Genomic DNA, 143,562 nt, shown 5'->3' with positions numbered 1-143,562 from the left:
CATGACTCTCGGGGACGCATTATTTAGCTCACCACAGAGGCCCAACTCAAATGCTGCCTCCTCCGGGCAGCCCTTTCCCCACCCACCGGGACCACCTCCTGTCCCGAGCCCCAGCGAGGCCTGTGGGGCCTTGGGACAGGTTCCGCACCACGTTGCACTGGACACATCAGTTGTGTAGCATATTCTGTCCCCTACATCTTCCTGTCAGCACCCAGCTGGGGCATCACCTGCTCTGAAAGCCCAGTCGGAGCCCCCAGCCCCTCCCTTGTCCTGGTCTTAGGTGGTATGAGTGAGACAGTGCCCAGGTCAGTGCTCAAACTACGGAGGATTCTTCTTTTCCTCTCATCGAGTCACCATCATTGATGGCTAGACTGGAGTGCTCAAAATGGAACTCAGCTTTTACAAGACGAGCCCATGGAAAGAACCCTCCGGTTTCCATGGTGCAGCGGCGGCTTCGTAAAATCAGTCTCAAGAAGGCCTGCGTTTATCCAGGTGGTTAGTGGAAAGGCTATAGCTGGCGTGGTTTAAAGCAGCAGCCCAGTGACTCCTGTCTGTCCATGCCGCTTCGTTCTCGAAGAGATGTGCGTCCCTGCCAGCCAGCCGTGCCAGAAACGATCTTCAAGATAGTTTTGATTCAAGTGTTTATGAAGAATAGGGATGCTTTGGGGAGGGGGAGTGGATTTCTGCCCAAGGTAGTTCCTACATACGACAGACAGAGCAAACCGATGTGGCCCACAGAAGCAGCAAAAGAGAAATTGGTATGTGGAAATGTGCCTTTGAGATTTAAGCGTTTTAAGATATGAATCAAAGGGCCCCTGGGTGGCTCAGCTGGTTAAGCATTCGACTCTTGATTTTGGCTCAGGTCACGATCTCTCAGTTCGTGAGCTGGAGCCCTCCGCGCTGACAGCACAGAGCCTGCTTGGGATTCTCTCTCTCCCTCACTCTCTGCCCCTCCCCCACTCTCTCTCTCTCTCAAAATAAATAAACATTTAAAACTAACTCACTAAAATATGTCAATAAATTGTGAATCCAATGTGGAGAGTGCCAAAAAGGAAAAAGAAAGTTACGTTAGCACATTATGCCACGTTTGAATCTAGAGTGGAGGGGGGTGGGGGTGGCGGGACAAATGATGTGTTGTGGAGCCCACCTAACCCAATCAGTAGTAAGGCCTTGGGGATCCTGTCCACTTCTTGTCATAAGAAAAAAGAAAGCATATTTTCATAGTAGACAACAATTACGATCATATCAGATGATAATCACTAATATTGTATCATCCGTATCTGTTGATGCTTCTTTACAGTCTTCATGAAACCCATTGTAAGTGGCTGCAAAACATTCTTCCCACTGGGCGAACGTGACCCTTAACCAAGCTCTCCTGCTGGATATTTGGGAACTTTCCAGTTTGGGGCTCTAAAAATGATACGTGTATTATTTATTCTGCATAGATCCCTGGAAGTGAAATTCCTAAGTCAAAGGGAAGAATGATTTTTAGGTTTCTTTATGAGAGATTTCAAACTGTTGGCCAGAGAGCCAACTTGGCTCTTAGCTGCGTTGGATTTGGCCCGTGCAAATTAAAAAAAAAAAAAAAAAGTTTAGAAAATGTTTAAAAGTAAGACTATGTCCCATTAGATTTCATATTTCCACTAATCTTGGAAAATCAGAGCTGCCCAATCAATCAATGTAATATATCCCATTAATAGAATGAAGGAAAAAAGCCACACGATCATCTCAATCGATACAGAAAAGGCATCTGACAAAAAGCCAACACCACTTTTGATAAAACACCAAACTGGGAATAGAGGAAACTTCTTCAGTGTGATGAACGATGTTATGAAAAGCCCACAGCTGACATCATACTGAGTGGTGAAAAATGAAAGCTTTCCCCCTGAGACAGAAACAAGACAAGGATGCCTGCCTTCACCACTGCTACTCAACAGAGTGCTGGAATTCTGGCCAGAACAATTAGGCAAGAAAAAGCAACAAAAGTCATCCCAATTGGAAAGGAAGAAGTAAAACTATCTATATTCACAGATGACATGAAAATTCAAAGAATCCACTGAATAGCCATTAGTGCTAATAAATGCATCCAACAAAGTTGCCAGGTAGAGGATCAACACACAAAAATTAGTTGTATTTCTATAATAGCAATGAGCAATCCCAAAAGGAAACTAAGAAAATAATTCCACTTATAGTGGCATCCAAAAAGAATAAAATACTTAGGAATAAATTTAAACAAATAGGTTAAAGATGTGTATACTAAGAGTTACAAAATATTGCCAAAAGAAATTAAAGAATGTCTAAATACACAGAAAGACATCCCATGTTCATGGATTGAAAGGCTTAACATTGTTAAGACGCAATACTACCCAAAGCAATCTACAGATTCAATGCAAACCCCACCAAAATCCTAATGGCCTTTTTTTTTTTCTTTAGAATGGAGGAGCTGATCCTAAAATTTGTATGGAATTGCCAGGGACCCTGAATAGCCAAAACAATCTTAAGAGAGAAAAACAAAGTTGGAGGAATCACACATCCTGGTTTTGAAACTTAACTACAGAGCTATAATAATACAAACAGTATGGTACTGGCATACAGAATAACATATAAATGAGTGGAATAGATTGAGAGTCCACAAGTAAATCCATACATATATGGTCAGTTGATTTTTGACAGGGGTGGCATAACCATTCAATGTGGAAAAAATAGTCTCTTCAGCAGGTGGTGCTGGGACAACTGAATTTCCACAGAAAATAATGAAGTTGGAGCCTTACCTCACACCATCTATGAAAAACAATTTAAAATGGATCAAAGACCTAAAGGTAAGAATAAAAATTATAAAGCTCTTTGAAGAAGACCAAGGGGGAAAGGATCTTACATTGGATTTGGTAAAGATTTCTTGACTATGACACCAAAAACACAGGCAACAAGAGAATAAATAGATAAATTGGACTTCATTAAAATTTAAAATGTGAAGCAAAAAACACTATCAAAAGACATACCCACAGAATGGGAGAAAATATTTAAATGCATATAGCTAATAAAGGTCTAGTAACCAGAATAAATAAAGAACCCTTACAATTCAACAACGAAAAGGCAAAAAATCCAATTTTTAAATGGGCAAAGGACTTGAATAGACAGTTCTCAAGCACAGGAAAAGATGTGTAATGTCATTAGGAAAATGTAAATGAAAACCACAATGAAATACCACTTCAGACCTACTATGAGGGAAATAATGAAAAAAAAATGAAAAAAAAAAAAACAACATTGGTGTGGATGTGGAGAAATTTGAACCCTCTTACATCGCCGGTGGGAATGTAAATGGTGAAGCTGATGTAAAAAACAGTTTGACGGTTCCCCAAAAGGTGAACATAAAATTACCACATAACCACACGTTCTCATTCTTAGGTATATACCCCAAGTAATTGAAAACAAATACTTGTACAATATTATCCAGCATTATTCACAATGGCCAAAAGGGGAAGACAACCTAAATTCCATCAACTGATGAAGGGATAACAAAATGTGGTCTATCCGTACACTGGAATATTATTCAGCCATCAAAAGGGAATGAACTGGGGGCGTCTGGGTGGCTCCATCAGCGATTGACTCTTGATCTCGGCTCAGGTCTTGATCTCAGAATCATGAGTTCAAGTGCCAGGATGTGCTCTTATGCTGGGAGCAGAGCCTAGTTAAAAAAAAAAAAATGGAATGAACTGCTGATACACGCTACAACATGGATAAATCTAATAAAACATTCTGTTGAGGAAAACAGCCGGACACAAAAGATCATATATGGTATGATTCCATTTTAATAAAATATCCAGAATAAGTGACAGAGACAGAAAGCTGATTAGTGGCTGCAAGGCCTGAGGGGAGGACGGGATGGGGAGTGACTGCTAATGGGGTAGGGTTTCCTTTTCAGGTGATGAAAATGTTCTGGAACTGAACAGTGGTGATGGCGGACCCCTCGGAAGCCCTCAGCTGGGACGAACGGCCCAGCCAGGGGAGAGACAAGGACTGCTCAGGCCTCTGAGTCAGTAGACTGATGTCAGTTACCTTCCCCACGGGACCATCTTCCTCCAACACTGTGGAGTACGGCCCACCATGCGGCTTGCCCTTAGAAAAATTACAGTGTATTTTTCTAAACCTGTGTAAGTGCAAACAGCTTGTCTGTTATCTTTGTAAATAAATATCTTTGTATCTTCACAGCACCTAGGAAACGCCTTAAACCATAGGTGCCCAGTATAAGTTTGTTCTTTTCCAAGATTTAGATCTTATCATCCCCCACCCTCACGGAGGGATAAAAACCAGCAACCAGCATATGGCGTGAAGCAAAAAACTGCCGTTCGTACATCTGTGCACCCAACGTTCGTCAAACATGCAGTAGATACCAGGCTCTGTGGGCGGGTAGAGCTGGAACAACGTCTCCGTGCATTTATCAGGGTCCAATTAGGAGACAGAAGCCACACCATCCTTGGAATACAGAATGTTTAATACAAAGGATTACTGACAAAGGATGGGTGTAACAAGGGATTCACTAAAGAGACGTAAAGATAATTCTAAGCAACATAGGATAGCAGAATGAGGAGCAGCCGCTGGCCCCAGGGCAGAGATGGAGCACCCAAGGGAGAGCCCACCGCCCTGTCCACGGGAGCCAGGGCCGAGATCCAGACCTCGCTGGATGGGGCATGGCCGCGGTATGCCGCCTGGCAGAGGAATGGCGTGCCAGCAGGGCTTGCTGGAAATCCACCCTCCGGAGTGTTGGGAACGCCGCCCACAGGGGGGCGCCATGCCTCAGAACTCGCGGAAAGGTATCTAGAAGGTGCCTGGGGAAAGTTGTCGCCTCTGTGTGTGTGTGTGTGCGCGCGCGTGTGCGTGCTGTATGTGCATGTGCGTGTGTGTGTGAGTTATATGGGATAAGATGGTGTCAGGGAGTATCTTTCTGATAAAATGACATTTGAGCAGAGACCTCAAAGAAGCAAGGTAATGACAATGTAGGTATTGGGTGGGCGGAAGAGAATTCTGAGCAGTGGAAATAGCAACAGAAGAGGCCCCAAAGCCCACCTGGCTGATGCATTCAAGGAACTACGAGTAGCCAGGGGTGGGGTGGGGGTGGGGGTGGGGGGCCTGGAGCTGGGGAGAGAGCAAGGAGAGAAGGTAGGAGATGTGCTCAGAGATGACATAGGACCTCGAGACCAACACGGCAACGTTAACTTTCGTTCTGGGTAAAACATGTGCATTTCAAAATAATAAACTCACAAGTGTGTGTGAGGGATTATGGGAGTCTGGAAGCAGGAAAGATCGGCTCTGACTTGGGTGGGGGGCTGAGAGGAGCAGGAGATTCGAGAAAGTGTGTCTATAAGCCAGGAGGGAAGACAGCTGGTTGGAGAGGCCTCCCCCAGCCCCTGGAGCAGGGGCTGCCTGCCCTGTGCACGGCAGGCATGCATCAGGGAGATGAGATGCAGATCAGTGCCTCCTGATTGAACTTTCTGTGATGTTTGGAGCTGATCTCTGTCTGCATTGGCCAGTATGATAGCCACTAGCCACTAGGGCTTTTGAGCGCTAGAAAGGTGCCTAGTGGGACTGAGACCCTGAATTTTTAAAATTTGGTTTACATTTACACTTCAATTGCCGCAAGAGACTAGCAGCTACCACGCTGAAGATTGCACGTCCGTGTTGCTTACATGCTCCGCATAAACCGATTCAGCCTCAAGTGAATAGAACTCACCTGGGCGCTAAATAAAGCAAGTAGGACCTTGCCTTGCTGACCGCCTCCCCATGCCCCGCCCTGCTGTTTGGTCTGGGCCACACCGAAACTCTCAAGGTCAGCTCATCACCACATCTCATTCTGAGTTAGCAGTCAAGAGATATTTCCATTCTACTAAAAAAAAAAAAAATGTTCTCTTTTTACACATAAACCTTGTTCTTTGCCTGCTAGGTTAGTCTCCCAAACATCTGCTCCTCTTATGATAGGAGTGGGAAGGAGCTGGTCAGAACGAAACCCCACGGCCACAGCAGATGGTCTCATCTGACATTAGCACCTACCTTTCCTACCGAGAGCCAAGAATATTCAGGTTGCTAATTTGAACCCAAACAGTGAAGTTCTCTCCCTCTCTCCTTTTTGGGTTCTTATTCTGTAATTTCAGTTTTCAAAAACAAAACCCTTCCGTATGCAAAGTTCTTAGGATGGTTGTGGTCTCCAGTATGTTCCTTGTCAAACAAATGCATTCTGCTTGTGGTTTTAGAGTTTCATAATCATGCCATGTAGGAGTTGTGCTGTGCAGGTTTGAAGGAAGGCTGGCGCAAGGCTGTACGTGAAGGGGATCGGATATGGAGCATTTTTTAAAAAATTTTTTTGAATGTTTATTTTTGAGAGAGAGAGAGAGACAGAGCGCAAATGGGGGAGGGGCATAGAGAGAGGGAGACACAGAAACAGAAGCAGGCTCCAGGCTCTGAGCTGTCAGCACAGAGCCCGACGTGGGGCTTGAACTCACGAGCTGTGAGATCATGACCTGAACCGAAGCCGGACGCTCAACCGACTGAGCCACCCAGGAGCCCCTGGAGAATTTTCGATGAGAGACCAGTGTGAACCAGGGCTCTTCAGCACTACTGACATTTTGGGTCAGGTCACTCTCCGTTGTGGGGCTGTTGTGTGCATTATAGGATGTTTGGCAGGTGTCCCTGGCCTCTACCCACTACATGCCAGTGGACACCTGTCCCCTGCCCACTGCACCACCATTGAGACAGCAATGTCCCCAAACATTGTCCCAGGTTCCCTGGGAGGAGGCAGACGGCCTGGGTTGAGAACCACTGGTATAGATAAAACCTGGATGGGGAGAGGGATGTCGAAGACCTCCAAAGTCACCACCCCCCACCTTGGGGATGAAACTGTTAACACAATGGACCCCCAGCAAGTGAGCATTTCTGTGTCTCTCAACATAGACAGTGTTGTTTTTGGGTTTCTAAGCTTTAAACAGGAAGAGTACGTTCTGTAAGGTACACATGCCAGATTCCTTTTTTTTTGCCAGATTCTTCATCCATTGTGTCTTAAGTGTCAGGCCCTGGGGATGTGGCAATGAATAAACAGATTCATGAATTCACTCAACAAATATTTATTGCCTACTATGTGTCAGGCATCGTTCTAGGCACTTGGTATATTAGTCAGAGTACTGCAGAGAAATAGAATTATGTATATAAGGAAAAAATATATATATTTACATATACCATATGTAATAACATACCATGTTTGCAAATTTCATATATCATACTATATTTACAATTCATTCTGCTTTTCATTTTGGATTTCACTCTCCACTTGAGTCCTGCAGTTGGTCTCAGGCAGTTAGCCTCTGCTGGCTCTGGCTGAAACAATTACAAGCATACACACACACACACACACACACATATAGTCAATATATATGGCTATATATGTATATATATATATATATATATATATATACACTATATATACGTAGTCCATATATGTACATATATAGTTCTGTTTCTCTGGAGAACTCTCAAGAGATATATGATATGTATAGAGATGCAATGAACCTAGAATGTCCAAAACAACTTTGAAAAAAGAATTAAGTTGGGGAGCCAACACCAGCTGTTTTAAGCTAGTGTTAAAGCTATATAGTAAAGTAATGGCATGCATAGTATAGTATAGGAGAGTAAAGTTATTTCTAGAACATAGTAGTACCATATATAGCTATGTGGTGTTGGTGTACAGGTTGACAATGGAACAGAGATCAATAGAATAGAATAGTTAATAGTAATATACCACATATAAAGAGTAACCCAAAATAGATCATAAGCTTAAGTGTAAAACCAAAAGTATACAACTTCTAAAAGAAAATGTATGAGAAAACCCTGGTTAGGCAAAGATTTCTTAGATATGATACCAAAAGTATAATCCATAAAAGAAAAAAATGGATCAAGTGACTTCATTCAAATTAAACTCTTCTGCTCTTCCATAGATGCTGCTAAGAGAATGAAAATACAAGCCACAGACTGGGAGAAAATATTTGCACTACTTATGTGATAAAGGACTAGTATCAGAAGGTATGAAGAATGCTCCAAAACCCAACAAGAAAAAGAACAACTCAATTTTTTAAAAGTGGGCAAGGGGCACCTGGGCTATTTAGTCAGTTAAGGGTCTGACTCTTGATTTCAGCTCAGGTCATGATCCCAAGGTCGTGGGATTGAGCCCTGTGTTGGGATCTGTGCTGGGCAGGGAGCCTGGTTGAGATTCTCTTGAGATCTCTTGCGGTCTCTCCCCTCTGTCCCTCCCCTACTCATGCACAGGCACACTGTCTCTCAAAAAGAAAAAAAAAACACCAAAAAAAATGGGCAAAACATGTGAACAGACACTTCCAAGGTATATATATATATATATATATATATATAGCCAATAAGCACATGAGAAGATGCTCAACACCATTAGCGATTAGAGAAATAAAAATTACAGAAAACCATAATGAGATAAGCATGACACACCTATTAGAATGGCTAACATTAAAAAGACTGACCAACACCAAGTGTTGATGAGGATGCTACTGAAACTTTCAGAGCTACTGAAACTTTCATTCCCTGCTGGTCAGAATGTAGACCGTAGGGCCATTTTTGATATTAATTTGGTAGGTTTTTGAAATTTTAAACACATACCTACGACACAGATTCAGAAATTCCTAGACGCTTACCCAAGGGAAATGAAATACATCCATACAGATGTGTACCTGAATGCTTATGGCATATACCAGCTCTGTTGGGGAATTGGCAAAAACTGGACACAACCGAGATGTCCATCACCAGGCGAATGGATGTGTCCATACAGAGGAGTATTACTCAGCAATGAAAAGGAGTGAGCTTGTCCTGGAAGGGATGTGTTCTCCAGAACCCTGCGGCCAGGGTTTTAGAGACGGAAGAGCTAGGCCCCTCAACCCTTCCCATGGCTCCCATCTCACTCCGGAAAAAACGACTTCTGCACAATGACCAGACCCTCCACACTGTTCCCTCAGCTGCCTCCCCTCCTCCTCCTCTCCCCTCACTCCCTGCGCTCCAGCCACACTGGCTTTGCTGCTGTTCCTCAGACTCGCTGGGCCTGTTCCCTTTGCCTGGAATACTCTTCCATGGAGAACCACACGGCTCCCTTTTCCTCCTCCTTCAGGTATTTATTTATTCATTTTAAATGTTCTTAAAAAATTTTTTTAATGTTTATTTATTTTTGAGAGAGTGAGAGAGAGCACAAGCAGGGGAGGGGCAGAGAGAGAGGGAGAACCGAGGATCCAAAACGGGCTCCGTGCTGACAGCAGACAGCCCAATGCAGGGCTGGAACGTATGAACAGCGAGATTGGGACCTGAGCTGAAGTCGGACGCTCAACCACCTGAGTCACCCAGGTGCCCCCAGGTCTTTACTTAAATGTTACTTTGCACCTATGGGACACTAAAAGACCTCCAGGTCCTAATTCCTGGGCCCTGTGAATATTCCCTCATCTGACAAAGGGACTTTGCAGATATGGCTGAGGTAAGGATCTTGAGATGGGGAGAGGATCCTGGACTATGGGGGGGGCGCTCAGTGTAACCTCAAGAGTCCTATGAGAGGGAGGTGGAGGGAGGGCTGCCATAGAAGAGGCAGGTATGGCTTTGAAGAGGGGGGAAGTGGGGGGCACCTGAGTGGCTCAGTTGGTTAAGTGTCTGACTTCAGCTCAGGTCATGATCTCGTGGTTCATGGGTTCAAGCCCACTTTAGGCTCTGTGCTGACAGCTCAGAGCCTGGAGCCTGCTTCGGATTCTGTGTCTCCCTCTCTCTCTCTCTGCCCCTTCCCTGCTCCCACTCTGTCTGTCTCTCTCTTAAAAATAAATAAACATTAAAAAATTTAAAAAGAAAGAAAGAAGATGGAGGGAGGGGCCACGAGCCAAGGGACGCCAGGAGCACAATTCTGGAAGCTGAGAGTGGCCATGCGTGGATTCTCCCCTGGAGGTTCCAGAAGGAGCCAGCCTCCCCTCACCTTGACGTTAGCCCAGCAAGACTGATTTGGGACTTCTGACCTTCAAAATTATAAATGGGGGAACGAACAAATGCGGGAATAAATGTGCGTTGTTTTAAGTCACCGGTTCGTGGCACTTTCTTTACCCTGGCAGCCGTAGGAAACTAGTCCACTATCTTCCTTAACATTTCGGTCCCCATGCCTGGAACTCCTGTCTTCCTTCCCTGCTCCATGCTCCCTCGTGGCCCTGATCAGGCTATAAATTTCACTTATCTTACGTCTTGTGTGTGTCTCCCATAGACTCCAAGGACGCAGGGGTACTTTGTTGTATCCGTGCTGTGTTCCCACAACTTGGGATGTAGGAGGTCTCAGCAAACTACGTGTAGAAACGCAGCAGTGGAACAAGTATGTACAAGATCTTCACATTCAGAACAGCACAGGAAATAATTTAACAGCAGCCACACGGGCCTTGTTTACGACTGGTCGAGTTTGCTCCATGTTTCCCTTTTCTAAGCCACAAAGCACCGCACATATGGTCTCAGTCCCCTTTGACCGGGTCCACGAGTGCCATCCCCTCCCCAGAAGGAGTTTGTGAGTTTGGTTTGTGTGTTTCCAGGTCATTTCTGATATCTTAACACCCGTGTGCAAGTGTACGTGAGTTATGCCTAGGTCTGTTTAAAATCCATACCGATGGTGGGGCGCCTGGGTAGCTCAGCGGTTGAGCGTCTGACTTGGGCTCAGGTCATGATCTCACGGTTCATGAGTTCACGTTGGGCTTTGTGCTGACAGCTCGGAGTCTGGAGTCTGCTTCAGATCCTGTCTCTCTCTCTCTCTCTCTCTCTCTCTGCCACGCCCCCAGTCCTGCTCTCTCTCTTTCTCTCTCAAAAATAGATCAACATTAAAAAAAATCGACACCATGGGACGCCTGAGTGGCTCAGTTGGTTAAGCCTCCGAGTTCGGCTCAGGTCATGTTCTTGCAGTTCATGGGTTCAAGCCCCACATCGGGCTCTGTGCTGACAGCTGGGAGCCTGGAGCCTGTTCGAATTCTGTGTCTCCCTCTCTCTCTCTGCCCCTCCCCAGCTCCCCAGCTCCTGCTCTGTCTCTCTCTCTCTCCCAAAATTAAAAAAATATTTTAAAAATTAAAAAAAAATCCACACCCATGGAGCCACAAGGTAACCCGCCTTTCTCCACTCATCACTGTGTTCTTGAGAGACCCAGGGTGGAGATACGCGTAGGCCTGGCTTTCTTCTTTTTCCCGCTGCACATGCTCCACGACAAGCATACATCACATTCGATTCATCCCTTTCCCTGCTGATGTCTCGGGCAGGGTCTGGGCGGGAAACAGACCAACCACTCAAAGCGAGAAGGAACTGAATGAAGGGACTCTTTGGAAAGGTGTGGGCAGGGCTGAGGAAAACAACACACTGAGCGGCTTTACCTCTGTCCCCCGTTTCGAATAGTGCTGCAGCCAACGTGTTTGTCCTCCCGCCCACGTGCAGAAGCTCCTCCGAGGTCCCCTGTGAGGGGACTGGCTGCGCCAGGTTATTCTCAGACACTGTGATCCCCTTGAATCTGGTTTTATGTAAGGAAGTAAGGGGTGACTATCTCGATCTATGAGCGTGTGCACCTCAAAAGGAATTTACCCCGAGTCCCCTCTTCTTGGAGTCATCCAAGAGGACTGTGGATGGCCTTTCTTCACACACAGCGATGTCCCCTACAGATTTGTCTGCATGTCCCTACCGAACAAATTGCAATTCATAGGATGATGTAGGGCAAGGAATCCTGGGCCCATTCTTGTGACTTTGTACACGTGTCTTCGTCCATTAGGGTCAGCGACAGCGCAGCCGGAGCCCCACCTTGCCAAGAACCGGTAGGGGGCGGGGGCCAGGTCTGCTCGGGGCCCTGGGGAGCGCCTGGCAGGTCCTGCAGAAGCAGTTCTTTTCTGCAGAAAGAACAAAAGTGCCCGCCTTTCTCTCACTTCCTTTTTGGGGCCTGGGAGGGTTGGCCTGTGAGTGGCCAGCTGCTATTTCTGGGCCTCGGCTGCTCTGTGTGAAACCCCAGTCCCTCCCGAGAGGAAAGAGTGGAGGAAGGAGGGGGGTGCCAGGTGACCTTGCCCTTGGTCTGCGGTGAAATGGGCCCAGGTGTGGCGGTTACAGTCTCGAGTAAAACCGACCCTAGAAGGTCGGGACGGTTCTGGCATGGCAGGTTTCCTAGCAGAAAAGCACTGTGCACGTGCTATTTATAGATGCTCAGAATAGAGTGGGCTGCCTGTTAAAAGATGGCATCCACTCTCCCTGATTTTGACAGAAGGGGAAACTGAGTCTCAGGACGTTGAGTGCCAGGTCTGAGGTCACACACTGAGCTTGGGACAGAAACAGGACTAGAACCCAGTGTCTGGACTCCCTCCTCAGGGAATGATAGGGTTGCCTATGTGGAGCAGAGGCGAGATGAGTTTTGAGGGCCACAGAAGGTCTTCCCCCTCCCCTAACCGCCACCAGGCTGGTATGGTCCAGAGCCCAGGGTGTCTGTGAGGTGGGGGAGGGAAGGCACGGTTGCGAGGGAGAGAGGATGCTATACCCATCCGGGGTCTCCAGGCCTCCATCCCTCCCTCTCCTACCCACCTTCATGATTCATGTTGGCCTTTTCTTTTTTTACATTTTTTAATGTTTATTTATTTTTGAGACAGAGAGGGAGACAGAACGTGAGTGGGGGAGGGGCAGAGACAGAAGGAGACACAGAATCCAGAGCAGGCCCCAGGCTCCGTGCTGACAGCTCAGAGCCCGACGCGGGGCCCGAACTCACGAACTGTGAGATCATGTCCCAAGCCGACGTCGGACGCTTAACCGACTGAGCCACCAGGTGCCCCCATATTGGCCTTTGGTAATCTTTCCTTTTGCCCCATCTGGGTCGCTCTTTGGTGTTCACTGGAACCTGATTTCACTGGAACAAAAATGGCTGTGTGGTATTCCTTCCTTCATTCCTTCTCCCTCCCTGTCTTCTCTGCCTCCCTCCTTCCCTCTCTGCTTCTCTTCTTCCCTATGCTTGGATACCATTCCAGAGATGGTCAGGCCTGTCCTCATTGACAAGGCAAGATTTGAGCCCAGATTTGTAGGAAAGGATGTCTGACCCAAGCAGCTATCCGGGCAAAGAGCGTTCTAGGCAGAGGGAACAGCAGGTCAAAGGCCCTGAGGCAGGACCATGGACGTGCAGGTGAGTGACTAACGTGGCTCAAAGTGGGTAGGGATCAGGGAGGAGGTGAGAAGTGGTCATCTTCTCCCACAGATGTGGAAGGTGGTGGTGACACAGGCGGGGGAGGTGGTAGTGACACAGGTGTGGGAGGTGGTGACACAGGTGGGAGGTGGTGACACAGGTGTGGGAGGTGGTGGTGACACGGGTGTGGGAGGTGGTGACACAGGTGGGGGAGATGGTAGTGACACAGGTGTGGGTGTGGTGACACGGGTGTGGGAGGTGGTGACACAGGTGGGGGAGGTGGTGACACAGGTGTGGGAGGTGGTGGTGATGCAGGTGTGGGTGTGGTGACACGGGTGTGGGAGGTGGTGGTGACAGGTGTGGAAGGTGGTGACACAGGTGTGGGAGGTGGTGACACGGTTGTGGGAAGTGGTGGTGACACAGGTGTGGGAGGTGGTGACACAGGTGTCAGTGGTGGTGGTGACACAGGTGTGGGAGATGGTGGTGTGGGTGGTGGTGACACAGGTGTGGGAGGTGGTGACACAGGTGTCAGTGGTGGTGGTGACACAAGTGTGGGTGGTGGTGACACAGGTGTAGGAAGTGGTGGTGACACAGGTGTGGGAGGTGGTGACACGGGTGTGGGAGGTGGTGGTGACACAGTTGTGGGTGGTGATGACACAGGTGTGGGTGGTGGTGACACGGGTGTGGGTGGTGGTGACACAGGTGTGGGAGGTGGTGGTGACACAGGTGTGGGAGCTGGTGACACGGTTGTGGGAGGTGGTAGTGACAGGTGTGGGAGGTGGTAACACGGTTGTGGGAGGTGGTGGTTACACAGGTGTGGGTGGTGGTGACACGGGTGTGGGAGGTGGTGACACAGGTGGGGGAGGTGGTAGTGACACAGGTGTGGGTGGTGGTGGTGACACAGGTGTGGGAGGTGGTGACACAGTTGTGGAAGCTGGTGGTGACACAGGTGTGGGAGGTGGTGACACAGGTGTGGGTGGTGGTGATGACACAGGTGTGGGAGGTGGTGACACAGTTGTAGGAGCTGGTGGTGACACAGGTGTGGGTGGTGGTGATGACACAGGTGTGGGAGGTGGTGACACAGTTGTGGGAGCTGGTGGTGACACAGGTGTGGGAGGTGGTGACACAGGTGTGGGAGGTGGTGGTGACACAGGTGTGGGAGGTGGTGACACGGGTGTGGGAGGTGGTGGTGACACAGGTGTGGGAGGTGGTGACATGGGTGTGGGAGGTGGTGACACAGGTGGGGGAGGTGGTAGTGACACAGGTGTGGGTGGTGGTGGTGACACAGGTGGGGGAGGTGGTGACACAGTTGTGGGAGCTGGTGGTGACACAGGTGTAGGCGTGGTGACACAGGTGTGGGTGGTGGTGACAAAGGTGTTGGTGGTGGTGACACAGGTGTGGGTGGTGGTGACACAGGTGTCGGTGGTGGGGAGACAAGTGTGGGAGGTGGTGACACAGGTGTGGGTGGTGGTGGTGACACAGGTGTGGGAGGTGGTGACACGGGTGTGGGAGGTGGTGACACAGGTGGGGGAGGTGGTAGTGACACAGGTGTGGGTGGTGGTGGTGACACAGTGTGGGAGGTGGTAACACGGGTGTGGGTGGTGGTGACAAAGGTGTTGGTGGTGGTGACACAGGTGTGGGAGGTGGCGACACAGGTGGGGGAGGTGGTGGTGACACAGGTGTGGGTGGTGGTGAGACAGGTGGGGGAGGTGGTGACAGAGGTGTGGGAGGTGGTGACACGGGTGTGGGAGGTGGTGGTGACACAGGTGTGGGAGGTGGTGACATGGGTGTAGGAGGTGGTGACACAGGTGGGGGAGGTGGTAGTGACACAGGTGTGGGTGGTGGTGGTGACACAGGTGTGGGAGGTGGTGACACAATTGTGGGAGCTGGTGGTGACACAGGTGTGGGAGGTGGTGACACAGGTGTGGGTGGTGGTGATGACACAGGTGTGGGAGGTGGTGACACAGTTGTAGGAGCTGGTGGTGACAGAGGTGTGGGAGGTGGTGACACAGGTGTGGGTGGTGGTGATGACACAGGTGTGGGAGGTGGTGACACGGGTGTGGGAGCTGGTGGTGACACAGGTGTGGGAGGTGGCGATACAGGTGGGGGAGGTGGTGGTGACATGGTTGTGGGAGGTGGTGGTGATACAGGTGTGGGTGGTGGTGACACATGTGTGGGTGGTGGTGACAGGTGTGGGAGGTGGTGGTGACACAGGTGTGGGAGGTGGTAACACGGGTGTGGGAGGTGGTGACACAGGTGGGGGAGGTGGTAGTGACACAGGTGTGGGTGGTGGTGGTGACACAGGTGTGGGAGGTGGTGACACAGTTGTGGGAGCTGGTGGTGACACAGGTGTGGGAGGTGGTGACACAGGTATGGGTGGTGGTGATGACACAGGTGTGGGAGGTGGTGACACAGTTGTGGGAGCTGGTGGTGACACAGGTGTGGGAGGTGGTGACACGGGTGTGGGAGGTGGTCGTGACACAGAAGTGAGTGGCAGCTGCCACATAAAAGTGGGCAATGTGTGCTCCTTTAGCCCAAAGTGGTTGAAAACAGTGTCCCATGGCCCTGTTAACGGGGCCGAGGTTGGGGCAGACGGTGTGGAGGGACAGCCAAATGCTGGCCTCGCCCCCACGCGGGGCGTCAGGCCTTCCCTGAGGAGAGGGGTGCCGGCGGGTTAGGGGCGGCCGGGAAGACGGTGGCCGGGTGTGAGGCTCGCGCACACAGCCCCTCCCCCGCTTTGGGGAGGTCCTCGCGGTGGAGGAGGAGCTCGAGCTCTGGGGAGTTGGCAGCCATCCTGATCCCAGAGGTGGGTTGCTTCTGGAAACAGAGATCCAGGGCTTCTCCTCCAGGGACAGATAACGACTGGCACCTCGGGTCCCCCTGAAGCCTTCCCGTTGGGCCATGAAGCCGTCTTCTCCCTTATTTCTGAGGAAGGGAGAATTGTGTCACTCGTGGTAGTCCACGCTGGGTGAAGAGCTTAACATGCTTCGTCTCACCCAGTCCTCGCGATGGTCCTGTGAGGTAAGGACCACCGTCATCCATTTCACAGATGAGAAAACTGAGGCTCAGAGAAGGTATGGAGTCTGCCCAAGGTGTCCCAGCGGCTAGGTGGCGGAGTGTGACTTGACCCAGGTCTGTCCGGCCCGGCCTGAGCGGCTGCTGGAATCCTCCCGCACAGCTGGAGGGAGGTCAGAGGTCCAAGCGCTTTGGAAAGTAGTTATGTGACTTGGCAGAATTTGCTAAGGCCGTGCCTACGCCTCCCACGAGCCAGCAATCTCACTCCTGGGTACGTGCCCAGCAAAGTCTCTCCGGGAGCTCTGTGGACTCGGGCCTGCAGGCTCGCCCCACCTCCGCTGCCCGCTCCTGGCCCCCGAGCAAGTCCACAGTGCGCCCTGGGGACCCGGTGGGACCCCGAGGCCTTGCCAGGAGACGTGCCGGGTCCCACCTTGCCAGTCACAGACCCGCGTGAGGTGGGTTTTCTTGCGCACTCGCACCGCAGCCGGCTGCGGGGGCGGGGCCTTGTCCTAAACCAGACTTTAAAGAGATTCGGGAAAATGTTCAAGGGCTGCTCGTCTCGCTAATTCCCCTTCAATACCTACTGACTTCCTCGTAACAATATGTTACTTATCTTGACAAGCCGTGGGTGGAGCTAGAGAGTATGATGCTAAGTGGGAGGAGTCGGTCAGGAAAAGGCCAGTACCCTACGATTTCACTCCTATGTAGAGCTTAAGAAACAAAACCCACAGCAAAGGGGAAGAAAAAACCGAGAGAGAGACAAACCTAGGAACAGACTGTGAATTATAGGGGACAACCTGATGGTTGGGGTCGGTAGCAGGGTTGGGGTGGGGATGGGATTAAGGAGGGCACTTGTGATGAGCACAGGGTGGTGTATGGGACTGTTGAATCACCATATTGTGCCCCTGAGACTAGTATAACACTGCATGTTACCTCCCTGGAGTGATCAACTTAAATTTAAAAAAAAGAATGAAAAAAAATAAATCAATAGGTAGGTCTTTAACTTCTCAGTTTTAATTTCTGACGCGGTCACTACTGATAGGTGTGCCCACGAACGACAGCTCTCTGGGCTCCTCCACTGGGATCGGGACCAGGCAGGGGTCCCTGGGGACAGATGGCAGGAAACACAGGCCCAGGTTCCCCACAGGCTCCGAAACCCTTCCTGTCGGGGCCGTCCGTGGTGCTCCTCAAAGCTGTACGGGTCGTGCAAGACGAGGAAAGACCGAGAAACTGTCACAGGTTGGAGGAGACTGAGGAGACGGTGTGCGTTGTGAGGGGGGCTGCATGGGACTCTGGAACAGATACGGGAGAGTCGGGACAAACGGGTGACATGGAACAAAGGCGACAGTTTGTACTGTCATTATCGTTCTGGGAACGACCACTACGAGGACAGGGGATGGCAAGGTGGGCTAGGCCACAGAGGTAGGTCCGCGATAAGTCTGAGATGCCCCTTCAGAAGGCAGGAGGAGGCACGGAGGAGGCCAGCAGGGACCCAAGTCGAGTCCAGAGGAGAAACCTGGCTGCACATATGGATTTATGTGCTGTCACTGTTACTACACGCTGAGCACAGGCCAAGTGTGTTAGTCAGAGTCCCCCGGAAGAAGAGAACCAGCAGGAGGCACATACATAAAGAGAGAGACTTATTTTAAGGAATCAGCTCATGCAATTGGGGGCTGGCAAGTCTAAGATCTGCAGCACAGGCTGGCGGGCTGGAGACCTACGGAAAAAGCTAGATGTTGCCGTTACAAGCCCGAAGGCCATCTGGAGGCAGAATTCCTTCTTCCTGAGGGAAACTCAGTCTTTTGCTCTTAAGGCCTTCAACTGATTGGATGAGGCCCACCCACTTTGTGTGTGTGTGTGGGGGGGGGGTCATCTGCTTTACTCAAAGTCCACATGTTTCACGGATAATCTCATCCAGAAATACCTTCACAGCGATATCTAGATTAGCATTTAACCAAATATGTCCAGGCGCTGTGGCTCGGCTGAGTGGACACATAAAATTAACCATCCCAGCAGGGAGATGGTGGGACAGAGATGTCAGGGATCCAGGTGTGGTTCTTAGAAACAGCCCCACCTTCCTTTCGGTTTCTTCCCGGGCTTATCAGGATCTCAATACAGGTTTCAGGTGCCCTGCAACCCAACAAGGGCCTCTCGTACAACGAGGCCCCGAACACCGTGCAAAGCAGAGCCCTTGGAAACGCAGCTCTGTGTGAGACCAGACAGAAAGATCAAAAGGAATGGCCCCCTCCCGCCTCAGACACCCTAGGGTGAGCTCTCCTACCTGGGAGTTGAGTTTAGCCCTTTGCTGTCGCGTTGTTGTGCTTAGACCTTTATACAACTCTATGCAGAGTGATGTCCTCTCAGCCAGGCAGTGGACACCCGGAGGACAGAGACCCGGATTGCCTGTCGAGTAGCAGTGGTGGGGAGCTCACTCCTCAGCTGAGGCAGCCTTCGGATGGTGCTGACTGAAGGAGTTCTCCTCAAAGTTGCACTAGCACTCTCTCCCCAGGTCCTTCACACCCCATGGAGCCTACACAGGATGACCCCCAGGATGGCACCCGGGGCGTGTGAGGACTGTCACCGAGCCTTCTCTTCAGAGGAGGCACAGTCTTGTTCCTCACGACGGACGGGCTCCAGGCTGCTGGGGGCCCTCCTCTGATCACATTCCTGTTCTGGAAGGCCCCTTCCCACTCTCCACGGGGCCTGGCCAACAGCAGACTCTCGATAATTGTCTTGAATAACAAAGCGAGCCCATTCGAAGAGCTAAGTCGTAGTCCTGGCACAGCATTCTAAAAGTTCACTTATTCAATAAGTATTTATTGACTTCCTACCATGTGCCAGGCTCCGTGTTAGGGTCTGGGAATAAAACGGTCCCCCAAACAGACGTGACCCTATAAGGGCCCTGGCGGATCCCCCTCAGGCCTCTCTGCTTCCCTGTACCCCAACTTCCACCCGCCAGGGCCCATGGTTCTGACTCCCGGGAGTCTGTCATGCTCGCTGCTGAGCAAGAAGGAAGTGCCAGGGGATTGATATGCCCCGGGAACAGCCCTCAACCAGTAAGACTGGTAGGGACTGGTGTGTAAATATCCTGCCCCCTCCCCCCCCCCCCCGCTTCCCCAGGCACAAGTTTTACACCATTTCCCAGACTTGCCCTCTGGGATTGAGCGCCAGGTGCCCACCATGGCCGCTGGCATAATGACATACTTTCTTGGTTGCTTTTCCTGCCTTGCATCATTTCCCTACCCCTTACCTGCAATCCCCGAACAAACAACTTGTGCTTCATCTTCCTCTCGGGGTGTGCTTGTGGGGAGGGCAGACTAAGACAGCCCCGGCCCTCACAGGGCTTCCAGCTAGTGAGAAGATGGATACTAAATGGGCCATAACAAATCAATATATAATTTGAAATTACGATAAGGGGTGTGAAGGGAAGAACAGGGTATATATGAGGGGCCAGGTGGAGAGAAGTGTGAATGTACCGCTCGAAGGTGCCAGAGCACAAGGTCAGGAAAGGCTCCTCAAAGGAAGTGACATTTAAACAGAGACCTGGAGGATGAGGAAAAGGAAACAGCATTCTAGATGGAGGAGAGCATGTGCAAAGGTCCTGGGGCACAAAGACGCTTGGCATAGTTAAGTTACAGGAAAAGAGCCTCACATCTCACTATAGTGTAGTAAGCAAGGGAGAGAGTGGTATGACAGGAAACTAGAGGGCCGGGCGGTATCGAAATCAGGTATTGTCTGGTGAGCAGAGCAAGAAGTTTTTACTTTTCTCTCAAGATAACGAGGAAGCTTCCAGCAATGGTAAACTAGATTATTTCAGACCATTCCTCCCGCTGAGAATCCTAGAAGAGCTGGACAAAATTAAAAAGGAAAACCTGTCTATTGGAAGGTACCAGATAACTATCAAGGCAGTGAGAAATTATGGGGATTATGGGGCCAAGATCTGGGAGAGCATGGATGCCCAGAGAGGAGGTGAGGCTGGCTGTCGATACCACTTTTCCCCTCAAGGGGATTACCGACTTGAAAGCAAGGTTTGAGAGGCTGAGAGGTTGCGCAGAGCTTTTTTTTAGACTCGTGAAGCTTACTTAGAATTTAGAACCTGCCAAGGAGAGAGTGTTTATTAAACATCCAAAGGTTTGAGTCGGGATCCGTAAGGGCTGTGTGTTAAGAATAAAGATGAAAAGGACACAGACAAGCCCTCACAGGAAATGAATTCCAGCTTCAAGGCGTATCAATTCCTGACTCAACTAAGGGGATCTGGGACTGCCCAGCTAAGGTGATCCCAGCTTAGCTCCCTGCTCAAAGCAAAAGTAAAAAGGAAGACGCCATCAAGTTATCTGTAACTTTTCATACTCAACACCTGGCCCTACAAGAATACAAGATTCGCCAGCAAATCAGGGGAAAACACACACACACACACACTAAAGAGACGCGAGAGGATCTAGATATTGGAGTTATAATATGGATTTTGAAAATAACTGCAATTAAATGTTCAGTGAAGCGGCACGTGGGTGGGCTCAAGCGTCCAACTTCGGCTCAGGTCACGATCTCACAGTTCATGGGTTCAAGCCCTGCGTCGGGCTCTGTGCTGACAGCTCGGAGCCTGCTTCGGATTCTGTGTCTCCCTCTCTCTCTGCCCCTAACCCACTCGCATTCTGTCTCTGTCTCTTTCAAAAATAGATTAACATTAAAAAAATTAAAAAAAATTTTTTTAAATGCTCAGTGAGTTACAAGACGAGATGAGAATTTGGGCAATGAATGGGACTCTGTAAAAGGGAATCATAAAATGAAACATACTCTTGCCATGTGATCCAGAAATTGCCATCCTTGGTATTTACCCAAGTGAATTGGAAATTTATAAGAACATGAAAAACCTACACATGGACGTTTATGGCAACTTTACTCATAATTGCCGAATCTTGGAAGCACCCTTCAGAGGTGAATGCGTAGATAAACTGTAGTATATCCAGACAATGGAATACGATTCAGTACTAAAAAGAAATGGTTATTAAGCCACGAAAAGATATAGAAGAACCTTAAATGCGTATTAATAACTGGAGGAAGCCAATCTGAAAAGGCTATGGACTGTATGATACAGCTTTATGACATTCTGGGAAAGGCAAAACTATGCAGACAGGACAAGGACCCGTGGTTGCCAGGAGTTACAGTGGCGGGAGGCATGAGCAGGCAGAGGACAGAAGACTTTGGGGGCAGTAAAACAATTCTGTATGATACTAGAGTCTACACATGCCATTACACATTTTTCAAATCCCATGGAATATACATCACCAAGGGTGATCCCTAATGTAAACTGGGCTTGAGTGATGATGACGTTTCAACGTAAATTCACAATTGTAACAAATGTCCCACTTTGACGTGTGGTGTTGATGGTGAGGAGGCTATGTATATATGGGAAGCGGAGTAGGGGCATATGTGAACTTTCTGTACTGTCTGCTCAATTTTGTTGTGAAGCTAAACTTGCTTTAAAAAATAAAATCTATTATTTTTTTAAATAATAGAAGAAAATCAACTGAAGGAAAGGAAAAGAAAGGAAAGGAAAAGAAAGGAAAGGAAAGGAAAGGAAAGGAAAGGAAAGGAAAGGAAAGGAAAGAAAGGAAAGGAAAGAAAGGAAAGGAAAGGCAGAAGGGAAGGAAGGGAGGAACAAAAGGAAAGGAAGGAGGGAGGAATGGAGGGAGGGAGGGAGGAATGGAAGGAAGAAAGGAAAGGAAGGGAAGGAGGAAGAAAAGGGAATCAAGTGGAAATTGTGGACCTGAAAAACTGGGTAAGTGAAATCAAAAACTCAAAAAATAAGTTTAATAGTTGACTAGATGTGGCTGCAGGGAAATGGAAGAAAATGGAAGCTAGTTCACAGGAAAATATCCAGACTGAAGACAAAAAAGAGAAAAGGAGAAAAATGAAATATGGGACATGGTATAAAAGACCTAACACAGGCGTAATTGGAGTCCCAGAAAAAGAGGAGAGAGAAAGTACTGGACAGTGGTGGTGGTGTAAGAAATAATGACGAAGCATATTTCAAATGAATGAAAAGACATCCAGCCATGGATTTGAGAAGGACTATGAACTCTTAGCAGGATAAATACAAAGAAAACCACACCTAAGTACAGCCCAATAATATCACTGGGAATCTAAGACAAGAAGAAAAATCTTAGAAGTAGACAGAGAAGACAAAAAATAGAGAGATTTCGGGGCGCCTGGGTGGCTCAGTCGGTTAAGCATCCGACTTCGTCTCAGGTCATGATCCCACGGTCCGTGAGTTCGAGCCCCGCGTCGGGCTCTGTGCTGACAGCTCAGAGCCTGGAGCCTGTTTCAGATTCTGTGTCTCCCTCTCTCTCTGCCCCTCCCCCACTCATGCTCTGTCTCTGTCTCAGAAATAAATAGACACTAAAAAAAATTTTTTTTTTTAAATAGAGAGATTTCAAGTAGGGCCTGATATAATATCTGATTTACATTTTGAAAAAAAATTTTTTTTTTCAACGTTTATTTATTTTTGGGACAGAGAGAGACAGAGCATGAATTGGGAGGGGCAGAGAGAGAGGGAGACACAGAATCGGAAACAGGCTCCAGGCTCTGAGCCATCAGCCCAGACTGATTTACATTTTGAAAAGTTCATTTGCAACTGCTGGAGGAGAATGGGCGGAAGCAGGTGAGTTAGGGGCCCAGCAGAAGGCGAGGTGGGTGCGAGAGTGATGGCAGTGAGGATGGGAGGGAAACAGCCATGGGGAGGAGGTTCTGTATTTCGGAGACAGAATAGACCACTTGGTGATGGAAAAGACCTGGGAGTGAGGAAAGGAAAGAATCGAGGGTCGTCCCCAGACTTCTGGTTTGAGTCATTCAGTAAACGGTGGTCATTTACTGAAATGGGCAAGAATGGGAGAGGGAGTGGCTTGCGGTATGTTTTGTTGAGTAGGTGATTTGCTGTCTCTGAGCCTCATTATCGTCTTTCCAAAGTGGGGTCATACTTGTACTCACCTCAAAGCTTCATGACTACTACTATCATAGACATCCAAGTTGAAGTGTCTGGTTGACAGTTCAGGGCAGGCAGCTGGAAGCAGGCTCTCACCGTTTGTACCCTGGGGTCCCTGTGTCCTTAGCCGCTTTAGACCCAGAGCTGAAACAACTAGGCCAGCCCAGCCATGTGGTTGAGGAGGCCCAAGAGCTAGTTTAACCACCTGTACTGGGGCCAATTTCCCACTTAATCAGGAAAAAGGAGAAAAATACACTAGCCTGGAATAGTAGCAGGAGATTAAGTTCAAACTCTGCAACACAAACGGTCTTAAGTATTTTTTTCTCCTTCACCCAAAACTTTTAAATTCTGCTTCTGCAATCTGATGCTTGCTAATCTGCCTTATTCCATCTGCATTTATTGTTTTGCGTTTGCTAGCCGCTGGGAGATTAACACTCACCCTCTCTCTTCTTGGAGGGAATTTTCCCGTGAGACTGCGAGGCTGCACCAGAAACCGTGTTTGGTTTTTTTGTTTTTCCCAAGCGTTGATCTGATTCAATTCAATTCAATCCAACTCAGATATATCTGGAGGACTTTGTCTGTGCCAGGTACTGAGGGAGTCCAATGTATTATTTCAATCATTTCTCTGTTCAGTAAACATTTGTCTGCTACTTCCCAGATCCACCCCCGCAGGCCTTTTTCAAGTTCACTGTGCGCGCACTGTGGGCTTCCCTGGAGGAACTTTGACCTTCACACTGCCATGTCTCCAGCACCCCTGCACGCAATAGGTGCTCAATTAATGCTTGTGGACTGAGTGAGTGAACAACTCTGCCTTTGGTCTGACATGTCCTCTCTGAGAGGGTCCGGGGTCCCCGGCAGAAGAACGTCAGGGTCAGGCAGGAGCTCAGGCTCGTATTTGGAGCTTGATGAACATTTGTAACCACCCCAGCTGATCCGGCACCCACTGGGAAGATCATGGGCTCCGGGGTCAGATACTATGGGAGGAAACCTCAGCTCTGCCACATTCTTGGCGATGGGGAAAATGCTCAGTCTCTTTAAGCCTCGACTCCCTTATCTGTAAAACGGGCGTCTTGGTGGCATCTGCCTTATTTTGAGGATGAAGCAATTTAAAATAAAGCTTGTGCCTGGCACATCGTAGTAGTTCAACTAACTATGGTCACTGATTATTCTCCTAATGCCTCCCCCCAGCACACACACACCATTGCCTTCACTGTGGGGCCCAAGCCCCTTTTCCAGCTCATCTCCTACTGTGTACAGATAAGGGAGGCCAGAGGCCTCAGCATAGAAATCGGCAGCTAGTCTCCTCCTCCCTCTCATTCATGCAGCAACTGTCTGTTGGGTGCCTTTCACGTGCCAGGCACAGCTCCAGGTACCAGGGACACGGTGATGTCAACATGAAGCCCCTGCCTGCCGTAAGGCCTGCTGAAGCTTACGGTCCACTGGGGAAGCGGATGATCTGCCAGTAAGCACGTGAACAAGCTCACTCTAAGCAGATGTGAGCGCTCAGAAGGAAATAAACCAAATAAATGTGGCAGCCAGTGATTGGGTTGAGAATGCTGGTCACGGCTGAGCATCTCAGCAGGGAGAACGGCAGGGGCAAAGGCCCTGAGGTGGGGAATGTGTCTGGCTGGTCTCCTGGAGTGAGCAGGGGAGAGAGGTGGGAAAGGAGAGCAGTGATGCAGTGGGACTAGATAGTGTGGGGCTTTGTGCAGGTTCCGTGCCTGGCTTTGTACTTCTAGCCTCCCCCCGGCCCGGGACGTCTGTGAATCAGTGGACTGTGGATGCGAGTGCTCGCTGAGTCACCTCTGCCTCACCGTGGGGCCCAGTCTCATCTTCTCACGAAAGACCCGGTTCACTGATTTTCCTTCCCTGAATTGGTCACCACCCAGCAGAAGCCGAAGGAACCAAAATATTGAGGGCTTTGTTCGTTTTTAATTTCCAACCTTCTCATCCATTCGTTTATTCACTCAACAAATCTTTGTGAGACGTATATGACATGCTGAATATTTTGCTGGGCTCTGAGGACAACTCACATACCAGCCCAGAGCCTAGAGATTTCAATGCCTCAGCTTTCCCATCTATAAAATGGGCAGGCTGGAACTGACGTCTACAAACTACTTCTCTTCTAGAGTCCGGATGACAGTGGAGAAGTCTGTAAATATCTCTGCCCAACATCACATGTACAAGAGAGGGCTTGGAGGGAGAGGCGGAGAGACTCCTCTTGTTCCCAAACTTAAGAGATAAAAGGTTCCCCCCTGTTGAGTCTCGTAGCTCCATTGCCCACCCACTCCGGCTCCGACCGATCCAAAAACTGTAAAAGATTTAAGAGATCACTGACTCACCTCTCCTTCCTGAGCTGCAGTGAGGAAAGAAGTACTTTAAGCTGCCTTCTCTGTTTGTCTCCTGATCCAGAAACCCGAGTCAGTGGGCTGGGAGCTATTTGCAAGGCTGCACTTTTTGGTTAACAAAAAATTTCTCTGCTCATAGCCAAGGGGAGGGGCGGGACAACCAGAACCCCACTTCTTCTTTTGGTAAGAAGTCATCTTTTCTTCTCTCGGGGAACCGTCTGGGCATGTGGGAGGAGTATGGAGAGGCGATGCTGTCCAGAGGGAAAGGTTTGGGTGCTGCGGGTAGCCCACTTACCAGCTCTTTGACCTTAGGCAAGTCACTGTACCTCCCTGACCCTCAGTCTCCTCTTCGGTAAAATAGGAATAATAATAAATAGGTTTCTGAGAGAATTAAATAAAATCTATAAATTGCCTTGTGCACAGTAAGCCAATAATCGGTGACAAGTATTATTAACACAAATACAGGGACATTATGAATCGAGAATAATTGCATTCCCTCCATGATATCCACCTGTTAGCTAATATAGCACCTCACTGGCTTAGGGTGGGCTTCAGAGGCACCAGATGTCTCCACGAGAGTGAATAGTAGTGCATCACCCCCCCCCCCGCCCCCGCCTCTTGTCACGTTCCTTCCTTCCCAGTGAGTAACTGCAAGCCTTCAGGTGGCCCAGCAGCCAATAAACATCGGTGCACAGCCTTGCTGGTCATCAGGAAATGCAAATTAAAGCAACAAGATACCAAGGCGCACCCATTAGATTGCCAGAACATCTGATACCAAATGAAACAGTCTGAGGCCGCCCTATGTAGATCAGAGCTGCGGGGATGGGATAGTGATACCCCGCCGGTGGGAATGAATCTCAGTGTGGCCAGTTTGGCAACAGCTACTAAAATCGGGAAGGTGCACGCCCCACAATTCAGAGGTCCTGTTTGAGAACGTCCCCACTGGAGAGACTTTCACGTTTGCACAAAGAAGCATGCACAGGCCTGCCCAGGATGGCACGATTCATACAGCAAGGAATTGGAAACAACGTAAATGTTTCTCAACAAGGCAGGGACAGAAGACTAAATGAGAATACGAGGCAGCAGTTAAAAGGAACGAACTAGCTCTGTATGAATTAATATGAGTCGATCTCCACAATGTTGGGAGAAAGTAGGAAAATGCATAATGGCCTACGCAGAATACCATAAATAGTGACATACACTGTATCATTCACAGATAAACGCATACTTATAAAGGCATAAAAAGAAGCCCGGAAGATGAAGCCATCCTTACGATGGATGGTTCCATCGGGGGAGGGGAGGGGTGGGGGGAGGGGGAGGGGGCCGGGGAGATTTCAGAGCTGTAATGTTTTCTTTCTTAAAAGAAACATTTGAGGGGCGCCTGGGTGGCTTGGTCGGTTAAGCGTCCGACTTCGGCTCAGGTCATGATCTCGCTGTCCGTGAGTCCGAGCCCCGCGTCGGGCTCTGTGCTGACAGCTCAGAGCCTGGAGCCTGTTTCGGATTCTGTGTCTCCCTCTCTCTCTGCCCCTCCCCTGTTCATTCTCTGTCTCTCTCTGTCTCAAAAATAAATAAATGTTAAAAAAAAAATTTTTTTTAAATCTTTAAAAAAAAAAAAAAGAAACATTTGAAAGTGAACATGCCAACCGGCTCACACATAACTCTGGGCGGCGAAAACATGGGCTTTGTTATCTTGCTCACGGTTATGTTCTGTGTATTCTTTTCAACAAGAGAAATGAAAAGGAAGCCCGTCACAGAAAACACCGGCTAAGGAATGTGGAAGGAATGATAGCTTTAGAGAGCCACCGTATTTTAAGTGCTAGGCTTGTTTCAGATGACGACCCTCAGTGAATGGTGGTTGGGGGCCAGGATGTGGAAGGTACCAAAGTGCCACCTGCAGGGGACACTAATTGTGGAGGGGGCGTTTCGTGTTGCCACCTTAACAGGTGATCCAATCCGGCCTCGCCACGTGGGGGACAGTTGGCCCCACGTACCATTTGATGAGATTCAACAGGAAGAAGACCCCACCCCCTGGGAGGGCTTCTCCCCAAATCCTAGAGAGTGCCCAGCCCTAGCATTCCGCTTCCAGGAAGTCACACAGGATAGAGGAACCTGTTAAACCACAGCCGAGGAAGCAGTCAGAGAGGCACATGTGGGACGTTCTATAAGAGAGAGGCTGAGTCCATGGCAGACAAAGAAATGAAAGGAAAAGAAGATTAAAAAAAGAAAGAAAGAAGAAAGAGCGAAAGGGAGGGGACTGTTCTACACCCCAAAACTGGCTATAAAGAGACACAATCGCCAAATCCCATAGTTGACCCTTGACTGGATTTTGATTCAAAAGAGGCTGCCAAGGGGCGCCTGGGTGGCTCAGACAGTTAAGTGTCTTCAGCTCGGGTCATGATCTCACAGTTTGTGGGTTCGAGCCCCGCGTCGGGCTCTGTGCTGACAGCTCGGAGCCTGGAGCCTGCTTCGGATTCTGGGTCTGCCTCTCTATCTCCACCTCCCCCGATTGCACTCTGTCTCTCTGTCTCCATCTCTCAAAAATAAATAAAACATTAAAAAAATAATAAAAAAAAATAGGGGTGCCTGGGTGGCTCAGTTGGTTAAGCATCCAACTTCAGTTCAGGTCATGATCTCGCAGTCCATGAGTTTGAGCCCCACGTCGGGCTCTGTGCTGACAGCTCAGAGCCTGGAGCCTTCTTCGGATTCTATGTCTCCCTCTCTCTCTGCCCATCTCCCACTTGTGCTCTCTCTGAAATAACAAATGAATAAACTTTAAAAAATAAATAAATAAAAATAAACTAAATAAATAAATGGCACTGTAGAGGTTTCTTTAAAAAAAAAAAAAACAACAACAAAACATAAAACAAAAACGGAGGCAGCCAAAAAAAAGCTTTGTAGGACAGCAGGTGACGTTTGAATATGGACTCGATATTGGGTGGTGTGTTGAATTACTGCTGATTTTCTTAGGTGTGGAAATGGTAAGTCTATGGGAGAGAACGTCCCCGTCTTGGGAGATGTCCGCTGAAGCGTTGAGGAGTGAATGTCACAGTCTGCAAAGCTTTCAGATGTCCCCACGGGAAAGTAGATAGGAGGACACCCATGTGAACACTGGTTAAGCCTTGCAAGATGGTCTGTGGGTATCCCTTCTACGTTACTTTTCCCTCTTCTCTGAGTTTTGAATTTTTCACCATAAAAATTTTGAGGGAAATTTTTTTTTAATGGAAAGAGAAACTAAGTCTTCCCACCAAAGCTGGGGCTCTTCCTGTAGAAACTGCCCTTTGCTCCTTTGAAGCACGTTTTACTAAAGGTATTTAGCATTTCTGAGAAATTAGCACAAATCGAGGGAATAGGTACATTAGCAATACAGGAAATTCACATCTGAGTCGTATATGTAAATTGCAATCATGAAAATCAGGGCTTTCACTGCATTTCTAAGAAATGTCCTTTTTGGGACACTCTTGCTTTGGTCTTACCTCTAGGACTCTCTCAGAGAAGGTTCAAGAGTACGGCCTCAGAGGGACCGGGGGAGGGGGGTTGGCAGACAGCAGGCTGTGGCTAAGACAAACCCTCGCTGCCTCAGAGAGACCAGAACACCTAGCTTGGGCAAAACGTTCTCAGGTCCAAAATATCACCAACGCCCTCATGTAGAGGGGAACAGTCTCATTGGAAAATATCAGTCAACGTGACAACCTTTCCTCTGACCAAGTAATCCACTTAGGGAATTCAATCCAGTCTATGAGACACAAAGACAAAATGTATGTTACATGAACATATATTTAAAGGGTTTAGAATAGTGCCTGCAACATGGTAAGTGCCACATAAATGCTCACTGTTGTTATTATTTCCAATGAGCATTTTAAGAGCTTGTTTAAAAAGGTAAGAATTGATTGGTAGGATATATCAAGTGAAAAAAGGTCATGTTTACAGTGTGTTTAATCTGTATAGACCAGCAATTGTGTAAAAAAAAAATGTATGTTGGGTGGGAGGGCTGAGGCGAAATCTATCATCCATCGACACATACATGTGTGTAAATGCCAGGGCTTTGCGGAAGCCTGTGTGAACCAGATTTGGTCACAGTTGCTGCCTCCAAGCAGGGAAAGGGCCGACTAGAGTATCTAGATATGAGAGAAGTTTCTTTTTTGTCACTATATTCCCTTTCACACCGTGTGAATTTTTCTTTACCGTGTGCTCATTTTAACTGTTTAGGTCCACATATTTGAATGAATCAGCTCCCAAACCTGGACGTATACAAGGGATCTTTACCCTGGGTTCCAGAACTCTTCTGTCCCCTTAAGTGTGGAGCTTAAAATTAGAATCTTGGGTCCCCCGCCCGCCCCGGGAGACAGCTTGGAGAGGGCTGGTTTCAGAATGAGGCTCAGAAGTCTCCAGCACCTGTTCTGAGGGAGCCCAGAGAGGAGGGGACTCTATTTTCATGGGTCGTGAAATCTGAGCTCAGAGGCAGCAATAATAATAATTGTTAACAATTGTGTGGCACTGGTGGGGAGGGGTCACATGAGCTTCGGTCTGTGTTGTTACACAGCTTCACATTCATCCATTAGATCAGGAGAAAATGAGGCCCTTGGAGGTTGGACAACTCCTTCCAAAAATGTCCCATAGCTTTGCTCTGTCTGGCTTAACAAAATCTGACACCAACCAAAAGAAGTCAGAAGAAAGTTGTGGATAATCCCCTCTGTATGTTCCTGTTTCCTTTTTTTAAACATAATTTATTGTCAGATTGGTTTCCATACAACACCCAGTGCTCATCCCAACAAGTGCCCTCCTCAGTGCCCGTCACCCACTCTCCCCTCTCCCCCATCCCCCAGCAACCCTCAGTTTGTTCTCAGTATTTAAGAGTCTCTTATGGTTTGCCTCCCTCCCTCTCCCCTGTATGTAACTTTTCCCCCCTCCCCCTCCCCCGTATGTTCCTGTTTATACGAAGTTCAGGAACAAGCAAAATGAATCTATGGGGACAGAAGTCAGGATGATGGCTATTCTGCGGTGGTGGGGTGACTTCCTGGAAGGGGCAGTGAGGGGGCCTTCTGGGGGGCTCCAAATGTCCAAAGTCCTGATCTGGGTAGCATTGTCTGGGTACGCACATAGTAAGCATTCATTGACCTGCACACTCAAAATTCATGCATTTCACTTCATGTAAATTACACTTCTGATGAAAGAAAATAGAAAGCAAATAAAGTCCATTATCTATAAAAGGTGTTTGAGCGACAGCGCTAACCAGCTTCGATCAGCAATGAGACTTTAGGAAACTCTACCATTCAGTTCCTGGCCACCCTACAAATCAGATTGGATTGTATTTGATTTTTGTTTCCTGCCTAACCCATGCCTGCTTTCTAACTCCAAAGTGCTATCTCATTGAGCAAGGCAATGTGTGCGGCTGCAGAAAATAGCGATCAGTCTAGCGGGTCTGTTTCTGGAAGGCACAGTCTGCTCGATAGACAGAGACCGCTTTTTAACGGTCAGAACTAACCCCCCGGGAGCCAGCTGCTTTGTGAGGCGGTGAGAGCCCCAGCTCTGGGTAAGAAGGTAAGGAGGAGACGCACTGAGGGCAGCCAACACTGACTCTGGGCTTTCAACAGGCAGAAAGTTCCTGGCAACGGTGTCGGTGACTGCCTCTGGCTCCCAACCCCACCCCCGCAGCTTTGTTACTTTTCACTGACACAAGTAATACGTAAGTATCTTCTCTGTGTAAAAATTAAAGCGTTACAAATAGGACTAAAGTCACCTTTGACCATCACCCCCAAACCTCGTCCCCTCTTGTTCTAACCCTGAGGCAACCATCGTCATCATGCCCACTGTGTAGGGGGCCATGGAGAATGCGATTCACGACTCTGCTTCACAAAAAGGTATCTTACCGTAGGTACCAGGCTACAAACTCCTTTTTTATTTGTTTTTCACTCAGTGATTTGTCTTGACCATCACTCCACATCACTGCCTACAGATCTGTCTCCTCTAGATCTGTGAATATCTCCATTGCATAATATCCCTGGTTATGACCTGTGAACCTCACTTTTTCCGGCCATGCTCTGTGGGTTGGACATTTATGTTGTTTCCAGATGCTCCCTAGTATTAGCTAGGCTTCCGCGAACAGCGCTGTGCACCTGTGGCACATGGAGGAGAATTTCTGGGTTGTGGGTTGGGTGTAGGCTGTGCGTTTTCATTGGTCCTGGCAGATTGCCCTCCAAAATGGTAGTAACAACCCCCTCCCTCCAGCAGGGCGTGAGGTCACATTTCCCTAGATCACCTCTAGTTCTCGGCATTATCAAAGTTTCAGATTTTGCCAACCTGACGGATGAAAATTCCTTCTTCATTGTTGAGGTTGTGTTTCTCTCATTTTTGAGTCCGAGCACTTTTTAAGGCTTACCAATCATTTGTATGTCCTCTGCTGTTGTCTCAGGTCAGGTTCATCCAAATCAGCCTTTCGCTTTCCTCCCTTCTGCCCTCGCTCCTGTCCTAACTGCTTCCTGGGATGCCCTCCTGCTTCCCCTCCACCTGCCTGATTCCTTCCCATCCCTCAAACTTCCTTCCTAAATGCCATGGGCTCCTAAATTTGTCTCACTCCCGTCTTAATCCCATGGAGGGAGTTGGGAAGCCATGGAAATCAAGTCACAAGAGTGTGATGAGGGCTACGGTGCTAATCCTCCATATTGTTTCTTGAGAACTTGCTACATGCTGAGAACTTGCCCTAAGAATTTAACTGTGCCCCTTCCATTCTCCCAACAACCCGTGAGCCAGGAACTGTTGTTATACCCACTTATGAGGAGAGAAAATGGAGGCACAGAGAAGTTAAGTGAATTGTCTCCAAGGCTCCCTGCTGGTAAGTGGCCGGGCTGAGATTCAAACCCAGGCTGTCCTGCTCTAGTGTCAGCCTGTTGAGTGCTTTGATACGGGTAAGGATAGGGCTTAGGAAGCACAGAGAAATCAGGGATGGCTTCCCGGAGGAGTTGGCCCCTCAGTGGAGCCTGAGGACCAAACAAGAGATGACCCCGCAATGAAATAGGAAATGGTCGTCAAGGAAGGGGGAAGGGCCTGAGGCTGGAGAGCTGGTTCGTCCTGGGTGCAGCCTGGGGTGTGTGCCAGGGGGCAGGAAACCAGGTCCAAGTGTGGGGTCAGGGCCAGATGGGGGTCATACCAGTCTATACCTCATCTCAAGGCCAGACCAGCCCCCCCTGCTCTGCAGGCCCTGTCGGGCAGCATGCAGGGAAGGCTCCGCAGACAGCACCGTTGGGGACTCCTGAAGCACGCCCAGGCCACCCGCCTCGGCTCCTACCACGCAGGTGCAGGGGCGGGAGGGGGTGCCGCTAATGATTTACATCCTACAGGTTGGGGGGAAAACCCAGGAAGTGCAGCTCAGGCACTAATCAAATCTAAGGCTAATAATAAACGTCCTGAGTAATGAGTGGCTTGGGCCGGAGCAGGCGAGGTGGCCGGACCCGGGCGGGCCCGGAGTGGTGTGAGTAGCCGGGGAGGTGGCCGGGTGGGGGGGCAGTGGGGGCAAGGAGGGCTTGGCCAGGGGCGCCCCGCATGGGTTCGGTGGGGTTCGGCGCGAGTAGCACCCACAGCAGATGGACAAGCTCGGGCTTGTCTGGGGGCCACCCCAAGTCTGGAGGCTCTGGGAGTTTGCAGCTTGCACGCCGGGAGAGGAGCTGGGAGGCTGGAGGGTAGGTATGCACCTTCTGCATCCATCCCCTGACTTTAACAATTATCAACGTATGGCCAGCCTTAGATCGTCTACGCCCGCCATTTTCCCCCTCCAGCCCCACTGGATCATCTTAAAGCTAATAACAAACATTGTATTCTTTGATGTGTGGATGCCTCAGCAGCCATCTCTTAAAAACTTTTTCAGAAAACAACACCCAGAAAACTAACCATCATGGCCTGACCAATTCTGAAAAGAATGACCCCCTAGTACTAGGACCAAATAGCCGATCAGGGTTGAGGTTTCCCAGTTGTCTGATCAATGTCTTTTCCAGTCGGTTTGTTCAAATCAGGATCTGAGCACAGACCACATTCTACCTTTGATTGTATGTGTTAATCTAGAGCAATTCCCGTCTGGTCTCATTTATTCCCCCCGCTGTTTATTTATTGAAGAACCTGGATCGTATGCCCTGTAGAATTTTTATCAGGGTTTTAAAGGTTCGTTCAAAGGGACAGAGCAGGAAGCATAGGTTGCCGGAGCCGATGGGACCCACGCTGCTGCTCTGTCCCCCACACGTCAGGCAAGGAGTCTATCTTTTCTCTGATTCCTTTTTGCATCCAGTGACCATGTCCCCAGACAGGTCCCCAGCGAAGGGCTCAAATGTATAAAATTTCTGAGACAGCCGGAACAGGTGAGGACACCCACCTTGACACAGGGTGAAAGTGCCGGGGCCTCCAGGACCACGGGCTGAGAATCGGTCAGAACTGTGACCCAGTGCTGAGCGAGGCTGCCTGGCACAGCAGAATCAGTACCGGCCCGCAGTCAGGGGTTCTGGCTCCCCATGTTCACGGACTCACCGTGTGACCTTGGACGGGCCCTTCACCTCTCCAGACTCTGTTTCCCCAGCTGCACAATGAAGAAGAGTCTCTGCCCCACCAGATGTCCCTCAAAACCTCACAAGGGCTTCGAACCCTCCAGAAGCCCTCTTGAGGAGTGACGAGCAAAGGTTCCGAGAAGGGCTGTGGAACTTCTTTCTCAGGCTTCTATTCTGCCCAGCCTGTGTCGGTCCTGGGGTTTTCCTGCCCTTCTTTGGGGCTGGATGGTGGTTCTGGGATTTCATGTAGGTCCATGTGGTGGTGGGGGAGTGGGGAGCAGCCACGGCACCCTCTGGTCTGCTGGTTGTCGACCATCTGCCCAACTATGTCCCCATCAGTCTCCACAGCTTGCTGGCTTCCAGACCATGAATGAGTCTTAGAAGCTCTCTAGGGCTGCCCTGTCCAATCTAACCCACCGCCCACCCAGCCATCCCTTCACAGTGGGTTAGCACCCTCCCTCTCCTCTCCCCAAATGAGGGAAGTGTCAGAGGTCTCTTTTTAATTTTGTGTGATTCTTTGGCGTTTTAAATTTGCTTGTTGAGGGGCGCCTGGGTGGCTCAGTTGGTTAAGCAGCCGACTCTTGATTTCGGCTCAGGTCACGATCTCACGGTTTGTGAGTTCAAGCTGTGCGTGGGGCTCTGTGCTCTCAGGTCTGCACAGAGCCTGCTTGGGATTCTCTCTCTCTGCCTTTCCCCCCTCCTCTCTCTCTCTCTCTCTCTCTCTCTCTCAAAATAAATAAGTAAACTTTTTAAAAAATTGGCTTTTTGAGTAGGTAGTGGTCACGCTTTGCAAGCCCAGACAGTATAAAAAGGTATATAATATGAAGTCTTCTTCCCTCCCTGTCCCCCATCTGCCCAGTTCCTGCCTCCCCTGGAATAAACAGCCTTACCGACATATAATTTACATGCCTGAAAGTTTACCCATTTAAAGTGTACAAGTCAATGTTATTTATTATAGTGACAGACTTGTGCAATCATCACTAGAATCTAATTTTAGAACATTTTCACCACTCCCCACCCCTCAGTCCCTCCACACCCCCAGCCTTAGGCTTACCACTGATCTACTTTCTGTCTCTATCCATTTGCCTAATTTGGACCATTTTATAAAAATTGAATGTGGTTTTGCAACTTTCTGTCTCTACCAATTTGCCTACCGTGGGCCATTTTATAAAAATTGAATGTGGTGCTTTGCGACTGGCTTCTTCTTCTTAGCATGATGTTTTTAAGGTTCATTCATGCTGTGGCACATGTCAGCACTTTGTTCCTCTTTACGGCCAAATTATATTCCATTGAATGGATATGCCACGTTTTGTTTATCCATTCGTCGTGTGGTGGACATTTGGGCCGTTTCTGCTGTTTGGCTATTAAGAATAATGCTGCCGTGAACTTTCGTGTTCAAGTATTTGGGTTGACATATATTTTCATTTTTCTTGGAAGTGCGATCGCAGCAGCTTGTGGCAATTCTGTGTTGAACACTTTGAGAAACTACCAGATTGTTTTCCACAGTAGATGACCATCTGATCATCTTGCTTCAAATTCTCCACATCCTCACCAACACTTGTCATTTTCCATCTTTTCACTATAACTATCTTAGTAGGTATCTCAGTGTCGCTTTGATTTGCATTTCCCTAATTGACAAATGATGGGTGCCTTTTCCTGTGCTGATTCAGATATATTTTTGGAAAAATGTCTAACTCCTTAACCCATTTTTAAATTGAGATGTTTCTTCATTGTTTAGTTATAAGCATTCTTTATATATTCTGGATCCCTTAACAAATATATGATTTGCAAATGTTTCCTCCACATCTATGGACTGTCCTTTTCTTTTCTTTCTTTTTTTTTAAATTATTTTATTTATTTTGAGAGAGAGAGAGAGAGAGAGAGAGAGAGACAGAGGCAGAGAGAGAGGAAGAGAGAGAATGCCAAGTGAGGCTCGATTTCACAAACTGTGAGATCACAACCTGAGCCCAAATCAAGAATTGGACACTTAACCAACTGAGCCACCCAAGCACCCCCCCCCTTTTATTTTCTTGACGGCATTTTGTGAAACACAAATGTGTTTGATTTTCATGAAGTTTAATCTCTTCATCTTCTCTATAGTCATTTATGCATTTTGTGTCATTGCCTAACCCCAAATAATGAAGATTCACTCCTGTTTTCTTCTAAGCTTGTCGTTTTAGCTCTTACATTTAGATCTATGATCCACTGTGAGTTAATTTTTGTGTGTGGTGTGAGGTAGGCGTCGAAATTTGTTCTCTTACACATGGCTATCCTGTGGTCTCAGCACTATCTGTTGAGAAGATTATCCTTTCTCCCATTGAATTGCCTTGGTACCCTTATCAACTGAACATAAATGTTAAGCTTATTTGTGGACGCTCAATTCTATTCCATTGGTCTATGCTTATCTTTATGCCAGTATCACACTGTCTTATTTACTATTGCTTTGTAGTAAGTTTTTGAAATTGAAAAGTGTGAGTCTCCCAGCTATGTTTTTCTTTTTCAGGATTGTTTTGGCGCTTCTGGGTCCTTTGCATTTCCATAAGATTTTAGGATCAGCTGTCAAATTCTGTGGAAAAGCCAGTTGGTATTTTTATTAGGATTTCATTGAATCTGTAGAATAATTTGGGGAATATTGCCATCTTAACAATATTAAATCTTTCAATCCATGAACATAGGCTTTCTCTCCATTTATTTAGGTCTTTAAATTCTTCTTTCAACAATCTTTTGTAGTTTTCAGTGTACAAGTTTTACACTTTTTTGTTAAATTTATTTCTAAAAATTGTATTTAAAACACCATTTTTTGTTTCTTAAGTTTCTTTGCGGTGTTTCGTTACATATATACCAACTCTTATAGATTTGAACTTCCCCCCTTTTTGCAAAAATAAAGAAAGAAGGAAGGAAGGAAGGAAGGAAGGAAGGAAGGAAAGAAGAAAGAAAGAAAGAAAGAAAGAAAGAAAGAAAGAAACCCTGTTTATTTTTATTTTTATTTTTCCACATAATATATCTTGGAGTTCTTTCATAGTAATATATAAAGAGCTTCCTCATTCTTTTTTATAGGTACATAGTCCAGTATATAAGAATATTATAATTTACTCATTCACTCCCTTATTGATGGGCAGTTGGTTTTTCCCCAATCTTCTGCTATTACGAACATTGCTGCAATGGATTTATTATCTCACACTTTGAGATAAATCAGAGTTTGATCACTATATCAGTGGTAAATACATCAGTAATTTTGACAAATGTTGCCAAATTGCCCTCCACGAGGGTTATCCCTGTTTCCTCTCTTTCCATGGTGAATGAGAGTGCCAGTTTCCTTATGGCCCTGCCAATAGAAGGTGCAATTAAGCTTCTAGATTTTTAAGTCTATTAAGGAAAGATAGAATCAGCATAGTTTGAATTTATCTTCTATTAGGAATGAGACCAAACATCTTTATGATGTTTTCCCCTGTCTGTGAACTGTCTGTTCATTGTGTTTGCCCAATTTTCTTTTTTTTTTTTTTTTTAATTTTTTCAACGTTTATTTATTTTTGGGACAGAGAGAGACAGAACATGAACGGGGGAGGGGCAGAGAGAGAGGGAGACACAGAATCGGAAACAGGCTCCAGGCTCTGAGCCATCAGCCCAGAGCCCGACGCGGGGCTCGAACTCACGGACCGCGAGATCGTGACCTGGCTGAAGTCGGACGCTTAACCGACTGCGCCACCCAGGCGCCCCAAGCCCAATTTTCTATTGGGTAGCTGGCCTTTTCCTTTCTGTTTATAAATAAAAGATGCAAATGTTTTGTTTCCATTTTTCATTTGCCTTTGGACTTTCCTTGAGGTGTTTTTGGCCATGTTTGGTGATTTTTTCTTTGCTTGTTCTGTGTAGTCTATTTTATCAGTCCTTTTACAGATTTTGGATATGGTGTTATAGTTAAAAAAGTCTTTCATATTCCAAGGTTATAAAGAAATATCAGGTCTTTTTTTTCTTTAGAATTTTAATAATCTTATTGTTTTCCACATTTAAATCTTTGGGCTATTTTTTTAATAGAGGGGAAATTATTTCCTGTGCCCAGCTACTTTATTTTTTTTTAATTTTTTTTTCAACGTTTATTTATTTTTGGGACAGAGAGAGACAGAGAATGAACGGGGGAGGGGCAGAGAGAGGGAGACACAGAATCGGAAACAGGCTCCAGGCTCTGAGCCATCAGCCCAGAGCCTGACGCGGGGCTCGAACTCACTGCCCCACCCAGGCGCCCCATGTGCCCAGCTACTTTAAAAAAAATTGTTTTTATGTCTGTTTATTTATTTATTTATTTATTTAGGTTTATTCATTTTTGAGAGAGAGGGACAGAGTGTGAGCAGGGGAGGGGCAGAGAGAGAGAGGGAGACACAGAATCCAAAGCAGGCTACAGGCTCTGAGCTGTCAGAACAGAGCTGGACATGGGGCTTGAACTCAAACCGTGAGATCATGACCTGAGCCAAAGTTGGGCACTTAACTGACTGGGCCACCCAGGCGCCCCATAATGTTTACTTATTTTTTGAGAGAGAGAGAGACAGAGTGCTAGCGGGGGGAGGGGCAGAGAGAGAGGGAGGGGCAGACACAGAATCCGAAGCAGGTTCCAGGCTCTGAGCTGCCAGCACAGAGCCTGACACAGGGCTCGAACCCACCAACCGTGGGATCATGACCTGAGCTGAAGTCGGACGCTTAACCCCACCCAGGCACCCCTCTGGCTCAGTTACTTTGTCTCTGTCAAGAATATCCTCCCCTAAGTTTTGAAAGCAAAAGCCAGCATTTTTTTTCTCCTCTCCTTCTGCCAAGACACCTTTACCCTGAGTCCTACTTGAATGACAGAAATGCAGGCGGGGGAGGGGGCAGAATAAAACTTAAATATTGTCCCAATCCAGCTGTCTATAACACAGTGCAAAAATGGAGACGGCTTTTCATTCCACAAGTCTTTACTGGGGACAATGATGGACAAGGTCATTTATGAGGTCATTTATCAAGGATCTACTGTGTCCTGCTATCATGGAAGGCACCGGATACAGAGATGAATGAGAGTGTCAGGAGACAGAATGGTGACTCCCAAAGGTCAAATTACAAAACAAGAACCATCACCAGGAAGGCATGCTCAGGCCACACGGTCATCCAGGGAGGCACATGTAAGGGCTCAGAGGAGAGGCAAGGGGACGAGGCAGCTATGGGGGCAAGTGTTTTTAGAAAATTATGGTGCTTAAGCCACAGGTTGAGGTTGTGGGAGCAGTTCCCAGGCCTGGAGTGCTAATTTGATGATACTATTATTATTAATAAGAATAATGTCATAATAATTCTCTATCATTATGATTATATGGTTTTATATTACCGTAAGATGATTTTAATTGTGACTACAATCAATCCATTATATTTTTTGCCACTTATATCAGACTAATAACTGCCGCTTGGCAGCTTTGTCTCTGGCCAGTTATACGCATGTCACGTACACGTCCTTGAGGGAAACTTCTCTGCAGAGGGAAGCCTGGAACGCCCATTTTGCAGATAACGAAAACCGAGGTTTTGTGCCCTTTCCCAAGGTGATCGGTAATGACGCGAGGCATAACTGTGCTTTCCCCACCACAGACCCCTTTGCTCTCTCACGCATGTTCTGCCACTGAACTGTGGCAAATCGATTTTCAAAATGAGCTAACAGGAGGCAGAAACTACCATGGGGAGAAATGGTCGCCCCTTTTCTACAAACACGGACCTGAGAGGGGCCCCTGGGTGGCTCAGTCGGCTAGGCGTCCGACTCTTGCTCTCACCTCAGGTCTTGATCTTGATCTCAGGGTCATGAGTTCAGGCTCCATGTTGGGCCTTGTGCTGGACGCGAAACCTACTTAAAAAAAAAAAAAAAATTCCCTATAAGCACAAAACTGAGAAAGTGACTTGACTAGTACTCCCGGGGCTCAGTTTAGTTCTGACTTAGATCCAGCGTGGGGATGGTGGGCTCACCACCCTGACAATCTCTGGAAGGTAGTTTTGGGTGCAGGTGGGGGCTCCCAGGGGTTGGGCTCAGAGCTATTTTCAATACCTCAGAAGAGCCTGGTAAGAAATCACATACAACGAACTGAAATGAAAAGCCACCTTCTCATTTCCTTCTTTGCCTCCTCCCTCCCCCGCCTCCTCTCCCTTCTTCACGGGAATAAAAGCGGGCTTCTAAGTGGTCATTGCCAGTTCTCCCACATGTGCCCCAGGTGTCAGGCTGTGACCTCCTCCGGGGCACACACCCCATCTCTTGATGTTGGAATCTTCTTCTGACCCCTCCCCCCCCCCACTGACAGCCTAGTTCAAAGCCCCCAGCTCATGTGTTTATTCAAAGATTGGTGAGAAATTCCTCCTGTCTTGAAGCTTTTTATGGTCCCTTCTTTTCAAGTCACATTGACAGATTTTCTTGGCAAAATTCCAAAGAACGAGAAGGAGTTGCTGAGGCTTTTATCCATCTTGCTTCTTTCTCATGGGGACAGGACCCTCTCCCCACCATGGAGAAAGACACAGGGTTGTCTTGGGTCCTTGTGGCAGGAACTGGCCCTTTTAATTTTCCCTTGACCCAGGTCCAGGCCTTGGCCAGTACAATACTCCATAGTGCAAGGAGTGGCAATGTTAATAAGAGCAATAGCTCAGGGGGTTAACCTTTTACTAATTGCACAGTACCACACCAGGCAAAGCACTTGCCATGCATGTAATAACCACAATGGCCTTATGAAGTCGGCAATAACATCCCCATTTTACAGATGAGGACACTGCGTTTCAAGGAGGCAAAGTTCTGCCCAAGGTCACACAGCTAGGAAGTGCTGGACCGGGGATATATAGTCCAGTGGTTTCCAGCCATTGCTACCTGAATGTCCAGAATATGATATGCACACACTGCTAGTTCTTGACTTTTCGATTCTAGACATTGTGCATTAATTTCCTGCTTTCTAAGATGAGAACTCAACTCTTACATCACCCTCTGTGTACCCACCACCTCCCCTCTACCCAGTCTCCCAGAGCATGGTGTTTAGTTAGATCCGTGGAGACGGAGAGCAGTTCTGGCCCCAGCAATGGGGCTGACCCCGTGGCAGATGTGGCAGGACCAGCCGACCATACTCCCGACAGCCTGCGCATCTGTCCACTCTGACGCCCTCAGGATTTCCAGAGAGTCCATCAACAATGGAAATTCTTTTGGATCCCTCCGGTCAACCCCAGTGCTCAAGGGTAGACTGCCAGCTAATCAGCTTGCCCCCAAATGTAAAACCCTCCACGGTATCGTTCTCCCTTTTCTTCTTCCTCTCTCTCCTAAGTCCTGGTATTGCCTTTGTTCCTTGACAGTGGTCCAATGACTGTCCCCACTCACGCAGATGAGGAAACTCTTGTATGGGAAGCATAAGTCAGAGTCCTTGAGTTATTCACTGACAGTTGCTCACACGTTTATGATGCTGTGAATTTTGTTCCCAGCTGAACTATCCGTGTGCTATGATTTCCCTGGTGTTGACAGCTCCTGAGTTCTCTCTGCACGTGTCAGCGATTTATCCTCAGCTCTGTGACAAACCCAGCCTGTCAGTTGGTCAAACATACTCACTTGTCTATTATTTCAATGTTCATCAGAGACATTCCTTCCTCTTTTATTTTAGCTGGGACAGTGTTCCCTCCAGGCCTGCAGGCAGCTGTCCCCCGAGATTTCCTTCGGCATCATTCTGAGAATTTCTACCTGCACCTCTTTGCTGAGATGGATCCTGTGTTTCTCCCCGACTTGTCACCATTTGGCTTACTCCCTACATTGGATGGAGTGTATCCCCCAGCAGCTTACCAAGTCACCACTATCTAGATCCAAAATCTCTCATCATCCCAGCTTTCTCCTCCCCTCAGCCCCTGGTCACCCCTGGTCTACTTTCTGCCGCCATGAATTCGCCTAATCTAGGTGCCTCGTGTAAGCAGAATCACACAGTAGCTGTCTTTTCGTGGCTGGTTTATTTCACTTACCATAAGGTCTTCAAGGTTCATCCGTGTTGCTGCATGTGTCCGTACTTTACTCATTTTAATAACTGAGTAATATTCCAATATATATATAGCACTTTTTATTTATCCCTTCATTTATCGATGAACACGGTTTTCCACTTTCGGTCTATTGTGCATAATGCTGCTGTGAACATTGGTGTACAAGTATCTATGTGAATCGCTGCTTTCAGGTCCTTTGGATATATATCTAGGACTGGAATTGCTGGGTCATATGGTAGCTCTATATGTAACTTTGCGAGGAAATGTCAAACTGTTTTCTATAGTGGTTGCAGCATTTTTCATTCCCGCAATCAATACATGAGGGTCCCAATTTCTCCACATTCTTGTCAAGACTTATTATTTTTCACTTTTTTGATAATTGCCATTCTAATGAGCATGAAGTGGTGTCTCACTGTAGTTTCGATTGGAATTTCTCCAATGACTGGCGATGTTGAGTATTTTTATATGCTTATGGGCCATTTGGATGCCATCTTTGGCGAAATGTCAACTCAAGTCTTTCGCCCAGTTTTGACTTGAGTTGTTTCTGTTTTGGCTGTTGAGTCTCAGGAGTTTTTTTATGTCTTCTGCCTATTAATCCCTTATCAGAGATGTTATTTGCAAATATTTGCTCCCATTCTGTGAGCTTTTTGTTTTTACTGTCTTGATGGACACAAGTTTTTAATTTTGATGAAACCCAACATATCTAGGTGTTGTATCAAAAGTGGAATTGCCAGATGGAATGCATGAAGGTGTTACCCGGTTTTCCTCTAAAAGTTTTATAGTTTTAGTCTGAAGTTTGGGTCTTTGATACATTTGAAGGTAATCCTCCAACTCTTCTTATTCTTCAAAATTACTTTGGCCTATTCAGGGCCCCTTGCAATTCCATATGAAGTTTTAGGATGAATTCTTGTATTTGTGTAAAAAAGTCACCGGGATTTTGTTAAGGACTGTAATGAATCTGTAGATCACTTTGGGGAGTATTGCCATTTGAACAACATTAAGTCTTCCAGTCCATGAACATAGGATGTCTTTTATTTAGGCTTCTTTAATTTCAGCAGTATTTTGTAGTTTTTCAGGATATACTTTTTTTTTTGTCACCGTGGTTAAATTTATTCCTAAATATTCTTTTTGTACGCATTTGTAAATGGAATTGTTTTCTTAATTTCCTTTCAGGATTGTTTGTTGCAAATATGTGTGTGTGTGTGTGTATTTGTGTATGTATATATATACTTGCATATAGATATATTTGTGTATATATATATATTTGTGTGTGTGTATGTGTATATATATATATATATATATATGCGTGTGTGTGTGTGTGCATTGGTTTTGTATCCTACAACTTAATATTAGTTCTAATAGGTGTGTGTGTGTGTGTAACTGTTAGGGACTTGACATGTAGGATCATGTCATCTGTGAACAGAGATCATTTTATTTTCTCCTTTCCAATTTGGATACCTTATTTCTTTTTCTTGCCTAATTTCTCTGGCTAGAACTTTCAGTACTATGTTCAACTGATGCAGGAAAAGTAGGCTTTCTTGTCTTGTTGCTGATCTTAGGAGAGAAGCTCTTAGTCTTTCATCATTGGGTAGGATGTCAACTGTGAGTTTTTTCATATATGGTTTTTATCGTATTGAGGAAATTCTCCTCTATTTCTACTTTACTGGGTGTTTTTTTTTTAATCATGGAAAGATGTTGAATTTTGACAAATGCTTTGTCTGCATCCATTGAGATGAACATACAGTTTTCTTTCCATTCTTTTACTGTGGTGTGTTGCATTGATTGATTTTCATGTATTGATCCATTATTGCATTCCAGGAATAAATCCCACTTGGCTGTGGTGTAGAATGCTTTTAATATGCTGTTGGAATTTATTTGCTAATATTTTGCTGAGAATTTTTACATCCATATTCATAAGGCATATTGGTCTATAATTTTCTTTTCTTATGTTGTCTTTATTAGGCTTTGGTATCAGTGTAATGTTGACCTCATAGAATGAGTTAGGAAGTATTCCCTCCTCTTCAATTTTTTGGAAGAGTCTGAGAAATACTAATGTTAATTCTTCCTTAAATGTTTGGTAAAATTCACCGGTGACACCATCTGGGCTTTTCATCATGGGCCTTTCATTGAGAGGTTTCTGATTACCGGTTCAGTCTCCTTACTTGTTATATATAGGTCTGTTCAGATAGTCCTTCTTCGTGTGTCAGTTCTTATAGATTGTATGTTTCTAGGAATTTGTCTATCTAGGTTACCCAATTTGTTGGATGTGTAATTGTTCATAGTATTCTCATAATCTATAAAATCTGTAGTAATATCCCCACTTTCATTTCTTTTTTTTTTTAATCTTTCTCTCTTTTCCCATTTTATTTTATTTTCATCATGATAGGTGTACTGTTTAATCCTCAGCCTCTATTTTCCCCCTCCCCCCACCCTTTTCTTCTCTGGTGACCATCAGTTTGTTCTCTACAGTTAAGAGTTGGTTTCTTTTTTTGTTTGTTTATTTACTTTTGAGAAAGACAGAGAGTGTGAGCAGGGGAGGAGTAAAGACAGGGAGAAAGAGGATCCAAAGCGAGCTCCATGTGAGTCTAATGTGGGTCTCGAACTCATGAACTGTGACATCACAACCTGAGTCAAAGTTGGATGTCCAACTGACTGAGCCACCCAGGTGCCCCAAGAGTTTGTTTCTTGGTTTGCCCTTCTCTTTCTTCCCCCCCTCCCTTGTTTGTTTGTTTTGTTTCTTAAATTCCACATACGAATGAAATCATATGGTGTTTGTCTTTCTCTGACAGACTTATTTCGCTTAGAATTACACTCTCTAGCTCCATCCATGTTGTTGCAAACGGCAAGAGTTCATTCTTTTTTATTGCTGAACAATATTCCATTGTAGATCTATATCACCTCTTCTTTATCCATTCGGCAGTTGATGGACATTTTGGCTGTTTCTATAGTTTGGCTATTATAAACAATGCTGCAGTTAATATAGGGTGCATGCTGTTGGTGGGAATGCAAACTGGTACAGCCACTCTGGAAAACAGTATGGAGGTTCCTCAAATAATTAAAAATAGAACTACCCTATGACCCAGAAACTGCACTACTAGGTATTTATCGAAGGGATACAGGTGTGTTGTTTCAAAGGGGCACATGTACCCCCTTTCATAGCAACACTATCGACAATAGCCAAAGTATGGAAAGAGCCCAAATGTCCATCGACTGATGAATGGATAAAGAAGATGTGGTTTATAGGGGCGCCTGGGTGGCTCAGTCGGTTGAGCGTCCGACTTCGGCTCAGGTCACGATCTCGCGGTCCGTGAGTTCAAGCCCCGCGTCAGGCTCTGGGCTGATGGCCCAGAGCCTGGAGCCTTCTTCCGATTCTGTGTCTCCCTCTCTCTCTGCCCCTCCCCCGTTCATGCTCTGTCTCTCTCTGTCTCAAAAATAAAATTTAAAAATGTTAAAAAAATTAAAAAAAAGAAGATGTGGTTTATATATACAATGTAATACTACTCGGTGATGAAAAAGAATAAAATCTTGCCATTTGCAACAACATGGATGGAACTAGAGGGGATTATGCTAAGTGAAACAAGTCAATCAGAGAAAGATATATGATTTCACTCTTATGTGAAATTTGAGAAACTCAACAGATGAACATAGGAGAAGGGAAGGAAAAATAAGATAAAAAGAGAGAGGGAGGCAAACCATGAAAGACACTTAAATACAGAGAACAAACTGAGGGCTGCTAGAGGGAAGGTGGGTGGGGGGATAGATGAAATGGGTGATGGGCATTAAGGAAGACACTGGTTGGGATGAGCGCTGGTGTCATATGTAAGAGATGAATCACTAGGTTCTACTCCTGAAGCCAAGACTACACACATGTAAACTAACTTGAATTTAAATGAAAAAAAAAAAAGAAAAAAAAAGAAACATAGGGGTACATGTATCCCTTTGATTAGTGCTTTTTTATTTTTTTGGTAAATACCCTGGTAGTGCAATTCCTGGATTGCAAGGTAGTTCTATGTTTAATTTTTTGAGGAACCTCCATACTGTTTTCCAGAGTGGCTGCACCAGTTTGCATTCCCACCAGCAGAGCAAGAGGGTTCCTTTTTCTCCACATCCTCACCAACATTTACTGTTCCTTGTGTTGTTGATTTTAGTCATTCTGACAGGTGTGAGGTGATATCTCACTGTGGTTTTGATTTGCATTTTCCTGATTATGAGTGATGCTGAGCATCTTTTCATGTCCCACTTTCATTTCTGACTTTAGTAATTTGAATCTCTTCTGTTTTTCTTAGTCAATCTAGCTAAAGATTTGTCAATTTTGTTAATCTATTCCAAGAACTGACTTTTGGTTTTGTTGATTTTCTCTAGTACAATTTCTTTGTTCTCTATTTTATTTATCTCCACTCTAATCTTTATTATTTCCTTACCTCTGCCATCTTTTGGTTTAATTCACGCTTCATTTTCTAGTTCCTCATAGTGTACAGTTAAGTTATGATTTGAGAATTTCTTCTTTTTTAGTGCATATGCATTTACAGTTATAAATTTCCCTCTTAGCGTTACCTTTTCTGTATCCCGTAACTTTTGGTAACTTGCGTTTTCATTTTCACTTATCTCAAGGTATTTTGTAATTTTCCTTGTGATTTCCACTTTGAGACATCAGTTGTTTAAGAATATGTTGTTGAATTTCCACATGTCTGTGAATTTTCCAGTTTTCCTTCTGTCATTGATTTTTAGTTTCATTCTATTTTGATCAGAAAAGATACTTTGAATGATTTCAATTTTTTAAAACCTGTTAACGTTTGGTTTGTGATCCAATATATGGTCTACTGTAGAGAATGTTCCATGTACACTTGAGAAGAATGTGTATACTGCTGTTGCTGAGTGTAGTATTTGTATATGTCTATTATAGATCATTGATTCATAGTGTTGTTCAAGTTCTCTATTTCCTTATTGATCTCTTGCTTGGTTCTTCTATCCATTACGAAAAGCAGGGTATTAACATATGCAAATATTATTGTAGAACTATCTATTTCTCCCTTCAATTCTGTCAATTTTTGTTTCATATATTTTGGGGCTTTGTTGTTAGATGCGTGTATGTTTATAATTGTTATTACCTTCTTGCTGTATCAAACTTTTCATCAATATATTTTGTCCTTATTTGTTTCTTGTAACCTCTTTTGACTTAAGGCCTATTTTGTCTGACAATAATATAACCGCCTCAGCTCCCTTTTGGCTATTATTTGCATGGAATATATTGTTCATTGTTTTTAGTTACAATCTCTTAGTGTCCTTTTATCTAAAGGAAGTCTCTTGTACACAGCATATAGATGGATACTGCTTTCTTTTTTTTTTTTTTTAACATTTATTTATTTTTGGGACAGAGAGAGACAGAGCATGAACGGGGGAGGGGCAGAGAGAGAGGGAGACACAGAATCGGAAACAGGCTCCAGGCTCTGAGCCATCAGCCCAGAGCCTGACGCGGGGCTCGAACTCACGGACCGCGAGATTGTGACCTGGCTGAAGTCGGACGCTCAACCGACTGCGCCACCCAGGTGCCCCAATACTGCTTTCTTTTTTAATCCAATTTGCCAATTTCTGCCTTTTAATAGGGGAATTTAGTCCATTTACTTTGATGTGATGACTGATAAAAAAGGATTTACTTCTGTCGTTTATCTGTTTTCTGTATCTTATGTTTTTTGTTCCTCAATTTCTCCATTACTCCCCTTTTTTGTATGTAGTTGGTTACTTGTAGCGTAACATTTTGATTCACTTTTTCTTCCCTTTTTTAAAAATGTTTATTTATTTATTCAGAGACAGCGAAGTGGGGGTTGGGGGGAGAATCCCAAGCAGGCTCCATGCTGTCAGCAAAGAGCATGACACAGGGCTCGATCTCACAAACCGTGATATCATGACCTGAGCCAAAATCAAGAGTTAGATACTTAACCGCCTGAGTCACCCAGACGCTCCTCCTTTTTTGTACTTTTAAAGGTTATTTCCTTAGTGGTTACCTTGGGGAATATAATTAACATTTTATTTTTTTTTCAACGTTTATTTATTTTGGGGACAGAGAGAGACAGAGCATGAACGGGGGAGGGGCAGAGAGAGAGGGAGACACAGAATCGGAAACAGGCTCCAGGCTCTGAGCCATCAGCCCAGAGCCCGACGCAGGGCTCGAACCCACAGACCGCGAGATCGTGACCTGGCTGAAGTCGGACGCTTAACCGACTGCGCCACCCAGGCGCCCCTAATTAACATTTTAAACTTATAACAACTTAATTTTAATACTAACTTAGTTTTGATAATATACAAACATTTTCTTGCTATATCTCTGTCCCTTCCCATTTACATTGTTATTGTCATAGATTACCTCTTTATGCATTTTATGCCCATTAACATAGGTTTATAATCGTTTTATGCATTGGTACACTAAATCATATAGGAAAAAAAAAAGAGGAGTTACAAACCACACAAAAAGTACAATAATACTTGCTTTTATATTTACCTATGTAGTTACCTTTACCAGTGTCCCTTATCTGTTCTCATGGCTGTGTCTACATCCAAGGTACTTTCATTTCAACACAAAGGACTCCCTTTAGCATTCCTTGTAGGGCAGGTCTAATGAACTGGGAATGAACTCCCTCAGCTTTGAAGGATAGTATTGCTGGATATGTAATTCTTGGTTGGCAATTTTTTTTTCTTTCAGGACTTTATATCATCCCACTGCCTCTTGACCTCTATGGTTTCCAAGGAGAAATTAGCTGTTAATTTTATTGAAGGTTACCTGTATGTGAAAAGTTGTTTCTATGTTGCAACTTTTACAATTCTCACATTTTGATTACAATGTGTCTCAGCATTGGGCTCTTTGAATTTACCTTATTTAGAGTTCATTGAGGCTCTTGAACATATATTTATGTCTTTCCTAAGATTTGAGAAGTTTTCAGCCTTATTTTTTTTTTCCAAATATTATGTCCTTTTCTCTCTCTCTCTCTCTCTCTCTCTTCCTCTCTCTTTCTGGAACTCCTAAAAATTTATGGTGGCATGTTTGATGGGGCCCCACAAGTCCCTCAGGTTCTGTTCACTTTTCCTCATTTTTAAAAATTTCTGCTTCTCAGACTAAGCAATTCAATTGTCCTTTCTTCTGCCTGCTCAAATCTGATCCTTTCTTCTGCCTGCTCAAATCTGTTGTTCAGCCCCTTTAGTGACCTTTATTCATTTCAGTTATTAGATTTTTCAATTCCAGAATTTTTTTGTTTCCATTTTTTTATTTAAAAAATTATAAAAATGTATTTTGAGAGACAGAGACAGAGAGAGAGAGAAAGAGAGAGAGCAAACACAAGCAGGGAATGGTCACAGAGAGAGGGAAAGAGAGAATCCCAAGCAGGTTCTGTGCTGTTGAAGCAGAGCCTGACGTGGGACTTGATCTCATGAACTATGAGATCATGACCTGAGCCAAAATCAAGAGTCAGATGCTTAACCGACTGAGCGACCCAGGTGCCCCTGTTTCCATTTTTAATAGGCTATTTTTAGAGCAGTTTTGGGTTCATAGAAAAATTAAGTGGGAAGTACAGAGAGTCCTCCTATACCTCATTCCCCCAAACATGCACAGCGTCCTATACGATGAACATCCTGCACTAAAGTGGTACATTTGTTACAACGGATGAACCTATGTTAATACATCATTATCACCCAAAGTCCATAAGTTTACACTAGCGTTTATTTTTGGCGTTGTACATTCTACGGGATTTCACCAACGTAGAAGGACATGTATCCACCATGATAGTATCAAACAGAATAATTTCAGTGCTCCCTTCCCCAACCCCTAACAGCCACTAATCTTTCTACTGGTTCCATAGTTTTGCCTTTTCTAGAATGTCAGATAGCTATAATCATGCAGTAGTAGCCTTTTCAGCTTGGCTTCTTTTAGTTAGTAATATGCAGTTAAGATTCCTCCATGTGTTCTCATGGCTTGATAACTCAATTCCTTTTTTAAAAAATTTTAATGTTTATTTTTGAGACAGAGAGAGAGAGAAAGCATAGGGGCAGAGAGACAGAAAGCGAGACATAGAATCTGAAGCGGGCTCCAGGCTCTGCGTTGTCAGCCCAGCGTCCAGTGCAGGGCTTGAACCCACGAGCCATGAGATCATGACCTGAGCTGAAGTTGGACGCTTAACCCACTGAGGCACCCACGTGCCCCAATAACTCATTTCTTTTTAGTGCTGAGTAAATGCCATTGTTTGGATGTACCACAGTTTATTTATCCATTTACTTACTGAAGGAAACCTTGCTTGCTTCCAAGTTTTGGTTCCTGTTGTACAACTTCTATCTCTTTATTCATATTCTCATACTTCATTCATAATTTTTTGATTTCCTTTAGTTCTTTGTCCATGATTTTCTTTAGGCATTGAATATACTTAAGACAGTTGATTTAACATCTTTGACTAATATTTCCAACGTCTGGGCTTCCTCAGGGATAATTTCTGTCAAATTCTTTTTTCTGTAAATGTGCCATGTTTTCTCATTTCTTTGTATGTTTCGTAAGTTTTCTGAGAACTGGATATTTTGAGTACTCTGTTGTAGTAATTCTAATTCTCCCGTTTCTCAGGGATTACTGTATCTTGCTTGTTGATGGCTGGAATCCATGTGTGGCTTTTCCAAACTATTTCTGCAAAGTATGTATTTATTGTGTGTGGTCACTGAAGTTTCTGTTCCTTTGTCTCTGCAGTCAGCCAGTGACCGGACAAAGATTTCCTTAAATGTCTGGCTCCCAAGAGTTGAGGGGAGAAGAGCACTATCTCTTTTAAATTCCCTGGAAGCCACCTCAGCCGTTGGGGGTTGAAACAATGGTCACCAACCTCTGGGCCAGCCCCTCACTGATCAAAAGCAGCAAGCAGCAATCCGAACCTACAACTCCAATGTTTGGAGGACAAGGTCCTCCTCACCCATCGGGGTTCCAGCAAGTTTCACCGGCAACGTGAGCAGCTGCCTGCACGGCGGCACACATGGGGTTGGAGACCAAGGAATGCTAGCCACCACCATGAAATACATTGAGACGCACCAAAATTCCAAACATGTACCAGCTTCTTCCTCCGGTTCTCCCTGGGATAACTTCCAAAACAGTCACCTCAGATGGTTGCTGCCAGCTCAACATCTGTTAGGCGGGAGGGCAGATTGCTGGCGCTTCCACTCTGCCGTCTGCCCTGCCTTCTCACATCCCAGTGTTGATTTGGGATCTCCACTGACTTCCTAACGGAACTCTGTGGGTAGCCTGCTTGTTCTCGAGAAGGTTTTAGCACCTGCTCTTAATCTCTGGTCCTCCTACATTTTATGATGATGGGTCATGGCTTGTGAGAATTTATTGTGCCAGACACCCGACTGGTTCTTTGAATCTGGAAGCTGTATCCTTGAGGTCTGGAACTCCCATTTAATCAACCTCTGGGCTTCCTGAAGTGATTCTACGATCGTCGTATCTTTTCTCTCCCTATTTTCTAGGAAGTTTCTTCAATTACATCTTGCAACCCCTTCTACTGATGTTTATATTCTGGCTATTATATTTTTAATGTCTAATAATTCTCAGTTGTTCTATGCATATTCTTTTTTTTAAATTTTTTTTAACGTTTATTTATTTTTGAGACAGAGAGAGACAAAGCATGAACAGGGGAGGGTCAGAGAGAGGGAGACACAGAATCTGAAACAGGCTCCAGGCTCTGAGCTGTCAGCACAGAGCCCGACGCGGGGCTCGAACTCACGGACCGCGAGATCATGACCCGAGCCGAAGTCGGCCGCTTAGCCGACTGAGCCACCCAGGCGCCCCTGCATATTCTTTTTTAAAGACAGTACTCCATTCTTTTTCATGAATGTAAAAATTCATCTATCTGTCTATCAATATCAGTATCAACTGTTGCTATTGTTGCCTTTAAATTTTCTCCAGTTCCTTGCATTGTCTCTCTTGGCTCCCAGCATGTCCCTTCTGCTTGCTTTGTTTGAGTTCTCTTTCATGTAGGGGTGGCACTCCAATATCGGGTGACCTGTGGCTTTTGGCTCAAACTCAGATTGAGGCAGAAACAGCTGTTGGAAGTTCTGGGTACACGAATGGGGTTGTTAATGCAGAAGCTTTGCTCTCAGAGGGTCAAGCAGCAAACTTGGTCATTTTCTTGAGAGAATCTCCCAGTTAGTGCTTTTCGGTCTTTTCCTCTGGGTCGGTTTTCCCAGAGAAGGGTCTGTTGATTCCCTGCCAGTTGCTGGATGGGGAAGGAGACGTTTTTTAAAAACATGGTCACACTACTCCTTAGGTAGTATTTTGGGGAGTGTGGACCTTAGGGCTGCCCTCAGCTGCGCCTGAGAAGACGCCAAATCTTCTGCTGGGGTTGGTGAGAGGCTGTTACCTGCCTGGAGATGGAATCGGCTGGGGTCAAGCTGTCTTTCTGTACATTTTCAACCAGTCTTTCTTTCATTGTTTTGCCTTCCCATCTCCCGTTGTCAGAGATACTTGGTACCTCCAGTTCCAGAGGCTTCCTGGGGTTCTGTGGCTCAAGTCAGCTTCCTTCTCCCTGCGGGCATCAGAGAAGAGAGACCTTTAACTGAAGCCAGTCACCCCAGTCCACGTGCCTTCCATATTCCAAAATGTCGCTCACATCTGTCTCCTGCTGCAGTAACTTCTTCCTCTCTCTTTCCCTTTGAGGATAAATATCGTTTTGGAGAAGCTAATACCAGGAAATCAGGCAGAAAATTCTAGAAAACGTGGTGCGTTCATAAAATGGGAGACTCGTCAATACAAAGCAAATGACTGAGAGAGCCTCAACAGAGAATGTGTCCCAGATATCGTGCGGAGCCAACAACCAGACACAAAAGTTCAAGGATGGGCAATATCAATGACCTACAGGGATAAAAGTCAGAATAGAAGTCACCGGCGGAAGTGAAGTATTGGTCGGGAGGGGACCCAAGAGAGTCTTCAGGGAGCCAGAAATTTCTAGGCCTTGATGTGTGTTGTGACACAGGTGTATACATATGGAAAAATTCAAGTCATACACCTAAGATCTGTGCAGTGTACACACATCATTTTGTGTCTCATGCCGCAGTAAAAGAAGAGAAGGGGAAGGACATTGACGTTTATTGAATGCTTGCTGTATGCTAGGCACTGGCTGGATCTGCTTTTCTTTTTATTTGCCTAATGAGCACCTAATATGTCCTAGGCATTATCTAGGTTCTGAGGGCCGAGCAGTGAACAAAAAAATTAGAGTTCTTGCCTGCGTGATGCTCACAGCTGATGGGGGAGACACTATCAAACAGTCCCAGTCATAAAAGTGAAGTGAAAACAGTGCCAAGTAGTGCAGAAGAAGGGGAGTGTCCTAATCTGGGAAGAGAGCCGGGCTTTTCTGAGGAAATGAAATTGAAACAGTGACCTAAAGGATCAGGAAAAAATAACCAGCAGAGAGGGAAGAAGGGCATTTTATGCAAAGGGGCAAGCAGGTGAAAAGGCACTGTGGTAGAAAGAGGCACATTAGACAGGACAAAGAACGAGGACGAGAAGGGCACGGCTGGTGCAAGAGCGGCAGCCCCAGAACTGCCATCTCACACATGGGGAAACTGAGGTTTGGGGACTTGAGATGGTTGCCCCAGGTCACCCCGCAAGTGCAGCTGGGGTTGGAAGCTAGCTTTGTCTGGTTCCCCCTCTGCGTGCCGGGACAGAGTAGGAATGTGAGTGGGAGAGGCTGGGTTCTGACCTACGGCAGGGTGCCAGCTACCCTCATGCTCCCTGCCTCTCAGCTCCACAGGGCCTGCGGATGGGGGTGGCCATGGGTCAGTGCCCCGAAGAACAGTACTGGGATCCCCTACTGAACATCTGCCTCTCCTGCAAACTCATCTGCAGCCATCAGATTCCACGCACCTGTGCAGCATTCTGCAGTGAGTTCTGGGGCCTGAGCCCCATGGGCTGGATCACCCCTTCCTTCCCTGCAGAGATCCCCCTGGCCCATTGCACTTGGGTGCCTGACGAGGAGGTGGGGGGAGGAGACGTACACTGTGGCCCCCTTTTACCCCTGGGTCTTTCTGCTCTGGCCACGCTGGCCTCCTTGCCGTTTCTTGAACATGCTGTGTTTCTTCCTGCCTCAGGGCCTTTGCACATGTTGCATCCTCTGCTTAGAATGCCTTTCCCTGTTATTCTTCCCTCAGCTCCCTCCTATTCAACCAACCTTCAGGTCTCAGGCCAAATGTCAGAGGTCTTATCTGATGGCCTATTAAATCCCCCTTTGTCATTTTCTGTTCTGACTTGCTTTTGAAACTTTTTATTACAGGAACTATCACAGAGGATAGCATAATAAATCCCTATCTACCCATCATGAGCTTTATAGATTCTGCCTTTTTATTCCCCAACCATTTTTCTTTTTTTGCTTGTGCATTTTAAAGCAAATCCAAGAGCTCATGTAACTTTACCTGTAAATACGAGATCATGAATCCCCAACACATAAAGGCCTTCAAAATATAACCTTAATATCTCGTCACCCACAGCAATAATTCCTTAGCATCATCTGTACTCAGGCTGTATCCAAGTTTTTCTGATTGTCTTGAAAAAGATATTCCGCTTGCTATTCTCTTATTTTCAATGTTTGTTTATATTTGAAAGAGAGAGAGAGTGTGAGCAGGGGAGGGGCAGAGAGAGAGGGAGACACAGAATCCGAAGCAGGCTCCAGGCTCTGAGCTGTCGGCACAGAGCCCGACGCGGGGCTCGAACCCACCAGCTGTGAGATCGTGACCTGAGCGGAAGTCGGACGCTTAATTGTCTGAGCCACCCAAGTGCCCGTGTTTGTTATTCTTTTTCATAACTTGTTTTTTTTCCTTGATGGAACTTCTCATGATTTGTGTTACGTTCTTTTGTGTGTATTTGTTTCATGTATACCTCAACCATCAGTCCGTGAACTCCTTTTGAGCCTAGCACTGTGACTGAAACATAGTAAGCGATTCATAAATACTGATTGAGTAGAGCTCAGAGAGGCTGAGTTGCTTGCCCAAGGTCACACAGCATAATAATGGAAAAGTTAGGATTTGAACCAGGACTCTCTGACTCCAAAGCCATGACTCTAAACTATTCACGGTTGACTCTTCTATCATTAGGAGGTAGAATATTCATTGTGTCATTTCATGAATATTCATGGAACTCTCTAGCCCCTTGAAAATAGGAAACTGATGTGATCCTTTGAAGGGACTATCATCTGACGGGAGAAATAACTACAATTCAGGGGAGAAAAGTAAAGTACCATAAAACGCTACAGTTGGGAGAGATGCCCCCCGGCTGATGGGTTGGGGGGCAGGGAAGCATTTTTGGAGTAAGTGCACCGGAGATAGATTATTAAGGGTCTGTAGACGCGGCAGTCAGATGCGGGGGGCAGGGCACTCCAGGAAGGACCAGTATGGGCAAAGGCAGGGAGGTAGAAAACACAATAGGAAATATCAAGGTCATAGGGGAAGTTTATGGGGTTGGGCAGTGAGGGTTAGTGCTCTGGGGAGCTCAGGCAGCACCTGCAACAGCCATGCCGGGGGCCCTGAGGAGGGGAGGGGGTCCACACATAAGACCCTGGGAACACCACTGCCCTCATGTCAACTCTGTCTCATCAGTGGCGGAACCAGTGGTCCTATGTGACTTAGTGGGACCCGGGGGCAGAGACAGGGCAGGGGGAGGTCACCGGTCCCATCTGAATCTTCCCTGAGATCCCAGGCCGACCGTCTTCCTGGTCTTTTCCTTTCTTCGGTCAAGGACATAAGAGCTGGTGTGTTTGTGCTGCAAAGAGGCACCAATGAATATTCTACTTAAACCTCCCATTCACCCAAATTTCTTATCACGCATCGGGCACTCTGCCGGGAACTTCAAATCCTCATAGCGATTCTAAGATGTCAATATTATTATTACCTCTGTCCTGGAAGTGAGGAAACTGAGGCATGGAGAGGCTAAGACCCCACAACCTTCAAAGGTAGGGCTAGGGATGCTCTTAAACCTGTCTGACCTTGAAGTCTGTGTTCTTACCCTCTATCTGGCACTGCCTCTGGAATGTGCCCTTAAAGATCTGTGTGAGTCCCATTTTCACATAAATAGAATCTTATTTTAAGACAAGGGAAACTTGCCCTGTGAAAGTATAGATTGCTGTTATGCACTCAAAATTGCTCTCTGAGGTGCGCCTGGGTGGCTCAGTAGGTTAAGCATCCGACTTCAGCTCAGGTCATGATCTCATGGTTTGTGAGTTCGAGTCCCGCATCGGGATCTCTGCTGACAGCTCAGAGCCTGCCGCAGATCCTCTGTCCCCCCACCCATCTCTTCTCTCTCTCTCTCTCTCTCAAAAATAAACATCTTTTAAAAATTCCTCTCTTACAGCAAGTGTGATTAAGCTGTAGTTTGCGTGGCCTCTGCTCCTTGGCACTGACCCCTGTTTAAGCTCTTCGAATTCTCACTCATTACGACAAAAGAAACACTATTAATTTGAGCTTTTCCCTCTCCCTTCCAGCCCCCTCCCTCAACTTGCCAAGGTGGTTTCTGGCCTCTTCCTCCAATCCTTATGTTAATATGAAAGGTTACACATTTATGAAGTTGGGAAAATGCAAGTACACGACTTATGTGATGATGTAACAACCCAGGCTTCAATTTTAAAAGATAACTAGAAAATTCTTATGTTTACAAGCTAAGAAATGCACTTTTTAAGTTGTTGTGGGTTTTTTTTAAGTTTTATTTATTTACTTTGAGGACAAGAAAGAGCCGGTGCATGTGTGCACAAGTAGGGGAGGGGCAGAGAGAGAGAGAGAGAATCCCAAGCAGGCTCAGCACTGTCAGCATGGAGGCCATGGTGGGGCTTGAACTCATGAACTGTGAGATCATGTCGGATGCTTAACCGACTGAGCCACCCAGGTGCCCCAGGAAAGGCACTTTTAAATAATCTATAGGTCAAAGAAGAAGTAATAATGAAAAGTAAAAATAGGGTAAAGTAAATATAGGAAAAATACTACGGATCAAAAGTATATATTGTAGCTAAGACAGTATTTATTGGACAATGTATAGCCTTCCACTCACGTATTGGAAAAGGCCTTGCATCACTCTGGAATTTCTTCCGGGGAATTGCATTGTGATTTTTATGTTTAATGTTTATTTATATTTTTAATTTTTTTAATGTTTATTTATTTTTCAGAGACAGAGAGACAGAGTGTGAGTGGGGGAGGGGCAGAGAGAGAGGGAGACCCAGAATCCAAAGCAGGCTCCAGGCTCCAAGCTGTCAGCACAGAGCCTGACGTGGGGCTCGAACTCACAAACCGCAAGATCGTGACCCGAGCTGAAGTTGGACGTTTAACCAACTGAGCTGCTCAGGCATCCCAATGTTTATTTATTTTTGAGACAGAGAGAGAGAGAGACAGAGTGTGAGAGGGGCAGAGAGAGAGGGAGACACAGAATCGGAAGCAGGTTCCAGGCTCCGAGCTGTCAGCTGTCAGCACAGAGCCCGACGCGGGGCTCGAACCCACAAACCGTGAGATCATGACCTGAGCCGAGGTAGGACGCTCAACCGACTGAGCCACCCAGGCGCCCTGTGATTTTTTTTTAAACTGTGAAGCCCTTGGAGGCCAGATTCACGGGTCCCGCAGGTCCCTGTCTCCCAGTAGCACCGCTCGTTTCTGTCCCCCAGAGTCACTCAGCTGCCACAAGGAGCAAGGCAGGTACTACGACCAGCTCCTGAGGGACTGCATCAGCTGCACCTCCATCTGCGGACGTCACCCCAAGCAATGCACGTACTTCTGTGAGAACAAGCTCAGGAGCCACGCGAACCTCCCGCCAGAGCTCAGGAGACAGCGGGCCGGGGAAGCTGAAACCAGGCCACACGACTTGGGGAGGTACCAGGGAACAGAGCACAGAGGCTCCGAGCCAGTTCCAGGTAAGCCCCCTGAGGCCGGCCTGCACGGCCAGAGGGGTCAGAGCAGGAAGCAGGGCCCGTGCCAAGCCTCCACAAGGAGGGTCTGCAAAGCAGGAAGCGCAGAGTCAGGGCAAATGGCCAGAAGGCAGGGGAGGGTCATCACAGGATAGAAAAAAATTTAGGCAGAAGATCTAGAAGTCTGTGGGCCAGAAGGAAGCGGCGGGGGGGGGGGGGAGGAAAGACCTGGTCATTGAGAGTCTTATAACGGAGGCTAAATGAGTTCTTAAAACATGGGCAGCAGCTAACGAGCAGAGCTGACCTTGTGAGCAAGGTCTCTGATTCCAGTTAGACACAATGGGCACTTCCTAAGAATGAGAGGGACCGAGATATCACAACACAACTTATGCTGGGGGTTGGCCACTTGGGATATGGTGAGAAGGGTCCCTTGAACCGGACATCTACCGCGTGCCAAGCATCAAAAGTGTTTAATGATCCTCCCAGAAAACACCTCTTGGCTTACCCACCCTGCTGGTGGTGTTGGAAAGAATGGGAGGGGGGTGCCACGTGGATCGATAAACACTTGAGATAGTTACGCTGCTCTTGGACTGTCAGGGGAGAGACAATAGTCCTGAAGGCCCCTGGGGCCCCGATTGGTTTCTTTTCTGTGCTGTGACTTTCCTCACAATGACATCATTTCTGTGATGCCAGAGCTTAGTGCCAAGACACCAAAGGACAGGTGTCGTGCACCCTGATAATGGAGGTTGCCCAGCTCCATGTTCTACTCGGTTAGACTGTTGTCTTTTACTCTTTTCTGTTCTCCTGTCAGTGAGCTGTTGCTGTGTAACAAGCAGTCCCAAAACTCAGTGCCTTATTATTCTTCTGTATCTGGATTTTGGCTGGGGTCAGCTGTGTTCAGCTGGCTCAGCTAGACGTGGGTCTGCTCCATGGATCTCTCTTCCTATTCCTGGGGCCAGCAGGCTGGCAAGGCGTGTCCTTCTCGTGATGACGGCAGGAGTGCAAGAGGTAGAAATACACCAGGCTTCCAGCTGCCTAGGCTGGGGACACGCATTGTATCATCACTGCTACCTTCTATCACTCAAGTTGCAAAGCCGGTCAGATTCAGGGATGGGGAAAGAGATGCCACCTTTTGGTGGGAGGAGAGACCAAGACTTTGCAGCCACGGTGAGGTTGTGGCTGATTTTAATCTAGCACAGCATCCTTCTCATGAGAACTGCAGATCCGCATGCAGAGGACGTGGATACAGAGGGAGCGATGTACGGGGCCATGAAGTGGGGCTGGGGGGGCACCCCCGTTCCTCCGGTGTCTGTCTGTGACCTGTGTGTCTGGCCTGCCGTTGGCGGTGTATTTGGATTCTTCCAGCCAGACCCAGAACTTTCCCACCTCTGATGCACTAGAGTCCCCTTCAGATCAATCCCACCCGTTTTACGGATCAAGAAATGGAGTCTCAGAGTTTAGGGTTACTTGCTGCGAGTTGTGCGATGAGTTCATGAGCAAAGCTGAGCTGAGATCGAGGCCAAGCCTGGGGGTCCCAAAGCGTATCCCCTCTGCTGGAGCCAAACTCCCAGAGCGGCATGCACGGGGTTATCACTTCCTGAGGGTAACCCGTTGTCCGTGGGACACGATTAGCTATTCCTGTCTGTGATGACCCATCGCAAGCCCCATCCCTACAGGGCACCGGGTAGAATCTGGGAGCCTCAACTGGGCTCCAGGAATAGATCCCCCAGGATGTGTGGACGGGGGTGTGTAAGGACATGGTGGGGGGCGAGTCATACCTGACCCTGCAGCATTAGCGGCCCCATGCATGCCACAGCCAGGGGACACCACTCGCCCTCCCAGGGACTCAGGGAGTTAAAGACCGTCTTGTGCCCTGCCCCAGGCCCGAGTCTCTCCAGAGGCCTGGGGTTTAGGTCCCTTCTGCTCTGTCCTCTGACACCTGGGTGTGCTGGTGGGGCAGGAGCTGGGCTTGGCATGGATTGTAAACCCGGGAGGACCAGGTGTGGACCTGTTCGAGGGCGTGGACTACAGCATGTCACGTGACCAAGCTTGCCTCTGGCTGCGGCCAGTGGCGGAGCTGATGTGATCCCGTCCCCTGTGGGCTCCACAAATCCGGCCACCCACCCCACTCACTCCCACCCCCGCCAGGCCCCACCTCAACCCTACTCGGGGTCTCTCACGGGTCCCTCCCAGGTTGTCATTCCTTCATGCGACATGAGGTGTCCCGAGCACGACAAATCCTGTCCCCGGCCCCACAGAAGTCACAATCTGACGGGAGAGTCAGACATAGACAAGACTCACGCAAATGGTAAATTAATCGCGGTGCGTGGTGGCAACGTAACCCGGCCAGGGGTGCGATGGGGGGCAAGGCAGCCTTCTCTGGGGGGAGGGGGCTTGGGGCAGACTGGAGTGATGGGGGGTGGGGCTGCGGAGCCAGACCCTGGTTCCATCCTTCGCTGTGTGACCGTGAGCAAGTTCCTTCACCTCTCTGAGCCTTGGTTCTGTGAGAATGGGGTCACACACCTTCGTGGGGCTGTTGTGCAGAGTACAGGAGAATGCTCACTGGGGTCAGTGAGTGCCCGCCGTGCGTACATAACCGCTCGTTTAAAAAGAAAAGGTGGGCTTAAGAGACAAGGTGGAGGAAGTCTGCTCCAGGCAGGGGGAACAGCACGTGCAAGTGTTGTGAGGAGTAAAGTGGCTGTGACACGAGGGGCTGAGAGGAGCTTTGGGCCAGAGGGGGAGCCCGAAGAGGGCCGGAGGGCTGAAGCCGGGACAGCAGAGCACGCTAGGGGGCGGACAGGGCCCGGAGAGGGATCAGGGCCCATGACAGAGGGCCCTATCTGCCAGGCTGGGGAGACTGACGTGTTCCTGGGGGCAGGGAAGTCGTGGGAGAGGTGGGGACTGGATGGCGGGGAGCCTTGAAGGGTAGACGCTGGCAAAGGCAGCAGGGGCCATGAGAGCCTCTTTCTAGCAACAACGAAGGCCACAGATGACAAGGACTTGGATGGTCCTTGAGAGGCGGCACATTGGCACGGGATCGGTGGGACGGAAGGGCCCTCACGTCTGAGTGGCCGTGGAGGCCTAGAGCACAGCGGGGCCACTCAGCCTCTGGGATGACCGGGCACCAGGGGACCCCTTCTGGGAATAACTTAAAAGTGCATCAAACAGGGGCATCTGGGTGCCTCAGTCGGTTAAGCATCTGACTCTTGATTTCAGCTCACTCAGGTCATGATCTCCCAGTTCACGAGATCGAGCCCCACATCAGACTCTGCACTGACAGCATGGAGCCTACTTGAGATTCTCTATCTCTGCCCCTTCCCTACTCATGCGCAAGCTCTCTCTCTCTCTCTCTCTCTCCCTCTCTGCCCCTCCCCTACTCATGTGCACACTCGCTCTCTGTCTCTCTCTCAAAATAAAAAAAAATAAACATTTTTTAAAAAGTGTAGGGGCACCTGAGAGGATTAGTCAGTTAAGCCCCCAATTTCAGCTCAAGTCATGATCTCACAGTTTGTGGGTTTGAGCCCCGCGTCGGGCTCTGTGCTGACAGCTCAGAGCCTGGAGCCTATTTTAGATTCTGTGTCTCCCTCTCTCTCTGCCCCTCTCCTGCTTGCTCTCTCTCTCTCTCTCTCTCTCAAAAATAAAAATTTTAAAAAAGTGCATCAAACAAAGCACATAGGGCTACAAAGAAACCAATGACGTTGAGATACTGTCAATATAGTATCTCAAAATATTAAATCAAATTAAACATTAAATCAGAGTATTACCAAAGTATGGCACAAATTGCAACCTCAGAATGAATCTGCGTGCTTCTCTATCAATGCATTAAATGGCGAGACGGGGCGGTGGGCTGGATGACGACAGGTGATTTCAAACTGCTAGGAAGCAGACAACATCGCAGGCTGCCCGGACCCACTGAGGCAGGATACGGAGACACCTGGGGCTCTGCTGTTGACAAAGCCACAGTCCGCTGCTTGTGCAACTCGGGGCCAGGCTCTACAGAGGGTGGAAGCGAAAACCAAATCTCAGTTGGCCATCAGTGAAATAAAAGATGCATCTTTCTTATCCGAGCCTGCAGAGCCCCCAGGCCCCATCCCTGGGTCCCCTGGTCCCCACGTTAGGAGCTCTGGGAGCAGGGCTCCCAGCGAGCCTGCCGGCCGCTGGATTCCAGCCCATGCTCTGGGTGAGCCAGGGAAGCTTCTGGACGGCTTGCGCCTGACTGTCCCCACCTGTAGTGATCATGACAGCACACAGGGCTCTCGTGAGGCCTGACTGCCTCTGAGACTTGGGGGCACGGGGCCGCGCCAGGCACTTCAGGGACGTCGTTGGGTGGGACGAGCAGAATGTGGGTCCTTTCCCGGGATGGCGATGTCAGCGTCCTGCGGCTGCCGAAGCACCGTGCCACAAACGGCGGGGCTTAACGCCGATGTCCTTGTGGCCGTTCTGGAGGCTGGAGGGCTGAGATCGAGGTCTCTGCAGCTGTGCTTCCTCCTACGGCTCTGGGGGAGGATCTTTCCTCGCCCCGTCCAGCTGCTGGTGGCCCCGGGCCTTGGCGTGTGGTGGCCCCCATCTTCCTGTGGCTCCACTCTGTGTCTTCTCTCTAAGGACACTTGTCATTGAATTTAGGGCCCAGCCTGATCCACACTCTCTCTTCTTGACATCCTTAACTTAATTCCACTCACAAAGGCTCTTTTTTTCCGAATAAGGTCACAGTTGCAGGTTACAAGGGGGCATCTCTTTGAGGGGATGGAACCAGGGTCGGCGGGGAGGGAACCAGAGGGACCCCAGAGCTCTGAGTTGGGTCCCCCATGGGCAGGTGATGCCAGCCTTGGAGGCAGCCAGGACCCCACACATGGGTCCAGAGCTCTGGGGAGCATCTCACTGGAGAACTTGGATTTCATGGGCCTGTGGGTGGCAGTTTTGGTCCCAAGAATGAAAAAGATTCCCTGAGGACCCAGGAGGTGCGAGGAGAAAAGGGCTGAGAAGGAAGCCTTCGTGGGAGAGGGGTCTGCCTCTGAGGGGTCAGTAGAATCTCCCCCAGACACACCGCAAAGGAGCAGTTGGGGAGGTCAGAGCAGAGCCCAGAGGACCGTATGTCCACAAAGGCAAACAAGGAGGAAGGTTCTGGAAGGAGTAGGTCACATCGCAGAGAAGTTTGCAAATGTCCACCAGTTCTGGCCACAGTGAGGTCAGAGGACCCTCTGAAGGGCCATTTTCAGGCGTCCCTGGGTGGAGGCGGTCCTGACCTGAGGAAATGGTGGGGGGCGAGGCAGGGAGCCCCTCTCTTACCGTCCATGAGGCCTCTTCCTCTCCCTTTCCATGCTCAGTCCGATCCCTTATCAGGCCTTCAACATCCCCCGTCAGTCCGTTTCAACCTCATTCCACCAGATGGGAATGCGCAGGGGCAGGGTGGGGGACACAGGGGCACAGACTGCCCGCCAGGGCCCCGCGTGTTCACTGAGCAGCTTAGGAAGCCGGGCCTGGAGCTCACAGCCCCACCGTGACGATCACAGGCGGGGGCGCCGAGGCTGGAGGAGGTGAGGGCGCGTGGGAGCCGGGCGTCCGCAGCGTCCAGGGTGGGGGGCAGCGCCGAGCTCTGGGGCACACGCACCCCAGGGAGAAAAGGCCCAAGGCGGTCAGAGCTGGAGCGCCGGCTCGGCAAACGGGAAGCACGACAGGCCTTTAAGGAAAAGAGACACAGGGACTCATGCATTTGCAGGTCACGTGTGCAGGGTGGGGAACAGCCGTTTTCTCACTGGGGGTCACAGCCATAGAAGGATTTGGGGGTCGGGGAGGACGCCACTTTTGTCCCAGGAATCGCTCAGGGTTTCCTTTGGTTTGGGAACTACAGCTCCACAAGGTGGCCCTGGGGTTTGGTCTTATGCTTGGCTTTTCGTTTGTTCCCTCAGGGGACGCAGTGCAGCCCCACCCCACCGTGACAAGCCCCACATGCCCCTCTCCCCAGGGCCGAAGCTGAGGTCCTCACTAAAACCCTCTTGATAAAACACGGGGGCAGAAGCCAGAGTAGGGAGCGTGGACCAGTGACCTAAACGTGAAGGCACGGAGAGGACCGTGGGGAAATCGGGCAGTAGGGGGAGGGAGAGCCCGGGGGGGCAGGAGGCTTCCTTCGTCAGTTGGAGCAGGTTGAGCAAGTGGAAAGGCCGATGGGCCTGATCCAGGGCCGGGGAGAGAGGCTGCACAGGAGCAGTGGTCGAGTCTGTGTAGGAGCCCTTCCCCCAGCAGGATAGAGGGTCACTCTCAGAGGGGGTGGCCCCAGAAAGAATGGGGACTCGGGGATCCCAGGCCCTGATGAGGGGGTGTGAGGAATGGGGGGGATGTGGTATTCTGGAAACAGAGCCCCCATCCTTCCCCAAATTGTCTCCCAAAATGGCAGCCAAGTGTCTCTCTCTCTCTCTCTCTCTCACACACACATGCACACACACACTCACACACACACACAATAGGGGGGCCTTCCGCGGGCATTTGCAGGCCCCCCAATAGCCTAATAGTGAGGTTCACACTCACTGCAGGAAACCCCTTCTCAAGGCAAACTTTGGACCAAGTGTCACCGGCATGTGCAGAGGGAAGGAGGGACAAACAGGGCGTCCGGGATGCTGAGCTGGCCATCCGCACGGCCGCAGCCCACAAGGTGCGCCCAGAGTCTTCCCAGAGGGAGGAGGGGCAGAAATCCCCATGTGTCTGGCGTCCTGCAATTGCCGCCCCAAACCCACTCCTCCCCTATGGACAAACTGCCCCACCAGCTGAGCTGTGGCAGCGTGGGGACACCTGGTGACTTTTGCTGGGCCGGTCCTCCCAGGCCCAGCTGCCTCGTATGTATTTACTTGTATTACGTCATGGATGCCAAACAACGCTGATCGGTATATCATTCCCCATTTTACAGATGAGGAAACTGAGGCCTGAGGAAGCAGAGTAAAATGTCCAAAGCCACGTTCGCCTCAAGCAGTTGTGGCTGCAGGGCCCAGGCTTAAAATCATGCCTTCCTGCCCTCAGCTACATCCAGCTGAGGCAGTGGCATCTGGATTCTTGCACAGCCCTTGCCAGGGCCACAAGGCCCCTTTGCTCTACCTCTAAGTGACAAGTTATCATGTTAAGGTCCCTTAACTCTGTCCCTAACAGACAAGTTATAATGTTGACCGGCTGGCCAGCCTCAACCTGAGCTGGGGACAGCAGCAGTCTGGGGGCAATTCTATTTTTAGATAAGACAGGGCTTTGAAGACAGTAAAACGAAACAAAACAAAAGCAAAACCCAGCTTGCAAATAAACTGTCCTTGGGCTGGGGCCAGCCTAGCTTCCCAAGCAGCCAGAAGCTTTGAGTGGTGCCTCCTGGTGGCGGTTTCTGGGAACTGCACCTCCAGGGGCTGTATCCCCAGGGCTCGATTTTCAGACAAGGACAGAGAATGCATCCCTTTTTCTCACAAAAACTTTTGATTGTGCCCCTTTGCTGCTGGGGGGGGGGGCAGACAGGGAAGCACGGGGCAAGGCCTCTCTGTCTTGCAGGGTCCCGGTCACTGAGGGCTGACAGAAGGCCACTTCTGAGGTCGTGGACCCAAGTGATCTTGGAGACTGAACAAAGAGCAGAGAAGTGCACACTCCCCACCTCCAGCCCCCAGGAGAGTCTGGGCGCTCACCGCTGCCAGACCCAGTGCAGGGCCCACTCGGGTGGCGCACGAAGCAGCGGGGACAGCTTTCCCGTTAGCGGCCCCGCCAGCTGCTGGAACTCTATGACTTCCCTGTCCTCCTGGTGCGCCTTGTACACGGTTCTTCGGACACGCGGACCGCTAGAGCAGCTTCAAGCTGTTTTGCGTTTTGAATAGACGACACACACAAATCACCTGAGAGAAAAGGAAGAAGGTGTGGGGGGAAGTCTTCAAGGTGTGGGGAGAGACACAGAGAGAGAGAGACAGAGCACGAGCAGGCGAGGGGCAGAGGGAGAGGGAGACACAGAATCCGAAGCAGGCTCCAGGCTCCCAGCTCTCAGCACAGAGCCAGACGCGGGCCTTGAACTTACCAACCGCGAGACCATGACCTGAGCTGAAGTGGGACACTTAACCGACTGAGCCACCCAGGCGCCCCGGGGACACCTGTACTTTTAACCTGCCTTCCTCGTCCTGGTCCAGGAACTCTGCAGAGCATGTACTAGGGGCAATCACCAGGCAGGAACTAGGTCCACTGGCCGCAGGGAACAGCAGGTCGCTGGTCTGGGCAGAGGGGCAAGGAGCAGCTGGGACCAGCCCCTCAGGAGCACTGTCACCGTTTGGTTGTTTACCGCAGCACCCAAAAGCCACTGAAAACGTAGTGGCCTCCAAAGAACCGCTTTATTATCTTGTGTGGTTCCGTGGGTTACTGGGCTCAGCTGGGCAGGTCCGGTGTCTGCTTGGGGTCTCCTTGTAGCCACAGGCAGGTGGCGCTGGGCTCTGAATCTGGGACGGCCGGGCCTCGCTCCTCCCCGCGGTCCCCTCTTCCCGTGACTTCTCCAAGGGGCGCCTCCACGTGGCCCCTCCAGCTGACCTTCTCGAGGGGTGGCTCAGCGCTCCCAAGAGAGCAGAAGCAGGGGCTGCGGGCCTTCGGAGGGCGCAGGGCGGGGCTGGCGCCGATGGCCTCTGCCGTCTGAGGTTTCAGGGAGGCCCAGCCCGGCCCTGATTTGAAGGGCAGGCTGTGGGGAGGTGGTTCTCTGGGGACCATCTGTGTGCACTTGCTGCCAGGTCTGGGTGTTAGAATTTGTGCTGAGAACATCTGAAATACGCAGATGTTTGGACTCCCTCCTTGAACCTACACGGCGGTGCATCTGTGCTTAGCAATCTGGTAGGGTCCGGGCACCCGTCCCTGATGCGGAGGCTGCCGGCCTCTCCCCTGCTAAGCCAGCTGTACGAGGTCATCTTACTCCAGAGGCGAGCAGGAGCAGGTAGGCAGATGGAAAGACCTGGGGGTTGGGACGTGTGGATGGCCGGCCTGCTCTGCCCGAGGCCCTGTGACCTCCCTTGGTTCCTCTTTCCTCTTCGGGCCTCAGTCTCCAGATCTGTAGCACTGGCACACGGTGAGCCGCACTGGGGGTTCTCTGCATCCCCCTCCTCCGTGGCTTCTCTGAGCTCTGGGCAGGGGACAGAAGGCCAGCACCGCCCACCCAGAGCTCCCATTCTCCCTCTGTAAATGTCAGGTGGCACCTGCCAGCTGTTACTGTATAAAAATCGTGACTCTGAGGAGCGTGTGCAAAGAAGAGGGCAGTGCCCTTCCCGCTGCCTGTGTGTGGCCAGCCCGGAGCACTGGCCTGGAGCCCGTCAGACCCGCCCCCAGTAGCAGCTGCGACTGTGGACAGTGTGACTTTGAATCTCAGTTTTGTCACCTGCAAAGTGGGGTGTAAAACGGTGCAGTCACGGTGGAAAACGTCTGGTTTTTCCTCAAAAAGTTAAACGTAGAGTTACCCTCTGACCCAGAAATTCCACCCCTGGGTGTATACACCCCAGAAAACTGAAAACGTGCGTCCAGACGCACACTTGGGCACAAATGTTCACAGCAGCATTATTCGCAACAGCAAAAGGTGATAACGACCCAAAGGCCCATCGGCAGCTGGACGGATAAACAAACTGAGGGGTGACGGTACAATGGAACATTATTCAGCCACAGAAGGGAGGGAAGTCCCAACACACACGACAATGACAATCAGCCTTGAAAGCACGCTCAGCAAGAGAAGCCAGACACAACGGGCCACACATTGTGTGATTCCATTCGTGTGAAGTGTTCAGAATAGACACATCCGCAGAGTCGGAGTGTAGCTTCGTGGTGCCAGGGGCTGGGGCAAGGGAGATGGGGGGTGACTGCTAGGGAGTACGCGGGTGACAGAAATGTCTTCAGATCAGACAGTGGTGATGGTTGCACGACCTTGTGAATACACTAAAACCCACAGCTGCCCGCTTTAGAATGGTGAATTTGATGGCATATGAGTTATATCTCAATATCCAAAGGTGGGGTGATCAGTCCTCGTTCAGATTACGGAGACACTGCCCGAAGCACCTGCATGTGGTAAGGGCTCGGGGGGGGCCCACACCATGCGTCTATTACACACACACATACTGACTCTGGCTCATCTGTCCTTTTCTACCTGGGGCCTACGGAGCACCCCAATTCCAGGAGCCAGGAGAAATTTCAAGGGGAGAGCTTCGGCTCAGGGCTGCCTTCCTCTGGCACCCAAACCAGAGGCTCAAGGCCCTGGGAAGAAAAGTGACCACCCCAGCTCCCCAGGACTCTCCTGGTTTGCCGGCCCAGATTCATCAGCAACTGTGCCCGGCTCACTCTCAAAGTATGCTTCCCCAGGACGGCCCCCTCTTACAGGAGGGCCCAGGTCGAGACAGAGACATCTTCCCGGGACTACAGTCTGTCCATTTTTCCATCCACCGCTGGTAGTGTCCCGATCTACATCCTGTAGCAAGAGCAGACGTAAAAAGGGCGAGCTCCAGAGGTGTCCAGCTCTGGGGTCTTGGAAGAAGTTGCCACCAGCCTGGGGGAGAGGGGGGCTGATTTCTTCCGGAGTCCAGAAAAGGGTCCACACGAGCCAAGCTTCAGGGTGAGGAAGGGAACCAGCTTCTCCAGGAGCCAGACAGGTCCACAACACGCCAAGGGCCGGGGGCCGGAGGCTCGGCCCTCCAAGGGGGCACGGGGATGGCCACGTGGCTTGCTCGGGTATAATGAGGGAAAAGAAAGATGGTAGGACAAGGGGGATGCTAGCCCGAGGAGGGGACACTTCAGGGAAGGGCCCTGGGCGGTGAAGGGCCCCTCCTGATCTCGGGGCCTCATGGCTGTCTTGCAACCCCCCCGGCCCCAGGGCTGAAGCTGAGCGCCGACCAGCTGGCCCTGGTCTACAGCACACTGGGGCTCTGCCTCTGTGCCATCATCTGCTGCTTCCTCCTGGCCGTGGCCTGCTTCCTCAAGAGGAGAGGGGACCAGTTCTCCTGCCAGCCCTCACCGGCACCGTGTCAGACCCAGGCCAAGTCCTCCAAGGGTGAGTGTGAAACGGGCACTCGCACCGCACGTGGGGCCAGCTGCGGGAGGTCCCTCTGTCCCTGCACTGGCCCTGCTTCCGAACGGGAAGCATCTTTTGGGTCTTGGTGAAATCAGGTTCCACATGGAGACAACAGATGGGGCACCCGAGGAAGGGTGGGGGTCCGGCAATGGCCATCGGGTTGGCAGGGGCGCAGGGCTGCTGGGGCGCTCCCGGAGGGGTTCCTACACAGGCTTCCCCAAGCAGAAGGGGAGCTGGTGCCGGGAGAGGGGGGCTGCCTGTGCGGCGGGGACGGGGGGAACCCGACCGCCCGGCCGCATGTCACCTCCATGCAGGGCGGTAGAGAAGGGGTCAGGGCCAAGGCCAACGCCATCGGCCTCTCACCTTCCATCAGATCACTGGATGGAAGCTGGAAGCGCGGAGGGCGCCTTGCCAGAGCCGGTGGAGACGTGCAGCTTCTGCTTCCCGGAGCGCAGGCAGCCCACCCAGGAGAGCGCGGGCGGGCCCGGGACCCCCGGCGCCGCTCGCTCTGGGAGGTGGGGGCGCCTCGGCCGGACCACGATCGGACAGCCGTGCGCGCGCGCCCCAGAAGGCGGCCTTGAGGTCCTGTGCGCTCCTGCGGAGGAGGGAGGCCCGACCTCGTGAAATGGGGGCAGGGTGAGACCGGGAGAGAGATGGGGGTAGGGGAGGGAGGCGGAGGAGGGGGGAGAGGTGGGGAGGAGAGAAGACAAACGGGGAGAAAAGAGCTGGAGGGAGGGAGGTGCGAGGGAGGGAGGCCTGTCACCAACTTTATCCACGTCTCCACTGTAGGTCGCCATCACCTAAACACCTGCAGTGAAGTCATACCTACCTGCTGGCCACAACCCCCAAGAGCCCTTCTTTAGAAATAAAACCTTCCCCGGCTGCCCGCTCCTCCCTTTCTCTGGTTTTCGTCGTGTCTCCCCCGTGATGACTCTGGACGTCCCACCCTTCCCGCTGCCACCACAAGGGGTCCGCCTGGTTTCTGAGGACCTGCAAGCTGATGGTCCCACCAGGCTCTCGACCGAGCTCGTTGACCTGTGCTGGGTGGGAAGCGGGTGGGGGGGGGGGTACACGCTGGGACTGTGTTGTGCCTTTTCGTTCAAGAGGGGAAGCCAGAGAGAGGGGAACGCTAAATGGCCTGAAGGAGGCGTGCCTCCCACCAGAGGCCTGGGCTCTTTACATTTGTTTTATTAAACAAATTCCCCACCACCGTGCCTCCTTAGGCACAGCAAAGCACAGTGCAGTGTGTGTGTGTGTGTGTGTGTGTGTGTGTGTGTGTGTGGTGGGGAAGGCACAGGCTGAGCCCAGTGCCGAGCTGCTCTGAAAGCCCCAGGCTAATTGCCCCGACGTCAGCAGGAGCGTTCTCATTGGCACCCATCTTTGGCCCCATCTGGCCACAAGCTGCACTGTTCGTGGCTTAATATTCTTCTTTACATCAACTCACCTTTTCTTCTAGACCAACTCTGACCTCACGCTGCATTTCCTGAATTCTGACTGATAATAAGCGATAATACCTGAACATCCACAAGTGTTAGATGTTACCTAGAGGTAAAACCTTGGATCGCGAGGAAATTCTGCCAGGGTCCCGCAAGACGAGCAAACATGTCTAATAAATTTTAACCTGGTAAACGAGCGCCGTCTTGCCTTACGGGTAGCACGTGACGCCAAACGTCACATGATCACACCTGAGCCAACGGTTCTTGGAATTCGCCCTGATATGCAAATGCTTTGGGTACACGCATGTTTCCGGAATGAGTTATGCTCGCAAACCAAGGTTTTACTGTATTTTATATGTTGAGTAGCATCGAAACCCGCATTTTAGTCGCCCTTAAAAGGCATAATTGTTCTTAGAAGCATTTACCCAGTAAGACAAATACATGGTTCTGTAAATCAAAGTAATTCATCCTGTGCCACCCCAAATTACCTGGCACAACTGTGAGGTTCACATAACACGCTTTGGGAGGTGTAGACGGGAAGCCTGATGCTTCCCCCAATGCGCTACAGGCCGTATCCGCTTCCCAGGGCTCTTCGAACAAAGTAGGACGCACTGGGTGGTGTCCCCCACTTCTTGAGGTGTGACATCTGCCGCCAAGGTGTCTGCTTCCTTCTGAGAGTCCTCCGGAGGCCCGTGAGGGAAGGGCCCTCTGTTCGGCCCGCGCTCCCCCATGTGTGTCTGTGTCCACATTCTTTCCTTTTTATGAGGACACCAGTCCTACGAGATCAGGACCCGCCCTCACGTCTCATTCAACTTGATCCCCTCTGTTAAGACTCTAGCTCCAAATAAGGTCACATTCTGGGGACCTGGGGTTTAGGGCTTCAACACATGAATCTGGGGGACACAATTCAGCCCATCACCCAGGCCCTCCCCAAATCCACCTCTGCTTCATATCCCTTGACAGGCAAGTTGACTTCTAATTTTTTTAAGACATTCTTGAAAAATTAAAAATTTTAATTTTTAACAATTTAATGTTTTAAATTTTAATTTAAAATTTAATTTAATGTTTAATGTTTAATTGTTTTAATGTTTATTTATTTTTGAGAGAGAGAGAGCATGAGCAGGGGAGGGACAGAGAGAGAGGGAGACACAGAATTCGAACAGGCTCCAGGCTCTGAGCTGTCAGCACAGAACCCGACCTGGGGCTCAAACCCACAAACCGTGGGATCACGACCTGAGCTGAAGTCGGGCACTTCACCGTCTGAGCCACCCCGGCGCCCGTGTTCGATCAACTCTTCAAACACCACTATTTTTGCTTTAGAAAGTCAGTACCTTTCAGAGTGATTAAAAAGAAGAAAAACGAGGGACATCTGGGTGGCTCAGTCTTCCGACTTGGCTCAGCTCATGATTTCATGGTTTGTGAGTTTGAGCCCTGAATCGGGTTCTCTGCTGTCAGGGCAGGGCCCACTTTGGGTCCTCTGTCCCCGTCTCTCTGTGCCCTTCTCCTGCTCGCATGCTCTCTGTCTCTCTCTCTGTCTCTCTCTCAAAAGTAAACATTTTCTACAAATAAGAAAAACAATGCCCTTTATATTTACCTTACTCTCTGGAAATCCTCACTGTTTGGTGTAGATCCAAGTCTGTTAACAGGTTCCTTCGTCTGAAGAATTTCCTTTAGTTCTTGTGCTGCAAGTCTGCAGGAGATGAATTCTCTCCATTTGTGTCTGTTTGAACAAGTCTTTATCTCTCTTGCGTTTGTGAAAGATGTTTTTTCTCTGGGTATGGACTTGGGGGTTGCCAGTGCTTTCCTTTGAGTATTTTAAAGACATTATTATCCCTGGTTGGCATAGTTTCTGACAAGACATCTGCTTGGATTCCTATCTCTGTTCCTCTGTAAGCTGTGTCCTCAATTTTCTCTCTTTCTCCTAACTTTGTAGCAGTTAGAATATGTTGTGTCTAGGAGGGTTTTTTTTTTGGGGGGGGGGTAGGTTTTTCACTTATCCTGCTTGGGGTTCTCGGAGATTCCTTGATCTGTAGTTTGATGTCTTTCATTATTAGGAGATAGATAGAATGAATGGCATAGAGATAGAGATAGAGATAGAGATAGATATCTATCTCTATCTCTATCTCTATCTCTATGCCATTCATTATCTCTTCCAGCTGTTTGATATCATCACAGCTCTGGTGCCCTATTGTGGTTTTGTTTTTTTTTTTTCTTCTTTCCATTCTTTCTTCTCTTTGTGTTTCAGTTTTGGTCATTTCTATTGACCTTCAAGCTCCCTGCTTCTTCCGTCAGCTGTGTTGAGCTTACTGACAAGCCTTCGTCTGGTTTACGTGGGTTTTTCTTCCAGTTTCCATGGGACTCTTCCTTATAGTCTCCAACTCCCTGCTGAAGTTCCCCCATCTCTTCAGGCATGTATTCTACATTTTCCATGGGAGGCTTCAGCTTATGAATCTTTTAATTATTTAAAATTTCCGGCCTAATACTGTCAACACCTAGATCACCTGAGTCCGGCCCTGTGGAGTGATCTGTTTCTGGGCAGTGGGTTGTTTTTCCCTGCTGTCTGGCGTGTCTTGTAATATTTTTAATGAACTCCAGATCTGTGCAGGGCGGTGGGCAGACTGAAGTAAGAATGTGCCCGGAAACGGGCACGCCTTTTCTCCTGCCAGGCTGTCAGTGGGAGGGGGTGAGTCGCCCACGTCGTGAGCTGAGCTGGATCAGGGTTGGTTGGTGTTAGGTCACCTTCTGCGCCTCACTGGCTTCAAGTTCCCCTGGCGTTGCCATGTTCTTGGTGGCAGAGGGTGGCCGGGTTTGCAATATTCCTGCTACACCCTTGGCTCTACACCTTCCCTGAGTGCCTCTGCCTAAAGAGGGTCTTTCTCCATTCTTGGCCTTCCGTCGGGGGTAGACTACCCTACTTGGTGCTTGCCAGCCTAGGCGGAGGCGGGAGCTGCCTGCGGTCCTGTTCCATCTCAGTGGCGGGCAGGCCACGTTCCTGGGCTGGGGGAATCAGCCTCGTCCGGTGATCCCTCCCTCCCCCTAGGAATGGAACCCCCTCCCATGAGTCGGGCCCATGACAGCTTCCTGCCCAGCCGCAGTAGAGGGTATGTCCCTTCCTACCGCCCGCGATGGGCTTGAAGTCTGTGGACAAGAACCTGCAAGTGGGTGCTGACGCCCCTTGTTTGCAGTTTCCAGAAGTTCTACGCTCTCATGCTAATCCACACTCAGCCTTCGGCAATTCTTTAAAGCATTGGAAGGACTCCTCTTGCCCGCTCGCGTGGCGGCTCTGCCTTCTTCCCTGTGGCCGCCATTCATGTCCCCGCTTTCCTTGGAGGCACCTGCCTCCCTTAGACTTCAGGCTACTTGGTTGCCCTGTGGCTGCAGCTCACAGATGGGCTCAGAGAAGACACGGTTTGGGGGGTTATCCAGCTTTATTATCACTTAGGGAAGAGTGGTCCTCTCTCTGGCTTCCTACTTCCTAGGTGCCACTGGAGGCCAGGGAGATTGGTTAAAAATATCACTTACATCCTGTCTTTTCACAGCTTAAACCCCTCCAGTGGGTTCTCCACACAGAACCAAAGCTCAGCCTCTTCCAAGGGCCTTTGAGCCCCATGTGCCCTGGCCTCCTCTCAAACTCCTCTCAAACTCCGCTCCTATCACACTCCATGGCACCAACGAGCCTCCAGCCCCACTCGCCCTCGTCCTCAGAGAGGTTTTCCTTTCCACAGGCCTGCCCTGAGGCCTTGGCCTTTGCTGTTCCCTCTCCCAGGAATGCCCTTCCCTGCATCTTCACTCGGGTTGGAAGGGGTGCTCCTATCGTGCAAGCCTCAGCTCAAATGCCACCTTCTCAGAGGCCCTTTCCCTCCACAGTTTCCCTTCTCCCTGATTTCCCAAAATTTCAAAAATCTCCCAGATACGATCTTGGAACAGAGGAGACAGGGAAGGGAGAGACTTCCTGCAGCTGTCCTTCTCTGGCTCCTGATATTTTACTGGGGCTACTGGGCCGGCGGCTCTCAGCCTTAGCTGAGCATTAGAATCCCGGGGCGGGGAATCTGTAAAAATCCCCAAGGCCTGGGCCACACCTCAGACCAATTAAATAAGATTATCCGGAGTTGGGCGGCAGGCCTCAGGAGGCTTTGTAGGCTCCCAGGTGGTTCCAGGTGGAGAACCAAGTGGTCTGGTCCTAAAACGGGCCCTGTCACCCACCAGCCTGACATTCGGTCTCTTTCCAACAGGACAGGTCCCACATCTCTGCCTCGCAAAACACCCTGCTTCTCCTTCCTAATTTTTGTTGACACTCTCTCATTTATAGACTAATCAAAGGAAAATCCCAAAACGTGTCCCAGGAAAGGGGCATCTGTGCTTGTTATGCATTTTCCTGTTAGTCAGAAAATACACCGCAGATCCCAAACAGCCCCGAGCTTTGCTCTCGGGCTTGGGGCTTTACAGAAATATTTATAGAATTCTTACTACATGCCAAGCAGTTTTCCTAAGCAGGGTACAATTGCTTTCCATAGAACAATCCTGTGAGAGGATGCTACTAGTGTCCCCATTTTATAGGGGAGGCTCATGGTTACCCAAAGGTACCCAGAACCAGGATTCAGGCTCAGGCGGTCTGACTCCACAGTCTGCCTCTTAATCACTGGAATATACTACAGAGAGGGTTCAAATTACAATGCAGAATATTAGGGAAGCTGGAACTTCTATATCTTAGCACGCAGAGCGTGCCCCTGACACAGGGCAGGGAAACCACACGAACCCGCTGGTGTGGAAAGCATGAACCATCCTGGCTGGAGACCAGGAGGAATTTTTCCACCGGCTCCTGGTGAGAACCAGGTCACAACATCGGTCAGAGGTGCAGTGGTCACACAACGTGCTTCCTGCAAGCCCTCGAGACTCGGCTTTTGGGATCAAGGGGAAACCGCCAGTGTGAGCAGGATTCAACGGGAGACCGCAGGGAGCTCGCTAAGGTGTGTCTCTCTGAGCCTCAGTTTACCCATCTTTGAGGACACGCTGTTCCTTTTGCCTGGAACGTTCTACCTCTGAGAGCCTGTGCTCAGTCTCACTTCATTCAGGTCCCTGCCCCAAGGTCATCTAATGGGAGAGCCATTTGACCACCTGTGTCAACAGCATGCCCACTGCTGTCCCGCTCTGGCCCCCGAGCCTGTCTCTTCTACGCAGCCTGACACATATGTGTCCCCATCAGACCGGACGCTCCATGAGAGCGGGACTGTGGCCTCTCGCTTCCTAGTGTCCAGAACAGTCCGGGCCCTGCGGGTGTCAAACAGTCGCCAAATGAATTCAGGAGCCCAACGTGATCATTGCTAAAGTCATTTCTAGTTTGAACATCCTACAAAGAGGCAACTTATTTACCCTTCCTCTTCCTCTCTTAGCTACCGGCATTTACATCCATTGGTGACTGGTTTCACCACCAGGAGAAGCAGGGAGAAAAAAATCTTTAGACTCATCCAACGTCAGAGTTGGGAGGGAGATTCCCGACCACCCGTTTTAAGCCCTGCCTCTTCCTCAAGAGAGTCTCGAGCCTCAGGAGGCACTGCCAGAGAGCACGGAGCCCCAACTAGAGGGGTCATCTCTTGTCCCCTGAGAGAGTCTTTCCTGCTACACCGCTCTTCCTGGAAGCAGACCGAGACAGGATGGAAGGGGTCTCGGGGAGCTCTCCTTGGTCCGTGTTAGTCTTCGCAAATTTGTGGCACGAAGGGGCGCCTGGGTGGCTCAGTCAGTTAAGCGTCCGACTTCGGCTCAGGTCATGAGCTCACGGTTCATGGGTTCGAGCCCCGCATTAGGCTCTGTGCTCCCAGCTCAGGAGCTGGAGCCCGCTTCGGATTCTGTGTCCAGCCCCCTCCCACCCCTCCCCTGCTCGCACTCTGTCTCTCTCAAAAATAAACATTTAAAAAATGTAAACAACAACAACAAAAACAAATTTGTGGCATGAAGCGTACTGGTCTCAAACTTAGATGGCCCCCACACTGGGATAAAGTGCACAAGGTTTCAGGCGGATATATTTCTTCCCATGGAAAAGGCGGAGTACGCCTCCCTCAGTGGCAGAACTGTGGCGGGGGGGGGGGGGGGGGCGGGGACCCGGAGAGAGCCAGGGAGGAAACCGTCCCGCCCTGTGAAATTGGTCCAGGTTGATGCTTCAGGTCTGCTCTGGATTCCACTGGCCATCATGCCTGCCGCGGGATGGGACCGTGTGCCTGTACTAATGCACGAATCTGAGAGTCCCAGGAGTCAGAGATGTCACTGAGCGTGATGGGCACTGTGGTGCACGTCCCAGGACCCCCAGGCCTGAAGCACTCGGTTCCTCCTCTGAAGAGCTGCTTGTCAGTGGCTCTAGTAACTGCCCTCTAATCAACAGAGCCACCTCACCCGCACCATTGCCCTGTCCTGCTGAATGTCACTTCCTCAGCTAGGCTCCCAAGCGCCCTGTAAGGTTTCCAGAGCACAGTCACCTGAGTTTGTCCGCATGTCTCACAGATACTATGTCAGTGCTTACTTCCCTTCCCGTAAGTTCCTTGGGGACAGGACCTGGCCCCTTTTTGCTCAGCGTCATATTCCACTTGAGATATTCTTTTGGGACCGGAGTCCCAGGCTGAGTAGGAGAGTCCACGAATATTACGGACCAGGCACTATGTTAAGTGCTGTGGATACGAAAAGACTAGATCTGGCCCATCCGCATTTCTACGTATCATTCTTTTATCGATGCAGCCCAAGACAATAGCTTTTTTTTTTTTTTTTAACAAGTATTTTTTGCTCACGTAACCGGTCCGTCCAGCCACCTACAGGTTCTCCTCCATGTCATTCTTTATCCAGGACATTCTGGTTGATGGACACTCCTTAACCGAACACTGCCAGTGGAGGCAGAGGGGGAAAGAGAGCACAGGGAAACATGTACTGGTTCTCAGAGAGTCTGTCCAGAAATTGTACACACAATGTTTTTTTAATGGAAATCCGTTCCGTCCACTCTGTGGTTAATTCCCCAGTTCCCAAGTGTATAGTGTGCATCCTTGGCCATTAGCAGGATCCCCGTATTGACTTTTTATCTGCTACACGAGGGCTACTGTGGTTGGAAGGATTATGTGGAGATTCCTGGAACTTCACCTCCCCAGCAGGACCATAAACCAGGAAGCAATATGTAGTCGTGGGGGGGATTTCCAAGGGTAACGCCCCATCAAAGAATTAAAAGACGCAGCAGTGATAATACCTATCACATTCCCACTTAACTCCCCTGCACGGCCTGTGCCGAAGATGTGAGAGAACGATGGCAGACTACTATAAACCTAATCCGGTCCTGTCCAACTGCAGCTGCTGTTACAGAGGTAGTGACAGCTTTCCTGGAGCAAACCAACAGGGCGCCCGGCACTAACTATGCATCCACTGACCTGGTTAATGCATGTTTCTCCCATACTCATTTGTAAGGACCACCAAGGCAGTCTGCTTTTACTTGTCAGGGCCAACAGCATACCTTCATGGTATACACTTGGAGCCACATTAATTCAGCTTTCTGCTCCAAGAGTCTACATGCACATTGACCACCTGTTGTTCCAGAATTCATTGCTCTGGTCCACCATATTGATGACATTTTGCTGACCGCATCTGATAAGCAGGAGGCAGTAAATTCTATAGAGCTTTAGTAAGGCAAGGGAACTAAAGCATGAGAAATACGCTCCCCAAAACTCAGGGGTCCCCAACTCAATGAAGTTTCTGGGGGTTCAGCAGTCTGAAGCCTATCAAGGTGAAGGACAAATTGCCTCCACTCGCACCACCTACTGTGCAAAAACAATGGCTGACAGGTGTTGGGTGTCGGAGGCAGCTTACACCGCACCTGAGTGTGTTAACTCGATCCGCCTACAGAGGCTCCATGTGGCTCCCAGTGTCAAGTAGGACCTAAGTTCAGGCTGTCACACATGTTGTACTACCACTCCAATCTTATGATCCAGAAGATCCAAGGATACTTAAAGTGTCCCTGGCAAATAAGGATGCTTTATGGACACTCCAGCAAGGACCAATAGGAAAGAAACAGCATAGAGCTCCAGGATTTCAGGGCAACTCCAATCTATGTCCTCCTCTGCAGATATACGCGCTTTCTAGAAACAGCTTCTGCTTGTTTCTTAGACGCAGCAGGCCGGGCAAGTAATCACAGGACGCCAGTTGACCATGCAGCCTGGACCTCCCATAACGAAAGGAGTGTTGTCTGACCCGTTCGGCCTTAAGGCTGGGCGTGCGCAGCAGCCATCCACCTGGCACGTCAAAGGGTGCAGAAATGGCACGTCAAAGGGTGAGCGTGGGCATGTCCGGAAAGTAAACTGCAGGAGTAGGTGTCTCAGACTTTCAGCGGACACCTGCTGCATGGCATCGTTTTTTTGTGGCCAGATGACTGAGGACACTTAAGGACGGTGACGAAGGAAAGTCCTCCGAGGGGAACTCTGAGCCGTACGTCTGGTTACCCGCCTTGTCTGGAATGAGATGGGGCCAAAAGTACTGATCTACATGGACTTGTGGCGAATTGCTAACAGCTTGGCTGGATGGTCAAGCATCTGGAGCAGGATTCAAAGATTAGTGACAAGGTCTGGTTGGGGACAGACCTCTCAAAATGGGCACAGGCTGTGAGGATGTGTGTATCCATGTGTGCCTGCCAGAAAATCCCTATAGGGGAGGCTATTAATGATCAGGGGGACAAAATGGCCTGCCTTGTAAATGCAGTCAAGGTCCTTCCCCAGTCACCATGCTTGCTGGATGGACCCATGAACTAAGTGGCCATCAAGACGGGTGGGGACTAGAATAGGCTCAACATCTTAAACTTGCGCTGCCCAAGGCTCACCAAGCTAACGACTGCTGCTACGTGCCTTTTATGCATTTAACCAGAGGCTATTATCCACTGCAGACGCCCCCCCCCCCACCCCCTCCCCTCACTGCAGCCAGAATACAGGGGTCTGAGGATAAGGTGCAGGAGTGGGGTTGACACTTTCCAGTCTTATACTTAAGAACCCAATTACAGAATCTTTTTATTCTAGGCCAGGAAAGTTTGGGCGTTGCTGGTTTGATGGTCTTAGACCTTAAGGGGGATAAACTTCCCCTGAGGGTCACAACGCTGGTTCCAGTTCATTTGAAGAGAGTTCCTAGGACCCAGAGTGATTCTCTGGCATCTCTTGGTATTTGCATGTAAGGGAAGTAAAGGAACTTGCAGCAAAGGTCTCTAAAAAAGAACAATTCCGCCATGAAGGTCTGGGTCAACCAGGTAATAACCAGCTGGGGGAGGTTCTGAGGACAAGGGAAGTGGGGAGGTTGGAGGGGAAGAAGGGTGTCACGAATGTCAACTACAGTCCTGTACCAATTACAGAATCAAGGGCAGTGCAAACTGGACACATTTTCTCCTTATTTCTACACGCTATTTTCTCATTTGGGGAGCTGACTGCAAAACCACACGTATCGTTATACCACGTCCCGGATCCTGTCGTCGAACCCTGGTAAGGATTCCTGCATTTAAAGAAGCTCCTGAAAGCCCACGGTTGTCCTGAGTCCATGGATATGTCCCCACAAGAGGAGGGGGCCAAAGAGCAGTGAGCCCATCACAGGACATGAGGAAACGTGGGGTGTGTGGACTCCCCCACACTCAGAGCAGTCGCTAGACTGGTCCAAACCAAGCACGAGGTCTGGCCGCGGACCTTGGCGGGGTTCCCGTCACGACAAAGTGTGCCCAGGCATCCACACAGTGTGGCCACTCATCCACCGTGCCCTTTTCAGCTGCCGTCATTAGGAACAGAAGAGCTGGCCAGAATTCGGAAGAAAATGTAGCTTTATTATGACATAGGAAAGACTACAAGCCATTAAGGTAGAAGGGTCGACAGTTCCTTAAAATGACAGGTAAGAGGGGGGTGTAAACATCTTGGTAATAAAATCCACAGCACGATCATTGGAATCTTTTTCTCACGATTTTCGTTTTCAAGGTTATAGTAAATGAAACAGTCACTTGAATCGTCAAAAGAACGGCCATTTTACCCGGTGAGAGCAGACACACCAAGCCAAACTACGACAGCACGGGGCGACGTGTCGTGGGGGCTGTGGCGCTGCCGCAGGAAGGAGACCTCAGACCGTCCTTCGCCCTGCAGCAGAGGCCCGGCCGCTCGGGCCGCCCGCCCCGCTGCCCCGGCCCGGACACTGCTCAGAATGCACAGCAGACTCTGAAGATGGAAAGCTGGTCTCACCGTGGAGCATGGAAATGATTGCCAACATCTCAGAAAGGCAGGGTGTTTTAAAAACACTGGTGGGGGCGTGGGGGTGGGGGTGGGGGGGAGGTCACCCAGTGATCCCTTAGTGTCAGACGCACTTGGTAATGACCTGAATACCTATACAGGGGTGGTTACTAGGAAATGAGAAAGCCATTTTCTGGAATTTCACAGCTGGATCGGGAGCAAAAGGAAAAATTCCCAGGTCCGTCACGGAGGATTTTGTTCCTAACGTGGCAAATTGACACGAAAACGCCGACGGCAGGATGCCCTGCTGGCAGCACGGGGAGAGGGCAACCCCTGCGGTAACAGCTTGGCCAGTTCTTCCTGCCACAGGGGGGCTTCCCGGCACAGGCAGAGAGCGCCAGGGCCAAAGGGAAGGCAGAGGATTCATTTGGGTATAAGCATTTGATGTCTACAAAAGATTAACGTGGCCTGTCTGTCCCCAGTCCTCCTGTTCTTGGAGCAGCCGAGCTCCTGAACACGAGCAGGGACAGACGGGGGAAGCAGGGCTGGCCAGACCACAGGGAACCTGCCAGAAAACCCAGAACAATCCGGTAAAGCCAGGCCACAAGGCAGCAAAGCACATGGCTCGGAACTCTGCAGGCCAAGTCAGCTTTTCTCCCAGGGTGCTCCTTATTAACGGGCAACGGCTCTCCCCAAAAGACATCTTCACAACACAGCCGGCCTCTCTCTCTCTCACACACACACACACACACAGACTCAGCACACGTGGCCATTTCTGGAAATCTGCACCCATCCGTATTTCTGATGACGCCTGCTATCTTCAAACACTTATTCCTAAAATGAGAATGAACTGAGCAAGTGCTTTAAAAACTGCATCACTAGGGAGTTCGTCACGTGTGATGCTGCTGCAGCAGATGACTGCTGTTTCATGTATTCTAGCGTCTTCCACACTGAGCAGTAACTACTCCACTCCTGCTGCTGCTACCACTTCCTAAATTGACTAGGCTAATGAGCCGGATGTGGTCCGCTGTTTCCGCACGGCCTGCCGGCTAAGAACAGTTTGTACATTTTTATGTAGCAGGAAAAAAAATTTCATGACATGTGAAAACTGTCCAATTTCAGCGTCCACGGGAAGGTTTCCTGGAACGCAGCCACACTCACGTCTTTATGTATTACCTATGGCAGAGACCACTTGGCCCACAAAGCCTGAAATATTTACCACCTGGCTCTTTATGAAACGGCATGCTGAGCCTGAAACAGGATTCTCCTCCTCTTCAGGAAAGAACACTCCACAGTTCAGATGCAGACCAGGCTCCCGGGACAAGCACTGCTTGTTGCACGAATCATATGCTAAAGCATTTCCTCCCCCACATCTCTGGGTTGGTAAGTTCTCAGAAGCGGACAATCTAAGCTTGGGTTTGGACAGACAGATGCATGCAAGGTATCTTACGAGGAACAACGCAAAGTGTTTCCATCTCCTCAAGCGGCTCCTCCCTCTCCCCACCAGCTCGATCACAAAGCCATTTTCTCCCTGCTACCGTTCAAACTACACCAAATGCAGAGCAGAGGCACACGGCAATGAAAGCAGGCCCCCCCCGGGGGCCACTCCCGCTTCAGTCCCCCACGGGAGCCGCCAACCGGCGACAGGACAAAGTACAAGGAAGGGAAACGAAGAAGCCACTGAAAACACTTCATTTACTCAAAAGATTAATATGACAGAGACACTTAGCTGCAGCCTGATTCTCCTCTGCTGCGTCTGCCTGGTTAAAACCAGGACACGGACACTTCCGGAGGGAAGGGCGGAGGGGAAGCAACAAAATCGGCCCCGATTCAGAAGCAAGATTCACTCTCGAGAGAATAAAGGAAAACGACCTCAACTTCAGTATAAATTCAGTAATTCATTCACGTTACTACCATTACGTTTATGAAAGTCACCATCGTGGAAAAAGAGAGAAAAGGGGAGGGAGGATTAGAAAGTGCCTATTTCTAAAAAAAAAAAAAAAAAAAACAAACCAAGAGAGAACACCTGGGCTGACGCTTCCACATGCAGTTTGATGCTAAGTTATCTGCGGAACAGATGTGCCTGGAGACCCCAGGGAGTGTCTTCGGTTCCACAGGCTCTGGGGGGGGTTCTCTGTATCTGCTGACAAGACGGCGGCTAAGAGTTCCACACTATATATATATTTAATACTAAACTCACAGAGAGAAAGGTACTTGCAAAGTCCTTTGTCCTCACGCAGTGTCTTTGGCTCCTCTACTTTCCTGCTTTAATGGACCCATGATTTAAAAATGGACCCCCCCCCCACCCCGGCCCCCGCACATTTTCTTGAGGAGCACAGGAGACACCAGGGACGCGTCCACTCTGCCCCCGCCCACGCAGAGCACACCCGCCTTTAAATGCTTCCGTGGCGCGGTCCCCGGGGCCTCCTTCCGAGCGCAGCGAACGCCACGACCCCCCAGGCACCGACCCGGGCCGCCGCTGGGCCCAGGCCACGGAGGAAGCTGGCACTCTTGGGGGCACTTCCGTGGGGGGAGGTGGCGTCATGCAGTCGGGGAGGACGGGGACCGTTCTGTGAGGCTCTGCCAACTCATCGCCCTCATCTCTCCCGTCCGGCCGCAGATAAGGCTACTCGTATTCCAGGAACTGTTTGTGGTAGAACAGCAGGTACCTGGGGAGGCGGAGACGAAAGCAAGCTTATGTTGTAACTCATGAGAAGGGAAAACAAAACCACCCCCCGCCACCTGCCACTGGCCTTGCACGGTGGCCTTGGCACACGCTGCCAGTCTGACTGCTTGCTTGGTTGGGTTTTGAGTCTTAGTTCCCAAGGGGGAGGGTCCTTGCCCCCGCCTAACGCTGGAGCCCCAAGCCCGTCCTCCCACCGGCCCACCGGCAAGTCGTGAGCCCCATCAGTCCTGCCTCCCGCTTCTCTGGGTGAGACCCCGCAACGGCGCCTAGTCCAAACCCGCCCCTTTGGGTGGCCTCCTCAGGCCCACAAACCGTGCTCTCAACACAAATTCCACACCGATTCTAGCAAGAGGCCTCCCTGCTGCAAGTAAACACAAAGGGCAGATGCCTCACAGAGTTCACGGTGGCTCATCCCAGCCCACCCCTGGGGCCGGGATCCCACTGACAGTCTTAGGAGGAATAGGGATTTAACAAAGCGGGGGGCCGAGGAGGAATACGATGGGTAGAGAAGAACAAGCTCCCCGAGAACTGATGTGTCAGCTCACGTCGTGGGTAAAATAAATGACTGCGTGGTCTGAATGAAGGTACGATCCAGAGTGACCAAGAGGTATATCCTCTCCTGGCCAGCGACCGACCCAGGCTGGCGTCCTGTCCAGAACAAGCCTCATTAGTTCAGCGACTGACGGTGAAAATCCCTGAGTGGCTACACACTCGGGGAGTCAGCTGCTACCCACACATACCCCTCGCTGTCCAGCACGTCCTCGATGCTGGCCTTGGTGATGATGGCATCGTCACATTTGAACCACTGATCCTTGTGCTGCCGGATGAAGCTGGTGTAGTGGCCGCTCTCCAAGGTCCCTTGGTGGTTAACTACCGCAAACAGGGAGTACCTAGCGTGGGAGCAAGTGAGGGGACAGAGGGTGTGGGGAGAGGGCGTGGTTAGCTCAGCGGTATCACGGTCGGAAACCACATAGTCTGAAGCGGCCAGAAGCCTGCAGTCAGTAGCCCCGTGATACTAAACGGGAACACCCCAGGAATGAGAGCTGGAGCACGGAGGGAAAGAAAGCCTGCCTAGCCCCACCTGGCTCTCGGGCTGCTTTGCGGGAACCACATTTAGTGGAAGTGGGGACAGCAATCCGTCCTGGGGGTACTGGAACCATGCTCTGCCTTGTGCTTTCTACCACACCACCAGTAAAAAGGGTGGTGGAGGAAACAACAGAGGCTTTGGGGCGCCTGGGTGGCTCAGCTGGTCAAGCGTCTGCTTTCAGCTCATGATCTCCTGGTTCATGGGTTCGAGCCCCACGTCGGGATCTACGCTGACAGCTCAGAGCCTGGAGCCTGCTTTGGATTCTGTGTCTCCCTCTCTCTTCCTCCCTGCCCCCGCTCGTGCACGCTCTTGTGCTCTCTCTCTCTAAAATAAATTCAACATAAAAAAAAAAAGAACAGAGACCTTATTGCAATGCCAGTGAAGGTAGAGGCCAAGAGGCCTACAATTCAGACTCCGAGCCTTCACTCTAGAAATGCAGGGCCCTCGTGCATGCACAGAAGCCAGGAGAGACGGGTCAGGCTCCTACATCAGGGAGGTTTATGGTGCAGCTGTGAAAAGTCCTTTCCTAACAGGGCTTGAGCGTTTTCAACAGGGGTCGGGGGGCAGCAAGACAGGCAGCGGGCCAGGGGCCGAAAGAAACAGGAGGGCTGCCACCACGGGGCCCTCCCTGCCAGGCCTACCAGAGGTCCCGCACCTCCCCCCCCCCAACCTTGGAGATGCCCAGGGCAACCCCACAAGGTGCCACTTACTTATTGTCATTATTGAGACTATCCGTTGGCTGCTGGTACTGTCCGTTCATCCTGCTCTCTTTGCTGTAAGAAACAGGAGCAAGACTCAGCATCGTTGGAAATAATAACCAAGCAGACGCCTGGCTCAAATGATGTCCCACTACGACCGGGGCCTCCTACACCCGACGCGGCACCAGGTATGCTCCAGACATGCTTTCTAGGTCTTCCAGCAGCTCTCCCTTCTAGGGGCAGACTATCCCCAGGTGAAGGTGAGGCGATGGGAGGCTTAGGCTGGCGAACCGACCTGCCCAGAGCGTCTACCACGAGGCGCAGAGCCAGCCCAGATCGAACTGACCCCATGTCCCGGCAAGGAACAGAGTCTTCCCCAGGCGCTTCCAAGGATGAGCGGCCGTGGCGACACCTTGCTGCCTCAGGCCAAGTTTGTGGTAATTTGTTACAGTGGCCTAGGAAACTAACACATGTCTAACATATTAGGGAAGGTTGCCCTTACTTGGAGGATAGATTTGAGGTGGTCTAGGATATCAAGACTTGAAAACAAGAGAAATGGAATCTACAACTGCAAAATCAACTGTGTTTATCTGTAGCCAACATCAGTCCCATCGGCGATCATGCTGTTTTCTCGCGGTGATCCCACCTCAACAACCTTGCCAAGTCTGAAACCTGATCGAGGATCACTAGGGAGAACCCAAAGCTGAAGCAGCACATCTGAGGAAACTAAAATGTGTCTTGGGTCAAGATCAGGATAACAATTCAGTTTTAGCACGTATGGATACATCAATGTCTAAACCGGCTCATCGGGACCCCCAGTGCCAATCACTGACCCCATAGAACCACACCCTCCTGATCACAGATACGGCTTAACAAACCCTTTCATACCTGGACGCCATGAAGGGGGTCATGTCCAGTTCCAGGGGAAAGGACACATAGGTGGTGATCTTCCTCCTCAGTTTGGCCGAGTGTTCAAATCGCTACAGAAATTTGGGGTGGGGGTGGGGGGAGAGAAGGAAGAGGATGAAGCTCTACGGGTTTCCCCTGATGGTGCCTCTCTGGGCAACTCCCAAAAGTGGGCTTTCCCTTTCTGAACTGCCCTTCGGCCACGTCTAGAGCTAACAGATTCAGCAACATGATATTAATCCATACAAATCTAATTTATACAGTTCAAAAACGAAGTCTTGAAACGATGGGGTTGTCCAAAGTGATCGACTCCAAGCGTACAAGAAAGTAATCCTACGACAAACCCGGCAAAGTGCAAGGTAGTAGAAAACAGAATATCCATAACGTCTGGGAGCAAAAAGGAACATACTGTTCTTTTCACCAGACAAAGACATTCCTCTGCCTAGACTCGGGCCACCAAATCCAGCTAGAAAGCCAGGAATGGTTCGGTTTTGTTTTTTGTTTTTGAAAGGGCCATAAAATAAAACAAAGATTAGAAAACAAAGATTCTGTGTGGCTGTGAAACCTAAAATATTTATTGTCTGACCCTTTACAGAAAAAGCTGACCCACCCCTGGACTGGATCATAATGCTAAGGGTCTTGTTTGCTTTTAAAAAGTAAAAGGACAACAGAAAACTGATGTCGAGGGGGGAAGAATCCGGGTGGGAGGAGAAGTAAAATTTTAACCCCCCCCCCCGACCCCAGTAGAGCAACTCACATCCTATTTTCATCATGAAGTCATTACTTTCGTTTACCACAAGCCTCTCTGGGCAACAGAAGACGGGGAAAGAGTTCCAACTTACCACCCTCTGGTTTCTCCAGTGTTCTTTCCCGAGTCACCGCAGTTACAAGACATACTTCCTGCACCAGACCAAGAGGCTCTCAGTTGTACTGGGGATTAAATATGGAGTCTGCCACTGGAAAACTTACTTTGAGATGAAAGCAGGCTACGATGGGCAGTTTCTTCATGGTGAGCTGCTTAGTGGACTCCTGGTAGCTATGGCAGCCGCTACACTTGATCTTGGCGCTGCTTCCTAAGTGCTCTGGTCTCGTGAATCTATGAGACGTTTGTATTTTTAGGAGAAAAAGGTGGGAGAGGTGAGAAAAGGAAAAGACAGAAAAGAATCATTTGACCGCTTGTGATCGGCTAATTTCCCTACTTAAAAACATGCGTATAGTTAGGGGTGTTTGGATTTCAGAAAAAGGAGATGACGCTCACACAAAAACTGTACACAGATGTTTTGAGCAGCTTTATCTGCTTTAATAGCAAAACAAAAAACAAAGAAAAACCACGAAAGAAGCAACCCAGATGTTCCTTAGTGTACGAAAGGTTACGTGACACCATGGAATACTGCTAGTCAGGAACAGAGAGGGACAAACTATGGATCCACACAAGCGGAAGAATCTCCAGAGAATTACGACTGGGGAGGTAAATGGGGCCCTAAAATTACATGTCCTAGGGTTCCATTTACAGAACATTCTTGGAATCCTGAATTTACAGAAATGGAGAACAGATTCCCGCTGCAAGGGGTTAAGAGACAGCAGCGGTGGGAGGGCAGGAGGAGTGGCTGTGAGTCGCGATGCAGGGCTGGGTACCAATGTCAGTACCGTGGTTGTGATCTTGAACTCTGATTTTACAAGATGTCACCACTGGGGGAAATGGTAAAGAGTAAAGGGTATCCAGTTATTTCAGATAAATGCATGTGAATCTGTCTCTCAAAAGTTAAATCTAAACAACGGGGAAACGAACATTTTCTAGTGGTGAAGACAGATCACAACATAGAATAGAAAGGTTGCACTAAGTAAGTCGGCAAGCATTTCTGTCACAGGTGGTGGTTACTAGAGGGAAAAACGCATGAAACAGGATGTTTCAATAGGACTTATGACAAATTTTTTAAGTTTAAAGCTGAAAAACAAATAAAATTCATGTTTTCACATGGGGCCTGGAAATCTTTCTTTATGCTTTGGAAATTCTGTGATCTCACCAGGGGCACGACGACGCCCCCTCATGACCAACGCTGGCCCTGCCTGCCCCATGTACTGCCCAGGAAATGGAAATCTGAGGAGAGCAGTTAGATCTCATTGGGGAGAAGAAGGACGGAACAAGGCATCTGTGTTCACTGACTGTAACCTGCGAGAACTAGCCCACAAAGGCAATCAACAAAATCCAGAGTGTGCATAATTCTGTGGAAAATGAGCTTCTCGGCACAGAAACAGCAAGAAAACAAAAGGGGGAGCGGAAGCTTACGGACTGGGAAGGGACCTGTGAAAGCAACCAACCAAATGTATGTGTGGTCCTAGTCTGGGATCCTGATTTGAACAAAGTGCACAAAATAGTTTTTTATAAAAACAATCAGGGTAGTTTGAATACTGCATACCTGACTGGAGGAGAGAAGAATGCACCTGTGTTTAGAGTGAAGACTTTGGATATACCTGAATCGCCACAACCCCACCCCACGAACCAATTTTCCAACTCAAAACAGTTTGGCCCCATCCCAACCAGACTGCTCAGGGCCACCCCAGGGGCCGCACCCGCCTCCCTAGCGTCTCTACAAACTGGTCCAGCCCGCACTGGCGATGGCAGGCCCAGGCTCGAGTACTCAGACCATGCGTCACTACCGAGCAGAGAGCACTGTGCGCTGAGGAAGAACACTGACTTCTAGATCTGGAAGCTCGATGCCAACCCACAGCTAAAATTAGGCCTAGACTCTGCTGGTCTGCAAACATTCAGAAAGGCGATCGACGGCGGAAAGCAAGCGCCCAGGGCAACAAACCTACCAGGCCTGGCTGCAAAGAACACTTCCTTAATGGAGCCCCCGACCCGCACCATCCTCGCCAGAGAAGGAACGAAAGCCAGACACTCTGCTCGGTAACAGAGGCTCCAACTCCCCGAAACGCCGCGTTCTGTGGCTTGTCAGTCAGACCGCGGGTGAAACATTCCATCTCTCCTCAAATCTGACTCACACCCTTTATGCCAATTATATTCACTTGACTACCTATTCTTGATTAAGCTACTGACCAATAAGCACACTGCTTCTCACGATGAGACGCTTATACAATGTGCACCAACGGGGGTGCCTGGGCAGCTAAGTCGGTTAAGGGTCCGATTTCGGCTCAGGTCATGATCTCACAGCTCGTGAGTTCGAGCCCCGTGTGGGGCTCTGTGCTGACAGCTCAGAGACTGGAGCCTGCTTCAGATTCTGTGTCTCCCTCTCTCTCTGCCCCTCTCCTACTTGTACATGCTCTCTCTTCTCTCTCAAAAAATAAAAATAAAATAAAACGTGCATATAAGTCAAGAGTCATCTTTTGAGGTTTTCCCATTTTTAATTCTTCTGGAAGTTCCTAATCGTCTGTCATTTTTCTTTCCATGTGCAGTGCCCCTAAGCTGAAACACGCCTACCCCCACCCAAATCCCTGTCATCTCTGCCAAACTATGTGAACTTTCTGACACGAAATATGTCAACCAAACCTGCTTCAGCGCCAAGAAAATGTACTGAACAAGTCCCACGGTGCCAGACACGAAGAGGATCTGGCTTCAAATTCACATAGCTGTAAGTAAAGAATGGAAGGACGACAGAGCCCAGGTCACAGATCTTGTCAATTATGTATCCGGCTCACCCTCCACTCGTGTTTGGGGAATTTCCAAACCTAGGTGGAAGGCAGGGCTGTCTCCCTTCATGGAGGTTTACCACAAAAGCCAGGTCATTACTTTTCCCACCCACCTGCATGGTGGGCACACGACCTAGGCTTGACCAGCCGGATGCCCGCCATTAGGCCTCGGTATCTGGAAAAATCATACTAAAGAAGCAAGTGCAGGAAGAACTTGTACTGTCAGGGAGCAGCATCTCAACTGCACCTGAGAGCAGCTGGCCCAGCAGCGGGCTGCACCTTCCGGATGCTGGTCGCCGAGCCTCTTCTGGAGACCACCCGCTTGCTGAGCAGGCTTTTCTTTAGCCTTCCTGTGGATTCTGCGAACTCCCTAGTACCTTTACCCGCTTAAGCTCACCACAGTCCATTTCTGCCGTCTACCGCCTCGCAAGCCCTCCGGCCCGGCATACTCGGGGACACACTCACTCGCGTGTCTACGAGACGCCCATCGCCACGGGAGGGGCCGCGGGGGCACACAGAGGTGGTATGAGGCCGTCTCCTCCGCACTGAGAAGACACAGCACGTAAATGCAGCAGAACTGAGAGCAACACAAAGAGTCGGAGCCCAGAGAAAGGGGGACATGGAAAACCTAGGAAAGCGACAGGCCCGTTCTCAGGAAGGCCTTCGTGGTCCCGCTGAGAGTCCACCTCCACCGCAAAGGGTTCAGGGCGCACAGTGAGCGCTCCCTCAGGGCAGCTACAGAGGGGTGACCGCCTCCTAGCAGCGCCCGCACTTGCTGAAGACTCAGGAGGGAGGGTCTCTGCAGCCACGGAATTACAAACACCTCCGCCGGCTTCGTCATCTACTCCCATAGCGGAACTGGAAAAGGGACCCTTTGCAAGTGACACAAACTGGAGACAGATGTGCTCCGCCTCTTCTTGGCCACTCGGGCAGGGACCTGGCTCCGCGGCACTCCTGCTCCCGACCTGGCACTCCCTGTGCATCTCAGCTTGCCGAGTGCTCCCTCCCTGCCTCTGCACTGTGGGCAACCTTCCAGTTTTACTGAAATTCACAACTAAGTTCAACGGAGTTGTAAAGACTCCCTTGGAAAATGGTGGGGTTTTTTGCTTTGAGCTTTCGCTTGTTGTCCAAATTACAAGTCCTGATGCCCCATTTACATCTGGACCTATTAGTGTAACAAAGCCGATGCACTGAAAAATTCTACACATGCACCTTTGCGCCTGCTGACGTACAGGGCAAGATAAATGCCAAGAAGCTTGTCCCTCTTTTTAAGGAACGCCTCCGCCCAAAAACGTATCTACAGCAACCTTTAATTCAACAAAGGTTGTCGAACACTAAACTCAACTAAAATAAAGCGTGGGAAGGGCTTCCGTTCCGCAACATTGCAGGTGACACCAGCTACCTTAACACGTTTCACAGCAACCCTGCCCTAACCCTCAGCACTTGTCGAAATCGGTGGTGTGGTAAAGGGACACACACAACACCACAATAGGCTAATCGCCTCCAGGAAGGGCCATGTGCCACAGCGGGGGGGCCAGACTCCGGTGCAGAGCATTAGTCCCAGAAGGTGAGGGAACTTCAACTTCTGCTCTGTGGCTCCCTGTTAACGGACACGGGGCGGGGCGGGGAGCGGGGGTAAGCAGCCGTGCCACACACAGGCTACAAGCAAAGCCAGCTAAATGGAAATCTCTAGTCATCGTGCAAACATGTGACAGACCACGGGAGCCACCTGCAGGCTGTCACATCTTTCCTTGTTGTCTACACAGGACATGTGAATAAAAATACTACTGGGGCCCTGGGGTAGCCCTGAATTTATCAGGACTTTACTCTGACCAACCACTACCCCAAAGAGCCTCAAGGCAAGGAGAGACAAGTGCCTGCAAGGAGAGACCATTCTTCTTCTACAAAAGAGTGGGCAGCTTTCTTACCTTCGCAAGCAGTCCGTGAGCGTAGTGGTTCCCGCTACGTGGCTTTCCCCATTCACCACGCTGCCCTCGCTGCCTGGGCTCAGGGGCCAGAACGGGGTGGAAGAGCCAGGCAGGTCTAAACTGATGTCCCAGAAGGGGTCAATGGTGGTGGAGACTCCACTAGAAGCAAGAGGAGATAAACGCAGAGGTGAGAAGGGACAGCCATGCACCTTCAGGGGCACCCCCTGGCGGACGGCACCTTGACGTCCTCTCACAGCTCTGCCCTTTCATCCAAAGGGCATCGAAGGTCAGAAAACACACTGAGTGCCCCCACACACCACGTCCTGGGCCCCCAAGGTGGCCCTACAGAGGAACAGCACGTAAACCTCTTAAGGCAAAGGTTGCTCCTAAAGCAACCATTTCCAAACCCAGGAGATCATCACAATCATTTTGGGGTTTTTGTGAAAAATAGAAACTTCTGGGCCCCACGTCCAGAGACTCTGAATTGATGGATGTGCGGCCGCAGCATCTGAGAACCGTAGAATGTTTGCCTGGGAGCTGGAAACCGCGGGCCTAAGTGGAATGGAGACATCAAGCACACCTAACGTGGAGAAAACACCGACCAGGCACAGCCCCACAGCCGGACAGCGGCATTTAATGCTCTATTTAACAAACCGGTTCCCTCTAGCGGAGAGGTTTATTTTAAAGAACACAGAAAGGAAACTCACAGACTGGAATGTTACTACAAATATTTAAGCAGGGTATTGGGGCCCCTGGGTGGCTCAGTCGGTTAAGTGTTGGACTCCGGTTCAGGTCACAATCTCATAGTTTGTGAGTTCGAGCCCCGCATCGGGCTCTCTACTGTCAGCGCAGAGCCTGCTTGGGATCCTCTGTCTCCCTCTCTCACTGCCCCTCCCCAGCTCGCACTCTTTCTCTCTTGCTCTCAAAAATAAACATTAAAAAAATAAAATAAAATAAACAGGATATTAATCCCAGACAACCTCCTGCTGAAGGAGTTCAGCAACACAGAGCCAACGAGGAGGTTCTTCAAAACTGTAAGTCTAGGGGCACCTGGGTGGCTCAGTTGGTTGAGCGTCCCACTTTGGCTCAAGTCACGATCTCAGGGGCCCCACTTCTGCTGTCAGTGCAGAGCCTACTTCAGATCCTCTGTCTCCTCTCTCTGCCCCTCTCCTGCTTGCGCTCTCTTAAAAATAAATAAAACTTTTAAAAAAGGAAAAACTGTGAGTCTAAACACTGCTTAGAGCAATGGCCCACGATGACACAAGCTGTGTCACAGAAAACGGGGTTCGTAACAGGCAAACTGTTCCCCTTCTGGTATCTAGTCCATCCTATGCAAAGTGCAAGTGGTAATCCCATAGGTTCTGAAATAATTTTAACGGATCATGACTAGGGTTTTTTAAAAAACTGAAAAAAAAAAAAAAAAAAAAAAAAAAAAAAAAAAAAAAACCAGGAGCATGAGCTGAGGTCGAAAGGGAGGGTTCCTGCAACCTCGCCAGTCAGTGCCTTCTTGAAGCTCCTGGAAATAAAAGCTCTGCATGCCAAGCAGAGGCTCCAGCTGTAAAGAATCAGGGACGCTACTCTGGAGAAAATGGAAAAGGAAACCGTAAAATAAAAAGCAACCCACTTTGGAGCACGTGTGCCAAGAATCTGCCGTGTGCACCCCAGCCCCCCCGGAAGGCAGGGCTCTTATTCAGCTCCTGGTGTCAGGGACACCGGAGAGCAGAGATGGGGGGGGGACACAAGAACAAAGGTGGCCTCAGCACGAAGGGCCGCTGGTCCCTGGGGACCCTGCTCTGGACGACCTGCTAATGCGCATCTTCTCTACTGGAGCCATTTTATCTCAACACATCTGGTGACTTGGCTGCTTACATTGAACCTCTCCTTCTACAATGGCATATGACCCAGCCATCAGAAAGAATGAAATCTTGGCATCTGTAATGACATGGATGCAGCTAGAGAGTATGACGCTAAGCGAAATAAGCCAGCCAGAGAAAGACAAATACCATATGATTTCACCCCTATGTAGAATCTGAGAAACAAAACAGATGAACACACGGGAAGGGGGAAAACAAAAGAGAAAGGGAAGGAAACCACAAGAGACTTAACTGTAGAGAACAGAGCATTGGAGGGAGGTGGGTGGGGATGGGGGGTGGGCTAGATGGGGGATGGGTATTAACTAAGGAGGCAACTGTTGGGATGAGCATGGGGTGCTATGTGTTAAGTGATGAATCACTGAGTTCTGTATCTGAAGCCTATTTTACCATACGTGTTAACTAACTAGAATTTAAATAAAAACTTAAAAAAAAATTATAAATTTCGAGAATTGTATGTTCCACAAAAGTAAAAAGTATCAAATCAAAATTATCAATCTAAAAAAATAACAGAATCTGCTTCACATCTGCTTGCTGCTGCAGATGCTCCTCTATAAGGACCAACGTTCTTTTCTTTCTCTTTTAATGTTTATTTTTGAAGGAGTGTGAGCAGGGAAGGGGAAGGGAGGGGACGGAGGATCCGAAGCAGGCTCTGCGCTGACAGCAGAGAGCCCGACACGGGACCTGAACTCACGAACTGTGAGATCAGGACATGAGCCGAAGTCAGATGCTTAACCGACTGAGCCATCCACGCGCTCCACCAAACATTGTATTTATCCGCACATCACCAAAAAGGCGCTGTGGTGGCACCAACTTTTAGCTCTAAATATAAAGCTTTTTAAGTTTGAGAGAGAGGGTACGCATGCGTGCACGCACACACAGAAGGGGCGGGGTGGGTGTGGGGGGAGAAAGAATCCCAAGCAAGCCCCACGCTGTCCACGTGGAGACCGACATGGGGCTCCAACTCATGAACCACGAGATCCTGACCTGAAACCAAGAGTCACGCTTAACCAACTGAACCACTCAGGCGCCCCTCTAAGTGTAAAACTTTTAAAAACTGTGCAGAACGCAGCAGCTTCGGCGGCTAAGCATGTGCCACGATGTTCAACAAGCAGCACCCAGAGTAAAGTCGGCCTCACCGACAGGCCCTGGGGTCCCACATCACGGTCTGGCCGGCACGGCCCCGACAGCTTTCCGTGTTCCAGAAGAACCCTCGGTGCAGTGCGGGACGCCTCGCACTTACTGGCAGACTTGGCAGGTGACGTCCGACTGCAGACCGCCCGTGAAGATCTGGTCTATGATGCAGTTGCAGTGGTTGGGGTTGTTGGCCTTCTTCCCGTTGTCATCACCTGGGGAAAGACCGCAGCTGTGTGATCTGCAGCTGTGCCCCCAGAGTCCGCACGTTTCCAGGAGCCACAACCCAAGGGGCAAGGCCATTCGCCTACAGAGGCGTGAGGAAGCCAGAAGTGCCGACGCTTTCGAAAGGGCACAGGAAGACGCTTCAAAGAGGGAGACTTGGCGGGAAAAGAGGAAACCACCCGGCTGGCTTATTCTCAATTCTCTTCTTTGTCTCCACTCCCTAAGATCTGCTTGGCTTCTACCTTGGCACCAAAATGTATCTAATGCCCAATAGCTGGGGAGAGTTACGGATTCCCTTTTCCACGTATGGAATGACCGAAGAGTTTCGCGGTGGCGTGGCCCGGTGGACTGTGCCTGTGGCGAGCCCAGGGAAGCCCCCCCTTCCCTGCGCTAGTCCTGCCCGGGGCCCTGACTTCAGGAAGTCCCTGTGCAGCACTTCTGCCAGTCTCTGCTCTTCTCGTCAGCTCCTGCTCTCCGGAACCTCAAGAACAGCTCTGCTTTCCTTCCGATCGGTTGGACCGAGATAAGTACTATTCCCATCCTCTCTACTTCAATGTGTGTGCACATACAGGGGTACCAAGCTTACGTGATGGAGCACGGTACACATTAAGAAATACTGTAAAATACATACCATGGAACTTTCATTCAACTAGACCATGGGGCTAGACTATTTGTGCCTATCTATATATATTATATGTCAAAAAGGTTAAATTATCACACAGGAATAAAGGATGCCCATTAGGTCTTTTGACAGCAAGAAGACGCAGAGGAAAATAAGCCAAAAGACACCGGATGGTCATAACCACACAAAAGAACACAGTCAAGGGCATGGCAGGCCTGGCTAACGGGCCTTCCTGTGTGCTGTGACCTAGCAAGGCTGAAGGAGAATTCTGATGACCGTGCTTCTAACGAGAAGAGCCGGACGTTTCTTTTGACATGTGAAATGGAATCATGTCAGAGAACGGGATCACAATCACCGTATTGTGTTTTCGTCACACGAACGTTGTTTTAACACCAGTGCATGGTCAAGCAGTTGATTTTCAGGATAGACTAATGCTGGTTACGGAAGTTTCCTGATCGTCCTCAAATGCTTGGAATAATAATTTAATAATCTTACACAGTGGCTCTTTTCTGTGTGTACGTTGTACTTCGTGCTGGGAAACCAAACCCTACCCGAGCCACGAAGCACTATTAGGCTTCCCAGGCAAGCACTGAAAGGATCGTGTGTGTGTCTTTCAGGAGAAAACAAATTAAGTACACAAAAAAGCCAGAACCCAAAGCCGCCGACAGCTGATCGGAACAAGCCACCTTATTTCAGGTTTGGCTTGCCTCTAAGTTGTAATGTGAGACAAGACAGGGCATTTGTGAGAGCAGCTCAGTGACCGGAGAGAGGCTGGGAAGGAGCCGTAGGAGGCCGTTCAACAAGACCTGGAAAAAGTGGACTCTGCTCTTTAACAGAATCCGTGGAAGAGAAAAAGAGCCAGTCAGGAATCCCTTACCACCAGCTGTACCAGCCGGGAGGCCACAGGTTACCCCTGCACACTCCAGCTACACTGGGGCGTGCTACCTGAACGGGCCACATCAGCACCGCGTGGGAACGTGTCAGGAACAGAAACTCCTGACCTCACTCCGCACCCAGCAAAGAGGAACACCAGCAAGCCCTCCAAGGGCTTGCTGTTATTCGGCGGTGTGCTATTCGGTCCTAATCTCCTGTCCGCTGTCCCCTTCCCCAAACTCTCAAACCCCACACGCATCTGAGACCCCTGGGGAGGCTGTGACCCTCTGGGGCTGGGCTGTGAGACAGAAGCCAAGATCCAGGGAGCTCCTAAGAGAGATCTGAAAAAGCCCTTGGCGGGACCCAAAAATGAACGTGACTCAGGGTCAGGGAAACTGCCAAGTGTGAAGGTCTGGTTTGTGTTCTCAGGTGTCTGGCTGTGTCAGAGCAATGACCAGTCCTTCTGGAGACCCGTGACGGGAGGGAGCCGGTTTTGATGGCGTCTGAAGCATTTTTACAGGCCCGCTGCCACGCTCTTCCACCCCAGCAAGGTCAGAAGACAGCACCCAGAACGTTTCCTCTGCCCTTAGAAACAAACTGTGAAGAACCTCTTTGAGGTATTAACGGCGTGTTTCTTACGGGTGATGAAAACCCCACCAGGTCACCGGGAGCTGTAGCAGGCCCCCACCTTTGCAGTGCCGGTGCAGGACGTCCAGCGCCGCAATGAGGAATTCATGGGCGTCCTGCTGCTCATACCCCGCCAGGTGCCGGGCGTGAGTCCACACCAGGTGCAGCAGCTTGTACGGGATGTGGGGGGACCGGTGCCCAGAGTAAAACTGCTCAGACACACACACACACAGAGAAGGAAATGGGGAAAAAAAAAAACCTGTCAGGAATAAATATCATCCTCTGAACACAGAGCACACACAATAAAAAAAATAATTAACAACTGCCTAGAACTTCTTACGGCTACTCTGACAAAAAACGGTTCCAGTTTACTCCCCTACTCTATTTTGCAAACTGCATTTTTCTCTGGACTCACTGGACTTTTTGAATCCGTCCTCTCCCTTCCGTTTTCTACAGATAAGCCAAAATGAGGAATTAGGAGCGCCCGGTAGGCAAACCAGGGGGGCAGCTGCTGAGTGGGAGTGAAATGCTGCAGCAAAGGTACCGACAGAAACAGACGAGGCTCCTCTGCCGGACCCCGAAGTACATCCGGGTCCTGTCGACAACCGATGGGGCGGCCGAGCAACTTCAGCCCAGGCACGCTTTTTGGCCACTAGGCACACAGGATCCAGCTCAAGGACACCTGAGCCCAGGCCTGAGCCCTGTCACGCTCTAAGCGATGGTCAGGGAGACAAGGACAGGCACCACCTGGGAGCAGCCTAGGATCCAAACAGGACAGAACCCGACGACAGAGACGTTCTAGTGAAGCACACTCAGGTCTGGCAAGGGAACAGAAGGTCCACTCTCCTCGAGAACAAAGGAGGGAAGCGGTGTGCGCGCCTACGTGCGCTGCTGTGAATCGGGACGGCAGACCCGTCCCCCAGAGGAGGGAAGCGTGAGATGCCACAGTATTTACAGACAAATGTCTTCCACCGGCTATGCCCCTTTCCAAGGGCTCTTTCGCATCCTCCCAGCCAGCAGTGTGCCTCGAAGTGATGCCTCCGGTCCCCACCTAACAGTTCCCTTTGGAAAAAGGCGATGTTCCATAGCAAGTGCATATGTTAAATACTCGCTGTGTGAGGTTTCAGAAATCTGCTTCCCTTTATTCCGTCAGCCTTATTTTTTTTTTAAAGGGAGAACACAAGTGGTGACAGAAATGTTACGCTGCCAGAGTCCACGGCGCTCACCTCCTGAAAAAGTGAGGACATCTCACACACCAGACACGAGCTGGGGCTCTGCATTTCACACCGGTGCCTGTCGGAGAGGAAGAAGTCCCGCAGGAGCGGCGTGTGGGTGAGAGCCTGGACGATGCAGTTCATGAAGCACGTGTTTCCAAGGTTGATCAGCCCCCGCAGACCTGGGCAGGAGGCAGACGGGACAGCAGGGCTGACGGGCACTGAACTACACGTCCCACTGAACCCCAATGGCACTGCTGTGCCTCCCTTTACATGTACATGCTCGTTGCCTTTCATGCATTCATTCAAGAGGCAAAAAGAAATGCAGTATTTTCCAATTTTATGCCACCTTTATGGGAACTGTCCTGAGGAATGCTCACTATCACCCTACCCCTCACTTCAGCCGTTATATTTTGATAGAACTGCTCACAAATATTCCAGAACGATGGGAAAGGTCAGAAAGGAGCCTAACAAACAAAACCTATTAAAAAGTTTCTAAAATGTATTCTTGAAGTCTTAGAAAGCCCAGAGAACCATCTCACACACATCCTTTTCTCTCTCACTGAAGATTATGTACAGCCTCCACTTGGTCAGAATCAACTTGAATCTTTTCCCAGGAGAGACCATCAGGGCCACGGGGCAGGGACCATTTCCGCCCATCACCATTAGGCACGTTAGGCCTACTGCAGCCCCCCACAGAGGACAGATGCTCCAGAAGTAGTTGGGGGTGGAGGGCAATTGATGGAATGAGTTATACACAGGTTTACAGAGAGCTGTACTATGAGGCCCACCTGTTTACATCTATTGTTAAACCCAGAGGAGCAAGCCTCACTGGCAGCGAGGACAGACGACCGGCCGCTCCAAACACTGTCGCCCACCTACCTATGGTGCAGTTAGAGGTGATCTTTCGCCTTTTCGGGTTGTGTTTCAGCAGTTCAAGCTCCCGTTTGGTTGGTTCCCAAGTTGAAAACTTCTCCCCAACGCCTAAGCGGATGGAAGACAGTTCCAGGCGCCATGAGCTCAAGTTTCATCAAGTGTGTTTATAAATAAAAGTGATGGTGATAGAATACTTAATCGGGTTGTATTTCAAAGCGGGGCATCCCATAACACGAGGTCTTTCTAGAACCATATTATATTGCAATGGGCTAAAAAGAACACGTAAAAGGAGTTTCTTTTAGAAAATGTGTGAATAAGCAGTTTCCCGTGAGAAAGAAAGCAATACCTCCAGTTAATGCCACAGTCACGCTAATGCCAAGATGGATGTTTTTTCAAAGCCTTTAATCCTTGAATAGAGAGCCTGTAGCATCAGCCCTGGGGCGGGGGGTGGGGGGAGGCAGTGCTGCACTTGGCACTTAGATGAAGGCTCTCCCGTGAACGAGTGAGTCGACAGGGAGAAAATGCACTCGCCGTTTGAAAATACATGTCGAACAGCCAAAGACAATGGCGTAGATGCCACTAAGTGTCACACTTCATGCAAATACCGATTCACTCAAAGGTACTTGTTCCTTGCAACCTAAAATTTCTGCAAAATTTAATAAACTTTAAAAGATATAATATCTCATTGATGGATGGAATTGTAGAATGACTTTACGTAGAAGAGGTCGATTTTATTCTGGGACATGCACTTCTTAGCTCCTGTGCGTTAAATGTCCTTGTCAAAGAAATGGTATATTCAGACTTAGTGGCAATGTTACTAAATTTCTGAGAGGGAAAAGAGTAGGAAGTTGGTAAAGAGACTGTTCTTCAGAAACAATCCTGATCACTGAGAGCACCTGTTTCTATTGTTCTGCTCTCAAAATATGGGGTTGTTTTAAAAGCAGAGCAATTGGGGGCGCCTGGTTGTCTCTGTCAGTCAAGCGTCTGACTCTTGACTTCAGATCAGGTCATGATCTCCAGGTTTGTGAGACCGAGCCCCACATCGGGCTCTGCGCTGACAGTAGGGAGCCTGCTTAGGATGCTGTCTCTCTCTCTCTCTCTCTGCCCCTACCCCACTCACACTCATGCTCGCTCTTTCTCAAAAAAAAAAAAACGGCAGAGCAATTAAGGCCAAAAACTGTAAAACAGATATGTTCTCCTTGTGAGCAGTGATGGGAACCGTCACTAGTTGAGAACTGCTCACCAGCCACACGGGGTAAACTACACCTACTACCATTGAAACCTGTGAGCATCTGCCTAAAGAAAGAAAAACAAATCAAGGAACCAAAAAATACATCAATGAACAATAAAGAAAACCGCTGCATAATGTTTGTGTCCATCCCCGACAGCACCCCTTGAAGAGAGCGCGTGTGAGGCCAGGGAGGCGACAGCAACGGAGAACCCCACGCTGGTACCATAGCCACTGTGAGAGCAGAAAACATATACTGGTCTCTGCCCCAGGTTGCTGGCACAGAGCTCCCCAAACTCTGGTAACCTCCTAAGTGATAAGAGCGTGAGCATTAGGAGCAGCTTCTGTTCTAATGAGTTGACTCTCGGTGGGTTCCTGGAGGCGGCTGGTTGCCAGAAAGACCGAGCCTCGATGAGAAGCTTGGAAGGTTCAGCTCCCTCCCCACGCACCTGTCTGGCCAGTCACCTGACCTGCCTCTCGCCTACAGGAGGGAGTGAGCAAATCAGAACCCAACCTGCAAAAACCTAGCTGCGATCCTAGCTCTCTAACACTCACTTTCTCCCTAGATGTTGGTCTTTCTCTTGGGAAGTTCTGCCCTTCAGACACACGAGGGGATGCAGGACTAAGAGACAAATCAGGCACACAAATCTAGGCCAAACCAAACCTTGCATTTTCCAAGCCTTCCGCTGTTCCTCTTTGGCAATGATTTCCATGTCTTTGTCGTATATGTAGTCCTGACACAAAAAGCAGTAGATCCCTCCATACATGAGATCTATGGCTGCAAAGAGAATGGAGGGAAGAGATCAGAGTTAATTACAAATGTACAGGTAACGCTTAAGGTCACAAATGAAACCCCTAAGTGTTTTAGACATTTCACCGTTTATACCATTTCCTTACTCTTGAATCATAGAACCCACCTGTTGCAAAATGATTGGTCCCTCCCATTCAGACCTCTATCCCAAGCAGGTGAGGTGTATACTAAGCAGGTGTATTTTCCCCGGAAGCTCCTATGAAGGGCTGAGGAACCCAAGAGATGGGTCAACGTCCACATCTCACAAAGAACCTAACTCTCAAGTATCAGGACCTTCTGTCTTTTCTCTGAAAGAGTGGGGTTTTTTTATTTGTAAACACAGGGGAATTTTATTTATCTTGTAATGTTTATTTATATTTGAGAGAGTGAGAGAGACAGAGTGCCTGTGGGGAGGGGCAGAGAGAGAAGGAGACAGAATGAGAAGCAGGCTCCAGGCTCTGAGCTGTCAGCACAGAGCCCAACATGGGGCCTGAACTCACAAACTGTGAGATCATGACCTGAGCTGAAGCCAGGCGCTCAACCAAATGAGCCATCCAGGCACCCCGAAAGAGTGGGATTTAAAACAAGGGAAAACTTTCATGGAGTACGATCAGCTCCTAAGGATTCTCGGCCACCTGACACATAAAACCGTTTTACTATATCTAGAATTCCTACAGGATTACAAAAAGGAACACAACAGCTACCGGCCTACTCTCACTTCAAGGACAGCTATAAAATACGCTCGAACCAGAGAATCTTGACTTCCTGACCCACAGAGCTGACTGCTGCTCTCACTCATTTTCTCAACCACCTCATCTATAGAACCCGGCCCTTAGTTACCACATTAGAAAGTAAGATAAAGTCCTTTAAGCACCTGGAAGAAAGGTACTATCTCCACTCAACAGTTAAAAAGAATTTTTTTGGCTGAGATTCACCAAGATGTTTGAGAGGCAATGCAGCATGGAGGCAAGAGCTTTACAGATTTACAGAAACTAGTATTAATCCCAGCTCTGCCATGTACCTTTATGGACCTCTGATGAATTACTCCACTTCTCTGAGCCTCAGTTTCCCCTTTGGTATAATGGTGATAGTAACAGCACTAACACCTCATAGGTTTGTGTGGTAATTTTGTAACGTCACAGTACACCTAGTATATGGTAGTGTCTTCATAAATCACAGCTCTGATCACATTCCATGCCTTAAGTTACTATGACACAGATCGGTAATACTGTGGTGGATCTCTGAAGTCCTCTGTAGCAGGTGTACGAAGGCTCAGTTTAAGAATCACAATCTACCCCTCGCCCCTCCCCGCAAACTGACAAAATTCCTACAAATTCTTTGAAAGTCCCCATCAAAGCTCTGCGGACAGCTCGGTTCCTCCTCGGCACTTTGTATTCCTTGAATGGGGAAAGTTCCTGGTGTGGAGATACCAAAGCCAGAGACAGACTACAATGAGGTGGTACAGAAATTTTCAGGAATGTAGAGACATTCGATACAAAATATGCCAGGGGTGCCTGGGTGGCTCAGTCAGTTGAGATTCCGCCTCTTGATTTCAGCTCAGGTCATGATCTCATACTTCATGAGATCGACCCCATGTCAGGCTGCGCACAGACAGCATAGAGTCTGCTTGGGATTCTCTCCCCCTCTCTCTCCCCCACGTGCACGTGCTCTCTCAGTCTCAAAATAAATAAATAAACATAAACAAACAAATAAAGTGCCAAGCATGCAACCAACAGCCCAACTACCAGCCTGGGGAAGGCATTTAAACATTTCAACGTGTGTTCAACTCGTCCTAGACAAGCTCTTCTTCAAGGCACCTTTCCACACCCTTCCCACACCCTTCACTCACTGTGTAAGATGAATGAGGTCAGCTGGGGTGCCAAGACCACTCAGTGGGGGAAGAACAACCTTTTCAACAAATGGTGGTAGGATGACCAGAAATCCAAAAACAAAAGAATGAAGCTCAACCCTTACATCATATACAAAAATGAACTCCGAATGCATCAGCAACCTCAATAAAATGCTACAAGTATAAAACTAGTAGAAGAAAACATAGAGGCTAAGTCTTCATGACCTCAGATTTGGCAATGGACTCTTAGGTTTGACAACAAATACACAAGCAACTAAAGAAAAAAATAGGTAAGCTGGACTTCATCAAAACTAGACTTTCTACACCAATGGATGTTATTAAGAAAGTGAAAAGACAACCCACAGAATAGGAGAAAATATCTGCAAATCACGTCTCTGCTAAGGATTCACTATCCAGAAGATATATACATATATCTCCAAGGTGTGTGTGTGTGCGCGCGCGTGTGTATTTCCAAAAAATACACACACACACACACATCTCCGAAAGTACAACAAAGAGACAAACAGCTCAACCCAATTAAAAACATGAACAAGTGACTTGAATAGACAGTTCTCCAAAGAAGATATACGAAGGACCAAGAAGCACATGAAAAAATATTTACCATCACTGGTCATTAGGAAAATGCAAATCAAAGCCACAATTAGACACCACTTCACACCCATCATGGTGGCCAGAGTTATTAAAAAAAGAAAGAAAAGAAGTGTCGGTGAGCATGTGCAGAAACAGCAACACTCAGGCACTGCCGGCAGGAACGTAAAATGGTGCAGCCACTGTGGGCAAGTTTGGTGGCTCCACAAAAAAGTCAACACGGAAATATCATATGACACCGCTAATCCGCTCTAGCGAATCCGCTCTAGGTATACATCTTAAAAAAAGGTAAACGTATGTCCACATAGAAACTTACACATGGATGTTTATAACAGCCTTATCATAAGGGCCCAAAGGTGGAAACAACCCAAATATCCATTAATGGATACAAAGATAAGCAAAATATGGAAGGTCCACACAATGGGAGTGTTACTCAAACATACAACGCACGGACTACTGACACATGCTACGGCGTGGATCAGGCCTGGAAGCATGCTAAGAGAGAGAAGCTGGACACAAAGGGTCATATACCGTATAATTCCTGTTATGAAATATTCAGAATGGGCAAATCCAGAGAGACAAAAAGCAGATTAGCGAGTGCCAGGCGTTGGAGGGAGGAAAGAATTAGTTCCTGGAGGTGGGGTATTCTTCTGAGATGACGACGAGGTTGGAGAGTAGAGGGGTGGTGGTTGCACAACTGGTGAGTGACGAAAAGCCGCTGGATTGTACGCTTTCAAATGCTTCATTGTACATCATGTGAGTTTCACCTCAACATAAAATTTAAAAGCCCAAAGCAACACCTCCCATCAAGGTAGCTCCCCTGGAAAATTATTTCATAGTCAAGATGAGGGTACACTGGCTTCCTTGCGAATTCCCAAAGCCATCAGCTCACAGAAGCACCGTGCATGCACCATGCAAGGTCCTTTTTGTTTGGTCGCAGGGTAACCTCGAGAATGGAGGAAAAACACTGGCGATTCATAAGCGAACTGATATCCCACACCCACCAACACATGCTCTAACTCTTGAAAGACACACGCACACACAGAACAAAGCTAAAGGCATTACTTTTACACCTCTGTGGCTCATACAGACAAAATCTAAGTACCCTTGGACTCAGCACAAAACCAGACCTGCATGAAACTAGAAGGTACGAACACAGAGCAGCTCCAAGTCTGTCACCTTACCCTGCTGTACCCGCCCCACAGCTGGCTGGAATATTCCAACACCCAGTTTGGGACACCAACCCGTACAGTGGAAGCATACCAGCAAAGCTGAGTGACGACCCCGAAAGAGGGGAAGTTCTCTTCCCTGAAGTGCGTATTTATCACACTGCATTAAGGCAACCTGATAGGGCAGGACCTCAGGCTGCTGTCAGACCCTCCTCGTCCCATGCCACACTCGCCCGTCCCTCCACAAGACCTTCGACAATGGCCTTACTCTACCAATACTCTGTTTTTAAGTGCATCGTCCACAATATTCAGACAAGACTCAGTTTAGGCCTCCGTGCTACTCCAACTAAAACCTGGATGCCTGATGAGAACTTCAGGTCTCAACATCGTACTACCACATATCCCCTGGGAGGCAGAAGAAGCGGACCACCAGAAAGTCGAGGCCCCTCACTCCCCATACCACTGCTCAATCACTTTGCCCTTGAACATCCTGCGAAATACTCTGTATGAAAGGACACCAGAATATCGCCAGCCTAGAAGTTGCTCTGGAGATAACGGGCGGGAGCAGCAGTGCGACCTCCTAAGTGGGGGAAACAGAGACCAAACCGCCAGGCAGGACCGGGGCTGCCCATCCCCGTTCTTCTCCTCCAGCACTTTGCCGCTTCGGCCTCGCTCTCCTGTGCCCGCCGCCCTCCTGTCCACCTGGACACAGAAACTAATTCTAGCTTTTGGTTAAACACATACACGTGCAATCTCCAGTACGTTCACGGACTCAAACGCATCTTTCTCCGATTTCAAGGTTTTGTTTCTGAAAGCAAGCCTTCTAAAACTTACTCATTCCAGCAGAAGTAGAGAACGAGTGTATCAATCAGGTTAAAAATGGACGCATTTCTGAAGTGATTTTTGTAGACGATTCTGCGTAACAATGTAATTCTTCAGATAGCTTTTTCAAGTGCAAATATACTTCCAATTCTCCATAACCCTCTAACCACATGGAATCACAGCCCGGGCATAACAGCAGAGCCGCCTAAATGGGGCTGGTCGGAGAACAGCATACTCCTCATTTGTACCGGTAAAAGCAAAGATCTACAGTAAGTGAGTACTACAGAGTTTGATCACATCCACATGGTCCTGACCCGTGTCTTTTGCCTCTGGTTACTCAATGTAAGAAGAGATCACGAACTACCTTGTTCCTCTGTGGACAGAGCTCATGACAGCACTATTAGGTCCATTAGTTCTCCTTCCAAAAAGGCCAACGAGCTCAATGTCACAACCTGAACCCCTAGCTCCAAGCACCCTTTTCACTCAGGCTCACTCTAAGTTGTTAGTTACAAGTAAGTCCAGCAAAGAGGACTGAGTCCTTACATTCCATTTCTACTACCTAAAAAGGCCTAAAAACACCTTTAACTGGCAATGCCGAGCCGCCGTGAAGTAATAGCTCTTTGGCCTGGACCTCGTGAAAGTGACTTTCTTAAGGCCAGCCGAAGAGCCTCCCCATCACTCAAGAGAAAACATCACACATACTAAAGGAGAGAGACACTTAACGAACACGGTCAGAAAAGAAAGCCAAGAGCAAAACTCCGCTTCGTGTAATTTCCAGAATGTGCGACAGCTTGAACCTGCAACTACACGAAACAATTGATCCTGATGCCACGGTGCCGTCAGCCTTTTCGTGACTCTGTATTATCGAGAACCATGAAAATCCACCATAGGAAGCAATAAAAATCACTCAACTCCACGCTGGCGTTAATAACTAACATTGCAGGGCTCCTGTTTGGCTCAATCGGTTAGGAGTCTGACTCCTGATCTCAGCTCAGGTCACCATCTCACGGCTGGCGGGTTCGCGCCCCACTTCGGGCTCTGTGCTGATGGCACAGATATTAACATCCACTCGAGAGCCCCAAGGCCAGCTGGGTGCATAAGCCTGTTGAGTTCATCTGTTCATCAACTCGCCCCTGGAGTTGCACGAGGACTTCAGACAGGGCCCCGGATGAGCTGGGAGCCACGACTCAGGGAACAGCAGGCCGGGTAGTGGCCGTCCCCACACCAGGGACACTCATCAGAAGGCGCCTTACCCAGGTTGTGCCGCTTGGACTTCGCATGCTCGTGAATATGTTTCTTTGTGAAACAGCCAAAGAAGACGCAGTGCAGGCAGGAGTGGAGCCTGTTCAGGTGGACACCACAGACGTGACACACACACGACTTTGCCTGAAATCGAGAGAAGAGAATCAGGAGCCAGTGCATGGCACGACGGGCCTTCTTACCAAGAAAGCGGTCGAGCAAAGTGACCCGTGTGGGGAAAGGAGATCACAGCATACCCTGTACGACCTGAGAGACCCTCCGTTAACCCTTTCAACTGCCCCAGAATGTACATTAGCTCATTTAGCTCAAAACTAGGTCCATGTAAAAAACCTCAGCCCAGGGGCGCCTGGGTGGCTCATTCGGTTCAGCATCTGACTTCACTTTGGGTCATGATCTCGAGAGGGGCAGGTTCGAGCCCCACGTCGGGCTCTGTGCTGACAGCTCAGAGCCTGGAGCCTGTTTCCGATTCTGTCTCCCTCTCTCTCTGTTCCCTCTGCCACTCGTGCCCTGTCTCTCAAAAATAAATAAATGTTATGGGGCGCCCGGGTGGCTCAGTTGGTTACAACATAGAACTTCGGCTCAGGTCATGATCTCGCGGTTTGTGGGTTCGAGCCCCGCGCTGGGCTCTGGGCTGACAGCTCGGAGCCTGGAGCCTGCTTTGGATTCTGTGTCTCCCTCCTCTCTGCCTTTTCCCTGCTTGTGCTCTGTCTCTATCTCTCAAAAATAAATAAATGTTTAAAAAAAAAAAAAAGCTCATTTACCACGTAAAGCTTGAGGAGCCATCAAAGTCTTCGTGTTCTCCTCCTGAGTCCCGACAGGGCACCCCAACCCTCTCAGCTCCTGTCCCCACCCCAGCCCGGCGGCTCCAAGCCTAGTCACCCTTACATGGATGTCACTGCGCGTTTGATATTCCAGGTCACAAGACCACAGCAAAGTTAGAAGCAATCAACCAACCAACACACAGGGACGTTGAGTCAAAGCGATACAGAAGAAGAAGAAAAAGAAACAGTTTGTTGCCAAGAACTAGACCACAGAAACCTAAAACTCTAATCTCAGCAACTGCGAGTCGTTAGGATTCTCATGCACCCAACCATCCAAGAACGCCACTGCTTTCTCGCACAATATGACAACCACACCGTAGTCACTATAAACTCCCTGCAGATTATCAAATTCAATTTCCAACCTCCGACACGGCAGCACGGAATACAATTCTCTTCTGTTCTGACAGGTGGGCGGGAAGCAGGGAGACGGAGGAAAGCGGAAAATGAACAGGGTCCGGGGAAGGGAAGGTTACAACAGAAAGGGCTGCCCGCACAAGCAATCCGTACTACCCGCCACGTGCACTCTAGACCCTGGTGCCGGGGGTTTCAGAGGACTTAACCTCATTCAGTCCTCACAACCCTCCCACCCCCCAACCCACCCCGGGCGGGGGAAAGGCTTTAGGCTCTTCCGACACCCGAAGAAAGCTATTGTATATGCTTGTGACCATGGGGGTGGGGGACACAGGGAGAACGTGGAATGGGACGCGCCTACCCCAGCAGCCCCCTCACCCTGGAGGCAGCCTACTCCTAAGCTTCACTCTGCACACACAAGAAGAAGGCAAGTGCCAAGCCCAGGGGTGACAGGCTGTGCCTTCACCTAGAACAGAGGGTGTGGAGGGAGGAGAGGGTCTGGGACTAGGCTCAAACCACATTTACTATAAAACATGAACCACAGTTTTTACTTAGATGGAAGCTGCCTTATGGGCAGGGAGGGTGCACGGATGAACTCCTTGAAGACAACAGAGCCTAGCGCCTGAAGCCTGAGGTCGGAAGACAAATTAGGTGAGCCAGAACCACGCTGTGGCCGAATCGCAGACGTTTCTGCACGTCAGGTTCTCCGAATGCCCACCCAGCCGGGAGCTGGGAAGAGGTCCAGATCCTGCCCAGGAACACAGGATGGAGCAAGGCCCGAGGGGCATCCCGAGGACCACAGACCCACACCACTCTCAGGGTGCCAAGGCTGATCCATCACCTTTCAGCTGCTGGTGGTTTTATCTCTGGGCCCAAATTTAAACCTGATCGTTAAGGGGCGCCTGGATGGCTCAACTGGCTAAGCGTCTGACTTTGGCTCAGGTCAAGATCTCGAAGTTCGCAAGTTCGAGCCCCGTAACAGCTGAGTCTGCAGCCTTCTGACTCTGTGTCTCCCTCTCTCTCTCCCCTTCCGCATTCACACTCAGTATCTCTCAAAAACAAACATTAAAAAATAAATAAATAAATAAACCTGATCATTAAAACCGTATTTCTTCTTGGGGAAACAATTACTCTCAACGGTCAGTACTTATGTTTGTTGATACAAAGAAGCTACCTCTGAGAACCCCGTAAGGTTCGCCCCCAATGCAGGACTTCCCAGTAACACCACCACGGACACGTGGGGCCTGGTAACTCTTTGCGTGTGTGCGGGAGGGTGTGGGCTGTTTCCTGGGCACCACGGGATGGCCAGCAGCATCTCTGACCTCTGCCCACAAGATCACAGGTGGCACCCTCCTGCCGGCTGAGAGCCACCAGTCTAAAGCAAGGCCACAGGAGGCTGCGGTTTGTGTGGAAGACTTTTCTGAAGTGCTGTAGTAATACAGTTAGTAGTTGTATCATCTATTCTTCCAGTGACAAATCGAAGAGATTAATTCACTGTGACTGCTTTCAGGAATACAGAGAACGTTTTTAAATTACATATACAATTATATTTGATGTAAACAAATCATATAGGTATCAAGGAAAATTCCCCGTTAGTTGTAAATACTATAAAACAACAGATTCCTGGAGATTCTTAGTTACCACCACAAGCTAGAATCTGTTTGCCATTCACTACAATTACAGATAGAAAGAATAGGAAAGATTAAGAGGTATCCTTTATTTTTACCACTCAGGATATTTTAAAGGCATTATCATGATTTTAAAAAATTCCTCTAAGAACTTGAAACAGTAAATCCAATTCTATAGAACAAGAAAATTCTACAGTAGCATTGCCCTGAAAACATAAGCTTATCTGAATAAGTACATAACTATCACACTTAATAATTTTCCCTTAAAACACACAAAAAGGTTGTTTTGGGTTTTTTAACGTTTATTATTGAGACAGAGCATGAGGATGGGAGGGGCAGACAGAGGAGGAGACACAGAATCCTAAGCAGGCTCCAGGCTCCCAGCTGTCAGCACACAGCCCGATGGCAGGGCTCGAACTCACATACCGCGAGATCATGAGCTGATGAGATTCGAGCTGGCAGGGCTCGAACTCACATACCGCGAGATCATGAGCTGAGCCAAAGTCAGACACTCAACCGACTGAGCCACCCAGGCGCCCCTACACACAAACAGTTTTTAAAACAGATAAAAATTAAACTCTGAATTTTAAATGTAAAAATATGCCACCTGTTCTTTTGCAGAATTTCATGAAAGAAAAATCTGCCTAAAGAAAAAGATCTTAGCTGCACAAAAAGAAACTAGCAATTACAAAGAAGCAGATCAGCTCCAGCTAAAAACACAGAAGGGGCGCCTGGGTGGCTCAGTCGGTTAAGCTTCTGACTTCAGCTCAGGTCACTATCTCGTGGCGTGTGGGTTCAAGTCCCGTTTGGGTTTAGTGCTGACAGCTCAGAACCTGGAGCCTGCTTCAGATTCTCAATCTCTCTCTCTATCTCTCTCTGTGCCCTTCCCTGCTTGTGGTCTCTCTCTCTCAAAAACAAAACAAAACAAAACAAAACCCACAAGTAAATAAACATTTAAGCACACAGAAATTTATCATGTCCTGATATTATCAGGTCAGGGAAAGAAAGCCTAAAATATAAATAAATACACACACATATTCAATATTCAGCTAAATCTCTGCATTTAAATAAAGTTCATGCTCAATACTTTTTTTTTTTAAGTTTTATTTATTTTGAGAGAGAAAGTGTGTGCATGAATGGGGGAGGGGCAGAGGGAGGGAGGGAGGGAGCGGGAGAGAGAGAGGGAGAGACAGAGAGAGAGAGAATCCCAAGCGGGCTCTGCGCTGTCAGCACCAACTAAGCCACTCAGGTTCCCTGCCCCCTCTCCCCCCCCCGCCACTCAATACTCCTTTTAAGGCAGCAAATCAGATTTTATTACATGGTGCACCCCTGACATGTTCACCACTGATGTATGTCACAAATCTATTATCCATAAACACGAATGACTTTGCCACACACCCTGGCCATGAACAATTCTTGAACTGGCATTTGAACATAAATGGACACCTTTTATAAGCCACTGACTCTAACACCAAGGGGGTCAAGTGAGAAAGAATGGGAGCCAGCTTGAGGAATTCCCACTAGGCAATTCTGGTACAATTTGAACATAAAAATGAATACGAATGGATTACAGTGCACCTGGGTAGCTCAGTCAAACAACGGACTCTTGATCTAGGCTCAGTTCATGATCTCAGTTTGTGAGATCGAGCCCTACACAGGGGTCTGTGTGAACAGGGTGGAGCCTGCTTGAGATTCTCTCCCTCCCTCTCTCTCAAAATAAATACTTGAAGAAAAAAAATGGATTATACACTGAATAAGAAAGAATCCCCAAGTCCATTCTGATATTACTACATACACACACACACACACACACACACACACACAGTCTTAACAGACTTGTTCACAGGAGAACTCCCAACTAATCAATGTAGTAGGAAGGACAAAGATACAAATGCAGAATCTTCACTTTATAATCATCACGGTAATAATGGGTTCAGGCAAGAATCAGCCATGGATGCTAAAACCACAGGGTAGAAAAATACTGGGTCACTCACAATAGTTAGAAAGAAGAAGAAAGAGCCCAAATGTTCATTAAAGGATGAATGCATACACAAAATATTACATATACACAACGGAGTATTATTTGGCCATAAAAAAGAATGAAGTTCTGATACCTGCTACAACATGGATGAACCTTGAAAACATAATGCGAAGTGAGAGAAGCCAGACACAAAAGGACACATATTGTGTGATTCCATTAATATAGAATGCTCAAAAGAGGTAAATCCAAAAAGACAGAACAGACATTAGAGGCGGCCAGGGGCTGGGGAGAGAGAGAGAGAATGGGGAGCAGATGAAAGTGATTTGAAAGTTGGTAGAGATAGGATGATGACTGTACAACATTATGAATACATTGAATTGTTCATTTTATTTTTTATTTTCAAATTTTCAATTTTATTTTACTTATTTACTTATTTTTTATTTTAAAGAGAGAGAGAGAGAGCGCACGCGCGCGCACAAGCAGGGGAGAGAGAATCCCAAGCAGGTGCCATGCTCAGCGTGGAGCCCAATGCAGGGGTCAATCCCGTGACCTGAGCTGAAATCAGGAATCAGACACTCAACTGAATGAGTCACCCAGGCGCCCCATGAATAGTTCATTCTAAAGTGGTTATTTTTTAAGTTATGTGAATTTCAACTCAATTTTAAAAAGATACACTGTATACACTGTATGTTAGCCAACTTGACAAATTGTATTTTTTATTTTTTTATTAAAAAAAATTTTTTTTAATGTTTATCTTTATTTTTGAGACAGAGAGACACAGAGCATGAGCAGGGGAGAGGCAGAGAGAGAGGGAGACACTGAATCAGAAGCAGGCTCCAGGCTCTGAGCTGTCAGCACAGAGCCCGATGCCGGGCTCGAACTCGTCAACTGTGAGATCATGACCTGAGCCGAAGTTGGACGCTCAACCGACTGAGCCACCCAGGCACCCTGACAAATTATGTTTTAAAAAATACACTAAATGACTTACATATCCGTGTGTGCATGCCCGAGTACACATGTGGATGTGTGAACATATGTCTGTATATAAGTGTACTGGGGCACTAGATATTTAATTTCAAAGTATCACCCCAGAGATCACTTCTGTTAATTGAAAAGGCAAAAGAGAACTCTGGCCAACAAACACCACCTCATTCAAACCCTAACATTCCCCAAAACAAACAACTGCTGAATCTAGATAGATGTGTATGATACTCATTTTAGTATTCTTGCCATTTCTGTAGGTTTCATATTATATAAAATAAATCAAGGGAAAACAACCATTAAATAATACATACCTTAAGACTCAATTAATTCCAGTCCTAAGTTTAGGTATAAGAGAAATGGGAACTTACACATGACAGAAATACTGTATCAAGGACACCAAAAGCCACATAAAAGAGTATCATAATGGTAATACCCCAAATGTGAAAATAATAAAATATTCATCTGTAGCAAGAAGAATAAGCTGTAGTAGGGCCACTGAGTGGGTACCAGAGCAACGAAAAGGAATTCACAGTACATCCAGCAAGGGATGACCTCACAACAGAGCACGGAGGCGGCTGGCCACAGAAAATTACATACTGCCGGCTACCGTCATACAAAGTCCTAAAGCCAGCAGAGGTAATTTCACGGTCACGCGTGGGTGGATAGCAGATTCTCCTGAGGGAGGAGGGTTGGGACCAGGAAGGGGATCAAAGGGGACACCTGGAGCGTTGGGTGTCAACTCTCCTCTGTGTGGCCAGGACATGAACATGTTCACTTCACAGAAATTCACCAAGGAGTATGCTTCTTCTAGAGGAGAAATAAAAAGGGGCCCTGGGTGGCTCAGTTGGTTGAGCGTCCAACTTCGGCTCAGGTCATCATCTTATGGCTTATGAGTTCGAGCCCCGCACCGGGCTCTGTGCTGATGGTTCAGAGCCTGGAGTCTGCTTCGGATTCTGTGTGTGTCTCTCTCTCTCAAGAATAAATAAAAAACATTAATATAATAAAAAAATTAAAATTAATAGGAATAAAAACCCATAATACAAAATAATAAACAGAGATAATGTATATGGTTAAGCTGAGAAACACAAACCAAATATTATGAAATTTACAAGGAGAACCACATCAGGTGAGTGAACACTGGGGAAGTCAGAAAGGTCTGTATACAAGAGCAGAAAGCTCAATTCTATGGAATTCTATAGAACAAGTGTTTCTTACAAGGGGTGTGAACTCAATTCATATGGAGTCAAGAGAATTAACTCAAAATGGGAAGGAGGAAAAGCGTTTCTACATGGACCTAATTGCTTCTTCTGGGTGACCATTGTTCATGTGTGTAAAACCCAGGACACTCAACTGCAGGGCACCTACCAGTGAAGGCCTTTTACTGAGTTGATGGATTCAACAATTAAGAGACCAGTTCTCGGGGCACCTGGGTGGCTCAGTCAGGTGAGCATCCAACTTTGGCTCAGGTCATGATCTCACAGTTTATGAGTTCAAGCCCCACGTCTGGCTCTGCTCTGGCAGTGCAGAGCCTGGCTGGGATGCTCTCTTTCTCTATCAAAATAAATAAATAAAGTAAAAATGTGGACACGTATCTACCTCATACAGCTATTACGAGGGTTAAAAGATCCGATGCTTTTCATGGACTGAGAACACTGCCCATGGGATTTGTAAGGCTGACAGTGGCTCCCTAAAAGGTGTGTCCCTGTCTTAATCTCCAGAACCTGTGAATGTTACCTTATTTCAAAAAAGTATTTTGCATATGTAATTAAGGGTCTTGAGATGAGATTATACCTGATTATCTGGGATGGCCCTAAATGCCATCCTGAGTGTCCTTGAAGGAGAAAGACCCCATACACAGGAAAGAAGCAAGCTGAAAGAGGAGGTCAGAAACTGGAGGGGATGGGGCCGGGTCGGCCGCAGGCCAGGAGTGGTTCCCCTGTCCCCAGAGCCCCCTGGAGGGGCGTGGTCCTGCCAATACCAGATTCTGGGATCCTGGCCTCCAGAACTTGTTTTGTTCTAAACCAGTCTGTGGTCACTTGCTAAAGCAGCTGCAGGAAATAATACGGGGTTGACGTTAGCTATTATTATTCTCACTCCCGCAAAGGCTAGACACCCCTGCACCACACACCGGCCATCTGAGTGGGCCAGGGAGAGGCACAGGGACATCTGCTTTCTGGAACAGTTGGCTGCCGCGGACGGCAGGTTTCCCCGATCAGCTGATCTTACAGCTTCCTGCCAGGGAGGCACTGCACACAGTCCTGGATCTGCAGAGGCAGAGGGATTCCGGAGGCTGGTGGGGGATCCAGGAAACTCAACCTGGAATCTACTGCTCTTGGAGTCCTCAGAAAGATTTTTGTATTAAATCCCTTTCTCCTAGGAGTTACTTCAAGTAGATTCAGGAGCCCACAAGTAATCCTGAAACGCAACGGGGATTTTTATGGATAGGAGAAGCAGATAGGATCAATGATTTAACAGTTCTGTTTGCAGCTATAGGGATGGGGCTAGAGAGGACTGTGCTAGGCAAAATAAGCTGGAGAAAAACAAATACCATAGGATTTCACTCAAGTGTGGAATTTAAGGAACAAAACAATCGAACAAAGGAAAAAAAAAGAGAAAACAAACCAAGAAAGACTCCAAACTATAGATAACTAATGGTCCCCAGAGGGAAGGTGGCTGGGGGTGTGTTAAATGGGTGCTGGGGGTGGGGTGGGGCAAGGTGGCTCAGTAGGTTAAGCATCCAATTTCTGGCTCAGGTCATGATCTCACTGTTCATGAGTTGGGCCCAAGTCAGGCTCTGTGCTGACAGCTGGGAGCCTGGAGCCTGCTTCGGTTTCTATGTCTCCCTCTTTCTCTGCCCCTTCCCTGCTCACACTTTGTCTCTCCCTCTCTCAAAAATAAACATTAAAAATTTTTAATTAAAAAAATAGGTGCCAGGGGTTAAGGAGGGCACTTAGGATGAGCACCGGGCGATGTACAGGTGTTGAATCACTGTATTTTACACCTGAAACAAATATTACAGTGTATGTTAATTAACTGGAATTTAAATAAAAACTCAAAGGGGCGCCTGGATGGCTAGGTCGGTTGAGCATCAAACTTCAGCTCAGGTCTGATCTCACCATTCATGCTGACAGCTCAGAGCCTGGAGCCTGCTTTGGATTCTGAGTCTCCCTCTCTCTCTGACCCTCCCCGGCTCACTCTCTGTCTCTCACTCTCACTCAAAAATAAACATTAAAAAAAAAAAAACCTTAAAAAAAAACAGTTATGAGTTTACACAGTACAAGAAATGCACTGAAAGTCCATTCATTTGGCCCCAATATTAACAGCATTTCTTTGGATACCTTAATCTCTATTATCTCTTTTCTCACACCCTCCTCACTACCCCAAGAAGGATCGGAGGGGGCAGAAGGCGCATGGCCCTTTAAGTCAAATACAGGTAGACTCACCCATAGGATGACTCAGGTGTGCAGTGAATTCTGAGTCCAGCTTAAAGAAAACTACAAACAGGAGACAGCACCTTAAGAACTAATGCACATTTCACATATTACCCGTGACCGGAACTACTACTAAATCTGACAATTGTAAAGAAGGTATGTTTAATTGTTACGCATTCTCTTCAATGACTTTTTCAAGGGCTCAATACACTGTTTTACCATCATAGACTCTGATCTAAGCAAAGGGACAGGAAGACGCAACATTTTCTACATGAACTGAGGCACTAAAAGGCAAAGACGTAACTGAAATTAAACAATCTCCTCAAATTTCCCAGTCTCAGAAAGCAAGACTTGGGCCTTTGAATCTCAACTAAAATAGATTTAGTCCAACTCCTTCAAGGTACAAATGTGGCAGTGACATCACTGTGATATAAGAAAATACATACTGTATTCTGGTCTTCCTTCAAAGTTCCAAGCACAGAGCTCCTAAACCCCTTGGAATGTTTAAGTGATGAGATTGAAAAGGGTGTCTTTTGTTATTGAAACAAGTCCCTTTCAACCAGTAAGTTATCTTAATGAGGGGATAAAGCTCAGGGAGAGCCTCAGGGTGGGGTCTGGATGTTAGGGAACCAACAGTGTGATCAGAGGGCTGGAACTTTCAGTCCTATCCCAACCTCCACCAACGGCCAATGATTTGATCAATCATGTCTGTGTAATGATTTGATCAACGCCTGCTTAATCCATCATACCTTAACTGATCATTATGAATGAAGCCTTCATAAAAATGCTAACAGAAAGGGTTCAGAGGGCATGTGTGTTGATTGATGCACCCACGCACTGGGAGGGTGAAGCACCCTCCACTGAGACCCTCCCGGAATCCAGGACCCTCGTGTGCCCAGGACCCTCCCGGACCTCATCCTAAGCACCTCTTCATCTGCACCCTTTGGACTATCTTTTAAAGTAATCTAGTAAACATGAGTAAATGTTTCCCTGAGTTTGTGAACCATTTTAACAAATTACTGAACTCGAAGAAGGGGGTCCTAATCAGTTGCAAACAGGTGACAACGTGGGCTGGATATCAGGTTTGTGTTTTGCTGAGATTAGAGTATACTTGGGAATACTGGAAAACATTCCAGAATAAATTAAGGGGGAATATGAACTCCACACTCAAACTAATCTAATTTGAAGGTTCAGACTTGATGTTCACTATCAGTGCCCTTGGATAGATTAGGAGACTTACCTGCCAAGCCTACCTAAAAAAATGTATCATGAGTTAAAAAAAAAAAAAAAAAAAAAGTGTATCATGAGTAACAAAACCAAAATGAATTTATATATGAAAAATGCTTTACAAAATATAAAATACTATGTAAATATAAAGTACTATCATCATAATGAGAAATCAGTGAACTTTTAAGGCACAATTAGGCAGTCAGAGGGTGCCAGGATGGAGTGTGGCTATGACAAAAGAATCTGATATTACAAATAAATGTATGCTATAACTCCAATGTAACTGGTATGGGACAAGTTGCCTAAATAACTTGGAAATGAGTGGAGAGTGTAAAACTAAAGCCCAAAGGAGCCATACCTAACCCTAACGATGCTTCTCAAAGGTGGGGGGGGGGGGCAGATAAACAATTCTGAAACCACTGTTAAAGGGGAAAATTTTCTCTCTACCCTTTAAGATTCTTCCAGCTGGTCTAAGATTTAAATTGATACGAGACATATTAACAGAAGAAAAAAAAATTACTTATGTGCACACGGAGACCCAATACTGAAATTAAGACCCAAAGAAATGAAAAAAGACTGGTAGTTTTTATACTTTTTAGACAAAGAAACAATAAATCTGAGAGGAATTGACAGGACAAAAACTTATGTTCAGGAACTTCAATTAAGAAGGAATTCCACACAGAATCTGGGCTGGGGTAGTAAATTGGTAAAAAGTAACAAAGGTTGTTCAGCCTTTTTGGTTCTAGATTCCCCACCTCTGACCATAAAGATGTCTCTTTAGCTCCTGGTACAAAGAGGGTACCTTTTGACATGGAAGATTTATTTCCTGCTTTCTGGAGACAAAGGAGGATCAGAATGTTCTTGCATAGGTGGTTTTTAAGGAACTTTTAATTAAAAATAAACAATATGCCAAAGTGTCACATTTGGGGGTGGCCTACCCTTGCCCCCTATACATGTACACTGAAATTAAACAGATAAGTACACGGATGGTTGATAACTTTCTATGTTGGACAGAGAAGTTACAGATAAGTGAAAGGAGAAGAGTAGAATGACCCATGTGGTACTGGATTAGAGTTGGGAGACATCACTACAAACTCAGGTATAGTTTAATAGGAGTGGAGGTGAATAGCCATGGACTTGTGTGTACGTGAATTAGTATATGCCAGCCAATTCAGAGCTGTTTCTTAGCTCTGTCCCCCGAGGGCTGAGAAGCCACAACATTGGTACCAACAAGCACAGCCACTGCCCAAACCATAGATTCTAATTCTATTCTCCAATAAAAGGAACTGGGACTCCTTGGAGAAATGGCAGATTCTAAGACCGGGGCGGAAAATATACAATATAAGCCTAGAAAGTCTGACGGTACCAGAAAGGACAGATGTCCTCAAAAACAGCCACCAACCGACCAAAAATTGGTGAGGGTATGTCAAAGTGACACAGAAGACAACCGGAAGAACTCTCACTGGCTAAAGCTGGAACAGCCTGAGCAACAAAAGAGAGCACTGGATTATAACCCATAGTATAAAACATCCCTGAGTCCATACTGATACACATGGTTAAATAAATACTAAAGGAATGAGAAAGTACAAATATTTCCTATATAAAATTTCCAAATAATTTCTATAGATATTCTGGCCTCAAGGAGGCATCCACTCCTCAAGTGGACATGTGCAGAGTGACTCTGTTCCAAAGAGGACAGTAGGGAAAGGAGGGAAGGAGCCACTTCACAGAAGAGCAGCCTGACAGCCCTGTGGTCAAGTTCACCACCAACAGTGTTAAGTCATGTTGACCGCATCACCTTTGACAGAACTTGGTCTTCCCCAAACCTGTAACCACAACTAAGAACCATGAGAAAAACATCAGACAAGCCCCAATCGAGGGGCATCCTAGAAGAAACCTGAGCAATATGCCCCCACAACTGCAAAGGTCATCAAACACAAGGACCGTCTGAGAAGACGTCACAAGCCAGAGGAGCCTAAGGAGACATGACAACTAAATGTACTGTGGGATCCTGGGTGGGATTCTGAGAAAGAAAAAGGAGGTCAGGGAAAAATTAATGAGATCTGAATAAAGTATGATTTCTAGTTAGTAACAATGTATCAAGCTTGGTCATTAGTCGTGACAAATTGTACCATGGCAACTAAGATGTTAACAATCAGGGACATGGGAGGGGGGGAATCTGAATAAAATAGGCGGATTATATCACAGAGGATATATATCAATGTTTGTATCCTGATTGTTAATATTTTATTATAGTTTGCAAGATATTACCTTTGGGGGCAACTAGGTAAAGGGTACAGGGACCTCTCTGTATTATTTTTCACAACGGCATGGCAATCTACAAGTATCTCAAAAGGAAAATTTTTTTCTGCTTTGGATCTTTTACTTGCAATGACTTGTCCCCTGCTTCATATGAATTGTATAGTGTTTTGTTGTAAGGATTTGAAAGATCCACGGCATCGATAAATAAAGCAAAAGTGAATTCCTCAAAGCAATAAAATTTGAAAAGAAAAAAGTTTACTTAAAAAAAAAAAGACATATCTAACAAATGAACTGAACTTAAAAAGTTCAAAAACAAAGGGCTTAGTGGCTTTCCCACCATCACGTTTAAGTGCCTGGCTGAGTCAGTGAGGACTAATCTGTTTCACTGGTGGGGCCAGCACCCGGTTTATGACCTCCCAGTGTGTCCTGTCACCCCATGTAGTCTGTCTAAGCCAGTAACAGCAGAACAGTTATTCCCCAATGATGATTTCTATTAAAAAGTTCAAGTACTAGAGATTCATTCGGATCTCAGACTCCAGGACTAAATCAGCACTGATAAAGAGAGGACCAGTGTTGAGTCCTACAGCACATCTTTTCCTAAAACACAGGGCAAAAGTACCACTCAAGATAAGTAAGACCATTTCCAACCTCCTGAGCCACACTTCTACAACACTGACTGTAGGAGCTACTCTCACTGTAAGCAAGTGTCCACAGGCTAACAATCTATATTGTTGCTTTGTAAAGATTCAAAATGAAAGGGCACTCCACTTTTACTCTAAAAACTACTATCCTCAACTTTTGCTGCACATTGTTTTTTTTTTTTTTTTTTCAACCTTTTTTATTTATTTTTGGGACAGAGAGAGACAGAGCATGAACAGGGAAGGGGCAGAGAGAGAGGGAGACACAGAATCGGAAACAGGCTCCAGGCTCTGAGCCATCAGCCCAGAGCCTGACGCAGGGCTCGAACACACGGACCGCGAGATCGTGACCTGGCTGAAGTCGGACGCTTAACCGACTGCGCCACCCAGGCGCCCCTGCACATTGTTTTTTATGTTTCCTTTTAGCTACCTCCCTCCCCATTTTTTTCCATAAACAAAAGTGCACTTTTAATTTTTAAAAAAAAATTTAATCTTTATTTATTTTTGAGAGACAGAGCGTGAGCAGGGGAGGAGCAGAGAAAGAGGGAGACACAGAACCCAAAGCTGGCTCCAGGCTCCGAGCTGTCAGCACAGAGGGCAACGCAGGGCTCGAACTCACAAACCATTGAGATCATGACCTGAGCCTAAGTCAGCGGCATAACTGCCTGAGCCACCCAGGCACCCCAAAAGTGCACTTTTTTACACGCATCTCAGGTTTGATGTCAAGTAGACAAATCACATTTCAGTATCTCAGCAAACAAAAACATAAAAATGTCTTGCCTAAGATTATTCCTTCTTTAAACTGATTACCAGGTTTAAGTTTTACAAATTCTTAGTAAATTCTCCAAATTGAAAGCTTGAAAAAATGGGGAAAATACACAACGCTATTTCCACTCAATGGAGTATTAACTGCACGGCTCAACAGATTTATGGGCAACAAGTGAAAAAAGGAACCAAGATACACAGCATGTATATTTACATAAATAAAAACGTGTAGCTTTGCTTTATATGTACGCATGTGTTTATAATTTTCAAAAAATTTGAAAGACCAAGCATCAAACATATTGTCTGGAGCCAGAAAAGACTCACCTTACATATTCAATAAGCCCGGAAGGTGTTTTATTTTTACACATTAAGAACATGTTCACACGGTCACTTCTGTTTTTTTTAAATACACAGATTCATGAATTTTAACCTTCCTCAGTAAAACTTACCAACAATTAAGCATCTAGAATTATTTACGCATTCTTTTATATATGTTCAGGCTCTAACTACCCTATGTGTAGGAATTATCATTAGGCATCCACAAATACTCTAAAATTTAAAGCAGATATTTATTATCTTACTATGTGATACCTACTATTTAACGGGTTTTGACAATTCTGATTTTAATTCCTCAAGATAGAAACCCAGGGCTCAGAGTTGACTCTGGACTGAAGAGAAAATGAGAGGTCTAACAATTAGGGAATCATTCGACTTTCTTCCAGAGGGTACCTATTCCACATCTAAGTGGTGGTGTGAAAGACCACAAATGTAGAAACAGAACAAATGACAGGTGTTTTCATTTGCTAGGTAAGTTTCCTTCTCTCCAACCCCTTTCTCAAACAAAATATTTCCCTAAGAATTTCTACCCCAAAGGGCTGGTTGCTCTAGGCCCCAAATTTTGTGCCTCAGAAGCCTTCCAAAGCAGTTTCCTGTCCAGATTACTGACCAAATTAAACCAGAATCCATAATAATCCAAAATACTCACAGTATGTTTGACAACTCTTCTTCCCTTGTGGCAAAGTATATTTGATAAAAGAATTAACTACAGCTACAAAGAGGGCTGTGTTTTGAGGACAAGCGGCTGGAAAATTTTAGTCACGGAAGTCGTTCAAAAAAGAGAGGGGTCATTATTTAAAAAATATTACCTGTTCTCCCAAGGGTCCATATATTCAAAATAAAATGTAGACTATGTTAAGTCATAATAACCAGCAGCACTGTAAATTCTTGATGTTTTTATTGCCAGTTTCTTTTTCACACACAAAAACCCTAACGGTAAGACATGTGCTATATTTAACACATGCCAGAAATGCAGAGTCCACTGTGGTAGCACTGAGTCCTGAGTGGTGGGAACAGTTTTACATTCGGCAGTAGGTAAGTTTTACTGCAAACCAAGCCGAAATTGGATAGAAAGTTATCAAATCTGATCATGTTCTTCTCACTCTGTGCCTATTAAAAGAAGAATCAAAGTTGGATACAAAAACCATTAACGCTTCTACTTAAAGTTCTAACTCTCTTTTCATCCAGGGCTGCGTTTCTATGGTTACGCTGCAGCTGCGACTTCAACCTTAAAAGTCACTTTATTTACAAATATTATAACTTAAATTGAAATATTTTAGTAGGAAACTTCATATTGTTAAAACCAAAAATATACTAAGCCTACAGATCTGCTGAGAATCCCACACAAACGGACAAATGTGTATTGTTCATTGCTAATGGTCTGGGTTAAAGGATTTGTCAAACCAACTCTTCCTTGGCTGGGCCACTAGAGAGTGCTAGAAATGCAGTTATATAGGACCCAAAAGATACAAAATACACCCCCCCCCCCAAAAGTCTGGAGCATAAAAGATGAAGGACATTAAGATTCCTCGCTGGTATACTACCAAAAAGTATTGCCAACACTGACAGATCTGAAGTTTGAGAGTATTTATCACCACCTCTTACCTGTCTATAACTCGAGTTCTTACTAGTGAATAACAAAGAATAACAGCTTTGAAACTAAGCAACTGACATTAAAGGTTAATCCAAAACACAGCACGCGCGCGCGCACACACACACACACACACACACACACACACACACACAGAGTGATTCCTTCCTTTAGGAAATGAGACAAAGCTAATGATGTGTTAAACTGGACTGTTAAACAAAAATTTTTTGTTAAAGAATTACAGGGGTGGGGCGAGAGAGAACAAAAAAGCAAAAAGCAGAGGATTCCTTACTTAATCCATTATGGAGAAGAATCTTAGAGATCACATAAGCCCCAACCAATGAACTAATACGCAGCGGTAACAATAATACAACCACCTGAAGACTGATGGTTTCAACCAGGCTATTTTTTTAAAAGCATATAATTCCATTAGCAAGAATCTCACTCTGATCCTAAGAGAAATCATTCCCGATTTTAGTTCATTCCAAGAGGTAATGCTTCCCAACACCGTTACTGTTAAAAAGAAATAAAACCGGTGCTTAACATTCCCTACAATCTCAGGGGATGTTAGTTCCCCCTCCCCCCCCCACCAAAAAGCTATTATTCAAGGTGGAACCTAATACACCTCCCAACCTTCCTAATATGCAAAATCGCGTCACACTGTACCAAGGTTTATTCAGATAAGAATGCCGTTATTTTCCGATTTCCAAATCATTAATAAGCCTAATAGGACATACATCTGAAAAATATAACGCTAAAAATGTATTTTCTTCAACATGTCACTGGAGGCGATCAGTTTCTGACTAAAGCCTCTTAACGAGAAGGCACGCCACTCTCCCACCTTCCCAACAGACCGATCTTTTCTTGTAAATCCATTCCTCCGTAGCTACAAGCGGTTCTCCAAACCACAACCGTGCTGATAACGAAATGGCTCTCCCGGATATAGGTCTGAACACTGGCTTGACTTGTTCCATTCCCAACGGTCATCCCCTCCACCCACGTCCAAATCTGAAACGAGGCGGGGCGTTGCCATTTCCCTACAGTCGTTCCTGCGGACCCGGGAGCCGGTGAGGTGTTTTGCCCAGGCACCAAGACAATTGTAGCTTCACCCTAACAACTCCCGATCCCGACACGTGGTTCCGTTTCCCTGACCCAGGTAAGCTTTGATGCACACTCCTTCTAGAGCCCAAAATGGTGGCAAGCAGCTGGCCCACAGCAGGCCACCCAACAGTCCCCGGAGTCTTTGTCCCTTTTTAGTTTTCTTTGTCTTACGTTTTCTTCACTGCCCCCATCACCCCCCGAACCCTCCCCCGCCCTGGAAGATTCCCGGGTGAGGCCCAGCGCTGGAACGTGGGACACCTGCCTCCTAGGGACCAAGCTTCCACCGCAACCCTGGAAGAGAAAACCTCCCGGTTCCCAGATCTGCACTCACCCACCCCCGGAACTGGACACGCCCCAAACCCCGCCCCTGCTCCGTCCCCACCCGCGCAGCGGAGGGGCGGAGGAAGGTGGGGGAGGGGAAAAGAGGGCGCGGGAGGGAGGGGGCGGAGGGAGGATGGGGGAGAATTGGAAAGGAGAAGCGCCCTGCCCCCCCCCCCGCCTGCGAACACCGCCCAAAGGGGTCGGCAAGAAACTAGCAAGCCCTCCCTTCCTTCTCTTCGCCCCCAACAGGGCCCAAAAGCCCCATCACAACCAGCTCGCCGGGCAGCGCTGCAGCACGAAGGGTCTCCTCCGGCCCCCAGCGCAGCCCGCAGTTTTCCCGGGGGAGAGGGGGTCGCACCTTGCGCTTGCGGGCCTCCGCGGTGCCGCTCCACACGAAGCACTGGTAGATGGCCCGCAGGTTCTGCTTCCAGTTGTCCACCTTGAAGCTGCTCAGGTGCGAACAGCCCGGCGGCGTCACCACCAGCTCCGCGTCCATGGCCTCGCTCTCCGGCTCCGGCCGGGAGACCATGGGGGGCAAGGCCCGGCCGCGCGCGGGGGGCGGCGAGGGGGACGAGGACGACGCCAGCGCGACGCGGGGGGCTGCTCGGCGGCGCGCCCCGGCCGGCGGGAGACGGGCGCCGGGAACAAAGCGCGGGCGGCCGCGGGGCCGGCGGACAAAGACCCGGCTGCGCGGACGCCAAGGGGGAGGCGGTGGCCAGCCAGGCGCCGCCCGCGCAGCGCTCGCCCGGTTCGCGGAGCGCGGCGCGGGGCGGGGCGCGGAGGCCGCAGGCGGAGGTTACGTCATCCCCCGCCGGGCGCGGGCGCCGCACTGCGCAGGCTCCGGCCGCTCCCGGGCCCGCCCCGCCACCCCTCCGCCTCCCGAGCCCGCAGGCTCCGGGGTAGTCCGCGCCAGAGTGGACGGCGGGGCACGGAGCCGACGGGGGCCGGCCCCCCGCCTACACCCCGGCTCGCAGGTCTCCCCGCAGCGCCAGCGGTGGTTGTCGTTAGCTGTCAGCCCAGGCCGCCTGGTTCAGAGCTGCCTCTGGCCAAGCTGGCCATTTGCCACTCCCGGTCTCCCAAGGAGAACTGGGGAGGAGGGGGCGAGCGGAGGATTGGGTGCTGCGGTGTGTCCGTCGGGGCGCTGAACCGGTTTGCACCGGCCTGAGCTCTGCCGCAAAGAGGCGGAGCCACGGGCTGGGCCTTGCAAATCCACGCAGTCTCCCCAGGCCTCCGGCTCCGTGCCAAGCCCCAGCCTGGGCTTTCCCACCCCAGGCGGTACTCCCTGGTTCGCTGTCAGTTTTGTTCGCAGTAGGAGTCCCTCATCTGGGACTCCTCAGGCCTCTCCCATCTTTGTACCCTGTCTGGCAGTTGCCGGGCATTGAAATGATTCAGATCATATCCTACTTTGAGAATCCCACAATGGATGCTATGATTTCACTTATGCGGAATTGAAGACACAAAACAAATGAACGAAGGAAAAAAGAAAACCTAGACTCTTCAAAACAGAACAAGCTGGTGGCTGCCTGACGGGGGGCTGGGGTGGGGACTCGGGCAGGGGGTGGGCATGGGTGAAATAAAGGGGATTAGGAGTACACTTATATTGATGAGCACTGAGAAACTAATATAACACTTTATGTGAATTACACTTCAATAAGAAAAAAATTCCACATTGGTATGTAAATTGATGAAGCCACTGTGGAAAACATTAAAAACACTAAACATTAAACATGGAAATACTGGGGCGCCTGGGTGGCTCAGTCGGTTAAGCGGCCGACTTCAGCTCAGGTCATGATCTCGTGGTCCGTGAGTTCGTGCCCCGCGTCGGGCTCTGTGCTGACAGCTCAGAGCCTGGAGCCTGCTTCGGATTCTGTGTCTCCCTCTCTCTGACCCTCCCTCGTTCATGCTCTGTCTCACTCTGTCTCAAAAATAAATAAACGTTGAAAAAAAATAAAAAAAAAACATGGAAATACTACATGAGACGGTAAATCCGCAACTGGGTATTTACCCAAAGAAAGTAACACTATCTCGAGGATATCTGTACCCCTTTGCTTATTGTAGCAGTATTTATAATAGACAAGATATGGAAGCAACCCAAGTGTCCATTGGTACATGAATAGATAAAGATGTGGTATGTATACACAATATAGTATTACTTGGCCATAAAAACGATTAAGAGCTTGCCATTTGCGATAACATGTACGGACCTAGAGAGTATTATGCTAAGTGAAATAAATCAGACAAATATCGTATGATTTCACTTATATGTGGAATCTAAAAAACAAACTGAACAAAGCAGAAACAGTCCGGTGAATACAGACAACAATCTTGTGTTTGCTAGAGGGGAGTGGGGGATGGGGGGATGGGCAAAAAGGGGTGAAGGGGATTGGGAGGTAGAGCTTCCAGTTATGGAATGAGTAAGTCACAGGGATGAAAGGTACAGCATAGGGAATACAGTCAATGGTATTGTAATAGGGCTATATAGTGACCGATGGTAGCTACCTGTGGTGAGCATAGCATAATGCGCAGAGTTGTGGAATTACTATGCCGGACACCTATAACTAATGTAGGACATTGTGTGTCAACTATATTTCATTAAAAAAAAAAAAAGAATCCCACAATGTAGTGGAATAAATAGGAATATTAGCAGGCAATTACAATAGTATGAAATTGCAGAGATAAAGGAAAGTCCAGGTATGAAAACACTCCAAAACACCTCTCACCCTAATCCTGCCCAGACAGTCATAGTGGAGGGGATCCGGAAATGTTTAGTATGCCTTGCATAAGTGTAGAAGGAGACATAGGAGTTGGCCAGTTTTTAAAAATAAACAACATGTTAAAAACGGGGGTGGGGGAGGGTACCCTGTGTCTCCCCCTCTCTCTGCCCCTCCCTCACTCATGCTCTGTCTCTCTCTCTCTCTCAAAAATAAATAAGTAAAATAAAATAAATGACATGTTGAGAGATTTGCCTTCAACAGTATTGCCCACCACCCATGAGACTACCGTGGTCTAAAATGTTACTTTCTGTATCTGTTTTTTTTTTTTAATTTTTTAATTTTTCAAATTTAAAGAAATGTAAAACACCCATGGAAATATGTTTCCAAGATGATCTAACCGTCCCTCAGATGGCAACTATGATCTCTGGAAACAATACAAAAACAGACACCTGAAAGCGTTGGAGAGTGAACCAAAGTGAGAGGTTTGGGACCTGCCCAAAGGAAGTAACCTGTTTTTTATGGTTTATACATTGAGTGCAGGCTACACTCAGAGGAACCCAAACAGGGAGGCTGAAACTCTGGTAGAAGACTCCCCTCTTTCTTGACTGAGGAAGCGGAGAACAGAGTACAGGCCAACCAAACCACTGAAAAGTGAGGAGAGAGAGAAGGGGAGCCCCAGAGTCTATGTGTAAACTCTGTCTAAGCATCTAGTTGACCACTTAGCCATTCATGGCTGAGGCAAATTCCAAACAGCCCAAGTAGAACAAAAAAAGCAAGGAGAGATTTAAGCTGCCACCTAAGGAATAGTTAAATTCTAAATTCGTGCCAGCTGAAACAAAAATATCTACTCTCTTTGGAGGTATATGACAAAATCCATACTGAAAACAATATGACATTTATAACATTCAGGATACGATTCAAAATGATTTGACATATGAAGAAAAATATGAAAATACAATTCATTTTCAAGAGAAAAGACAGAGGTGAACAAAATGGCTATGATAACTGTGCTTGTGAAGGAAAGGACAATATCCTTGAAATGAATGAAAAGATAGGAAATAGCCTCAGGAAATACAACCTATATATAAAACCAAATGGAAGTCCTGGAACTGAAGGATACGGTATCTCCAATAAAAAGGTCGCCAAGAGGGCTTAAGACCAGAATAGGAATGACATAGGAAAGTAAGGAAACTTGAAAATAGATCAAAGGAGGGGTGCCTGGGTGGTTCAGTTGGTTAAGCATCCAACTTCGGTCCAGGTCATGATCTCACGGCTCGTGTGCTCAAGCGCCACATCGGGCTCTGTGCTGACAGCTCAGAGACCGGAGCCTGCTTCAGATTCTGTGTTTCCCTCTCTCTCTGCCCCTTCCCCACTCACACTGTCTCTCTTTCTCTCTCAAAAATAAATAAACATTAAAAAATAAAAATAAAGAAAATAGATCAATTGAAATGATCCAATCAGAACAAGGAAAAAATATTGAAAAACTGAACAGAGCCTCACAGACCTGTGAGACAATATCAAAAGGACTCACATACGTGTAATTCAAGTCCCAGAAGGAGTGGGGAGAGACTATGAGAGTGAAAATATATTTGAGGAAATAATAGCAGAAATTTTCCCAGTTTGGTGAAGGATATAAATGTACAAAGTCTAAACTGCCATTGAATCCCAAGTAGAGTAAGTGTGAAGAAAACATGTCTAGGCACAACATGGTTTACTACCAAAAATAAATAATAAAGAACAAATCTCTTTTTTTTTTTATTTTATTTATTTATTTTGAGAGACAGAGTCTGAGCAGGGGAGGGGCAGAGAGAGAGAATCCCAAGCAGGCTCCATGCCAACAGCACAGAGCCCGAGGCAGGGCTCAAACCCACAACTGTGAGATCACGACCTGAGCCTAAATCAAGAGTTGGACGCTTAACTGACTGAGCCTCCCAGGTGCCCCAAGAACAAATCTTGATAGCTGCTAGAGAAAAAGAAGACATTATATACTGGAGAACAAAGGAACAATGTTTTGAAAGTATTGAAAGATCCTTAGGGATTGCAAATGGCAGGATTTCTTTTTATAGCTGAATAACATTCCGTTGTGTTTTTATAGACACAACACATTTTCCCTACTGTGGTCAATGGAATATCATTCAGCCATAAAAAAGGAAATCCATAACATGGATGGACCCTGAGGGCATTATGCTACGTGAAAGAAGTCAGAAAAGACAAATACCGAATGATCTCACTTATATGTGGAATAAAAAAAAAACAACAACAACAACAGAAAACAGCAGTGTCTGAGTGGCTCAGTTGGTTAAGCGTCAGACTTGGGCAGAGGTCATGATCCCACAGCGGTTTGTGAGTTTGAGCCCTGTGTCAGACTCTCTGTGCTGACAGCATGCAGCCCGCTTTGGATTCTCTGTCTCCCTCTCTCTCTGCTCCTCCCCTGCTTGTGCTCTCTCTTTCTCTCTCAAAAATAATGAACTTTTTAAAAAAAACCTATGCTAACATTTAAAATAAAACAGAAAAGCAAAAAACCCAAACTCATTGATGCAAAGGTTAGCTTGGTAGTGGCCAAAGATGGGGATGGGTGATAGGCAAATTTGAACGGTGATGGACATTAATGAGACATTATTGTAATCACTCTGCAATATATATATTTATGTCTAATCATTATGTTGTACACCGAAAACTAATATAATGTTATATGTCAGTTCTATCTCAATTTAACAATGACAACAACAAAAATAGCAACGCCAAAGTTTTATTTAACTTATTAACAAGGGAACAACAGGAAGACATAGGTCAAAAGATGACATGGGAGGGGCGCCTGGGTGGCGCAGTCGGTTAAGCGTCCGACTTCAGCCAGGTCACGATCTCGCGGTCCGTGAGTTCGAGCCCCGCGTCGGGCTCTGGGCTGATGGCTCAGAGCCTGGAGCCTGTTTCCGATGCTGTGTCTCCCTCTCTCTCTGCCCCTCCCCCGTTCATGCTCTGTCTCTCTCTGTCCCAAAAATAAATAAAAACGTTGAAAAAAAATTTAAAAAAAAATAAATAAATAAAAAAAAGATGACATGGGAAAATGGGATTTCGATAATCAGTGGAAAAAAGGGAATGATGAAATAAGATTTTCTAATTATTGCTTTAAAACTCGGTTACTGTCCTAAACAGTGGTTCTCAAACTGGAGCGTATAACAGAGGAAACTTGCGATGCTGGGCTTCACCCCTAGAGTTTGTGACTCCCCTAGAGTGGAGCCTGAGAAACTTCATTTCTTATACATTCCCAGCCGGTGCCGATGCTGCTCGTCCGGGCACGACACCCTGAGAACCACTGTTCTCTGAGAAAATGCAACCGCAAGCTTTGGGGTAGTCTTTTCTGCTGGTCATAAAAGAAAATCATCATACCTTCCTACTGTCTATCATTCCTTAGAGAACAGATCATGTCTGGCACATTCAATGTCATGCAGACATCTTTTACTCTGTTTCCAAGCCTTGGATAATATTTCTAAATAGTCGTGCTGATTGCACAAATGTGTTGCCAAATTAGAGATTGCCCGAATCACCCGGGACAGTGTTTTCCGGTAACAGGAACAACAGCGGAGAAGAAAAATATCACCATCCTTACGTGTCATCCTTTATAGGTTTCAAAGGGATAATACACATATTATCTCACTTGACCTTTGTCATAGCCCTATGAGGAAAGTGGTTTGATCTCGTTTTGTAGGAATAAGTAAACTGAGCCTCACAGGAACTTAAGTCACCCACTCAAGGTCACAGCGAATGTGGAGTGTGTCCTTTGCATGGAATGAAATGTGAATGGAGTCCTGCAGTCCGTAAGCATGTGGCTCTGGCCACAGCCTTGCAGCCTCATTGCCCCTTATCATTCTGTTGTTTTGTTGCTAATTCCGTTTTACAAAATGAAAATCTTGCTGGTTTGCCCAACAAACTGGGGCCTCTTGAAATAGCCTGGCTATTAAAATCCCTTCTGTATAGAAGAAAGGGCAGAAGAAAGATTTTTCTAAAATAGCTAGGAGTACATATACATCTCTGCAAGGGGCAAAATATGACATTCTGTGTCAGAAATTGCAACACCCTGTTTCGGAACCTGATGAATGTTTTATTGGTGAGAAATGCTTTTTTGACCACTGTGTTCCGTCACTTACCAGCCTGCTGAGGAGGCCCCAAAGCAAACTGCAGCCCCTGGCTGGTCTCTAGGCTCTGGTGATGGGACCACCTCGTGCTGCGTCTTGAGCTGCCTCTGACCAGGAAGGCGACCCTTTAGCAATCTGAACACGTAGAGAGCTGGGCCGGATGCTCTGCAGCCTAGCAACCATGTCCGTTGCCAAGGGATGAGAGAGGGACAATGGCTCTTCCTTTACAGAGCCACCGGTGCCTCCCCTCTCTCTCTGTCTCTCCTCGCTGCCTTTCTCCCTGCTATTTTGTACTCCTGTCTCCGTGTCATCTCTGTGGTCCCTGACAAGGCGTTTCTGCCTGTCTCTGGCATGCAGGGAAAACTGATGAGGCATTGCAGTCGGCGAGGGAGGGGACGGCTCAGTGCTGGGCTGGCCACATACTCTTCCCTAAGTGCCTAAGACTCCCCTGCCTCCTCCAAAGGAAGGAGGTATGTGTGCGTGCGTGTGAGTGCCCATCAAGGCACATTTAGGGGTCATTGCATGCTTGAACCAGACAACCTTTGTCTCATTTACAGCTCCCATCACCTTGCTGCCTTGCGGGCTTCCATCCCGACCTTTCTCTGTCCCCACTTCTCATTCTCTCCTGAGCACAGGCGGCAGAGCATAGAGGATAAGAGCAGAGGTCTGGGGCCAGACCGCCTGGGTTCAACCCTGTCTCCAGTACTTACGGGTGTGTGACTTCCAGCAAGTTAATTGTGCCTCAGTTTCCCTATTTGTGCCATGGGGGTGACAATAGCAGCCACCTAGAGGACCTGTTGTGAGGATTAAATGAATGAGTTACACCGAGCAAAGAATTTGGGACAACACCCAGCATATGGTAAATTTGAGTCACGCATTTGGCCCAATCATCATACTTATTGCACGATTTGGAAGTACAGAGACACAGACCAGATGGGCTCATACAAAAGTAAATATCAACACCACTAAAGCATTGATTATATCCCTACTGTGTGTCAGGCATCATACTGGTCATGTGAGAGCCAGCATCCTGCAGGGGGGTGTTATTAACCCCCCCATTAGAGAAGGGACCGGGACTAGACAAGTTCGACCACCTGCCCAAGGTCACATGCCATCCAACCCCCAAAGCCAAAGTCTTCCCATTGTGCCCTGCTGCTCTGCCTGCGTGGCGGACCAGAAATGAGTCCCCCTCTGATTTTCATACTTCCTGTTAATTCCACTATTGTCCCATAATAAAACAAATGTAGACTGCCTTCAGCAAGCTGACCCCATCGGCTTCTGGAAAGACAGGGAGGAGGAATGAGTGGCTGCCTCCCCAACCCATGAGCGGGGAGGGCTAAGAGGAAGAGCGTGTCCGTCAAGGCCAAATTCGGCAAACCTCACGCTTTCCGAGGCTCTAGCACGGAAGTTGTCCACACTAGCGGCAACTGGGCAGGAGATCGGTTCCCTGGAAACTTCCAGTGCCCCATCCCCTGCAGTCCTTCTCAAGGGAGTCCTTGACACTTAGATAGTAGGACACCAAGAAGTCTTCCTCGGCGTGAAGCGGGATCCGGCCATCATGTGACTACTTTGTGTGCTGGGCTCCTAAGTTTTGCCAAGGGACGAGTGACCTAGGATGTGCCGGCAGGATGGGAAGACCACTCGTTAGTCACCTCTGCGGGGAGCCATAAGGGAGTCACTCACGTGGGGTGCCTTCCCCTCTGGTATCGGGATGCCTGAGGCCCAAGGATGATGAGAGCTCAGCTGAGCAGACTGCAAAACTGAGTCCTGTGAGGGCTGCGATGTGATGGATCCTTCCAGGGTCGTCTCAGTCCAGGTGGCAGCTGGGGAGCGGGTAAGTGTTTGCAGAGCACGGGAGGAGGAGGGCCACCCTGGGGCCGCCCCTTACCACTCAAGTCAGGTGATTCAGCTGGCCCTGGGATGGGCGCTGGCGCCCGAGGCCCTTATTTCTATCCTCTGGACGTGCTTTTCAGTCCCCAGAGTTTTCCTGTTTGGATGGTAAAAAGTTCTGTTTTTCATTTCCTCCACTGCTCCTACTGGACGAAGAAGACCTCTCTCTCCTCCACACCCAGGTGGCATTCCGGCGTGTTAGAGACCTGGCAAGACAGCAAGCAGAGCCAGCCACAGGAGGAGCGCTTACAGACAGGGTGAGAGGACTTGTCTGCAGGGTGCCCACCCCGCCCTCCATCCCCCTTCCCCTTGTGGCCTCCAGACCGCCATGTCCAGAAGGAGGGCCGGCCAGCACCTCCGCTCTGGACCAGTCCCCCACCATCTCGTCCCTGGATGATTGCTCTCAACCCCCACGGGTGTCCCTCCCTGTCCACCCTCCTGCAGCAGTCGGGGGATGCTGTCGGAACAGGCACCCCCGGGTCCTGTCCTCCGCTCAGAGCAAAGTCCAACACGTCACCCAGAATCAAAGCTTGGTCCTTGAAACGACCCAGAGCCCATCAACGAGGAATAGTCCAGTCAAAACATTGTGGTGCATCTATCCAATGGCCCATTACTCAGCTATAAAGAGGCGTGAAGTTCTGACACACGTAAAACATTGATGAAGCCTGAAACCTTATGCTAAGGGGAAAAGGCCAGACACAAAAGACCGTATATTGTATGATTTCATCTCTGTGAAATGTCCGGAAATCTGTAGAGGTAGGAGGCAGATTAGTGGTTTCCAGGGGCTGCAAGGAGGGAAGAGTGGGGCGCGACTGTTTAATGGGAGTGGGGTTTCTATCTGGAACCATGAAAGTGTTCTGGAACCAGACGGTGAAGGTGGTTGCACAGCAGTATGAATGCACTTAATGTTGCCGAATTGTACACTTCGAAATGGCTAATTTTATGTTACGTGAATTCCACCTCAATACAAGATGTTTTAAAGCCTCGCATTAAAATAAGAACAGTGGCTAAGGTGATAAATATTATCGTTTGTGCATTTTACCACACACGCGAGAAAACGAGTTAAGATTTACCATGTGCCGACCCTCTACAGCTCTCTCCTCCTGCCGTCTTCTTGCTCTCCCATGCCAGCCACACTCAACTCCTTCCAGGCCCTCTCACGCACCAGGAATGCTTCTGCCTCAGAGCCTTTGCACCTACTGTTTGAGGCCTGCTCTTCCCCAGGTATGGCTTCAAGTCTTGCTCAGCAAGCAGTTCCAGACCCTTCTATTTAAAATTGCAAACATCTCCTCGCTCAGCGCTTCAGATGTCTCTTAGCTTGTTTTGTATGTCTTCTTATCATATCGCTTTTTTATCTTATTCTCTCTCTCTCTCTGTCTCTCTCTCTTCCTGTACCAGAATGCAAGCTCTTTGCAGGTAAAATTTCTTAAAATTGATGTGCACCCAAGCCGCTCTGGAAAGAAGTGTGGAGGTTCCTCAGAAAATTAAAAATAGACCTACCCTATGACCCAGCAATAGCACTGCTAGGAATCTACCCAAGGGATACAGGAGTACTGATGCATAGGGGCACTTGTACCCCATTGTTCATAGCAGCACTCTCAACAATAGCCAAATTATGGAAAGAGCCTAAATGTCCATCAACTGATGAATGGATAAAGAAATTGTGGTTTATATACACAATGGAATACTACGTGGCAATGAGAAAAAATGAAATATGGCCTTTTGTAGCAACGTGGATGGAACTGGAGAGTGTGATGCTAAGTGAAATAAGCCATACAGAGAAAGACAGATACCATATGGTTTCACTCTTATGTGGATCCTGAGAAACTCAACAGGAACCCATGGGGGAGGGGAAGGGAGAAAAAAAAAAAAAAGACGTTAGAGTGGGAGAGAGCCAAAGCATAAGAGACTGTTAAAAACTGAGAACAAACTGAGGGTTGATGGGGGGTGGGAGGGAGGGGCGGGTGGGTGATGGGTATTGAGGAGGGCACCTTTTGGGATGAGCACTGGGTGTTGTATGGAAACCAATTTGTCAATAAACTTCATAAAAAAAAAAAAAAAATTGATGTGCACCCAGGGTCTGACCCGTGCCCAATACTCAGTAAATGCTCGTACCTGGGTCAGTAGACTCACCCGGTGGCCCATCTGCCTGCCCAGAGGCTCTAGCACCATTCCCCTTGCCAATCCAGTCTCTCCCCTCCCCCTCCCAATCCTGTAGCCCCTCCTCCTCAGGGTCCCTGTCCTGCTCTTCCTTCTGCCTGAAAAGCCCACACTGTGCCTTCATGGGATTCTTCCTTTTTGTCCATCACTAAGCCCTTCTCATTCTTCCTTCAGGGAAAACCTGCTTTCTCCCCTTCCACATCCATCGTCAGTCCTGAGTCTCCCACGGCCAGTGACCCAGCCTGGATTCTCGGTCCCGTTAGCCCCGAGCAATCTTGTACAAGTGCAGATCAGATCATGTCTCTCCATTAGTTCTCGTTGCCCTTGGAATAAAATCCAAACTCCTTGCCATGCCCTTGGGGGTCCCGAGTGACCCCTCCCCTCCCTACTCCCAGCTCAAGGGAGTGGCACTGGCTCTCCGCCTGGTTTTTACTGTCACTCAGGTGCGCGCTGGGCAGTCAGACGTCAAGCGGCCTTCCTTGCCCTCCCTCAGAAGCCTCCCTGCACCCAGCAGGCACCTGGCCTGGCGTCCTGCTTCATTTCCAGCATGGCCCCAAATCTTCTCTCATGGTGTGAGGCTAGGAGAGCATGGAGTGGATATCTGGTGCAGACCAGCACTCTGCAGCCCCCACTGCTCTCTGAGATCACCAGGGAACTTTTTTCCTTTTCAATTTTTCATTTAAAATCTAGTTAGTTAACATACAGTGCAATATTGGTTTCAGGAGTAGAGTTTGGTGATCATCCCTTACGTACAACACGCAGGGCTCATCTTGCAAATGACATTTCGGTTAAAGGGTTAAGATCTAAAATCTACAAAGAACCTATCAAACTCAATACCCCAAAACAAATAATCCAGTGAAGAAATGGGCAAAAGACATAATAGACATTTTTCCAAAGAAGACATCCAGAGGGCTCACAGGCACATGAAAAGATGCTCGACATCACTCATCATGAGGGAAATGCCGATCAAAACCACAATGAGATACCACCTCACCCCTGTCAGGATGGCTAAAATCAACCACACAGGAAACAACAGATGCTGGTGAGGTTGTGGAAGAAAGGGAAATCCTCTTACGCTGTTGGTGGGAAGGCAAACTGGTGCAGCCACTCTGGAAAACAGTATGGAGGTTCCTCGAAAAGTTAGAAACAGAACTACCCTACGACCCGGCAATTGCACCACCGCGTGGTTGGAGCTGGAGAGTATGATGCTAAGTGAAAGGAGTCCGTCAGAGATAGACAAATACTGTATGATTTCAGTCATATGTGGAATTTAAAAAACAAAAGAGCAAAGGGAAAAAAAAAAAAAGAGAGAGAGAGTCAAACCACGACCTAGACTCTTACCTATAGAGAACAAACTGGTGGTTACCAGAGGGGAGGTTGGTGGGGGGATGGGGAAGTAGGTGGCGGGGATTAAAGAGTGTATGTAGCATGAAGAGTGCTGAGTAATGTATAGAATTATTGAACCACTATATTTTGTACCAGAAACTAACGTAATACTGTATGTTAACTGTCCCAGAATTAAAATTTAAAAGCTTAATAAAAAAAAGTGCACTTAAAAAGTAAAAAATAAAAAGTTTGAAAAGAATGAAAAAAGTCATGCAGCCATTCAACAAACATCATTTAACGTCTAGGAAATAGCAGGAACAGGTTCTTTTCAACCCCAGCGACACATTAGAGTGATTTGCGGGGCTAAAAAATGTGTACATTGATGCCACTTCCTTGCCCCAGAATGATTGAAAGGAGTTTGAAGGGCACGGGGTATGGACATTAGTCCTTGATTAAAAAGTGAGAAAAAAGTTCTTGGTGTTTTGATAAGGATTGCATTAAACGTGTAGCTTGCTTTGGGTAATATAGACATGGTAACAACATCTGTGCTTGCAATCTGTGAGCACGGAATGTCTTTCCGTTTCTTTGTGTTGTCTTCTTTCATCAGTGTTTTATAGTTTTCAGAGCACAGGTCTTTTACCTCCTTGGTTAGGTTTATTCCTAGGTCTCTTAATTCTTTTTGGTGCAGTTATCAATGCAATTGTTTTCCTTATTCCTCTTTCTGCTGTTTCATTCTTGCTGCATAAGAAACGCAGCAGGTTTCCGTGCACTGGTTTCGGGTCCTGCAGCTTTACTGAATTTATTTCTCAGTTCTAGTACTTTTTTTGGAGGAGTCGTCAGGGTTTTCTACATATATAGATGGTATGATGTCATCCGCAAATAGTGAAAGTTTTACTTCTTCTTTCCAGCTTGGATGCTTTGTATTTCTTTTTGTTGCCTCACCGGCTAGGACTTCCAGTACTATATTGAAGAAAAGTGGTGAGAGTGAACATCCTTGTCTTGTTCCTGATCATGGTAGAAAAGCTCTCAGTTTTCCACCATGGAGTATGATGTTGTCTGTGAATTTTTCTTACAAGGCCTTTATTACGTTGAGGTATGTTCCCTCTAGACCTACTTTATTGAGGGTTTTGATCACGAATGGATGTTGTACTTTGTCAAATGCTTTCTCTGCATCTGTTGAAGTGATCATATGGTTCTTATCCTCTCTTTCATCGATGTGATATATCACGGTGATTGATTTGTGAATATTGAACTGTACTTGCATCCCAGGAACAAATCCCACTTGATCATGGTGAATGATGTTTTTTTTTTTTTTTTAATTTTTTTTTCAACGTTTATTTATTTTTGGGACAGAGAGAGACAGAGCATGAACGGGGGAGGGGCAGAGAGAGAGGGAGACACAGAATCGGAAACAGGCTCCAGGCTCTGAGCCATCAGCCCAGAGCCCGACGCGGGGCTCGAACTCACGGACCGCGAGATCGTGACCTGGCTGAAGTCGGACGCTTAACCGACTGTGCCACCCAGGCGCCCCATGAATGATGTTTTTTAAATGTATTTCTGGATTCAGTTTGCAAGTATTTAGTTGAGGATTTTTGCAACAGTGTTCCTTAGAGATATTGACCTGTAGTTCTCTCTTTCTCTCTCTCTTTCTCTCTCCCTCTTTTGTGGCATCTTAATCTGGTTTTGGTATCAAAATAATGCTAGCATTCTAGAATGAATTTGGAAGTTCTCCTTCCTCTTTTATTTTTTTTTTGAATAGTTTGAAAAGAATAGGTATTAACTCTTCTTTAAATATTTGGTAGAATTCACCTGTGAAGCCGTCTGGTCCTGGACTTTTATTTGTTAAGAGAACTTTGATTACTGGATAATAATTGGCCTGTTCAAAATTTCTATTTCTTCCTGATTTAGTTTTGGAGGGTTATATGTTTCTAGGAATTTATCCATTTCTTCTAGGTTGCACAATTTGTTGACATATAATTTTTCATATTCTCTTACAATTGTATTTCTGTGGTATTGGTTGTTATTTCTCCCCTTTCATTTGTGATTTTGTTTATTCGAGTTCTCTCTCTGTTTTCTGTTTGCTTGTTTCTATGAGTCTGACTAGAGGTTTATCAATTTTGTCGATTTTTTTCAAAGAATCAGCTCCCGATTTTATTGATTTGTTCCATTGCTTATTTAGTTCCTATATCATTTATTTCTGCTCTAATCTTTGTGATTTCCTTCCTTCTACTAGTTTGGGTTTTGTTGTTTTTTTTTTTGTTCTTCTTTTTCTAGCTCCTTTAGGGTAAGGTTAGGTTGCTCATTTGATTTTTTTTTGTCTTGCTTCTTGAGGTAGGCCTGATTGCTATAAACTTCCCTCTTAGAACCACTTTGGTTGCATTCCAAAGATTTTGCATCGTTGGCTTTATTCTCATTTGTTTCTATGTAATTTTTTATTTCTTCCTTGATTTCTTCTTTGACCTATTCATTATTAGTAGCATGTTGTTTACCGTCCATGTATTTTGTGCTCTTTCCAGATTTTTTCCTGTGGTTGATGTCTGGTTTCATACCACTGTGGTCAGAAAAGATGTACGGTATGACTTCAATCTTTTTAATTTGCTGAGACTTGTTTTGTGGCCTAATACGTGATCTATTCTGAAGAATGTTCCTTGTGCACTTGAAAAGAATGTGTATTCTGTTGTTTGAGGATGGAATGTTCTGAATATGTCTGTTAAGTCCATCCGGTCCAGTGTGTTATTCAAAGCCACTCCTTCCTTGTTGATTTTCTGCTTAAATGATCTGTCCAGCGTTGTAATTGGGGTGTTAAAGTCCCCTACTATATTGTATGATTATTGATTAGTTCCTTTATATTTGTTATTAACTGTTTTATAATAACAGTTAATCATAATATGTTTTACATATTAACTGTTTTATATTGGTGCTTTCATGTTAGGTGCATAATATTTACAATTATTATATCTTCTTGTTGAATTGTTTATTATTATATAGTGTCCTTCTTTGTCTTTTGTTACAGTCTTTGTTTGAAGTCTATTTTCTCTGGTGTAAATATTGCTACCCCACTTTCTTTTGACATCCATTTGCATGATAAATGCTTCTCCATCCCTTCACTTTCAATGTGCAGGTGTCTTTAGGTCTGAAATGAGTCTCTCGTGGGACTCTTGTGGGGCTCAGTCGGTTAAGCGTCCGACTTTTGATTTCACCTCAGGTCACTGTCTCACATGAGATTGAGTCCCGTGTTGGGCTGCGTGCTGGGCATAGAGCCTGCTTAAAATTCTCTCTCTCCCTCCCCCTATGCCCCTCCTCCACTCACTCTCTCCCTCTCAAAAATGCAAAACATTTTATATAAATAAATAAGTAAATAAATCTCTTGTAGGCAGCATATGGACGGTCTTGTTTTTTAATCCACTCTGTCACCCTGTGTTTACATCTCTCTTTTTCCTTAGAGAGAGAATGTGAGCAGAGAGAGGGGCAGAAGGTGAGAGAGAGAGAGAAAGAGAGAGAATCTTAAGAAGCAGGCTCCACACTTAGTGTGGAGCCTCAGGCAAGGCTCAATCTCATGACCCTGGGATTGTGACTCGAGCCAAAAATCGAGAGTCAGATGTTCATCTGACTGAAATCGCCCAGGCCCCCCCGCTTATCCACTCTGTCACCCTATGTCTTTTGATTGGGCCATTTAGTCCATTGACATTCAAAGTAATTATTGATAGATATGTATTTTTGTCATTTTATTGCTTGTTCGGTGGCAGTTTCTATAGATTTTTCTCTGATCCTTCCTTCTGTTGCTCTCTTTTATGGGTTGTCGTCAAAGATTTAGAGAGTTTTATTGTGTGTTGAACTGTGTTCCCCCCACCCCAAAGTTGTTTCAGAGTCCTAACCTTTAGTGCCTTGTGCGTGTGACCTTATTTAGAAATAAGGTCTTTACAGATGTGGTCAAGTGAAGATGAGGTGATGCTAAATTAAGGTCAGCCCTAAATCTAATGACTGACATCCTTACAGGGAGAGAGGGAGACTGCAGACACACGGACACATAGAATGAACAGAGCCAGAGGTTGGGGTGGTTGTACCACTAAGGGGTGCTAAAATCATCAGGAGTCTGGATGGTTCTGGCAACCACCAGAAGCTGGGAAGAAGCAAGGAAGGATTTCCCCCTGGAGCCTTCAGAGAGCACAGCTCTGCCAACATCATGATTTCAGACTTCTGGCCTTCAGAACTGTGAGAGAATACATTTCTCTAGTGTTATGCCACCTTGTTTGTGGTAATTTGTTACAGCAGCCATAGGAAACGGATACAGATTTTGGTACGTGGAGGTGGGCTTCTGGTGTAACAAATACCTAAAAAGGTAGAGGGGCTTTGGAATAGGGTGTCGGGTAGAGGCTAGAAGAATTTTGAGGCCCTTGACAGACAAAGGCTAAATCAGCTTGAAGAGACTGTCGATAAAAATGTGCATGTTAAAGGTGATTCTGCTGAAAGATCCTGAAAGACGTGAGAAGAGTAAGCTTCTGTAGTTTTAGAGAATACACATACATGCCATTACGAGCAGAATATTGGCGTGGCAGCCTGCCGTATGAATGTTAAAGGCTCCTGGTAAGGCTTGAAAGGAAATGAGCACATCATCTGACACTGGAGAAAGAGGAATGCCTCTTATAATATGGCAGAAACTTGGCTGAATTGGGTTCTGTTGTCAAGTGGAAAGTAGCACTTGCAAGGGACGAACTTGGATATTTATTTAGGTGAGGAGATGTCCAACCAAAATATGGGAGGTGCAGCCTGGTTTCTCCTTCCTGCTAATAGGAAAACACAAGAGGAAGGACATAAATGGAGGAAGAAATTGTTAAGCAAGAAGAGGAACTAGAACCCAAAGACTTGGAAAATTCCCAACATATCCAAGAGATGAGAATATGTAAGAGAATACCAAGCGTGTGCCTGGAGAAACCTTTGCTGGAGAGATTAGGGGTGTGAGTTGTGAATCTAATCAAAGATCCCTGCAGAAATACAAGGATGCTTTAAGATTTAAGTCCCCAGCTGGGACTGAAGAGGAAGAGAAAACAACGATATCAAGACACACAGACAGACATGGGGAGAAGGCTGTGTGAAGATGGAGAAAGAGACTGGAGTGAAGCATCTGCAAGCCAAGGAATGTCAAGGATTTCTAGCAACTTCCAGAGGCAGCAGAGAAGCATGAAACAGTTTCTCCCTCAGACCCTCCAGTAGGCACCAGCCCTGTCAACACCTTGATTGCAGACTTCCAGCTCTGGAAGTGTGAGAGAATAGATTTTGTTTTAAACCTCCTGGTTTGAGTTCATTTGCTATGCTAACCCTAAGAAAATCAAAACACCCGCTTTAAAAAGTAATTACCTAGCACAAGCGTTTAGAGGGGCAGGTATCCTGGCAGGGCAAACTGCTATAAGCTTTTAGAGGGCAATATGTATATAAATATAAACACTTATACCATCTGCTTAAGCAAAACTACTTCCTCTGTGTTTACATCTTTGCACAAAGGAGGGCATTCCAGGAGAATTCATCGCCACATTGTTTGAAACAATCATCAGCTGGGGCGCCTGGGTGGCGCAGTCGGTTAAGCGTCCGACTTCGGCCAGGTCACGATCTCAAGGTCCGTGAGTTCGAGCCCCGCGTCAGGCTCTGGGCTGATGGCTCAGAGCCTGGAGCCTGTTTCTGATTCTGTGTCTTCCTCTCTCTCTCTCCCTCCCCCGTTCATGCTCTGTCTCTCTCTGTCCCAAAAATAAATAAACGTTGAAAAAAAAATTAAAAAAAAAAAAAAAGAATCATCAGGAGTCTGGATGGTTGCATTAGGGAACATCCTTTCAATGCAAAACCTCACAAAAAGAAGACGCCAGTGTCAGGAGCGTTTCTTCAAAAACAATAAATGAGACCTGAGGAAGTATGGTGAATTTTATTTATTTATTTTTTAGAATGAAATTACAACATGGGGATGCAAGAGCAAAATATACAATGTGGAGGCGGGAGGGGGGACCTCCATAGGATAAACTGTCCCATTTCTTAAGCAAGTAAATTACAAGGAAGGAAAACCAGAGACATGAGATCTACAGCTTAGGAGAGATCGAAATTGGGTTCTGTTTCGGGCGTGGCAGGGCGAGCTTCCACTGGAACTGACGTGTGTGCAGGGAACTAGAAACTCGGAACAATAACAACGAAACAAACAAAACCAAAGCAAAAACAATGACCACAAGATACCAGAGAGCGAACAAAAGCAGGCAGTTTCTGGAGTGCAGTCAACACCTGGGCGAAGAAGGACTGACTCACAGTGAATTTCGTGTCATTATAGCTTTTAACCTAAGGGTAAGCAACGGTGTCTATGGCATGGGATGGCTCAAACTCCAGTAGAAAACCTATAGTTGTTCTGACCTGAGAACCCAGAGTTCAGGCAAACCACAGCTGCTAGCACCTGATAGAGGAATTCTGGAAAAAAACAGGAGCCAGAGAAAAGGAGCCGCAAATTCTGTATGTTAATGGATCCCAGTCTGCCTTATCCCCAAAGCAACCCAGCAAAGAATAAAGAACTGACCTGAGATTTGAGCTGCCATCCAAAAAGACAGAATCTACAGTTAGGACTTTGTTGTTGTTTTTTAAAGCACTCTTCGGAGGACTGGAACACAGTTTAGAATCTCCACAACATAATATTCACAGTGTCTATGTTAAAATAAAAAATTACTCTGCTATGAAAAACCAGGAAGAAGTCACCTATTCTCAAGAAAGGAGACTATCCTTGAAGATTAATCCTAAAATGACCCAGATACTGTACAGCAGACAAAAATTTTGAAGAATTATGCTCAGTGATATAAAGCAGAAGTCACCAAACTTTTTCTGTAAAAGATCAGATAGCAAGTATTTTTGGTTTTGTGGGCCACAGAGGATCTCTGTTGCAAACTGGACTTAACTACTCAACTGCAATTGTACTGTAAAAGCAGTCATATGAGACAGAGACGGAGAGGGTGAGCAGGGGAGGCACAGAGAGAGGGGGGGAGAGAGAATCCCAAGCAGGCTCTGCATTGTCAGCATGGAGACTGATGTGGGGCTCGAACTCACAGACCATGAGATCGTGACCTGAGCCGAAACCAAGAGTCACACGCTTAACCGACTGAGCCGCCCAGACGCCCCTGTTTTGCAATAAAATTTCGTTT

The 143,562-nt window shown here is 47.9% G+C and overlaps 2 protein-coding genes across 3 annotated transcripts; one reads left to right on the top strand and one right to left on the bottom strand.

Annotated features, from left to right (window-relative positions):
- The first annotated feature begins 32,932 nt into the window (after window positions 1-32,932).
- On the top strand, window positions 32,933-69,861 carry TNFRSF13B (TNF receptor superfamily member 13B). The gene is made up of 6 exons (XM_047089689.1): window positions 32,933-33,008; window positions 53,815-53,952; window positions 57,705-57,950; window positions 68,779-68,955; window positions 69,350-69,612; window positions 69,766-69,861. The coding sequence occupies exons 1-5, from the start codon at window positions 32,951-32,953 to the stop codon at window positions 69,598-69,600; spliced, it is 870 nt and encodes a 289-aa protein (XP_046945645.1). The 5' UTR covers window positions 32,933-32,950; the 3' UTR covers window positions 69,601-69,612; window positions 69,766-69,861.
- Window positions 69,862-80,205: 10,344 nt separating this feature from the next.
- USP22 (ubiquitin specific peptidase 22) lies at window positions 80,206-124,744 on the bottom strand. Of its 2 annotated transcripts, XM_047089642.1 has the most exons (13): window positions 124,538-124,744; window positions 106,736-106,868; window positions 100,908-101,021; window positions 99,022-99,123; window positions 98,152-98,321; window positions 96,987-97,134; window positions 94,688-94,793; window positions 91,574-91,732; window positions 86,967-87,093; window positions 85,980-86,071; window positions 85,104-85,166; window positions 84,047-84,196; window positions 80,206-83,289 (listed from the first exon to the last, which is right to left on the bottom strand). In XM_047089642.1, the coding sequence occupies exons 1-13, from the start codon at window positions 124,706-124,708 to the stop codon at window positions 83,247-83,249; spliced, it is 1,578 nt and encodes a 525-aa protein (XP_046945598.1). In that variant the 5' UTR covers window positions 124,709-124,744; the 3' UTR covers window positions 80,206-83,246. The 2 variants fall into 2 exon arrangements, with proteins under 2 accessions (XP_046945598.1, XP_046945599.1); XM_047089643.1 differs by lacking the exon at window positions 106,736-106,868 and having other exon boundaries at window positions 124,538-124,614.
- Between the last annotated feature and the right edge of the window lie 18,818 nt (window positions 124,745-143,562).

The sequence above is a fragment of the Lynx rufus genome, unplaced genomic scaffold (genome assembly GCF_022079265.1).
Source record: "Lynx rufus isolate CCGP_SWC_20201006 ecotype Redwood Valley unplaced genomic scaffold, mLynRuf1.p SCAF_28, whole genome shotgun sequence".
Taxonomy (NCBI): Eukaryota; Metazoa; Chordata; class Mammalia; order Carnivora; family Felidae; genus Lynx; species Lynx rufus.
Note: the sequence above shows the minus strand (reverse complement) of the source record. Positions and strands in the feature narration are given on the sequence as shown.

Excerpts from the sequence above, each read along its gene's own strand:
- TNFRSF13B (XM_047089689.1), top strand. The coding sequence starts at position 32,951 with ATGAGTGGCTTGGGCCGGAGCAGGCGAGGTGGCCGGACCCGGGCGGGC. Across the intron at positions 33,009-53,814 it reads CCGGGCGGGCCCGGAGTGGT|CTCCACAGGGCCTGCGGATG; the intron begins GTGAGTAGCCGG and ends CCTGCCTCTCAG. Across the intron at positions 53,953-57,704 it reads CACCTGTGCAGCATTCTGCA|AGTCACTCAGCTGCCACAAG; the intron begins GTGAGTTCTGGG and ends TCTGTCCCCCAG.
- USP22 (XM_047089642.1), bottom strand. The coding sequence starts at position 124,708 with ATGGTCTCCCGGCCGGAGCCGGAGAGCGAGGCCATGGACGCGGAGCTG. Across the intron at positions 86,072-86,966 it reads TAGCCTGCTTTCATCTCAAA|CGATTTGAACACTCGGCCAA; the intron begins GTAAGTTTTCCA and ends AAATTTCTGTAG. Across the intron at positions 85,167-85,979 it reads ACCCCCTTCATGGCGTCCAG|CAAAGAGAGCAGGATGAACG; the intron begins GTATGAAAGGGT and ends TGTTTCTTACAG.